Source organism: Scardinius erythrophthalmus, assembly GCF_964197995.2.
Source record: "Scardinius erythrophthalmus genome assembly, chromosome: 24".
Lineage (NCBI taxonomy): Eukaryota > Metazoa > Chordata > Actinopteri > Cypriniformes > Leuciscidae > Scardinius > Scardinius erythrophthalmus.
This window is the reverse complement of record NC_138244.1, coordinates 14,897,921-15,041,611: the sequence shown is the minus strand read 5'-3', so window position 1 is coordinate 15,041,611 and position 143,691 is coordinate 14,897,921. Positions and strand designations below refer to the sequence as shown.

Sequence of the window (143,691 nt, the reverse complement as noted above, 5' to 3'; positions counted from 1 at the left end):
TTGTGTAGCGTGCGCGACGCCGCATCCAATGTAGACAGCATTGCTTTTTTTGAGGGCGCTTACACTCAGGCTCGTAGAAACGGCCCTGCAAGCTCGCGCCAGTTCTAGACGCGGTGAAAGTTTCCTGATTGTGACGGATGGCCGAATTTACATGACACATTATAAATGAGCATTATAGTCTGCGATAGATACAGTGCCAAAAAGAAGAGAAGAGGATAAAAGGGGATAAAGACAGAGGTAAAGTGATGTAGTGAATGAACAGTTTATCTAACTTAATTGCATAGGAGTAAGATACTATAATTTCATGGCAGTTATTTTTACCTTAAACTTAATGTTAGCAGTTGTTCTGAACTCTCCAGACTGTGTGATTTTGTTACAATCATGTCAGTTTTAAGACGCATTTTTTATTATCACTTTTTTATTAATGTTTAACCCTACATTTGTGCAGTTTTGGGGGGAATACAGTGCAGGCCAAAAGTTTGGAATGTAATGTTTTTGAAAGAAGTTTCTTCTGCTCATCAAGCCTGCATTTATTTGATCAAAAATACAGATTTTTTTTAATATTGTGATATATTATTACAATTTAAAATAATTGGTTTTCAATTTATTATACTTTAAATTATAATTTATTTCTGTGAAGCAAAGCTGAATTTTCAGGATCATTACTCCAGTCTTCAGCATGTGACATCCGGTCTATCACATGATCCTTTAGAAATCATTCTAATATTCTGATTTATTATGAGTGTTGGAAACAGTTCTGCTGCCTAAAATATTTGATGAATCAAAGGTTAAAAAGAACTGCATTTATTAAAAAAAATATATATATTTTCTAATAATATAAATCTTCTTTGCTATCACTTTTTATCAATTTAACACATCCTTGCTGAATAAAAATATTGATTTATTTAAAAAAAGAAAGAAAAAAATTACTGAACCCAAATTACTGACCAGTAGTGTATATTGTTGTTACAAAATATTTCTATTTTTTGGGGAAAAAAAATCATTCTTCTTTTTTATTTTTATTTTAATTGTATTACTTTTTATTCATCAAAAAGTATCACAGGTTATTAATATTAAGCAGCAGAACTGTTTCCAACTTTGATAATGTATCATCATATCAGAATGATTTCTAAAGGACTGGAGTAATGATCCTGAAAATTCAGCTTTGCATCACAGAAAAAAAATGATAATTTTAAGTATAGGCTAATAAATGGAAAACCAATTATTTTAAATTGTAATAATATATCACAATATTGCATTTTTTTTGTTATGTTGTTATGTGTCATACTCATGACACAAGTTGGATATTGCACATTAAGCAGGTTAAGTTTGGTGTAAAACAAAAAAAAACAAACAAAAAAAAACAAAAACAAACTTATACTCCCGATTTGGGGGGCGGGGGCGGGGGGGGGGGAGATGGGTGGTTGGAGGACTTTGTATATTTTCCTGCTTTTTTGTCCTTAGCCAATCACATGCCTGATGGTAGTTAACTAGATAGATAGCTTCTAGCATGCGACCTTTGTGTAGGGCTGGGTACCGAGTTCAATACTTTTTAGGTACCGACTGAATTGCCTCGATACTATTGAGTATCGAAAAATGACATGTTGTACGGTTTCAGATTTCGATACCTAAGGAGTTAACTCGTCAACGTCAGTGCTCAAACAAATACATATGAAATGCACAAGCGCACACACATAAAGTCGCTCACGCACATACACACGAGACGCGCGGAACTCTCCGTGCACATACTCATATGAGACGCGCGCGCGCACGCACAAACTCTCCACGCGAATACTTAACTTGTATGAGACGCGCGAGCACACACACAAATTCGCGCACATAGTATACTCAATAAGACACACAAACTCTCCGCGCACATATTCATGAGACGCGAGCACACACATAATACCTTAAAGATGTGGAAAAGTCGATTAAATGTGTGGGTACATTTCTCCAGGCTCGATGCCAACAGCGCTCGATGCAGTAACGTTATTTGCGGTAAAATAATTGCTGCAAAGACCGATACCACGACAAATATGATGAAGACCTTTATGAAGGACTAAAAATGACAGAACGAAAAATAAATAAATAAATAAATAAATAAAAGTAGAAATAAATAAATAAATGCAGAAATAATAGTAAAATAAATACATTTTGGTAATATAAATGGCTATTTCTGTATTTTTACATGTATTTATTTACTTATTTATGCATTTCTATATGTATTTATTTATGTATTTATACATTTATTTATATATTTATATATTTATTTATTTATATATTTATATATTTATTTATACATTTATTTATTCCTACATTTATTTATTTCTGTATTTCCACATTTCTACATTTATTTATTTCTGTATTTCCACATTTCTACATTTATTTATTTCTGTATTTCCACATTTCTACATTTATTTATTTCTGTATTTCCACATATCTACATTTATTTTTCCCTGCGCATGTATGCTAATTGACCAATGGCTAACCACGCCCCCTCCACTCACTCAGTCAATGTTGGAGCTATTTAGTGTTGTGTTTAGATTTCATTATGATAAATTTATTCATTTTTTGATTTAATTATGATTAAATTTCTGTTAGTGTTTTGTTAGTTTATTATTTGTTTGTTTTTTTTCATGCACGCTAGGGGGCACTATAGGTTATTTAGGTAAGCGCACGGCAGGGACTAGTATGCACCAGGTTAGGCATATGGTTTTTTACCGGAGCGGGAGAGGCACAGGAAATTTGCTTTGTTCTGTGTTTGCTCGACTTCAGTCAAAAAATAAACCACGTTTTGTTGAATTTTAGTACTTGTTTGGACCTGATGTTTTTCCCACCCGCGTACACCAAAACCCACGGTGCATCAGTGGCTTTTTGGTTTTGTTTGATTTGAACTTTGACTTGAGATTTTTGTTACTTCGTTGACAAACGGCCACTACATCAAGTAAAAAACCCGCCTTTGAACTCTTCAAAATTGGACTTATCGGATCGCTTGGATGTGGATTTATGGACAAAAGACATAAGCGACAAGGCGCATTCTGGCCCAGATCACACAAGACGTTCAACCTTCTCAAAGACACCGGTAAGTCAGTGATACAACTGTTTAGAGCCGTAATGGAAAACGGCCAAACGAGTGGAGTTTGACAGTATTTCACAAGGAATTGGTTGAATGTCACACGTCTACCTTTACGCATGGCCATGTGCTTTCATTCATGCATAAAAAGTCCGGCAGTGTGTGTTTGTTTAAAGAAGAGGATCTGATGATCAATAATCATCGTGTGTTTTGCAAACCTGCTCTCTTGTGCGTCAATGAACTGTGTGATTTGTTTGCAAACAAAAAAGGAAAATAAATAAAAGAAACGGAAATGTCCGACGTTGGTGCAAACGATACTGAAAAGTCTAAAAGAACTGTTAAAATGTCTGCAAAAGGTATAGAATATAGTGTGATGACACTCCAGGAAAAAAGGAGTGAAAAATGCAAACAGGCCAAAAAGTGTATGAAACACATGAATGAGTTAATGACATCAAAGGAAAATGTTGATTCAATAAAGAATGAGCTTTCTGTGTTTGTAAGGTGTTGCGAAGACGCACATGATGTCCATAAATCTTTTATGAGTCTACCTTTGCCCAAAGATGAAGTTGAAAGACAAAGTAAATATTTCACGGACAAAATGACAGAATATCGTGATTTCACTGAGAAGGTAAAAAAATGGCTCTCTGACGCGCATGATTCACGTGCTGAGCAAAATAAAGATACTCCTGATGATCAATGAAATGCTGATGAAATAAATCCTGAAGATAGTGTCTCCAACGTTTCAAGTGTAAAAGCGAGCTTTGAAAAGGCACACTCTCAACTAACACGGACTTCTTCGACGTCATCTGCGCGCATTAAAGCAGAGGCCGACAAGGCAGCTCTCGAGGAGCGCATCGCTGCACAGAAAAGGAAACATCAAATTGAAGCGCAACAGGAAAAACTAAGAAGAGAAATGGAGCAACTTGAGCTTGAAACGGAATTGGCAGCAACAAACGCAAAGCTTCATGTTTTGGAAACCAGGTCACAGTGTGGCTCAAAATGTTTAGACGGCATGAATTCTTATTATAAAAGGAATAAGCCACGAGGAGTGAGTGATTTAAATGCCGACGCCAACACTTTTGTCCCAGATATCATGAATGGCAATGATCATGCTCTTGGTTTATCTGCTTCTGGACTCCAACCACCAGTTGTTAAGCCTAAACAAAGACAAAGTAAACAAATGGATGAAATGACATTAAAGGCTGATGCTCCAGTTCATGTGATGCAAACTGTAAACGAAGTGCACATGGGACATGCTCACCATCAGACCCAAGCTTTGACCGACAACTATCAAAATGATGTTTTAAACATTATGCAAAAACAAAATGACATCGCTGCTTTGCTTGTCCAACAAAATCTGTGTGCTGTCCTCCCATCTAGGAACATCTCTGTGTTTGATGGAGACCCTCTCCAATACAGATCTTTTATCAGAGCTTTTGAAAATGGGGTGGAGGCTAAAACAGATAAATGGAGTGATCGTTTACATTTTCTTGAACAGTACACCAAGGGGGCAGCCAAAGGACCTGGTGCACAGTTGTCAGCATTTACCATCAGAGCAGGGATACCACAGAGCCAAAAGTCTTCTTGCAGAGCACTTTGGAAATGAACACAAAATTGCTGCTGCATATATGGAAAAGATACTTAACTGGACACCTGTTAAAAGCGAGGATATTAAAGGGTTGCAATCATTTTCTTTGTTTCTGCGTGGATGTGCAAATTTAACAGAACACTTGATGCACATGAAAGAGCTGGATTTACCATCAAACATGAGGAATATCATCTTGAAACTTCCCTACAAATTAAGGGAAAAATGGAGAAATGTTGCTTGTGATCTGCAAGAACGAAGAGGTGATAGAGCAACGTTCACTGATCTGGTAGGATTTATAGAAAGACAAGTCAAGATTGCTTCTGATCCAGTCTTTGGTAACATCCAAGACCTACAGCTCACCAACTCCAAAACATCCAATACCGGTCACTTCAAACAAAGGAAAAGAGGGAGCAGTTTTGCCACCAATGTCACTGCAGTCAAAGAAGGAGTTATAACTCAACATACAGGAAACAATGCCAGACACTTTACTCTTAATTGCCTGTTTTGTACACAAGGTAATCATTCATTGGATCAATGCTCACAGTTCAAAATGAAAGTACACAGGGATAAGATTAATTTCATTAAAGAAAAAGGAATCTGCTTTGGATGTCTGAAAGTGGGCCACATGAGTAAAGATTGTAGAAAACGTTTGGACTGCAATGCTTGTCACCAAAATCACCCAAGTGTCCTTCATATAGAGCGGCAGGATAAAGGAACATCCTCCAATCAACAGTCTGTGAGCTCAACCAATGCTTCACCTTCAGTGTCTCAGATTTGTGGCCATATTGGGGCTGGTCACAAAGATGCCTCAATTTTTTCTATTGTTGCAGTCAAAGTCAAGAGCCAGAGGAGCAACAAAATTGTGCAGACATATGCTTTCTTGGATCCCGGGAGTTCAGGAACGTTTTGTACAGATAGTTTGGCAAGAAGATTGAATGTAAAGGGTAAAAGGACAAGTATTCTGTTAAGAACAATGGGTCAAAAGAAGATTGTAAATGCTCATATGCTGTCCGGTCTTGAAGTGTCTGGGATAAATATGAATGATTTTATTGAGTTACCTGGCATCTTAACGCAAAAGGATATGCCTGTTTCCACACTCAATATTCCACGACAAGAAGATTTGGAACAGTGGTCTTATCTCAAGGCTGTTAAGCTTCATGACATTGATGAAGGCATTGATTTGCTCATTGGTACGGATGCACCAAAAGTGATGGAGCCCTGGGAGCTAATCAACAGCCAGGATGAGGGACCTTATGCTGTCAGAACCAGAGTTGGTTGGGTCATTAATGGTCCACTTCGTGGTGGGAGCAACAGGAATACAAGTGACTACTCTGCTGTAACATCAAACAGAATCTCTGTTGAACATCTTCAGGAAATGCTGGTTAAACAGTTTAACTATGACTTTAATGAGAGGTCATCGGATGAGCAGCTTGAAATGTCCAGAGAGGATGTAAAGTTTATGAACGTCATGAACAACACCACAAAGTTAATTGGAGGCCATTATTGCATTGACTTACCTTTCAAGGAGGAAAATCCCCTGCTGCCAAACAATCGTCGCGTTGCAGAACAGCGCCTCCAGAGCTTGAAAAGAAAGTTTGTCAAGAATGGTCAGTTCAAGGAACAATACATCACATTTGTAAATGACATGGTGAAGCAAGGATATGCTGAGCTTGTGCCTTCTGATCAACTAAAGCAGAGTGATGGAAATGTTTGGTATCTTCCTCATCATGGGGTTTATCATCCCAGAAAGGGCAAGCTGCGAGTTGTTTTTGACTGTGGAGCAGCATACAGAGGGACATCACTGAACTGTCAGCTGTTGCAGGGCCCTGATTTAACAAACTCTTTAATCGGGGTCCTTGTTCGATTCAGACAAGAGCCTGTTGCAGTGATGGCCGACATTCAAGCAATGTATCATAGGGGTGGTTAATCTATCTGATTTCCCGATTCGATTCGATTACGATTATTGAAGTCCCGATTCGATTACAGTCGCTTTTCGATTATTAACGATTCTCGATTAGCGATTATTGATTTTCCAGTTCACAACAGTAAACGAAAATACACTACAAAGTGATTGCAGTATTAAAAAAAAGTCAGTTTCTGTATCGTGTAGTTATAACTTAAGAATTATTTGTATGTAGCTTATGTTCTGTAGAACACAGAAATGAATACATCACATTGTGTTGTGACTCATCAAGTTGAACTAAACAATAACAAGTAAATGAAAGGCTTATTTCCTTTAGGAAGTAGATCAGAACCAACATACTGTAGAAACTGGACAATTTTCTTCTAGAAAGACAAGGTGTTCAGCTAAAGATATTAAATAGCAGTCCCAAACTAGCTTTTGTTAATACAATGTTGGTATGAGCCACCACAGTATTTTACAAATATAAAAAATAACACAAAGTGAAAATAAAGTGGCATTTTGGGGTTAATATTGAAACGACAGTTACCATGGTGAATACACAATACTAACAAGAACTGTTAATGAAACATGGAAACTGCTCCTGGTGAATAGAATGAAAATCATACCTGCATGCAAATCCTTCTCAGCTAACACTCGACGTACCAGTAACGTGATTTATTGGTATTTTACTTTTATTTCATGACTTACTAATTTACAACGTAACAACTTTGCATGCTCGTAGTTTCCTTTGCACTATACAGTGAAGCGATACACGGCGCGCCCCTCCGCATTTGCGCGTGCAATTGAAGAGTGTGCGCTATGAGTACAGTATAACGGCTGACAGGACAGGAACGTCCGTTTTTCTGAGGTGAAATACTTTTTATTTCAGCTTACACATACGTCACTGCCTGGTAGTTCCTATATTGTGCTGGGTTTTCTGAAGTAGTTGTGATTCGCCTCTCATAACATAACATGCTCTAAATGCACGCAGAGTGGATTTTTTTTATTTTTTATTTTTTTATAAAAAATCGATTTTTGAAAATTTAATAATCGATTCATACTCGTCCATAACATACTCGCGATTAATCAATAATCGATTTTTTTTCACCACCCCTAATGTATCACCAAGTTCATGTTTCTGGAAAGCATATCAACTTTCTCCGCTTTCTCTGGTGGCCTGGTGGAGATACTTCACATTCTCCAGAGGAACATCGCATGAAAGTACATTTGTTTGGAGCAGTATCTTCACCAAGTTGTGCAAATTATGCATTGAGGAGAACTGCAGTTGATAATGCCCAACATTTCCCTCATGAAGTGGTAAATACAGTCAAAAGCAATTTTTATGTTGACGACTGCTTGAAATCAGTGGCCTCAGAGGAGGAAGCAGTGCAACTGGTTAAGGATCTGACTGCACTTTGTCACAAAGGAGGATTTAATCTTTCCAAATGGATCAGCAACAGTCGAACAGTGTTGCTGTCAATTGCTGAAGACTGTAGAGCAAAGGAAGTGATGGAGCTGGATTTGGACACGGACCAACTTCCAATGGAGCGAGCATTGGGACTACAGTGGTGCATTGAAACCGACAAATTCAAGTTTAGGACCTCATTGCAGGAACAGCCACAGACCAGAAGAGGTATTTTGTCGGTGGTTGGCTCACTGTATGACCCCTTAGGATTTTTAGCCCCATTTACTATTCCAGCCAAATTGTTGTTACAGGAGCTTTGTAGAAGAGGCTTGGGGTGGGATGAAGCCATTCCTCATTCCCTCTCTAAAAGGTGGTTTGAATGGTTGGAGGATCTCCAGAAGATGGCTGAGTTCAATGTGGATCGCTGTATTAAATCCAGAGATTTTAAAGACCCTGACACAGCACAGCTTCACCACTTTTCTGACGCCAGCCAAGTCGGATATGGAACAGTGTCGTATTTGAGACTGAAAAAGAATGACAGAGTTCAGGTTGCATTTCTGTTGGGAAAGGCCAGAGTTGCTCCACTAAAACAGACAACGATTCCTCGACTGGAACTCACAGCGGCGGTTCTTGCAGTCCGAGTTGATAAAATGCTTCAAAAGGAGTTGCAACTGAAACTGGAGAAGTCAGTTTTCTGGACCGACAGCGCAACTGTTCTTAAATATATCTGTAATGAAACCAGGAGATTTCACACTTTTGTCGCAAACAGAGTTTCCTTCATCAGAGATGCAGCAAGTGTTCATCAGTGGAGATATGTTGGATCAAAGGAGAATCCCGCAGATGATGCATCAAGAGGAATGAGGGCAGAGACTTTCCTGAAAGGCAGGAGATGGATAAATGGTCCAGAGTTTCTTTTTGAGCCAGAGGAGGTTTGGCCTAAGTTGGATGCTGAGCTCGATGCTATTCCTGTAAATGACCCAGAAGTCAAAAGGGATTTGACAGCAAACTCTGTTGTTGTGGATTTTGAATGTGCCACAGATCGCCTGCTTTGTTACTTTTCATCTTGGAAAAAACTAAAAAGGTCTGTTGCTTGGTTGCTGAGGGTTAAGAGAGCTCTTGTGTTATTGGGACATAAGAGGAAGGAGTTGTGTGCCTCTGCAGACTTCAACAAGGACGAGCTGGAGACTCAAGGACCTGCAGTGGAAAGGAAAGTTCAGAGTTTTAAAGCCATGCTCAAAGGACAGAGTCTGATTCCTGAAGATTTTGTGAAAGCAGAACATGCAATTATTCAGTATGTACAAGAACATAAGTTTAAAGCTGAAATTGCATTATTGAAGAGTGGCTGCAAAAGTGTTTCCAAGGGAAGTCCGCTGTACAAACTAGATCCTGTGATGGATGATGGAATCCTCAGAGTAGGTGGTCGGCTGGGTCGAGCAGCAATGCCAGCAGAATCCAAACATCCTGTCATTCTGTCCAAAGATCTGCATGTATCCATACTGATTCTGCGCCATATTCATCATCAACTGGGGCATGCAGGAAGAAATCACATTCTGGCTAAGCTGCGTCAGAGGTATTGGATTATTAATGCAAATTCCGCTGCCAGGAAGGTGATATCTGAATGTGTGGTCTGCAGACGCAATAGAGGAAAGCTTCTTGAACAGAAGATGGCAGACTTGCCTGAGGAAAGGGTGTTGCCTGATAGAGCCCCTTTTACGGACGTAGGAGTCGACTATTTTGGGCCTATCGACGTTAAAAGAGGCAGAAGTCTTCTTAAAAGGTATGGAGTGTTATTCACATGTTTCACCAGCCGTGCTGTGCATTTGGAGGTGGCACATACGCTGGATACAGATTCCTGTATAAATGCTGTTCGGAGGTTCATCTGTAGACGAGGCCCAGTTTCCTCTATCAGGTCTGACAATGGTACAAACTTTGTCGGAGCCAATAGGGAGTTGAAAGAAAGTCTGGCTGGGTTAAATCATGGAAACATTCAGAGAGCTTTTGTTGAGGATGGCATAAAGTGGAACTTCAACACAGCTGCAGCTTCCCATCATGGCGGTGTGTGGGAGCGCTTGATTCGTTCAGTGAAGAGTGTTCTCACTTCAGCTCTCAAACAACAAGTTCTGGACGATGAAGGACTCCATACTGTGTTCTGTGAGGCTGAGGCCATATTAAATGACAGACCAATTACAAAGGTCTCTGATGACCCAGATGACCTGGAGGCACTCACACCTAGTCACATTCTGACGTTAAAAGGCAAGCCAATCATGCCACCAGGATTATTTGACCACAGTGACCTGTACATCAGGAAGAGGTGGAGGCAAGCACAATATATGGCAGAACTTTTTTGGAAAAGATGGATTGCTGAATACTTACCAATGATGCAAGAGAGACAAAAGTGGATAAGACCAAGGAGAAGTCTCACTCCTGGAGACATCGTCCTCATTGCAGATGCCACCGCCCCAAGAGGATCTTGGCTGATGGGGAAAATTTTGGATGTGAGAGCAGATGCAAGGGGCCTGGTGCGTTCTGTGCGCCTTCGGATAAGAACCAGCATTCTGGAGAGGCCAGTGACCAAGCTCTGCCTGCTGCTGGAAGCAGGGGTGTGACTCCATGGACTCTCTCTCTTTCTTGATTTTTCTCTCCCTTTTTGTCTCTATCTATCTTTGGTTTTGTTTTAGGTTCACCACAAGGAAGACCGGAAACCGAAGCTGATGTATGATATGCTATATCTAGTTGTAGGTTAGGGTTGAGTGAATAGCTCCTTTGGGAGATCGACGTAATTGTGATTTAATGCACAATTAGGGGCTGGAGTGTTGGAGCTATTTAGTGTTGTGTTTAGATTTCATTATGATAAATTTATTCATTTATTGATTTAATTATGATTAAATTTCTGTTAGTGTTTTGTTAGTTTATTATTTGTTTTGTTTTTTTTCATGCACGCTAGGGGGCACTATAGGTTATTTAGGTAAGCGCATGGCAGGGACTAGTATGCACCAGGTTAGGCATATGGTTTTTTACCGGAGCGGGAGAGGCACAGGAAATTTGCTTTGTTCTGTGTTTGCTCGACTTCAGTCAAAAAATAAACCACGTTTTGTTGAATTTTAGTACTTGTTTGGACCTCATGTTTTTCCCACCCGCGTACACCAAAACCCACAGTGCATCAGTGGCTTTTTGATTTTGTTTGATTTGAACTTTGACTTGAGATTTTTGTTACTTCGTTGACAAACGGCCACTACAGTCAACATTCGGTAACAGCAGCTGTCACAGTAGGAGACATTTCACAGGAGGCAATTGATGATTTTTTGGAGACAGAAAGATTATATATCATCTCGATGTCACCAAAAGGGCCTTAAATATGCATTGGAGGGTTATATTAATAATTTTATTGTTGAGAAGGCCGATAAGCTTCAGCTCCAGAACAAAGATTTACAGTTCACAGTGTAAACGTTATAGTTTGGTGCTATTTCGCTTCAAACGCTCGCTTTATACGCGTGTCCTATTCGCTTTGGATTCAAAATGTTCAAGCGTCGAACTAGACGCGGATACGCGCGAATTTGACGCTCTATTCGCGTTTGGTGGGAGCGCAGAATAATGAACAGGCTGCGATGTCAAGATTGCATTGCTGGAATGTGTGTGTGTGTGTGTGTGTGTGTGTGTGTGTGTGTGTGTCAGAGAGAGGCACGGGCGCGATCGAACAGTGGAAACATAAAAACATACTCCGTCATTTTGTTCATACAGGACATCATTAAAACTGCAAAGTGTTTAGCCTACTTATATTTGTGTAAAACACAACATTGTGCTTTTGTCAAACTGTAAACTCTTGTCAAACTGTAACCTACAACTGTCACCCAACCAAAATCACACACACACACGCTGTTTAAAAGCCAAAATGACAAGAAAAAACATAAAAACGAATGAAAACTGATAACTGCAATGCATTGCAGTGGACGAGGAAGCAGAGAATGTCCAAGTGTATTGGGTTAGCTATGCGTACTGTGATTGGCTCATCGCGTTTGGGGGCGTGGCTTAGCCATTGGTCAATTAGCATACATGCGCAGGGAAAAATAAATGTAGAAATGTAGAAATGTGGAAATACAGAAATAAATAAATGTAGAAATGTGGAAATACAGAAATAAATAAATGTAGAAATGTGGAAATACAGAAATAATTAAATGTAGGAATAAATAAATATATAAATAAATACATATATAAATATATAAATAAATAAATATATAAATACATAAATATATAAATAAATGTATAAATACATAAATAAATACATATAGAAATGCATAAATAAATAAATAAATACATGTAAAAATACAGAAATAGCCATTTATATTACCAAAATGTATTTATTTTTACTATTATTTCTGCATTTATTTATTTATTTCTACTTTTATTTATTTATTTATTTATTTTTCGTTCTGTCATTTTTAGTCCTTCATAGACCTTGACAGTGCACGAAGTAAACATAAGAGCAGAAAGTTGCTCCGTCTTCGACTGGTAAATGAAGAGATACCTTGTTTATCACTCTGACAGTGTTTATATTGCAACAAATAATAACCTATACACTGTCGTTCAAAAATATGTTGGTTAGTCAGAATTTTTTTTTTCAGTAAGGATGCATTAAAGTTATCAAAGGTGACATTAAAACATGTGTAATGTTACAAAATATTTCATTTTTAAATAAATGCTGTTCTTTTGAAAATATTTTTCATCAAAGAATCATGAAAAAATGTATCATAGTTTCCAAAATATTAAGCAGCACATTGTTTTCATATTTCTGAAGGGTCATGTGACACTGAAGTAATGATTTTAAAAATTCAGCTTTGACATCACAGGAATAAATTACATTTTGAAATATATTCAAATAAGATTTTAAATTGTAATACTATTTCACAATATTACAAGTTTTACTGTATTTTTTATTTAAAAAAAAATCAGCTTTGGTGAGCATGAGCTCTTTATAAAACATGTTTTGTTCCTTTGGACATTTTTTGTTCCTGCTTGTTCCTAAGGAAAAAAAACTGAAAAAATAAAAGCAAAGTTTTTCTGAGGTAATGTGTTATGTAATCTTGTTAAAATTGATTTCATAAAATTGGTATTGAAAAAAGTATCGTTAGGAACCGGTATCGAAACTGAGGTATCGAAATTGGCACCAGATCGAAAGATTTTGAACAATACCCAGCCCTACCTGTGCGTGTTTTAGCCCTGAAGCTCAACAGCATTAATGTGAACAGTTGCAAAGTATGTGTTCATTTTCTCCTCTTATTTTTGTGCTAGGTTTTCTATGAAGTGTCGCTTTTGCAGCTTTGCCAGCGCCAGTCAAGAGCGTCTGCTTAGGCACCATCGGCTCAGGCACGGAAGAGGAGCTTACTGGCCGTGTGTTTACAGTGACTGTGTATGTACTTTTAAAACACCTGGTGCCTTAAAGTCACATTTGACCAGATCACATTGTAGGACAGCCAAAATACAAGATAAATTCACGTTTTTTGTGATCTATGTGAATTCCGGGAAATCTGCACGCAGCAGTCTTTCTTCACACACCTTGGACGCCATTTAAAAAAAAACGAGACTGTGTGTTGCCCCTTCTTGAGATGTAGTTTTAAAACAAACAATCTAAAGACTTTTAGTTCACACAAAAGTAGGAAACACAAGCATGGTGATATCAGAACCTGTTTAAGAGCAGACTTAGAAAATGAACCTGTATCCATTGAGACAGATTCCTCTGACCAACCATTAGGTATCTGTAGTGAGGAAGATACACTTGCAAGTAGTTCTGGAAATTCAGATGTCCAAGAAAAGGAGGAGTATGTAGATGCTGAGACTGTTGAACACAGGGCTGCTGGATTTTTTCTACGTATGCAAACTGAATTACATGTTAGTAGACACGCTGTACAGAAAATAGTTGAGGGGTTTAATGACATTTTACATCTTTCAAAATCCCACTCTCAACAAGGTATCAAAGCAGTGCTTGCAGAACACGGCATTGAATTAGATGATAGTGTTCTCCATAAGATTAATGATGCTGTCTTGGAAACAAATCCATTAATTGTAAGCACTCAAGGAAAGGGTGCATTGGCCACTGATCACAGGAGAAATCTTTTTTTTAAAGATAAGTTCCCTGTAATTCAGCCTACTGAGTATACATATAAAATAACCCATAAACAAACATTTGTTTATGTTTCAATCATCCAGGTTCTTGAAACTTTGTTGAGACAGCCAGATTTTGTGGAGAAGTTGGTGTTTAGTTAGGGGGACAACCCAGGTCAATTTTGCTCTTTTCGAGACGGACAGTTCTACAAAGACAATGGTCTTCTGGGTGTGCAAGATGCAAGTATCTCTATATGACTTTACATAGATGACCTGGAACTATGTAATCCTTTGGGGTCCTCAAAAAAAATCCATAAAATTACTGCTGTCTATTGGATTTTGTTGAATTTACCAAGCAAGTTTCGTTCTACTCTCCCCCTAATTCAACTGGCTTGTCTTGGAAAAACTGTCGATGTCAGACAATTTGGGTATGATGCCTTTCTTTATCCTTTGATTAAGGATCTTGGATTTCTTGAAAAGATAGGAGTGTATATTGAGGCTCTAGATACGTTTGTAAAGGGAACAGTGTTCTGTGTCTGTGCTGATAACCTTGGTGCACATAGCTTAGCAGGTTTTCAGGAAGCTTTCAATGTCGAAAAATTCTGCAGATTTTGTTGCATCAGTCGAGACCAAATTGGAAATTGTGAGCCAAGGAACTTTCCACTGAGAACTGTGACGCAACACGATTCTTTTGTGGAACAACTCAAGTTGAGTGATAAGCCTAACCCATGTGTGAATGGTGTTAAATCATCCTGTGCTTTAAGTAAGTTGTCTTTCTTCCACCCAGTTACTGGATTTCCCCCTGATCTTTTGCATGATCTATTTGAAGGCGTTGTCGCAGTGGAGTTAAGTTTGTGTTTGAAAGAATTGATTAGAAAAGGTTTCATTACATTCGATGGACTGAATAACCGCATAAAACAGTTTCCATACAAATTCTCTGATTTGGTCAACAAGCCACAGGCAATTACAAACACAAGCCTTGCATCTGGAAAGGTAAACGGTAACGGACATGAAAACTGGGCACTTTTACGTTTGCTACCTCTCTTGATCGGGAACTATATACCTGAACAAGAGCAGTCATGGGAAATTTTAATGGACCTTAAAGAGATTGTGGAGATTACAGTGTCTACTACGTTATCAGAGGGAACATTATGTTACTTAGGGAATAAATTGTCTGACCATCGACAGTTACTCACTGACACCTTTCCTGAATTCAAGTTGAAACCAAAACATCACTTCATTGATCACTATGTGCATCTCACACGGTGCTTTGGGCCATTAGTGGATCTGTGGACGTTTAGATTTGAGTCTAAGCATAGTTTTTTCAAACAAGCAATTAATGATGCTCACTGTTTTAAGAATGTACTACTCACCCTTTCCACAAAGCATCAACAGTTCTTGACACACAGCAATTGTTCAAGCCAAAATTGCATGTTGGTAGTGTAGATAGAGTGAAAATATCATCTTTAGATGAAAAGCTCAGGACAGTACTAGAAAAGAAGTACCCAAATGAAGATGATGTGTCTCTTGCCAAAGAAGTACATTTGTATGGGACCCAGTATGTGAGGGACATGATAGTGTCTGCAGGTGAATGCAGTGGACTGCCAGAATTCTTTAGAATACTACACATATTGGTGGACAAGTGGTGGAAAGTGTATTTTGTCACCACAAGGTTATCATCTTGGTACATGGAACATTATCGGTCTTACTAACTCATTGATAACTGTCACTCAGATGTAGAGATCCTGGATCCAGAGACTTTGAACGACTACCACCCACTGGCTGCATACCAAGTTGCTAGAACTTTGATGGTGACCCCAAGGGCTTGGCTACTGCAGTAAATTGAAATGGTAAGCACCTTTCTGTTTGTATATTTTCATAATTTTGTCATGTGTTAATGACTTGATTTTAAGTGTTCAAGGTACAGTCATGGCCAAAAGTATTGGCACCCCTCCAGATGTGTTGGTTTTCGAGCAAAACTCACAAACTTTTGAAGGTGTTTTTATGTACTAATAACCAAACCAGGATATTTTCAATAGCTCAACAGAACTGAAACAATACAAATTGGTTTCCTCAAATTCAACACAAAATGTCACCAACATACTGTGGGAAGTGAACACTGCATGGTCAAAAGTATTGGTACTCAAAATAACTGTCTTTTGCAGTGATACAAGCACACTTTTCATTGTTAAAATCCACAGCTAAGGTTATGGATAGTCAGACGTCAGCTGTGGTAGCATTCCTGAGAAGTATAAGCCCATTTCTAAAGGATAATAAACTCGATTCTACTTGAAGAAAACCTCATACTGTCCATATAAACCAACAGAAATGTATAGTAAGTAAACTGAAGAATTTTGTCCATTAGAAATGGGCTGATATTTCTCAGGAGTGCTACCACAGCTGACGTCTGACTACCCATAACCTTAGCACTGGATTTTAACAATGAAAAGTGTGCTTTTATCACGGCAAAAGACACTTCTTGTGAAGGGTGCCAATACTTTCGACCATACAGTATTCACTTCCCGCAGTATTTTGGTGATATATTCTGTTACATTTAGGGAAACCAATCGTTGTTTCAGTTGTGTTGAGCTATTGAAAATATCCTGGTTTGGTTATTTTATCCAAAAACCTTCAAAAGTGTGCGAATTTTGCTTAAAAAGCAACAATTCTTGAGGTGCGCCAATACTTTTGGCCATGACTGTATATGGCTTCAGTTTAAAGTGTCATGCAAATATCTGTTCTTCTTTTGTCCTCACAGGCTTTGTTGCTTCTGGTCCACATAAATCCCAAACTCGTCCGTAAGATTCGGCTGACCAAAGCTCCTGAAACTTTAGAGGAACTGTACAATGAACTGCGTCAAAAACTTGAACTTGTGGGTGAATTCTGTATACAGTATGAAGACTCAGACTTTGGCCAGGCAGTTTGCAACCTGACTGACATAGCAGAGTTACCTTCAGAAAAGGCTGTCTTGCATATTCTGTGGAGCAATGAGGACATGCCATCACCACCACCTCCAACACCAACTCGGTCATCCTCTATCTCTTCCCTTGACACAGCCATCATTGGATCTCCAGACTCAATCCACAGCTTATCTTCAGTTGTGCGGACATATAGGAGGAATGTTTCACAGTGGCCCACTCCGTTCCCAGTACCAGAATTCTCATATGACGTTGAACTGATACTCCGCAAGGGGAATGACACGTTTGAAATATCAGGGAAGGTTTTACATGTAACCAGAGATGTGAAAAAAGAGATTCTGGACAAGTTGGCACAAGAAATATTTTCTGTGAAAGCCTACCCTGAAAAACATGAGTTCGATTCTGTTGCTGCTGAACTTGTCAACAAACATCCCTGCCTCAAAGAGCCTGGTGGTGGTACTGGATATGCGGAATGGACAACCAGCATAAAGTACAAGATGGGGAACTACAGATCAAAACTACGTCAAGTTGGTTGTAATGAGGTTGGTGTCAACAGGAGATCAAGAAGGGAGGAGGCGGATGATCATGGTGTCAACAGGCGAAGAAGAGATGATGATGATGGGGATGGTGGTCCGGAGGGAAGGTTTTCCTTGAAAAAAACAAAACGAGGTGAGGTCAACCATGTACCAGATCACCCTGAAAGCTACACTGAGGATGACTTGGAAGACCTGAGGTCTTCCCTGGTTGAAGCCATGAAGAAGAAAAACAAGGACATGGAGTTCATCAGACAGAAGATGGACATCACATTCTCCCTTAGGAGAATGGAAATTGTAGAGATGGAGCCCATGGTCTCAGAGGTTCTGGAGAGGTGGCCCGGTCTATTTCTTGAAGAACAGGTAAGGCATCTTTTTTTTTCTTGAACTTGGTGCATTTGTTTACATTTGTGTTATGTTTTTTTCATAATAGTGTATGTAGGTTCATTTGTATCATGGCTTTGAGTTTGCAGTCTTAATTATAACAATGAAATCACACTATCAGCTTGTTGTATTTGTATTGCATTTGTTTCATTCAGATTTGTCAAGAGTTCACTCGTGTGACCACCAAGGACCTGATGGGAACATTTAAAGCTGCCCTTGAGATGTTCACCCCTCGTCTGCTGAAATTGTATCGTGCCAGGAGGGGCACCTTTAGTCGAGAGATGGAAACCCTTTTGGAAATGCTTGACAAACAGGTTGTTATATTGACTACAAGGCCTTTTCTTCAGTTTGTCCACTAATATTTAAACCATTAATCAAGAAGGAACTACCAAGCTAGCACTCTTCACTTTTGATGTAATATAACTTAATTATTTTTTTGCATCAGCTACGTTGGTGAGCGAATTCCATCTTGATTGACTATTTAATGCAGTAATATTTAAAGGATACATTCACGGTTTTGCACTTTCAACCCCCTCTCTGGGTTGATGAAATAGAGTGTTTGACACCAGAATTTTGACTATTGGTCCAGTCTTGAGCTTTTGGCTGATTTAGAATCGGCCCTGCCATGCTTCAGAATGGCTAGCTACATGCATTCACAAACCTGTCTTTAAATCAACCCTAAACGTTCGTTTTCAAAGATGTGCAACTCACCGATTGGTTAGTGGTGTTTGTTGAGTGTTCGTCAAACACTATTTCATCAAAGATAACCCAGAAAGGGGTTTCAAAGTGCAAAATATTTTTATAGTGCATTTTTTTGTAAATTTGGAGTGCTGTCAGTACAGAGAACAACGACAAAAATCGGTGTTGCCCACATCGTGTTATCCTGTTTTTAAAATTTGCACCCTGTTGACTTAAATGGGGCAAGTTTTAAACCTGCTTTTAGCCTCTTAACATCCTTGATGTGTCATTACAAGTGCACAGCCATTGTGAGTGATTCCTTCAGAGTGATCACGGGTGAATCTGACTGCAGTAGATGTGAAAGATATGAATAAAAATGATGTTTATTCAGCCAGCGCACATACCTGTATTTACTTCCTGTTTTCAGTCGAAGTCCATAGTAATTGATTGTCGAGTTCATGCGCGTGATCATAGGTAACTAAACGTTCGTGTGAACTCGACAATCGACTACTGTGGACTTCGACCGAAAACAGGAAGTAAATACAGGTATGTGCGCTGGCTGAATAAACATCATTTTTATTCATATCTTTCACATCTACTGCAGTCAGATTCACCCGTGTTTACTCTGAAGGAATCACTCACATTGGCTGTGCACTTGTAATGACACATCAAGGATGTTAAGAGGCTAAAAGCAGGTTTAAAACTTGCCCCATTGAAGTCAACAGGGTGCAAATTTTAAAAAGAGGATAACACGGTGTAGGCAACACGGTTTTTGTCGTTGTTCCCTGTATTGACACCACTCCAAATTTACAAAAAAATTAGCTCAATGTTAAAATTGACCCGAGTTCTCCTTTAAAAGACAAAAAGAAACACTAACAAACTAACAGAGCCTGCAATTATTTTATCTGCCTACATGCACAATTGTAGAGATGGGAATACAAATGGAACCAAGCACAAGTGCACATGCACAAGTACATTTCACAGAGCTAAACAAAAGTATTTGTTTGTCTTTATATTCTTCCAATACAGACATCTGACATCACAAGTCATCGCAGACAGGCAGCTGTGGAAGGTCTTCCCATATTTCTGCGGGAGAATGCTGAGAAGCTTTTCTCTAGATGCCTGGTGAGTGCAGCTTGGAAGACCAATCTGCCTTATATCAAAGAGGCCATACACAAATAGACATCACTCTTTATTGACTAGTTTTCTACAGGACATTATTTCAGTGGTGTTTTTGTTTTGTCAGGCAACTGATGCAGATGACAAACAGATGAAAGGCATCAAGATGGGGGTCCTCACAGTGCTTGATGATGATGACGACACAGTCATTAATAATATTGCCCTTGTGTTGGAGGAAACCATTGTACTGAAAGACATCCCAGACACCCCGACTGCGCTTGCGTATCTTTTTGGCTTGCTTTATGCCCTGAACATGGAGTTCCCAAAAGACACCAGGTATACCTTTGAAGCTATCCAGCACATTTTCATGGAAATGTCCACCAATTGCTCACAGCGTGTCCGGAGCTTCAAGACCAAGCTGTTAAACCAGTGATTCTTTTTCCACGGGGAAGATTTATATTATCATGTCTGTTCATTTATGTTTGGATATTTTGTAAGTCTTCACATACACCACCCTATAGTTTTTATGTTGTTCCTTTATTTTGACTAAATACAAATCTGTTATTTGTAGTTGTCATATAACTGTCACGAGACTATTGATTGTTTCTCAGAGCAAGCTTTGTTTCAGCATTGCTGTTATAGTCTACATGTTTGCTGGTGTGGCAAGTGTCCTTGGGGAAGATTTATTTTATCATGTCTGTTCATTTATTATGTTTGGATATTTTGTACGTCTTCACATAGACCACCTTAGTTTTTATGTTGTTCCTTTTGATTTCCCCAACTTATTGACATGTGCCTTATTTGCTCTGGACACAAGTGCTTTATTTGAACTAAAAATAAATATTTTATGTGTAGCTGTCATATTACTGTCAAGAGATACAGTATTGATTGTTCAGTAGAAGCAAGCTGTTTCACCATTACTGTTATAGCCTGCATGTTTGCATTTTTGGCTAATTTCAAAGTTCAGAATTCAGAAAGTTCAGATAATTTGGCTACAACTGTTTATCGGTCATCTTGAGGTATCAGGTACTGAAACCTGATGTATTTGCTTGGCCATAACATTACTTGTTTACATTGTGGAATTGTAAAGCTGTTTGTAGCAAATTTGTTCAAATAAACATGCATAAATTAACTGGTTTACTGTCAGTGGATGATTTAATGTGGGGGGTAATTTAAACTCAAAATAGTAAATTATTACAGGGGATGGTAATCTGAACTCAAAATAGTAAGCTTTTACAGACTTGAAAGTTCCAGTAACTTGAATTTAAAAAACTTAGTTGTCAGAACTTGAAAAACTTAGCTGACGCAACTTAATAATTGTAGTTCTTCAAAACTTAAAAAATTAAGTTGATATCTTCAACTCAAAAATTCTGTGCAGTCGGTTGCCTTGAAAATTTGAGTTGAACACTTTTTCTTTTTTACAGTGTATCAATAAAAGAGGACTTGTTATAAAAAACAGATAGTTTCAATGGAACTTTAGAAATCTGGAAGTCACATTGTAAAAAAATATGTTTTATACCTGCAAATTTAAAAAAAAAAAAAAGACTTGATGGAATTGCAAACCAAAATGAATGCTCATTCTTGATAAAAGATTGCAGCCATTTAAGTTTAAGAACCCCATTCATGATATCAAAATCTATTTCCTTTAGTCCACCTTCCTCATATTCTTTTATTATATCTTTTTTCAAATGTAGATATTTCTTTCTCCAGATGAAATCAAAATTCAGTTTATTAATAGCTTTTATCTAGAAATTGTGTCACGGCTCATCACAATGAAGAAGAAGAAGATGGGGATAATCTCAAACACTTTAATAATATATACTCAGGAACAGGGGATAGGGTTAGACATAGACAACCAATACTGGACACTGAACTGAATACAGGCTGGAACTAAATACACAGTGATCATGAACACAAACGACAGGCAGCTGTGAGGAAGGTGATCAGTGTCCATGGTTACAGACTGGTGGCGGGAAACAGACAGGGAAACAACTGAAAGTCTATGAACTGAACATAATGGTGACAAATTGGCAATGAAAACCCTGCAGGGTTATAATAAGTCATTATTCATAATACAATCTTGTAGTGCTTCAAAAAGTAAATGTTTTAAGTCTTCCCAAAATAACTTAAAAGGGTTAGTTCACCTAAAAATAAAAATTCTGTCAGTAATTAGGCCTACTCACACACTCATGTGTGTGATGCATGTGATGCTGGTAGTGAGCCTACGTTCGGACATACAACCCAGAAGTGCTGCACTGTTACACTACGCTCTCAGATTTCTCAGATTGCATACCTGCCAACCTTGTAAAAAAAATTTTGCGTACTGACGACGGGGGTGGGGGGGTTATTGTATGGGCGGTTTGGACGATGACACACATGCATTATATAATTGCACTGCATATAATGTGTGCTGTCAACTAGTCTAAAATTAAGAAACCCCTATATATATATATATATATATATATATATATATATATATAAAAAAAAAAAAAAACATAGGAACATTGTGTACAATTAAGATTAGCTAATTAATTTATTTTCCAATATCCTAATATGATACTAAATACCACAGGGAAAAGGGCTTATATTTGTGACGTGCTGTCTTTGCATTTTAACATTGCACATTTTAAACAGGACATGCACGCATTAGCTGAATACGTGTTAGCCAATACAAACATATTTATAGAATATAGCTGCAAGCAGCCATTACCGGGGCCAAGCTGAATAAGACGACAAGACATGCCGACATGTCTGAAAGTGTCAGACCAACTGCAACAATGAGCAATTAAAGACATTTAAAGAGGATTTTAGGCAAAATGCCTGAAAAATCATAGAAACAATAAATAAAAATATGATTTGATGGATTATCACTTTCGACCAATAGGTGGCGCAGTTACAAAACTGATGTGATGTGGTCAGAGTGAAGTTACAATGACACATACAAAGTTTGGTGTCAATATGTCAAGGCATTGCAGAGATAAAGCCTTAATTAATGCTATTAGCATCATGCCTCAACTTTGCTGCTGCGCTATACGAAAACGGTTTCGTCTATCGACACGAAATCCATAACTTTTAGTCGGCACGGTCTGGAGATGATACGATTCGATTTTGGTGAAAATCGGACAAACGGTCTAGGAGGAGTTCGAAAAAGTAGGTTTTGAATGAAAATCAAGATGGCGGACAAGAAGTTTGACCAAATAAGGAAAATTTGGTATCTATGTTCTCGGCTTGACCCAAGGAATCTATTAAGACCAGTGGCATTTACATAGGCCGATGTATTCAAAAGTTATTAGCAGTTTTGGAAATGTTGTTATAACTTTTGACCACTAGGTGGCGCTGTCTCTAAATATTTTGGGTACCTTCAGGGGATGGTGCTGATGGCACATTCTGAGTTTCGTAATATTACACCAATGCATTTGTTTAGTATAGCATTTTATTTCACAAAACTGCATTGAAGTCAATGGGAATTTCATGTTTTGTTCTATTATAGCGCCACCAAGAGGCTCAGTCCCACCATTTTTTTTATGTGTCCTCAGAGTGAGCCCATACATATATGTGTCGATTTTGGTGCAAAAATCTCAATTTGCTTCGGAGTTATAGACATTTATATGAAAAAACACGAAAAAAATGACTGACACATGACTTTGATTGGAAATTAGTACCCCTAAACATCAATATTTTCGCATTTGGGCATTGGCGTATAGCTATCGACCTATGTTTCCAAACTTCTGACGGTGGTTTCGTCTCGATCGGACTAGCGGTTTCAAAGATATAGCCAAATGTTTTTTAAGCGCTAAATCACAACGCTACACAAACCGTAAGGCGAAACCTAGCATGTTTGGTATCGTAGGACTCGGCAACGATTCAGGAGTCTAAAAAGATGAGTTTCGTGAAAATAAGTCGACCACACCCAAAGTTATAAGCATTTGAAAAAAAAAATTCACCACTAGGTGGCGCTGTTTCGAAACTTCTCAGGCTCATTCAGGGCATTGTGCTGATGACCCATACCACATTTCGTAACAATCCGTTCATGCGTTCATAAAATACAGAATTTTAGCACAAAATTCAAAATGGCCGACAGCCAAAATGACCGATATGGTCAAATTGGATATCAGTCGACTCGGCATGTTGCCCTGAATCTAACGAGACCAATTGTATGATTTTTGGACAAACTGTTCAGAAGTTATAAGCAAAAATAGCCATTTTTCATATCTCCGGACCAGTAGGTGGCGCTGCGCCGAAACACAGCATGTAGCCTCAGGTCATGCTTGTGAGTACAAGTACCAAGTTTGGTCTGAATACGATAAACCGTTGCGGAGATACGGCCTTACGACTGTTTTTGCTAGCGCTACGTAAAATGTATTTGTGCGTTTATTGAAAACGGTTTGACGAATCCATTTGAATTCCATAACTTTTTGTCAGCACTACCTGAAGATGATCTGGTTCAATTTTCGTGCAAATCGGACAAACCGTCTAGGACGAGTTCGAAAAAGTAGCTTTTTTTGAAAATTCAAGATGGCGGCCATATTTTTATGACGGCAAATGACGTCATAGGGTGCAATCGAATCGCCATGAGCTCAGGAATCAGAGGAAAAAAGAATTTCGCTGATTGGCCTTACGGTTCAAAAGTTATTAGCAAAATAAAAGTGAAACTTTGGACAGGTGGTGGCGCTAGAGGGAATGACTTAGAAACACCAAAATTGGTGTATTTAATGTTGAGACGGTCCTCTATCAGAATGTCAAACCAAAACAACTTTCCCGCAATCGGTTCTATGGGCTGCCATAGACTCCCATGGCGGAAGAATAATAATAATAAATATAGCTGCAAGCAGCCATTACCGGGGCCAAGCACAATCAGATGACAAGACATGCCAACATGGCTGAAAGTGTCAGACCAACTGCAACAATGAGCAATTAAAGACATTAAAGAGTATTTTAGGCCAAATGCCTGAAAAATCATAGAAACAGTAAATAAAAATATGATTTAATGGATTATCACTTTCAACCAATAGGTGGCGCAGTTACAAACCTGATGTGATGCGGTCAGAGTGAAGTGACAATGACACATACAAAGTTTGGTGTCAATATGTCAAGGCATTGCAGAGATAAAGCCTGAATAGTGCCTTTGGCATCATGCCACAACTTTGCTGCTGCGGTATACGACAACGGTTTCGTCAATCGACACGAAATCAATAACTTTTAGTCGGCACGGTCTGGAGATGATACGATTCGATTTTGGTGAAAATCGGACAAACGGTCTAGGAGGAGTTCGAAAAAGTAGGTTTTGACTGAACATCAAGATGGCGGACAGGAAGTTCGGCCAAATAAGGAAAACTTGGTATCTATGTTCTCGGCTTGACCCAAGGAATCTATTAAGACCAGTGGCATTTCAATAGACAGATTTATTCAAAAGTTATTAGCCTTTTTGGAAATTTTGTTATAACTTTTGACCACTAGGTGGCGCTGTTTCGAAATATTTTGAGTACCTTCAGGGGATGGTGCTGAAGGCACATTCTGAGTTTCGTAATATTACACCAATGCATTTGTTTAGTATAGCATTTTATTTCACAAAACTCTATTGAAATCAATGGGAATTTCATGTTTTGTTCTATTATAGCGCCACCAAGAGGCTCAGTCCCACCATTTTTTTTATGTGTCATCAGAGTGAGCCCATACATATATGTGTCGATTTTGGTGCAAAAATCTCAATTTGCTTCGGAGTTATAGACATTTATATGAAAAAACACGTAAAAAATGACTGACACATGACTTTGATTGAATATTACTACCCCTAAACATCAATATTTTCGCATTTGGGCATTGGCGTATAGCTATCGACCTATGTTTCCAAACTTCTGACGGTGGTTTCGTCTCAATCGGACAAACGGTTTCGAAGATATAGCCTAATGTTTTTTAAGCGCTAAATCACAATGCTACATAAACCGTTAGGCGAAACCTAACATGTTTGGTATCGTTGGACTCGGCAACGATTCAGGAGTCCAATGAGATGAGTTTCGTGAAAATAAGTCGATCACACCCAAAGTTATAAGCATTTGAAAAAAAAAATTCACCACTAGGTGGCGCTGTTTCGAAACTTCTCACACTCCTTCAAGACATCGTGCTGATGACCCATACCAAGTTTCGTAACAATCCGTTCATGCGTTGTTAAAATACAGCATTTTAGCACAAAATTCAAAATGGCCGACAGTCAAATTGGCCGATGTGGCAAAATTGGATATCAGTCGACTCGGCATGACGCCCTGAATCTATCAAGACCAATTTTATGATTTTTGGACAAACTGTTCAGAAGTTAAAAGCAAAAATTGCCATTTTTCATATCTCCGGACCTGTAGGTGGCGCTGTGCCGAAACGCAGCATGTAGCCTCAGGTCATGCTTGTGAGTACATGTACCAAGTTTGGTCTGAATACGATAAACCGTTGCGGAGATACAGCCTTACGACTGTTTTTGCAAGCGCTACGTAAAATTTGTTCGAGCGTTTATCGAAAACGGTTTGACGAATCAACAAGATTTTAATAACTTTTTGTCACCACTGCCTGAAGATGATCCGATTCAATTTTCGTGCAAATCGGACAAACCGTCTAGGACGAGTTCGAAAAAGTACCTTTTTAGGAAAATTCAAAATGGCGGCCATGTTTTTATGACGGAAAATGACGATATAGGGTGCAATCGAATCGTCATGAGCTCAGGAATCAGAGGAAAAAAGGATTTCGCTGATTGGCCTTACGGTTCAAAAGTTATTAGCAAAGTAAAAGTGAAACTTTGGACAGGTGGTGGCGCTAGAGGGAATGACTTAGACACACCAAAATTGGTGTACTTAATGTTGGGACTGTCCTCTATCAGAATGTCAAACCAAAACAACTTTCCCGCAATCGGTTCTATGGGCTGCCATAGACTCCCATGGCGGAAGAATAATAATAATAAATATAGCTGCAAGCAGCAATTACCGGGGCCAAGCAGAATAAGACGACAAGACATGCCAACATGTCTGAAAGTGTCAGACCAACTGCAACAATGAGCAATTAAAGACATTTAAAGAGGATTTTAGGCGAAATGGCTGAAAAATCATGTAAAAAGTGATTCAAAATATGATTTAATGGATTGTCACTTTTGACCAAAAGGTGGCGCTGTTACGAAATTGATGTGGTGTGGTCAGAGTAAGGAGACAGTGACACATACAAAGTTTTGTGTCAATATGTCGAGGCATTGCAGATATAAAGCCTGAATAGTCATTTTGGCATCATGCCTCAACTTTGCTGCTGTGCTATACAAAAACGGTTTCATCAATCGACACGAAATCCATAACTTTTTGTCGGCACAGTCTGGAGATGATACGATTCGATTTTGGTGAAAATCGGACAAACGGTCTAGGAGGAGTTAGAAAAAGTAGGTTTTGAATGAAAATCAAGATGGCGGACAGGAAGTTTGGCCAAATAAGGAAAACTTGGTATCTATGTTCTCGGCTTGACCCAAGGAATCTATTAAGACCCGTGGCATTTCAATAGCCAGATTTATTCAAAAGTTATTAGCCTTTTTGGAAATTTTGTTATAACTTTTGACCACTAGGTGGCGCTGTCTTGAAATATTTTGGTTGCCTTCAGGGGATGGTGCTGATGACACAATCTGAGTTTCGTAATATTACACCAATGCATTTGTTTAGTATAGCATTTTATTTCACAAAACTGTATTGAAGTCAATGGGAATTTCATATTTTGTTCAATTATAGCGCCACCAAGAGGCTCAGTCCCACAATTTTTTTTACGTGTCCTCAGAGTGAGCCCATACATATGTGTGTCAATTTTGGTGAAAATATCTCAATTCACTTCGGAGTTATAGACATTTATATGAAAAAACACGAAAAAAATGACTGACACATGACTTTGATTGGAAATTAGTACCCCTAAACATCAATATTTTCGCATTTGGGCATTGGCGTATAGCTATCGACCTATGTTTCCAAACTTCTGACGGTGGTTTCGTCTCGATCGGACTAGCGGTTTCAAAGATATAGCCAAATGTTTTTTAAGCGCTAAATCACAACGCTACACAAACCGTAAGGCAAAACCTAGCATGTTTGGTATCGTAGGACTCGGCAACGATTCAGGAGTCTAAAAAGATGAGTTTCGTGAAAATAAGTCGACCACACCCAAAGTTATAAGCATTTGAAAAAAAAAATTCACCACTAGGTGGCGCTGTTTCGAAACTTCTCAGGCTCATTCTGGGCATTGTGCTGATGACCCATACCACGTTTCGTAACAATCCGTTCATGCGTTCATAAAATACAGAATTTTAGCACAAAATTCAAAATGGCCGACAGCCAAAATGACCGATATGGTCAAATTTGATATCAGTCGACTCGGCATGTTGCCCTGAATCTAACGAGACCAATTGTATGATTTTTGGACAAACTGTTCAGAAGTTATAAGCAAAAATAGCCATTTTTCATATCTCCGGACCAGTAGGTGGCGCTGCGCCGAAACACAGCATGTAGCCTCAGGTCATGCTTGTGAGTACAAGTACCAAGTTTGGTCTGAATACGATAAACCGTTGCGGAGATACGGCCTTACGACTGTTTTTGCTAGCGCTACGTAAAATGTATTTGTGCGTTTATTGAAAACGGTTTGACGAATCCATTTGAATTCCATAACTTTTTGTCAGCACTACCTGAAGATGATCTGGTTCAATTTTCGTGCAAATCGGACAAACCGTCTAGGACGAGTTCGAAAAAGTAGCTTTTTTTGAAAATTCAAGATGGCGGCCATATTTTTATGACGGCAAATGACGTCATAGGGTGCAATCGAATCGGCATGAGCTCAGAAATAAGAGGAAAAAAGAATTTCGCTGATTGGCCTTACGGTTCAAAAGTTATTAGCAAAATAAAAGTGAAACTTTGGACAGGTGGTGGCGCTAGAGGGAATGACTTAGAAACACCAAAATTGGTGTATTTAATGTTGAGACGGTCCTCTATCAGAATGTCAAACCAAAACAACTTTCCCGCAATCGGTTCTATGGGCTGCCATAGACTCCCATGGCGGAAGAATAATAATAATAAATATAGCTGCAAGCAGCCATTACCGGGGCCAAGCAGAATAAGACGACAAGACATGCCGACATGTCTGAAAGTGTCAGACCAACTGCAACAATGAGCAATTAAAGACATTTAAAGAGGATTTTAGGCAAAATGCCTGAAAAATCATAGAAACAATAATTAAAAATATGATTTGATGGATTATCACTTTCGACCAATAGGTGGCGCAGTTACAAAACTGATGTGATGTGGTCAGAGTGAAGTTACAATGACACATACAAAGTTTGGTGTCAATATGTCAAGGCATTGCAGAGATAAAGCCTTAATTAATGCTATTAGCATCATGCCTCAACTTTGCTGCTGCGCTATACGAAAACGGTTTCGTCTATCGACACGAAATCCATAACTTTTAGTCGGCACGGTCTGGAGATGATACGATTCGATTTTGGTGAAAATCGGACAAACGGTCTAGGAGGAGTTCGAAAAAGTAGGTTTTGAATGAAAATCAAGATGGCGGACAAGAAGTTTGACCAAATAAGGAAAATTTGGTATCTATGTTCTCGGCTTGACCCAAGGAATCTATTAAGACCAGTGACATTTACATAGGCCGATGTATTCAAAAGTTATTAGCAGTTTTGGAAATGTTGTTATAACTTTTGACCACTAGGTGGCGCTGTCTCTAAATATTTTGGGTACCTTCAGGGGATGGTGCTGATGGCACATTCTGAGTTTCGTAATATTACACCAATGCATTTGTTTAGTATAGCATTTTATTTCACAAAACTGCATTGAAGTCAATGGGAATTTCATGTTTTGTTCTATTATAGCGCCACCAAGAGGCTCAGTCCCACCATTTTTTTAATGTGTCCTCAGAGTGAGCCCATACATATATGTGTCGATTTTGGTGCAAAAATCTCAATTTGCTTCGGAGTTATAGACATTTATATGAAAAAACACGAAAAAAATGACTGACACATGACTTTGATTGAATATTACTACCCCTAAACATCAATATTTTCGCATTTGGGCATTGGCGTATAGCTATCGACCTATGTTTCCAAACTTCTGACGGTGGTTTCGTCTCGATCGGACTAGCGGTTTCAAAGATATAGCCAAATGTTTTTTAAGCGCTAAATCACAACGCTACACAAACCGTAAGGCGAAACCTAGCATGTTTGGTATCGTAGGACTCGGCAACGATTCAGGAGTCTAAAAAGATGAGTTTCGTGAAAATAAGTCGACCACACCCAAAGTTATAAGCATTTGAAAAAAAAAATTCACCACTAGGTGGCGCTGTTTCGAAACTTCTCAGGCTCATTCAGGGCATCGTGCTGATGACCCATACCACATTTCGTAACAATCCGTTCATGCGTTCATAAAATACAGAATTTTAGCACAAAATTCAAAATGGCCGACAGCCAAAATGACCGATATGGTCAAATTGGATATCAGTCGACTCGGCATGTTGCCCTGAATCTAACGAGACCAATTGTATGATTTTTGGACAAACTGTTCAGAAGTTATAAGCAAAAATAGCCATTTTTCATATCTCCGGACCAGTAGGTGGCGCTGCGCCGAAACGCAGCATGTAGCCTCAGGTCATGCTTGTGAGTACAAGTACCAAGTTTGGTCTGAATACGATAAACCGTTGCGGAGATACGGCCTTACGACTGTTTTTGCTAGCGCTACGTAAAATGTATTTGTGCGTTTATTGAAAACGGTTTGACGAATCCATTTGAATTCCATAACTTTTGGTCAGCACTACCTGAAGATGATCTGGTTCAATTTTCGTGCAAATCGGACAAACCGTCTAGGACGAGTTCGAAAAAGTAGCTTTTTTTGAAAATTCAAGATGGCGGCCATATTTTTATGACGGCAAATGACGTCATAGGGTGCAATCGAATCGCCATGAGCTCAGGAATCAGAGGAAAAAAGAATTTCGCTAATTGGCCTTACGGTTCAAAAGTTATTAGCAAAATAAAAGTGAAACTTTGGACAGGTGGTGGCGCTAGAGGGAATGACTTAGAAACACCAAAATTGGTGTATTTAATGTTGAGACGGTCCTCTATCAGAATGTCAAACCAAAACAACTTTCCCGCAATCGGTTCTATGGGCTGCCATAGACTCCCATGGCGGAAGAATAATAATAATAATAATAATAATAATAATAATAAGAAACGGAACAGATACAATAGGTGCCTCCGCACCTTCGGTGCTTGGCCCCTAATAATAATAATAATAATAAATATAGCTGCAAGCAGCAATTACCGGGGCCAAGCACAATCAGATGACCAGACATGCCAACATTGCTGAAAGTGTCAGACCAATGAGCAATTAAAGACATTAAAGAGGATTTTAGGCAAAATGCCTGAAAAATCATAGAAACAGTGAAGAAAAATATGATTTAATGGACTATCACTTTCGACCAATAGGTGGCGCAGTTACAAAACTGATGTGATGTGGTCAGAGTGAAGTGACAATGACACATACAAAGTTTGGTGTTAATATGTCAAGGCATTGCAGAGATAAAGCCTGAATAGTCATTTTGGCATCATGCCTCAGCTTTGCTGCTGTGCTATACGAAAACGGTTTCATCAATCGACACGAAATCCATAACTTTTTGTCGGCACAGTCTGGAGATGATACGATTCGATTTTGGTGAAAATCGGACAAACGGTCTAGGAGGAGTTCGAAAAAGTAGGTTTTGAATGAAAATCAAGATGGCGGACAGGAAGTTTGGCCAAATAAGGAAAACTTGGTATCTATGTTCTCGGCTTGACCCAAGGAATCTATTAAGACCCGTGGCATTTCAATAGCCAGATTTATTCAAAAGTTATTAGCCTTTTTGGAAATGTTGTTATAACTTTTGACCACTAGGTGGCGCTGTCTTGAAATATTTTGGTTGCCTTCAGGGGATGGTGCTGATGACACAATCTGAGTTTCGTAATATTACACCAATGCATTTGTTTAGTATAGCATTTTATTTCACAAAACTGTATTGAAGTCAATGGGAATTTCATATTTTGTTCAATTATAGCGCCACCAAGAGGCTCAGTCCCACAATTTTTTTTACGTGTCCTCAGAGTGAGCCCATACATATGTGTGTCAATTTTGGTGAAAATATCTCAATTCGCTTCGGAGTTATAGACATTTATATGAAAAAACACGAAAAAAATGACTGACACATGACTTTGATTGGAAATTAGTACCCCTAAACATCAATATTTTCGCATTTGGGCATTGGCGTATAGCTATCGACCTATGTTTCCAAACTTCTGACGGTGGTTTCGTCTCGATCGGACTAGCGGTTTCAAAGATATAGCCAAATGTTTTTTAAGCGCTAAATCACAACGCTACACAAACCGTAAGGCGAAACCTAGCATGTTTGGTATCGTAGGACTCGGCAACGATTCAGGAGTCTAAAAAGATGAGTTTCCTGAAAATAAGTTGACCACACCCAAAGTTATAAGCATTTGAAAAAAAAAATTCACCACTAGGTGGCGCTGTTTCGAAACTTCTCAGGCTCATTCAGGGCATTGTGCTGATGACCCATACCACGTTTCGTAACAATCCGTTCATGCGTTCATAAAATACAGAATTTTAGCACAAAATTCAAAATGGCCGACAGCCAAAATGACCGATATGGTCAAATTGGATATCAGTCGACTCGGCATGTTGCCCTGAATCTAACGAGACCAATTTTATGATTTTTGGACAAACTGTTCAGAAGTTATAAGCAAAAATAGCCATTTTTCATATCTCCGGACCAGTAGGTGGCGCTGCGCTGAAACACAGCATGTTGCCTCAGGTCATGCTTGTGAGTACAAGTACCAAGTTTGGTCTGAATACGATAAACCGTTGTGGAGATACGGCCTTACGACTGATTTTGCTAGCGCTATGTAAAATGTATTCGTGCGTTTATCAAAAACGGTTTGACGAATCCATTTGAATTCCATAACTTTTTGTCAGCACTACCTGAAGATGATCTGGTTCAATTTTCGTGCAAATCGGACAAACCGTCTAGGACGAGTTCGAAAAAGTAGCTTTTTTTGAAAATTCAAGATGGCGGCCATATTTTTATGACGGCAAATGACGTCATAGGGTGCAATCGAATCGCCATGAGCTCAGGAATCAGAGGAAAAAAGAATTTCGCTGATTGGCCTTACGGTTCAAAAGTTATTAGCAAAATAAAAGTGAAACTTTGGACAGGTGGTGGCGCTAGAGGGAATGACTTAGAAACACCAAAATTGGTGTATTTAATGTTGAGACGGTCCTCTATCAGAATGTCAAACCAAAACAACTTTCCCGCAATCGGTTCTATGGGCTGCCATAGACTCCCATGGCGGAAGAATAATAATAATAATAATAATAATAATAATAATAAGAAACGGAACAGATACAATAGGTGCCTCCGCACCTTCGGTGCTTGGCCCCTAAATATAGCTGCAAGCAGCAATTACCGGGGCCAAGCAGAATAAGACGACAAGACATGCCAAAATGTCTGAAAGTGTCAGACCAACTGCAACAATGAGCAATTAAAGACATTTAAAGAGGATTTTAGGCGAAATGGCTGAAAAATCATGTAAAAAGTGATTCAAAATATGATTTAATGGATTGTCACTTTTGACCAAAAGGTGGCGCTGTTACGAAATTGATGTGGTGTGGTCAGAGTAAGTAGACAGTGACACATACAAAGTTTTGTGTCAATATGTCGAGGCATTGCAGATATAAAGCCTGAATAGTCATTTTGGCATCATGCCTCAACTTTGCTGCTGTGCTATACGAAAACGGTTTCATCAATCGACACGAAATCCATAACTTTTTGTCGGCACAGTCTGGAGATGATACGATTCGATTTTGGTGAAAATCGGACAAACGGTCTAGGAGGAGTTCGAAAAAGTAGGTTTTGAATGAAAATCAAGATGGCGGACAGGAAGTTTGGCCAAATAAGGAAAACTTGGTATCTATGTTCTCGGCTTGACCCAAGGAATCTATTAAGAACCGTGGAATTTCAATAGCCAGACTTATTCAAAAGTTATTAGCCTTTTTGGAAATTTTGTTATAACTTTTGACCACTAGGTGGCGCTGTCTTGAAATATTTTGGTTGCCTTCAGGGGATGGTGCTGATGACACAATCTGAGTTTCGTAATATTACACCAATGCATTTGTTTAGTATAGCATTTTATTTCACAAAACTGTATTGAAGTCAATGGGAATTTCATATTTTGTTCAATTATAGCGCCACCAAGAGGCTCAGTCCCACAATTTTTTTTACGTGTCCTCAGAGTGAGCCCATACATATGTGTGTCAATTTTGGTGAAAATATCTCAATTCGCTTCGGAGTTATAGACATTTATATGAAAAAACACGAAAAAAATGACTGACACATGACTTTGATTGGAAATTAGTACCCCTAAACATCAATATTTTCGCATTTGGGCATTGGCGTATAGCTATCGACCTATGTTTCCAAACTTCTGACGGTGGTTTCGTCTCGATCGGACTAGCGGTTTCAAAGATATAGCCAAATGTTTTTTAAGCGCTAAATCACAACGCTACACAAACCGTAAGGCGAAACCTAGCATGTTTGGTATCGTAGGACTCGGCAACGATTCAGGAGTCTAAAAAGATGAGTTTCGTGAAAATAAGTCGACCACACCCAAAGTTATAAGCATTTGAAAAAAAAAATTCACCACTAGGTGGCGCTGTTTCGAAACTTCTCAGGCTCATTCAGGGCATTGTGCTGATGACCCATACCACGTTTCGTAACAATCCGTTCATGCGTTCATAAAATACAGAATTTTAGCACAAAATTCAAAATGGCCGACAGCCAAAATGACCGATATGGTCAAATTGGATATCAGTCGACTCGGCATGTTGCCCTGAATCTAACGAGACCAATTGTATGATTTTTGGACAAACTGTTCAGAAGTAATTAGCAAAAATAGCCATTTTTCATATCTCCGGACCAGTAGGTGGCGCTGCGCCGAAACACAGCATGTAGCCTCAGGTCATGCTTGTGATGACATGTACCAAGTTTGGTCTGAATACGATAAACCGTTGCGGAGATACGGCCTTACGACTGTTTTTGCTAGCGCTACGTAAAATATATTTGTGCGTTTATTGAAAACGGTTTGACGAATCCATTTGAATTCCATAACTTTTTGTCAGCACTACCTGAAGATGATCTGGTTCAATTTTCGTGCAAATCGGACAAACCGTCTAGGACGAGTTCGAAAAAGTAGCTTTTTTTGAAAATTCAAGATGGCGGCCATATTTTTATGACGGCAAATGACGTCATAGGGTGCTATCGAATCGCCATGAGCTCAGGAATCAGAGGAAAAAAGAATTTCGCTGATTGGCCTTACGGTTCAAAAGTTATTAGCAAAATAAAAGTGAAACTTTGGACAGGTGGTGGCGCTAGAGGGAATGACTTAGAAACACCAAAATTGGTGTATTTAATGTTGAGACGGTCCTCTATCAGAATGTCAAACCAAAACAACTTTCCCGCAATCGGTTCTATGGGCTGCCATAGACTCCCATGGCGGAAGAATAATAATAATAAATATAGCTGCAAGCAGCCATTACCGGGGCCAAGCAGAATAAGACGACAAGACATGCCGACATGTCTGAAAGTGTCAGACCAACTGCAACAATGAGCAATTAAAGACATTTAAAGAGGATTTTAGGCAAAATGCCTGAAAAATCATAGAAACAATAATTAAAAATATGATTTGATGGATTATCACTTTCGACCAATAGGTGGTGCAGTTACAAAACTGATGTGATGTGGTCAGAGTGAAGTTACAATGACACATACAAAGTTTGGTGTCAATATGTCAAGGCATTGCAGAGATAAAGCCTTAATTAATGCTATTAGCATCATGCCTCAACTTTGCTGCTGCGCTATACGAAAACGGTTTCGTCTATCGACACGAAATCCATAACTTTTAGTCGGCACGGTCTGGAGATGATACGATTCGATTTTGGTGAAAATCGGACAAACGGTCTAGGAGGAGTTCGAAAAAGTAGGTTTTGAATGAAAATCAAGATGGCGGACAAGAAGTTTGACCAAATAAGGAAAATTTGGTATCTATGTTCTCGGCTTGACCCAAGGAATCTATTAAGACCAGTGACATTTACATAGGCCGATGTATTCAAAAGTTATTAGCAGTTTTGGAAATGTTGTTATAACTTTTGACCACTAGGTGGCGCTGTCTCTAAATATTTTGGGTACCTTCAGGGGATGGTGCTGATGGCACATTCTGAGTTTCGTAATATTACACCAATGCATTTGTTTAGTATAGCATTTTATTTCACAAAACTGCATTGAAGTCAATGGGAATTTCATGTTTTGTTCTATTATAGCGCCACCAAGAGGCTCAGTCCCACCATTTTTTTAATGTGTCCTCAGAGTGAGCCCATACATATATGTGTCGATTTTGGTGCAAAAATCTCAATTTGCTTCGGAGTTATAGACATTTATATGAAAAAACACGAAAAAAATGACTGACACATGACTTTGATTGAATATTACTACCCCTAAACATCAATATTTTCGCATTTGGGCATTGGCGTATAGCTATCGACCTATGTTTCCAAACTTCTGACGGTGGTTTCGTCTCGATCGGACTAGTGGTTTCAAAGATATAGCCAAATGTTTTTTAAGCGCTAAATCACAACGCTACACAAACCGTAAGGCGAAACCTAGCATGTTTGGTATCGTAGGACTCGGCAACGATTCAGGAGTCTAAAAAGATGAGTTTCGTGAAAATAAGTCGACCACACCCAAAGTTATAAGCATTTGAAAAAAAAAATTCACCACTAGGTGGCGCTGTTTCGAAACTTCTCAGGCTCATTCAGGGCATCGTGCTGATGACCCATACCACATTTCGTAACAATCCGTTCATGCGTTCATAAAATACAGAATTTTAGCACAAAATTCAAAATGGCCGACAGCCAAAATGACCGATATGGTCAAATTGGATATCAGTCGACTCGGCATGTTGCCCTGAATCTAACGAGACCAATTGTATGATTTTTGGACAAACTGTTCAGAAGTTATAAGCAAAAATAGCCATTTTTCATATCTCCGGACCAGTAGGTGGCGCTGCGCCGAAACGCAGCATGTAGCCTCAGGTCATGCTTGTGAGTACAAGTACCAAGTTTGGTCTGAATACGATAAACCGTTGCGGAGATACGGCCTTACGACTGTTTTTGCTAGCGCTACGTAAAATGTATTTGTGCGTTTATTGAAAACGGTTTGACGAATCCATTTGAATTCCATAACTTTTGGTCAGCACTACCTGAAGATGATCTGGTTCAATTTTCGTGCAAATCGGACAAACCGTCTAGGACGAGTTCGAAAAAGTAGCTTTTTTTGAAAATTCAAGATGGCGGCCATATTTTTATGACGGCAAATGACGTCATAGGGTGCAATCGAATCGCCATGAGCTCAGGAATCAGAGGAAAAAAGAATTTCGCTAATTGGCCTTACGGTTCAAAAGTTATTAGCAAAATAAAAGTGAAACTTTGGACAGGTGGTGGCGCTAGAGGGAATGACTTAGAAACACCAAAATTGGTGTATTTAATGTTGAGACGGTCCTCTATCAGAATGTCAAACCAAAACAACTTTCCCGCAATCGGTTCTATGGGCTGCCATAGACTCCCATGGCGGAAGAATAATAATAATAATAATAATAATAATAATAATAAGAAACGGAACAGATACAATAGGTGCCTCCGCACCTTCGGTGCTTGGCCCCTAAATATAGCTGCAAGCAGCAATTACCGGGGCCAAGCAGAATAAGACGACAAGACATGCCGACATGTCTGAAAGTGTCAGACCAACTGCAACAATGAGCAATTAAAGACATTTAAAGAGGATTTTAGACGAAATGGCTGAAAAATCATAGAAACAGTAATTAAAAATATGATTTAATGGATTATCACTTTCGACAAATAGGTGGCACAGTTACAAAACTGATGTGATGTGGTCAGAGTGAGGAGACAATGACACATACAAAGTTTGGTGTCAATATGTCAAGGCATTGCAGAGATAAAGCCTGAATAGTGCTATTAGCATCATGCCTCAAATTTGCTGCTGCGCTATACGAAAACGGTTTCGTCAATTGACACGAAATCCATAACTTTTAGTCGGCACAGTCTGGGGATGATACGATTCGATTTTGGTGAAAATCGGACAAACGGTGTGGGAGGAGTTCGAAAAAGTAGGTTTTGAATGAAAATAGCATTTTATCTCACAAAACTGTATTGAAGTCAATGGGAATTTCATGTTTTGTTCTATTATAGCGCCACCAAGAGGCTCAGTCCCACAATTTTTTTTACGTGTCCTCAGAGTGAGCCCATACATATGTGTGTCAGTTTTGGTGAAAATATCTCAATTTGCTTTAGAGTTATAAACATTTATATGAAAAAACACGTAAAAAATGACTGACACATGACTTTGTTTGAATTTTACTACCCCTAAACATCAATATTTTCGCATTTGGGCATTGGCGTATAGCTATCGACCTATGTTTCCAAACTTCTGACGGTGGTTTCGTCTCGATCGGACAAGCGGTTTCGAAGATATAGCCTAATGTTTTTTAAGCGCTAAATCACAACGCTACACAAACCGTAAGGCGAAACCTAGCATGTTTGGTATCGTAGGACTCGGCAAGGTTTCAGGAGTCTAATTAGATGAGTCTCGTGAAAATAAGTCGACCGCACCCAAAGTTATAAGCATTTGAAAAAAAAAATTCCCCACTAGGTGGCGCTGTTTCGAAACTTCTCACACTCCTTCAGGACATCGTGCTGATGACCCATGCCAAGTTTCGTAACAATCCGTTCATGCGTTCATAAAATACAGCATTTTAGCACATAATTCAAAATGGCCGACAGTCAAAATGGCCGATATGGTAAAATTGGATATCAGTCGACTCGGCATGTCGCCCTGAATCTAACGAGACCAATTTTATGATTTTTGGACAAACTGTTCAGAAGTTATAAGCAAAAATAGCCATTTTTCATATCTCCGGACCAGTAGGTGGCGCTGCGCCGAAACGCAGCATGTAGCCTCAGGTCATGCTTGTGATGACATGTACCAAGTTTGGTCTGAATACGATAAACCGTTGCAGAGATACAGCCTTACGACTGTTTTTGCAGGCGCTACGTAAAATTTGTTCGTGCGTTTATTGAAAACGGTTTGACGAATCAATTTGAATTCCATAACTTTTGGTCAGCACTGCCTGAAGATGATCCGATTCAATTTTCGTGCAAATCGGATAAACCGTCTAGGACGAGTTCGAAAAAGTAGCTTTTTAGGAAAATTCAAAATGGCGGCCATGTTTTTATGACGGAAAATGACGTCATAGGGTGCAATCGAATCGTCATGAGCTCAGGAATCAGAGGAAAAAAGGATTTCGCTGATTGGCCTTACGGTTCAAAAGTTATTAGCAAAGTAAAAGTGAAACTTTGGACAGGTGGTGGCGCTAGAGGGAATGACTTAGACACACCAAAATTGGTGTACTTAATGTTGGGACTGTCCTCTATCAGAATGTCAAACCAAAACAACTTTCCCGCAATCGGTTCTATGGGCTGCCATAGACTCCCATGGCGGAAGAAGAAGAAGAAGAATAATAATAATAAGAACGCGAACAGAAACAATAGGTGCCTCCGCACCTTCGGTGCTTGGCCCCTAATAATAATAATAATAATAAGAAACGGAACAGATACAATAGGTGCCTCCGCACCTTCGGTGCTTGGCCCCTAAAAACAGTTGACAAGAATAGACAGGAGTCCAATAATAGCATAACCAATCACTTATTCTAAAAATATAATGACATAATGAGAGCTGTATTAACAGTAAAACGTCCGCCATTTAACGAATTTTAAAAGCACGGATGGATAATACAAAATTATTTTTGACAGAAAAAACAAACAAGCAAGAACAAAATTTAAACTTAGCCCGTCAATTAGGCTATCATTTTACAATGATCTTCTCTCTCTGTGCACGCGCGTTATGGGAAGCCAAACAAACCAAAAGTGGGACGAGACAGCGGGGGTTTACAGAGCTCGCGCCGCGCTGACATGTCATCTGCGCGGTTCAATGGTCCGAGCCGCGCGGCCGATTCGTGTTTCCTAGCGAAACCCAATGGGCAGCGCGGCGCGAACAATCCTCACCAGCGCTGCGCAAACCATACATGCAAATAAATGTACAATAAAGAAACCCCTCCTTCCTTACAAAAAATTGGTTCTCTGCTAAAGTTTAGGAGTTCTTCCCAACAGAAGACAAAGAAGAAGAAAGACAATATGAAATGCATAAATTTCTTATGTTTATTATCTTTAATAGTGTTAGTGTTGTGCGTCGATACTTTGAAGAACTGCACATATGTAGGCCTATAGAGGCTACGGAAAGAGCTGTATAAAGCAGAAACTTCAATGACTTTCAATATCGTAGTCTTCTTGAGGAGCACGCCAATGGTAATTATATCGGACAGTTTATGCTACATGTTCAGGTAATGTAGGCTATTTTATTATTGTAGTAAGTTTTGCATTCAGCCATCATTTGTAGACTTTAAGCTTTTTATGTCTGAATTCCATAATCAAAACAATCATTTGTTAATTTTGAATAAAATGTTAAAACTAAAGATCGATTTTATGTTATTGATATTTTGTGATATTGATTTATAGTGAATTCAGTGTGATTTGAACACTTTTTGCCATTGAGATTAATACATACAACCGGCGTAGCGTCATAGAACGTCTCTGAAAAGGTTTACGCCCACTTTTAGGGGAAAACAATCCGGCGAGCGCCATACACAGTAACGGATTGAGGACGTGTACTAACCCTTACAAACATGTAATCTGTATTTAAAAATTTTTTTTTTCACACAGTAGGCTACCCCTATTATGTATTTGTATTTAATTATTTTTTTCCACACAGTATTTTTTATTTTATTTTAAATACATTTCCATGTATTTATGCCCATCTGCCTGCCATCATCATCAATATCTTGCTGTTATGGAAATATCATGAATTACGGATGATGCTATCGAAAGCTAAGTTAAATCAGGCTAGTTGTAGCCTATAGCTGGACAGAAAAGTGCACTCAGTAGCTACTCTAAATATAAACACACAATAATACATTTAAAGATGTTTACTTCTTAAAACCGTAGTAAAATCATTCACTGGCTACCTGGTGACTCGATGAGGTACGAGTAAATGTCTGGGTAAACCACTGGGTGGGGTTGATAGGCCAATTTGACGCTGGTAGAATGAAACGGGATATGTTTTCAAGTTGCCCAAATTAAGTTTATAAATGTATCGTTCACGCTCTATGGAAGGCAGGGTGGACATATAATTACTCGACATATTTCATCTAAGTGATTTCTGAAGTTATACACGTCTGCCGGCTGTGTACGGACGTTGTTTTGTGCCGCTATTTTGTATTGAAGTCTATGGGAAGTCTGGCTTGTTTTCCCCTAAAAAGGGGCGGTTACAAAATTGACAGTTAAGTTCCCGGATGTGCCGGTTGTATGTATTGGAAAAAGTGTCCCTCCCAATCAACTAGAACACACACACACACACACACACACACACACTATAAATATATATATATATATATATATATATATATATATATATATGTGTGTGTGTTTTAGAATGACCTTGACCTCATCAACACCACAATCAATGAACTTCAAGAGGCTATACAAGACTTATGTTTTCTGGTGGACTATATTTTCAACCCTCCTGTGAACGCCCCATTTTCACTACCAATTTTAGGTAAAAGGCCAAGGTAATGTTAATTTTAAGTTTGACACAGCAGTTTTGCAATTATTCATTTTTCAAGGCTTTTTCTTTAGGTTCATGTAAATCAAAATCTGCTGTACTCATTTACATTAATAATAGCAGAGGTTTATGGGTAAAATGTAATTGAGTGGCGCCAAATGAACTTGTATCTGTTTAAATTGGTCAGCGCAGCGCTGGTGGGTAGTTCGCGCCGCGCTGCCCATTGGGTGTCGCTAGGAAACACGTCCGCGCTGCGCTGACGAATCGGCCGTGTATGGCAAGCCAAGAGACTCAGAAATACGCCATAGATTAATCGCGTTTAAAGCCAAACGCCGTCAAATACGGCGTTTTAAACCGTATTGGACGCCGTAAAATACGCCGCTGTAATTACAAACGCCGTATTTGACGGCGTTTTAGTGTGCATGGAAAGCGCCGCGTTTTACGCCGTTCATCTCGCCATATGACTAGGCCTGTCGCGATAGTCGATAAGTCAATTAATCGCACGATAAAAAAAAATTAGCTCGATAATTTTTCCGGCCGCGATAATTCCATTTGCATGCTTGTTTGTTTTCCTCGTCTCTCTCTCTCTACCAAAGAGACTGGATGACCACTCTCGCTCGGTTCTTTAGCGTATAGGAGGAGTGAACCCTCTTGTTGTCAGTTGCATGGTCTTTGTGTGGGGAGGCGGCGCTTGTCAGTCACATGGTCTTTGTGTGGGAAAGCGCCGGCGGGACTGTTTGCGGCGACTGCCGGGAGAGAGAGAAGACGCTAGTTGTGAGTTGCGACAGCGAGCCCGATCACATGAAAATGCGTATCTATACCACGAATGTTATTTCTCGTGCCATTTATACGCCAAAAATAGTTTTTGCGTGCATATGATACGCTCTTTATGGCGTGTAATACGCACGCACTCCTCACCCCTAATCCTAACCAAGTATTTTCAGTGCGTATCATACACGCAATAAAGTGCCTCTCCGTCTTCCCGACAGTACACAATCACTTGACAAAGTAACACGAGGACAAAGTAACAGGAGTAACAGTGCAAAATTGTGCGAAATGGCTTGTTGAGGCTTTTTTTAATTTGTTTACAAAGGTCCTAACTGTCAGTTTTGCCTGTTATGGAATGTATCACTATTTATGCCTAATGTCTAAAGCCTAATGTTTAATATTTTTTGAAGTGCAATTTTGTTTACATCCATTTTATTTATTAACAGACATTTATTTTGTTAACAGACAATAAGAGTCCATTGCTTTCATTGTTTTTGGTTGTTTTGTTATTTTTTTTGGATATTTATTTAAAATGTTTTCCGTTTTCAATGTTTAATATTCTTTAGAAATAAAAGTTTATAGATCGTTGAAAAGGTGTACCTGCATTATTATGCCATTATAATTATATTAAATGAAAATGGTCTCAGAACGACAATATTATCGTTTATCGCGATAATTTCTTGGACAATTTATCGTCCAGCAAAATTTGTTATCGTGACAGGCCTAAAAGTACATTAGATGCCCTTTCAGGTCATTTCCTCTAGTTAGTAGATTGTACAGATAAAATTGCTAATTTTTTCCTGACCGATACTCAAACGATCCAGTCGGGCCTGTAGGTCTTTGCGCTTTCTACCAACTTCAGAGTCCTCAGACAGGAGCTCGCTCACATTTGCCCCATCCAGTAAACTCAACATGTCAATAGACAGGAGCTCAGCAGTCTGCTTCCGCATGAAAAGGGAGATCATCATGGGCAGTTGGTCAGCCATTCGCTGCACCACAATCTGAAAGAAAACCAGGTACTAAGCACTGCAGTCCATTCAGTCTCTGAACAAAGCTTCATATTTGTAACTGAAAACTAAGAAGATTTACCTCATAATATGCCCGCAGTATTTCACTGTACTTGCTTTTTTGGTGAAAGATAGGTAACTGCTCTTCTGAAAACGTCACTTTGGTATCTGAAAACTTATCTTCAGGATTCTCTTTAGGAATCTCTTTTAAGGCCTTAAAGTGGATGGAATCTTGAGTGTAGACCATGTTTTCCATTTCAAACTGCTCTGAGATCCTCTGCTCTGCCTTCTCTTGCTGGATTGACTGAATGTTGTGAATTTTGTCCTATATAATCAAGTGAAGTACAGAGGAAGCTTGATTAAAAATGGATGATTGTTTAGTTTTGTTTACCATTAATAAGGAGCAATATTTACCGTAGTGATATCTAGAAGAACAGGGTATTTCTGGAAACATTGATTTACTACATTAGTAAACTGCTTGATGATGATGCCTTCAGGAAAAATACAAAAATCAAAATGACTAATAGCCACAATGACTCACAATTCAGATAAAACTACAAAAACATTCCCCTGTGTTATTCAGTTGTAATCTCATCTTTTGGTTTTATAATGAAAAATGCCCCCAGTGAGCAGAAAGATCTTTAGTATGGAGATGAGTGATGGTACCTTTGACGGTGTTGAGTAAGTCCATGGCTGGTTCTTTAAGTGTGGCCACATGCTTTTGCAGAACCACCTCAAACATTTTGTAGTTGCAGAAGCCGATCAGTTCCCTCCCTCTGTAATTCTGAATAGTTGCTATCATCTCTTCAGTCGATTTGTTAACTAGTTTGGGAACAAGGCAGATTTAATTTGAAATGATTTGACTTTTTCATTTGAAGAGCACAAACATCAGTCAATTAAAATATATTTATATTTCTTAAATTAAAAAAAAAATACTAACAAGTTGTCTTTGTGTCGTTAAGATGATCATTCCACTTCTCATATTCAGCCCGAAGTTGGACAAACAAATTGTTCTCAATGATCAGCTCTCCTGATGATAAGGACTTGATTTGATCATTGAATCTTGTTAAAGTCTGTGAGAACAAAAATAACATTTGTTACCTAAAAAGTTACATTACATAATAACATTAATCAAAGAGAAATACAATATAAACTGACATAAATTATTTATTTTGGCAACACTAGAGGATTTAGTATAGTCAATATTGCAATAATTTATTATAGCCATTACGGTTACACAATTATTGGGAGAAATGTAATTTAGCATTAAATGGCTGTGTCTCACAAAATTTGGTACACATCAATTGCTTGGACCCCAAATAATAATTTTGAGAAGCAAGGAAATTAAATTAAGATTAAATTGTTACTTCAGTGAGGAATAGTTTGGCCCCCTTAGGATCCTGTGGTGGTCCAGCCTCACACTCTTTGAGCTCATTCCTCAGCTCCCACAGCTGCTTTTTTATCTGCTCATTGAGGTGTGGCAGAGATTTCTGACAAAAATGAGTAAAAAAAAAGTAAAAAATAATTCACACAATGCATTTGGAACACACTATGTTGAACATATATAGTAATAGAAAAATATGAACAGAGAATTAGTCTCAACAGCAATGAGCTGCCTAATTTCCATTTTTACCATTTGGCCCTTGTTCATACTGCTAATTAGGTGTATGAAACAACATACTAAATATTAGGGCTGGACAAAAAAAAAATTTTTTTTTGATTAATCGTTTTTTAAAATGTGGTCGATTCAAAATCGATTCTCAAACGCCACAAATCGATTTTTCCATATTTATTTATCTATTACCCAAAAGCCAGTATTAGTTTTCCTCCACTGTTCATAGGCTTGCAAACTCCATTTTATAGTTAATGCTGTGAGATTTTATGTTTGTTTTATCTTAATCATAAAATAACCTCAACTAGTGCTGCACGATTAATCATATCACAATCGCGATGTGAAGCCTACGCAATTATATTTTATTTTTATTTATTTTACCTTTATTTAAAGGAGAACTCCGGTCAATTTTAACATTGAGCTCATTTTTTTGTACATTTGGAGTGCTGTCAATACAGAGAACAACGACAAAAATCGGTGTTGCCTACACCGAGTTATTCTGTTTTTAAAATTTGCACCCTGTTGACTTCAATGGGGCAAGTACTAAACCTGCTTTTAGCCTCTTAACATCCTTGATGTGTCATTACAAGTGCACAGAAAATGTGAGTGATTCCTTCAGAGTGAACTCGAGTGAATCTGACTGCAGTAGATGTATTTGCGCTGGCTTAAATAACATCATTTTTATACATATCTTTCACATCTACTGCAGTCAGATTCACTCATGTTCACTCTAGGCAACACCGATTTTTGTCGTTGTTCTCTGTATTGACAGCACTCCAAATGTACAAAAAAATGAGCTCAATGTTAAAATTGACCGGAGTTCTCCTTTAACCAGGTTAATCGGTTGAGAACAGGTTCTCATTTGCAACCATATGATGCAAAATGCTGCGATTTTTTATGAAATAAACAAATTTGGGCTGTTAACGCAATTAATGCAGCATCTGTTAATTTTTGTCATCCTTTAAGCATTCTCAACAATATTTTTATTTATTTATTTTTGTTTTGTTGCGGCAAACACATTTGACAGTGTTCGTTCGACTACAATGGCTGCTAATTGTGTGGCTGACTCCAGCTGCATCCGGGCTAAAACCTGCATAAACCATGTCTATATCAATAGGAATCCACAGAATCAAGAATTTCATGTGAAAGTGAAAGCTTTTCTCATGTAAATATCGGAATAGGTTCCAACTGGATACATGGATTCACCACGTTGACCAAAAGCTGCATGTTTTGAAAGTTACTTCTGTGTGAGCTGTGCTTTAGGCCTACATTACAATATTGACAATGGACCTTTTTTCTCCACAATTTAGCCAAAACTGCACTAATGTGTCTGCACTTTGAAGGATATGGAAGTTTATGTTGCAGAGGTTTGATAAAAATAGTCTATTTAATGTATATTTTGTTATTTTGAAGACACGAAAATATAAAAAATATGTATTAAGACATAAAAGTATAAAGATGCAATGTTATAGTAGCAAGTCTACTTATAGTTAACTCTTTCCCCACCAGCGTTTTTTTTAATTTGCCAGCCACCGCCAGCATGTTAGATCATTTTTATAAAACTTTCATGGCCACCAGAATATTTAGTTGTATGAATATCTGAAAAAGCATTCTGGTCCAGTCATTTTAAGCCAAAATGGGGGTCAACCTTGAACAAATTGCAACAGAAGCAAACTCAACTGATTTTGTATCCTCAATATGTCCTGAGTAAGGAAAAAAAAAAGCCCCTAAGACTTCCCTTAGGGGAAAGTTTTAAAAAAGACCCAAATATAGCCTATTCATACGCCTATTCATTCTTTTTCTCATGTAAATAGGGTAAACAATTTAACAATAGTAATAGTTGATTACTTACATCAAGACAAACAAAACAAGTAATAAAAACTCATTGAGTGTTTTAGCGCAATTTTCTCACGTCATGGGATCACAACACTAAGAGATAGTAAATCTTTTCCTGGATTTTTTTTGTGCGTTCCCGAGATTAGACCTTCCTTAACATAATGCCGAAAACCCGAAGTCTCTAGGTGGTCTGGTTGAGGAGTAGATAGAAGTGCAAGATTGGTGCGCACAGACAGAACAGAAATCATGAGTTAACAATCGCAATTTTGTCCGGTGGAAAATTGCGCTAAAAAGTATACGTTTTTTTAAATTGTTTGTTAACATGGACAAACAGTGCATAGTCTAATTAGTGCAGCAGATTAGTAAAAAAATCGTTCACTTTGGTATAGAAGCATGAAATTTGGCACAGATACTCTCTAAGGGCCACTATTTTGGAAAAAGGCGTTGGCCACTCAAAAATTCAATATGGCGGCCATTTTTCAAAATGGCCGCCATTGCTATTCAATGCTTATTATATCAATTATTCAAACAGTGATCCAAGCATAAAATTTGATACAAATATACTCTCTAAAGGACATGTTAATAGAAAAAGATGCTTGTCCCTCAAAAATTCAAGATGGCCGCCATTTTTAAAGATGGCCACTGTTCCTGTCGAATATTAAGGTGAGACATGGCAGGCAAAAACATTGTTTTTTTTTTACTGGTCAATTTTGAGATTTTTGGATATTTGTCTTCAATAACATGTCTTCTTTCAGACTGTGGTGAAAAAAAGTCCAAAAAACACATTTAGATCTTTATTTTACTAGACTTTGTCTGTTTGCGTCTGTAGATTTCGCGTAAATTCAACAAAAGTTGTCGTTGTAAATCCTCCCGCCGATCCGCGATCTCTTCTGCTCTCTGTCTTCACAGGCACCGCTGGAAAGCTCTCTCTTCACTGTACAATGCTGTCGGATCCAAATATGGTCATTTCCTTTTTATCAGCAACCAATCGCGAAAGTAAAAGGGCTGAATGCGCAATCTCATTGGCTGATGATAAATCTTTAAAGCCCGTTTTCTCAAAATGACCTTTCTCTCATACTCCAAGTCTGAAATCTCCACTTCAGTAGCACCGATATACACCAAACTTTCCAGTCTTGTACCTAGTTATATTATGAAGACATTTACAGAGGGATCTGTAAATATATTATTCCTAGCCTGATTTATATAACATTTTATTCCAAAAAACATGGCGAAAATAATTTTTTAAGGCTATTGACAGTATATTATGATTTACAGGATAACAAAAGTAGATATCCATAAATGCCTCTGTATTTTTTCCCCATCTAATATGTGAACACAATGAAAAAATAATTTTTAATCTGGCTTTATCCAATACTCAGATTTCGTTTTTTTAAATATATACAAATTAGCGCATATTTAATTAGATATTGCATAATTTGCTAATTTAAACATTAAATTACAGAAAACTTTTAATAATTTTTTTTCTCATCTTAATGTAGGTAATCAACTGGGAAAGTTTCATGGTGATATCTGCTAGTTTTTTAATTTTTACCCTATTCACCCGTAGTGTCTCGCCTTAATTATTTAAATTGTTAAAATGGCGATGCAAGCATACAATTAGGCAGAAATACTCTTCAAGGAACACTCTTTTGGAAAAAGGTATGTGCCACTCAAAAATTCAGGATGGCCACCATTTTCAAGAGGGCCACCATTTCTGTCAAATAGTTATAATGTCTGCTTTGTCTGCCTCTTCTTTGACCTGTCCAGCTTAGTTAAACTTGCCAGGGATATAAAATCCCTGCCGGCATAGCTCTCAGGTTCAATGGAGTTCATACACAAGCCTCTCCACCACGGCAAGGTGTAGTCCACAGAGAGGAAGGGCCACTGTTAGAAAAAAGGATACGCTACTGGTACAGGTTGCACATACAGTGGGGAGAACAAGTATTGGATACACTGCTGATTTTGAAGGTTTTCCTACTTACAAAGCATGTAGAGGTCTGTAATTTTTATCATAGGTACACTTCAACTGTGAGAGACGGAAATCCAGAAAATCACATTGTATGATTTTCAAATAATTAATTTGCATTTTATTGCATGACATAAGTATTTGATCACCTACCAACCAGTAAGAATTCCGACTCTCACAGACCTGTTAGTTTTTCTTTAAGAAGCCCTCCGGTTCTCCACTCATTACCTGTATTAACGGCACCTGTTTGAACTCGTTACCTGTATACCTGTACACACACTCAATCAAACAGACTCTAACCTCTCCACAATGGCCAAGACCAGAGAGCTTTGTAAGGACATCAGGGATAAAATTGTAGACCTGCTCAAGGCTGGGATGGGCTACAGGACAATAGGCAAGCAGCTTGGTGAGAAGGCAACAACTGTTGGCGCAATTATTAGAAAATGGAAGAAGTTCAAGATGACGGTCAATCTCCTTCCATCTGGGGCACCATGCAAAATCTCACCTCGTGGTGCATCAATGATCATGAGGAAGGTGAGGGATCAGCCCAGAACTACACGGCAGAACCCGGTCAATGACCTGAAGAGAGCAGGGACGACAGTCTCAAAGAAAACCATTAGTAGTAACACACTACGCTGTCATGGATTAAAATCCTGCAGTGCACGCAAGGTCCCCCTGCTCAAGCCGAAGAATGTCCAGGCCCGTCTGAAGTTTGCTAATGACCATCTGGATGATCCAGAGGAGGAATGGGAGAAGGTCATGTGGTGAGACATGAGACAAAAATAGAGCTTTTTGGTCTAAACTCCACTCGCCGTGTTTGGAGGAAGAAGAAGGATGAGTACAACCCCAAGAACACCATCCCAACCGTGAAGCATGGAGGTGGAAACATCATTCTTTGGGGATGCTTTTCTGCAAAGGGGACAGGACGACTGCACCGTATTGAGGGGAGGATGGATGGGGCCATGTATTGCGAGATCTTGGCCAACAACCTCCTTCCCTTAGTAAGAGCATTGAAGAGGGGTCGTGGCTGGGTCTTCCAGCAGGACAACGACCCGAAACACACAGCCAGGGCAACCCTAAGGAGTGGCTCCGTAAGAAGCATCTCAAGGTCCTGGAGTGGCCTAGCCAGTCTCCAGACTTGAACCCAATAGAAGATCTTTGGAGGAGCTGAAAGTCCGTATTGCCCAGCGACAGCCCCGACACCTGCAGGATCTGGAGAAGGTCTGTATGGAGGAGTGGGCCAGAACCCCTGCTGCAGTGTGTGCAAACCTGGTCAAGAACTACAAGAAACGTATGATCTCTGTAATTGCAAACAAAGGTTTCTGTACCAAATAAGTTCTGCTTTTCTGATGTATCAAATACTTATGTCTTGCAATAAAATGCAAATTAATTACTTAAAAATCATACAATGTGATTTTCTGGATTTTTGTTTTAGATTCCGTCACTCACAGTTGAAGAGTACCTATGAAAAAAATTACAGACTTCTACATGCTTTGTAAGTGGGAAAACCTGCAAAATCAGCAGTGTATCAAATACTTGTTCTCCCCACTGTATCTGCGAGAGGGAAGGCGGAAGGACCATCAGAATTAAGACTGGTTTCAACAATATAGGTGACCAGTTCAGAAAGAGCCATAAGAAAGATGGCTGGTTGAATCGTTTCACTCTGTGACTCTTTCTCAAGCCTTCTGAGGTGGAGTTTCTCTCTGTTGTAAAGATGAATGAGACACAAATGATGGTATTTCAGCTCCTGTGCAATGGCATCAGCACCACTTAGTTAAGACAATAATTTAGCATCATTCAGTGTTTGTGCACATTTATGTAGTCTGTCATTCAGTTGCAGTGTCATTACCTGACGTAGGTCAGATTCAGGAGATATGTTATCACAAAAAAAGCAAACCTGATCATCTAGACGTTTCTGCATCATGGTTTTGCGATGCTTTGTTTGGCCTTCATCTGTCTCACTACATTGAGCATCGGATTGTTGCTTCTGGGCACGAAGTAACTTTGTGTTGTTGAACCGAAGTCGACAATTGTAGTGATACTTGGTTCCTTCTCAAAGTAGCTTCTATACCACCACCTTCATCCAGTCGTTCCAGGTCCAGGGTCATTGGCATTTTGTTCATCTTGTGAAAGAGTGGAATGTTGGTGGCAATCATTTTATAGCCATCATGTTGAGAAACATGATGGGTAGGTGGTGATTGGAGGGGTTCCTTTGTGTCTGTCTGACAAAGACAACATTTCATCCAATCAGTTGGCCTCTTGGCTGACATGGGATTTTCATTTGCCATTTTGGAGGTTTGTTGTCTGATTAAGGCCGAGGGGTTATCCTTTTACCACCTCAATCATAGACATAGTACACATTCAGGTATGGGATACAACTAGGTACGGGTCACCTACACCTAGCCCGATCATTCATCCAGTGCCATTTAAGTCCCGTGTGATCTGTACACCTTCCAGGTAAGCATACATGAACAAGTGTATGGCTCGGCTCTCCCATGCTGGCACAACCTGTCAATTCGGGTGCGGTTTAGGGACACTAAACTTAGCTATACTATTACTACTAGTCAAGAACTACAGTGAAAGTAAAACTAGATCAGCTGACACTGAATCCCATGCTGAGTTCCACAGCAGTGAAGTCACCAGTGTGCCCTGGTTGTGTAATGACGTTCACTCTATTAAACAAAACCTTCCTTAACACATTAAATTGAGCTCTGACAGAAATGGTGGCCATCTTGAAAATGGTCGCCATCTTGAATTTTTGAGTGACACACATCTTTTTCCTTGATAATGTTCCTTTAAGAATATTTGTACCAAATTTCATGATAGCATCACCATTTGAAAAAATAATAATTAAGGATTCAAGAAAAATGGCGGCCATCTTGAAAAATGGCGGCCATCTTGAAAAATGGTTGCCATCTTGAATTTTTGAGGGACAAGCACCGTTTTCCAAAAAAAACATTCTGAAGAGAGTATTTTCACAAAATGTTATGCCTACATCACTGTTTGAACGATTGACATAATGAGCATTTGACAGAAATAGCGGTCATCTTGAAAAAATGGCCGCCATGTTGAATTTTTGGATGGCCAGCGCCTTTTTCCCAAAGAGTGACCCTTAGAGAGTATCTGTGCCAAATTTCATGCTTCTATACCAATTTGAACGATTCTCTTGAAATATGCCATTAATCTGCTGCACTAAATTACGTATGTGCTAATTTGCATAAATACCACAACAGATCTAAACAAATTTGGGTATAGCCAGGTGAAAATGTCTTGTTGATATATAACAGTAAAAGACTTAATGTTAAGGTCTGAATGGAACCCATTTAGGCTACCCATGAGCATTAATACATAGAGGCAGGAAGAAGTACTTTAGAAACCAGCCTTTATTATTATTGCAGAGATGGGGTTTGGGGCTGGGTCCATGGGACTGTTTCTGGGGGACGAATCTGAGGGACGAACAGGAGACAATGGTAAGGAGAATACAGAAGACAAAAGGTAGGTAAAATAAAAAGTGAATCCCCAGAAACAGTCCCACGAACCAAGTCCCAAACCCCATCTCTGCAATAATAATTAATAAAGGCTGGTTTCTAAAGTACCTATTCATTCATATTCATGCTATGTATGAATAGGCTATAGCCTAAAGCACAGCTCACACACAAGTAACTTTCAAAACATGCAGCTTTCTATTGGTAAACGCGGCGGATCCATGTATCCAATTTGTACCGATTCCGATATTTACATGAGAGAAGCTTTCACTTTCACATGAAATTCTTGATTCTGTGGATTCCTATTGATAAAGACATGGTTTATGCAGGTTTTAGCCCGGATGCAGCTGGAGTCAGTCACACAATTAGCAGCCATTGTAGTCAAACGAACACTGTCAAATGTGTTTGCCGCAACAAAACAAAAATAAATAAATAAAAATATTGTTGAGAATGCCATTGCCTCCTTTTAAAGCAGTGAATTCCTATTTCAAAATGAAGTTTGCATCCCTGACCATTAGTAACTTACTTTGATGTGATCAACGAGATGCTGAGTCAGTTTGACGGCAAGACATTTAATAGTCACTTTATCTTTTTCCAAGAGGTCTCTGTAGAAAAATAAAAGACACTTTTTGAAAAGTTGGTATACTATATAGCTTGATAACCTCCTGGTATTTCAAAAACTCATAACTGCTTTGGCCAAGGTGAACATTAGCTAACAAACTAAAATTATTAAAAGTATAGGATGCCATTTGCTGAATGTGCTAACTTCAGTTCAGACATACTATGCTAGCAAACTGGTTGGAATAGGGAAAAAAGTAGCCTTTTCTAAACAGTGCAATTCAAGTCCCATTGACATACATTTTAGAGAACAAAATGTTAAATACTGGTTAAAAGGTTAAATATTCTTTTCACATTCTAACCTGAAACTGTCATGCTTTTGGAAGAAATCTTTCTCTTTTTCTGTCGCCTCCTCCAGAGAAATTTTCTCATCGATCTGCTGTTGTCCTCTACACTTCACAATGATGTAACCTTTGCTGAGAGGAATCACTTTGTTGTGGACAATGGCCAGAATGTCCTTCTCTGTTCCCTTGTCTATGAGATCTGGCTTGGTCAAAATGGCTGTTAAAAAAAAAGGTAAATTATGCACATTTGCTTACAGAAGTGCTTTAAACTATTTGTTGATAGATGATGTGCGGATCATCTTACCGATAGTTCTTCTGCCCTCAGGATCTACTTCTTGTGCCATTTTTAATGCTTCTGTAGTTGCAATGTCAGTGTTACAAGGGACCACCACCATGTTTATAGTCTCTTGCTTCTCAATAAATTTCATAATCAGACGTTTGATCTACAAGACATGAAGAAATTGTTTAAATACTGAACTGAACTAATGTTCTGCATGTGGCACGCAAGACAATAATAAATCAGATTATACTTTCAACCTGGTTTTCAATATCATCGGGTTGTCCTGGGACTGGGACTCTGGCAATTCCAGGTAGATCGATCAGTGTGAGGTCACACACATCTGGTGACATGACCTCTAAAGTGATGAGGTCATCACATATTCCTACCCCTTTTCCTGCCAGCTCATCCTGGGCTGTAGAACAGACATACTGCATAATTAAATCAATGCATTCAACAATGCAAATCAATGCATTCAAAGTGTAGAGCAGCCAAAAGGATGACAAAAAACACCTGATGCTATGTTATGGTGGTGCTAATGGTGGCTATGGCTAATGGTGGTGCGCAGGGGCATGGCATAAATAAAAAATGTGCTGGGTAAATCAGTTCAGACCGCTCATTTGCGTACAGACATGGTTGACAGCTGTTAATAAACAAACACCGTTTTAGATCGACACTGTAATACTGTATAAGATATCCATTTGAACTGAATACATAAATCTGCCGATTTCAGAGAAAAATGCGAAACTGTGACATTCACTGACTCGCTTTACAGCAGTGCTAAATCCATGGTTAAAACCGGCACTAAAGTACTTACTTCCCGCCAAAATAAAAGCTTGCTGATTTTAGGTTTGAAAATTGTGGGAATTCTAATAAAGAAGTAAAAAAATCTAAATGTAAATATTCGCATTGTATTTTTTAAGTGTATTATAAAATAAGTGTATTTTTATTGAATAATAATAATAAAAAATATATTAAATAGGATTATCACACTTTATTTATTATTTTGTCTTTTATAAAAATATATAAAAAAAAACACTAAATAAAATGCAGTAATTTTATTATTAAGTATTTGTATTATTCATTATTTTACTATTAATAATTATTTTTATAGTTTTATTTAATGGGTCACACTATGTGCAATGTGAGCACCAACCCGAATCTCTAGGAAAAGATAAGTTTCCAATCTCTGGAAAAACTTATGTGCACCCCTGATTATACTGTATATGAAGTTAAAAAAATAATTTCTCTTATATTTTGTTGGCTCATTGATATTCAATGTATTATAGCATACTAAGCAGAAATGCACATTTAAAAAGTACTAGTACCTATTAAGATCTTTGGTCTAAAAAGTTACTAGTAACTAAAATATAAGTACTAATTCAAATTTTTCTTAAGTATAATTAAATGCTAGACTATTGGAATAAATACTAGTTATAATAAATAAGAACTAGTAGCCTATCTAATTAATATGTAGTATCTTTAAAAGGGTACTTGTACCTAAAGAATAAGCACTAGTAGCTAATGAATAAGTAGCTAATGGAAGATACTAGTGTCTAAAAAATAAGTAGGCCTACTAGTAGCATGAAAATAGATACATTAGTATATTATAGTATTTTGTACATGCTTTAAACGCTTCCTACTGGAAAACAAAACAGATTGCAAGCATTTTTTCCTAACCTGCTTTAATGTAGTTTCCAACTAATGATGAATTCACAAATTCGTTTTTCTTATCACGGTAGGATAGAACAGCCTTCCAGCTGACTCCGACTGTTACCTTCTTTAGCCTCAGCTCTAGTGGACATCTGGTGACAATTCCTATAGCAAACACAGTTCAGTTAGCAATGACAGTTAATTAATAACAAAAACTGGTACTGACAAAAGATATCACTCTTATTATTTGTATTCAATTTTGAATATATATGAATATCAAGAGTAAAACCAGCTCTCACCGCTTCCTCTTGGTAATTCAACTCCAGACAGTGCTTCCAACACAGAGCTTTTCCCAGAACTCTGATCTCCGATCACTGCAATAGTTGGTAATGCCAAGTCCTTCTGAATGCCAACTGACCGCAGAGTGTCGATCAGATCAATGTATGGACGAATTTTCTCTTCTAAAAGACTGTGAACTGCTCCTTTCATTTTCTGACTGTAAATATAAAAATGTACATTTTATTTCTAAAATCCCACTTTGCTATATCAGATTGCACTGTATTATTTTCTTATTTATTTAGCCTAGTCTTTTTTTTATTTTTTTTTTATAATTAAACTATGTGTATAAATAATCAATTGTTGTTTTTTTTTACTCCAGCGCACATAGCCTACTAAAAAATAAACTGGCCTATAAAATAATTTAAAATATACATCTCAAAAGTAATTGACGAGATAAAAATTGTAAGTTACATTATATATTAACCTTTAATTTTGAGAACACTGAACGTTGTCATTATCGTAATGAGCACTTCTGTTTGAAAATAAATATAACGTTACCTTGTCTTGAAACAAAAAAGTTTTTAATGCCTCTCAAATATGTTAGTTTTTATCCAAACACAGTGTTTGTGGCAATGCTAAATAGAAACCAAATCCTGTGTGTCTCATGTAGACTGAATTTATAGTGTAGCGGCAGCCTATCACACCCCCTGATAAGAACGAAAATAAAAGTACATCAAACACGAGGAGTTCTGTGATGAGAGTTTCTGGAAAAATACCAGGGGGGTGTTGTGGGGATGGGCGGCTGCCTTGTATTTTTATAAGACAGTGAAAAAAGCACATGGTCAAGCAGATAAGAGTGAGACATCATAATGGAAACTGTAATGAGGTAACATACCCTGAACACTCAGTTGATTAAACCAAACCTTGCTTAATTGAGGTACGTTCACGTTGTTCATAGTTAACACACAAGACATTCTCAGAGCGAAAAATCGACGAGTCACCATGGAAACGGACGCTAAGAAAAAGCGCGCCATACTACCAGAGATCATAGACAGTAAAAGAAAGAGATAATACTTCTTTCTTCTTCTTTTGTTAAATGCTTATTTACATACTTAGTGCATATCGCCACGCCACCTATTTGGTGCTTGAGCAATAATTTTTCAATCTTTTCATTTAATACTCTTCTTTAATCACTGTGAACAAGAACTATAACCCCTTTTGCGCCGACGTCACAGTTACGGAGTGAAAACTGGAGGCGGCCACAACAAACCAGCACAGATTCGACTACATAATAAGGAGCTTAAATTACTATTATTATTAAATGTCATCTTGATGTGTTGTTGGGTTCTAGAATCGACGGAGTACAGGCTCCAATTTGACATTTTATCACATAATGTTTTCTAAATGATTGTGATTATTTGTGAATTATCAGATTGTTGTTTTGATTGATTGGGACTAGACTTTTTGAAGAACCTGGTAAGAAAGGGTAATCAAATACATAGTTAAAAAATGAATATGCTGTATCTGGAATTTTTATGTCAAGAAAATATTCACATAATTACAATTGCACCGTAATGTCACTCTTTACATTGTCGTCTTCTGTCTGGCCTTGGCGCTGGCTAGGCAGAACTGCGGATCGTACCACATGTCTTGTACGTGGCCATTCAGCACATAGTTATAGGCATCTAAAGATGTATATGCCCTCAGTTTCTCTTTATGCTCAGTTTCTCTATCGGGCAGGTGTAGAGCAGGCTTCTCAACTGGAGGTAGCGTTGACATTAATCCTGTCAGATCGTCCATCCATTAAAGGATTAGTTCACCCAAAAATGAAAATTCTGTCAGTAATCACTCACCCTCATGTTGTTCCAACCATGCAAGTCTTTCGTTCATCTTCGGAACACAAATTAAGATTTTTGATGAAATCTGACAGCTGTCTCACTACTCCATAGGCTTTCAGAGGGACCGAAACTCGCCGGCCCAGAATAGTTATTAAAAACATTGTTAAAATAGTCCAAGTGACTACAGTGGCTCTACATTAAGTTTATCATGCGATGACAATACTTTTTGTGCGGAAAAACAACAAAAATAACAACTTTATCCAACTATTAGTGTTCTTCAATGTGGGCCTCTGACGAGAGTTCACGGGAGCGCCAGGACGCATGCGCGAGAACTGAGATTACGCCGTTCTTCTTCTACTAGTACTTGTTACTGGCTGCTCACTCCTTGGGAGTATTACCGGTATCTACTGTACAAGATGACGTCCCGACATTGCCGGAAGCGCAAAACGGTCTGTTTATAAGCAGAGGAAGACGCACGCTGCTGTATGTAAGCTATTGAATTCGACACTTATTGTGATTTAGGTCTCAATGATGTCGGGACGTCATCTTAATAATAATAATAATAATAATACATTTTATTTATAATGCGCTTTTCTGAAACCCAAAGCGCTACAAACAATAAAACAAGTAAAGTACAAAGTACAAGAGTAATACAAAATAATCATTACAGTGCAACCCAATAAAATACTACTCATGACAGTTCAAGTAAGCAATTTTAAAAAGATGTGTTTTTAACAACTTCTTGAAACTGGCTAATGTAGGAGCGTCTCTAACAGTAAGAGGAAGTGCATTCCATAACCTGGGTGCCGCAACAGAGAAAGCTCTCTCCCCCATAGATTTTAATCTACAGGGAGGCTGCTGAAGAGTAAGAGAATCCGTAGACCGAAGGGAACGAGAAGGCGCATACAGGCTGACTAAGTCACAGATATAAGAAGGAGCAATTTCATGTATAGCTTTGTACGTTAGTGTAAGAGTTTTAAAAGCAATACGTGACTGGACAGGTAGCCAATGCAAACTATAAAGCACACCTGTAATGTGCTGACGTGGTGAAATGTATGTAAGCACACGTGCTGCTGAATTCTGAATGCACTGCAGGCGTTTTATAGATTTAGCAGGTAAACCAACAAAAAGTGCATTACAATAATCAATCCTGGATGTAACAAATGCATGAAGAAGCCTTTCAGCATCAGGTAAAGTAAGACAGGGCCTAATTCTTGCAATATTTCTTAGATGATGGAATGCAGATTTAGTAATACTCTTAATATGAGAGTCTAGTGTTAAGTGGGCGTCAAAAATCATACCAAGGTTACGAGCACAAGAAGATGTAGATAAAACAGGCATGTGATTGGCTAAGGACAAAAAAGCAGGAAAATATACTAAGACCCCCAACAACCCCCCCCCCCCCCTCCATCCCCCCGCCCTGCCGATCAAACTGGTGGCGGATCTATACGGATAGTAAAGCAAGACCCATAACAACTTATTTGAACAAAAAATATATTTTAATTTATTTTACAGCTAGTTGTGCAACATGCAACTTTTTTTGTACAGTATGACAAATGACAACTTATTTGGTGGATGCGTCGCAGTGGAAATCAAAGCCAAGCGTCTAATCCACTGCGCCTAGTAATTACTATACTATAGTAATAGTATAGTATAATAATAGTAGTAATAATAATTATAACAACAATGACAAGTGTCTAATCCACGCCATCAACAGTGCGCCATCAACAGTGCGCCATCAACAATTTAAAATAATTGGATTTCCATTTTTTAGACTATACTTTAAATTATCATTTTTTTTCTGTGATGCAAAGCTGAATTTTCAGGATCATTTCTCCAGTCCTTTAGAAATCATTCTAATATGATGATTCATTAGCAAAGTTGGAAACAGTTCTGCTGCTTAATATTTTTTAATATTCTGTGATACTTTTAGGATACTTTGATGAATAAAAAGTTATAAAATTAAAATAAAAATAAAAAAATAGAAATCTTTTGTAACAACAATCTACACTACTGGTCAGTAATTTGGGTTCAGTAATTTTTTTCTTTCTTTTTTGAAATAAATCAATACTTTTATTCAGCAAGGATGTGTTAAATTGATAAAAAGTGATAGTAAAGAAGATTTATATTAGGAAATATTTGGATAAATGAATAAATGCAGTTCTTTTTAACCTTTTATTCATCAAATATTTTAGGCAGCAGAACTGTTTCCAACACTCATAATAAATCAGAATATTAGAATGATTTCTAAAGGATCATGTGATAGACCGGATGTCACAAGCTGAAGACTGGAGTAATGATCCTGAAAATTCAGCTTTGCTTCACAGAAATAAATTATAATTTAAAGTATAATAAATTGAAAACCAATTATTTTAAATTGTAATAATATATCACAATAAATAAAAAAAATCTGTATTTTTGATCAAATAAATGCAGGCATGATGAGCCGAAGAAACTTCTTTCAAAATAGTAATGTTTCCAAACTTTTGGCCTGTACTGTATTCCCCCCAAAACTGCACAACTGTAGAGTAAAACATTAATAAAAAAGTGATAATAAAAAATGTGTCTTAAAACTGACATGATTGTAACAAAATCACACAGTATGGAGAACTCGGAACAACTGCTAACATTAAGTTTAAGGTAAAAATAACTGCCATGAATTTATAGTATCTTACTCCTATGCAATTAGATAAACTGTTAATTCACTACATCACTTTACCTCTGTCTTTATCCCCTTTTATCCTCTTCTTTTTGGCACTGTATCTATCGCAGACTATAATGCTCATTTATAATGTGTCATGTAAATTCGGCCATCCGTCACAATCAGGAAACTTTCACCGCGTCTAGAAACTGGCGCGAGCTGCCAGGCCCGTTTCTACGAGCCTGTGTGTTAAGCGCCCTCAAAAAAAAAAAAAGCAATGCTGTCTACATTGGATGCGGCGTCGCGCACGCTACACAACAAATTACCAACAACTGATCGCGCGCGCGCTCTGTTTCTGACGCACTTCAAGTATGGGAAGCCAAACAAACCAAAAGTGGGACGAGACAGCGGGGGTTTCAAGCACTCGCTGGGCGGGGAAAGATTGCATCTCTCTGCCATCTGTAACCATGTTGACGTGCCGCCCGGTGTGGCCGCGATTCGCGGCGAATGTGGTTCCGTCCCGGGTTACCATGGTGACGGCTGTGAGATTACCCCCCGCCCCCCATTTTTTTTTTTTTTTTTACAGATCTGCATGATTCACGTAAATCACATTTTCAGGTCGGAAAATCCGGAATTCCGGATTAATCCGGAAAAATCACATCCCTGATAAAACACTATCATCGATGATCAAATTAAAATGTCTCCCTTTGTGGGTAGCCGCAGGTGTGCCAATGAGTAAAATCTCTGTCTTAGAGGAGTTCAATTTTAAAAAATTATGATGCATCCACGTTTCCTGCACACATTCCGAGAGAATTTTGGAGGTGACAGTAGGATCAGATTTAGAGCTAATATAAATTTGAGTATCATCAGCATAAAAATGATACCCCAGACCATATTTCCTGATTATTTGCCCCAAAGGAAGCATATAAACACTAAACAATGTGGGACCCAAAACAAATCAGTGGTATACCAAGGAGATGATTTAGCAAATGAAACAACACGTTCTCTCCTAGGGGCTAGTATGTCCAAAGCAGAAGACAAAATAGAATTATAGTGATCAACAGTTTCAACAGTAGAGTGCTCTGATATCATACAAGAAAGACTGTCAAAATTAATATTCTTGACATTTCTAAAACTAATGACCCTCTTTTGAGCATTTCTTAAAGATGGGACATTTAAGTTAAAAGTGAGAAGCCTATGATCGCTAATACACAAGTCACTGCTGTCTAGCTGGTCAATGTCCACCCCTACAGAACACACCAGATCAAGTGTGTGACCCTTATGAGTGGGAAATTTCACATGCTGAATCATGTTAAAACAATCTAATACCTCCATGAATTCCACAGTTAGATTACTCTTAAAATTATCCACATGGATATTAATATCGCCAGTGAGAATCATTGATGGACAGACAGAGCTCTGAGAGCTCATTAAAAAACAAAGAATTAGGTTTTGGAAGTCGATAGATGAATACAATAAGAACAGGAGAAGTACCGTTAATTTTAAAAGCAACACACTCAAATGATGATACGCAGGGAATAGTAATTTCCGTAACAGATAATACATCTCTGAATATAACAGCAAGACCCCCGCCTTTACCACTTAGACATGGCCTCTGGATATATGTATATCCTGGTGGAGTACACAAATTTAAGTTTATGAAGTCATTTGGTTGGTGCCAAGTCTCACAGATACAAAATAAATCCAGAGCATTGTTCAATATGGTATCGTAGAGTAGAGCAGTCTTATTGTTCAAAGAACAAACATTAGTGCAAATCGCGCAGTGTCGAGTCGTATTTTTTGAGGAGTCATTTGTGGATAACGCAAGTTTGCATGGCAAACACCGCGTAAAGAATGTTTACTTCGACATTACGGATGTCGTATATGGGAACTCCTTTCATCCTTCACTTCCGCTGAAATCTTATAGGCTAACGCCAGCAGAGCTAGCCAATTGACGCAAAATATGCAAATACTGAACCCCGTTGCAGTATAAAGCAAGTGCAGCGTCAATTCCATTCAGAATCTCTCTCTTCACGCTCAAATCGTGTGCTAGAAAGCTGATACTACACTAACAAACTTTTGGATTATTCGCCGTCGTCGAAGGTGCGCCAGAGATACTACAGTCTCCTGCATCCGATGGCGACTGTTTGCAACCTGTGCAAGGGCTCCATCGTGCCCCCGGATACACACCTGTTTTGTGTCACGTGCATGGGGCTGGCCCATGCTGAGTCAGCCCTCAGAGATGAAGGGTCCTGCGAACACTGCGCGGACATGTCCCTGCGAGCTCTCAAGGCCAGGCGGGATGAAGCTCGCGCAGCAGCGGGGATCGGGCCTACCGCCGCCACCGAGCCGCTGGTCGATCTCCGGTGAGTTTCCCCGACCCCACCTTTCACCCCCCCGCGAGGTCGCTGACTTCGTGTCCTTCGGGGCGAGTGAGGAAGACGACTCCATGTCTTTCTCTGTCTGCCTCCGAGAACGACTGGGGTGCGGAGCAGGCCGCACCGCTGACGGCCGCGGAGCAAGAGACCCCGGCGGACCTGCAGGACGAGCTCTTTCGCATCCTCTCTAAGGCCGTCGAGGAATTGGACCTCTCGTGGAAAGCTCCCGATGAGCCGTCGAAGAGCAAACTCGACACGTGGTTCCTGCAATCGAGCCGCCGTCAGGCCGCTTCGAGAAGAGGAACCCCATTTTTTCCTGACGTGCATGCGCACGTGGTGAAGTCGTGGGCGGCCCCGCAATCGGCGCGCACCCTCACTTCCACCCAGGCCATGTTTGCCCCCGTGGACAAGGCGGGGGACCACGGCTACCTCCGCATCCCCCCGTCGAGGAGACCATCGCCGCGCATCTCTGCCCGTCGGCTCCCGCTCTGGGCTCGGACCACAGCCTGCCGTCCTGAGCTTGCAGATTCACGGGCCACCAGGCTAACAAAGCCTACGGTGCGGTGGGGGAGGCGGTATCTGCGCTACACGCCATGGCCGTGCTACAAGTGCTGCAGGCTAAGCAGCTGAAGTCCCTGGATGGTGCCGCCTCTATCGACGCTGACGCCATTCGGGATTTTCGTTCGGCCACGGACCTCGCGCTCCTGGCCACGAAGCGTTCGGCCCAGGCGATTGGCCGTTCGATGGGGTTCTTGGTGGTCCTCCACAGACACCTGTGGCTCACCCTGTCGGACGTGCAGGAGGCTGACAGGAAGACACTCTTGAATGCGCCGATCTCCCCTGCAGGCCTGTTCGGAGACGCCGTCGAGAAGGTCACCGAGCGTGGTCACCTTCACCCCGGGACGGTTCAGCTGATATGGAATCGTTTCGGCAGAGCGGAGGTCGACCATTGTCAGATGTTCTTCTCGCTGTCCCGTTCCCCCCGGGAGATGGACGAGCTAACTTCGCGATGGCCGAAAGTCTGTCTCTATGCCTTTCCACCGGTAAAAATTTTGCCCATGGTGTTGTGCAAAATCAGGGAGAAGGGGACTCTGGTAGTCCCGTACTGGCCGAATCAGCCTTGGTTCGCGGATTTGATAGAGTTACTGGCAGGGCAGCCATGGGAGATTCCACTCAGGAAGGACTTGCTGTCTCAGGCGAGCGGATCGATCTGGCATCCCAGCCCCGGGCTGTGGAGCTTACATGTGTGGCCGCTGCAGGGTCGCTGAGCGGGCTGGATGCGCTGCATTCGCGAGTTTAGAATACCATCGCGGAAGCGCGAGCCCTGTCCGCTAGGCGCTTGTATGCTCTGAAATGGGGTGTTTTCTCAAAATGGTGTCAGGATGTCGATATAGACCCAGCGAGATGCTCTGTGTCGGATATTATACGCTTCCTTCAGTACAGGATGGATGACAGTTGGGGATTTACAGGCTTTCTCTGTAAGTGAAGATTGTATTCGCTTTGGACCGGGAAACTGTAATGTGACGCTCAGACCGAGGCCGGGTTACGTCCCTAAGTCGCTCAATACCCCGTTCAGAGAGCAGATTGTTTCTCTGCCTGCCCTGTCGGCTGAGCCATCAACCTCTCAGGGTTCGGATGCTCAGAGTGCTATTTGCCCAGTCAGAGCGCTCCGGGAATACATTTCTCGCTCGGCCACTTTTCGTCAATCGGACCAGCTATTTGTGTGCTTTGGTGGGCGCAATAAGGGACGGGGGGTCTCTAAACAGAGGCTTGCTCACTGGATTGTGGACGCTATTGTTTTGGCTTATGAATGCCTGGGGCAGGAATGCCCCCTTAACGTCAAGGCCCATTCGACTAGGGCGATCGCCTCCTCGTGGGCCTGGACTAAGGGTATGTCTATTCAGGATTTATGTCTTGCGGCTGACTGGTCTTCTCAGAACACGGTTGCCAGGTTTTACAAGTTGGATTTGCCCTCTGTAGCGTCTCGAGTGCTTTTGGTGAGTTGATTGCATTACACAGCATTGAGAGAGCTGCTCTGCGCTTTGCTCATGAGTTGTTCTATGTGCTATTTGTGTGTGTTTTAGACTGTGTCACCGCAATGCGTTGGCCTTCTCTTACTGTTGTTGCCCTGTTGCTCTAAAACAGTGCTAACTTCCCCCGGTTATACTGCTCGGGATATGCAAATTCTGGCAGTGTTTTGTGAGCTTGTGATTGGTTCCTTTGGACCTATAAGAGGTTAGAGGTTCGCTATTGGTCAATCTCGGCCTATCAGATGCTCGCATACTGGGGGGGGGGGGGGGGGGGGGTCTTGGTATTGGGTTCTGTTGTCAGTGGTTTGTTATGCTGCCACGGCGGGATTCTATACAGTTCCCATCAGAGCCGCCTTAACCTAATGTTAGGCCCCGGGGCTGAGAGGTTTTGTAGGCCCCCCATCCCCTCGATTTAAAAAAAAAATGTAATATCTAGGTAATCTACATCACAGAATGCATTAGTTTCTTTCGAGACCTACAACAGTGAGTTTTTTTTAATAATGTTTTCAATTTTAATATTGTTATTAACATATCACTGAGGACATAAACACAAGACACATTATTTAACAACCACACGCAGCAACTAAATTTCAACTTTATGCAAATGAGAAGCGATTTTCGCGAGCGACAACCAATAGGAAAGAAGCCTTTCAGTGGAGCTCAGCTCCCGTCACCGTCTCGAGTGCAGTGCAGGCAAGACAGAAGAGTTCGAGGGCGATTTCACTGTTTTATATGATTTGACTGTAACTAGCCACAAACATGGATATAATAAAATGATGCATGGAAAAGAAACTGTCGACAGTCTCAGTGAGTTTATGCTGGTGAGTTTATGCTGGATTTAGTGCGCAAATCATTTTGTTTACAAATTAGATGCTTTGCAGTTGTTATATAGCCTACATATTTTGGATGTGTTCATTGTTATTATATTGGCTGGGTTTATAAAAGTTAATAAAATTTAAAGGATCATTGCTTGGTGCATTTGGAAACAAAGCTTGTCTATTTCTAAATGTAATCGCGTGCATCGCTGATGATTATACTGTCCGTGTGATGAAAAAAAAACTTTTAAGATTAAGATTAAACACACTTGCAACAGACACACCCCAAAGCGCAGACGTTAGGCACTGAGAGGACTTTTGCCACCGTATCGCCTCATTCACGCCGCGGGACCTCTAGACGCGCGTAAACGCGTCTTTGCATTGACTTAAAGGAACTGTATGTAGGATTGTGGCCAAAACTGGTACTGCAATCACTTTAAAAATACTATAGAGCGGTGTATCCCCTCCCCCTCCCCCCTCACTCGAGGTTGCCAGATAAGCTGAATTCAGCAGAAACGTAGGCTGCTTCAATGAGCTTCCGACGAGACGTACACAGTAAGTTTTTTTTCTGTTAATTATGTTTATGCTTCATGATGAGAGATATTTTGATAAGTAATTATGCATTTAAAAAATGTACTAATTGTCCTTAGTTAAATATAATCGTAAAGATGTATGCTCGTATGTGACAGACAGAACGGTAGCTGTAGCCTGTAAGTCTAACTTGTAACGTTATGTATCTGTCATTAATGTAAGCACAAGCCTATGTCACTATGTGTAACCAATATCAAAGATACAGCTATTCATTTAGCTGATGCTATAGCAGATAAGTGAAAGTGGCCAGCTGTATTTTTTTACTTACCCTGCAGCCCACGTCCATAACACGCTAAAATATGTGATGTGAAATACAGGTCAACTTCAGCATGTGTAACTTAGTCCACAATATACGTGAAGAACTTTTACTCGAATATTTTTTTCTGAGGTAAAGTTAGGCTTCTGTCTCAATTACGTTTCAAATTTTCATATAATGGGCATGCTAATGTTTTCCTCAGCATCTCAGCATAATAACAGAGAAACGGGCTCCTATAAATGCATTGCTAATGTTAGCATACGTCCATGTGAGCTAACGTTACGTTACTTTGCACGAACATGCATAACTTTGTTCGACTGTCATGAATATATGAAATGTCCATTGACATCAAGTACAAGTTAGCCAAGCATAAGTTAACTTAGATGAATCGTACCTGTCCAGTAGAAAATTAGCTACGTTGGCGTCTGTGTTAAAATTCTTCTCCGTTTTCAGCCGTCTCCATCTTTCATTAGCATCTCCAATACAAATTCTGGTTTTATTTCGGACTTTGTCACAACGAATTTCTGAATTATAACGAGGTCTTTTTGATTTAGTAACATTAGACATTTTTATCTGACTAGAGTAGGTTAGAGCAAAGCTGGCAACCCGGATCCCGAAACACTTACTGACTTCGTGATTGGTCGATAGGTGGAGGGAGGCGCGTCAGGCCAAAACACAAAATGACAACATCAACATCAGTAGAGGGCTGCAAGTCCACTTTTTAGATGACAATATCCTTGCCATACTACTGTTGTCAGTGATATAAGTATTTGAAATGAACATGATTTCTTAATGTCTAGTGACACATCAGGGCCATTTTATGATTAATTGAAATAGATTTCTTACATACAGCTCCTTTAACATTGAAATCACTCGCGCCAGACGCTATTCGCGTTTGGTGCGAACGCCCCATAACAATAACTGTACGTTCACACCGCCGCCGGCGAGAGCGGCAAAATTCGCTCTCGCCGCCCTGCCACCGACGCGGTAGAAAGATTCGGGGACGCTCTGACGTAGATTAGAATGCGTGATTTTTTTCCTCTCAGGCGGAGGACTTCTACATTCCGCCGCCGGCGGTGTGAACGCACAGTCACGGTGCGTGTCCACTACAGCGGCAAAACTCCGCTCAGTGCCACTGGCAACGCTATAACGCCTCCACTTTGGGGTGTGTCTGTTGCGAGTGTGTTTAATCTAAGTTTTTTTCCACATACACACATATAATCATTAAAGATCATTAAAGATTCACGCGATTACATTTAGAAATAGACAAGCTTTGTTTCCAAATGCACCAAGCAAAGATATCCTTTCAGTTTTATAAACTTTTATAAAACCAGCCAATATATAACACATCCAAAATGAAATATTTAACATATATAACAACTGCAAAGCCTCTAATTCGTAAACAAAACGATTTACGTACTAAATTAAGCAATAACACCGGCACAATTTGCATATGTTTAAACTCTCAAGACAGACGTCACATTCCGAACCTCACAGCAATTGGCTGCCGACCGCGTTTTTCGCTTGATATTTGCATAAAGTCAAGAACTGCCCAACCTTTTTGACGCTCTCGGTTGCTCTCAACGCTTTCTCCGGTCCGCCGGCAATCCCAAAATGCACTGCACGAGCGTGAAGCTCAATTCCATAGGAATGAATTGAAAACGCTCGCTCCGCACCGTTCTCACCGTGCCAGTGGACACGCACCGTAACATTAGAGCGACAGCATTACCAACGTCCACAGGCGACTAGCGACATACTGCGACAAAATCTGACAAGTTAAAACAATATGACCTTTTCAGCTCATCATAAACTTGAACATGGGAGGCCCCTGGGCTTCAGCCCAGGTAAGCCCGTGCATTAATGCGGCCTTGCTTCCCATATACGACATCCGTAATGTCGAAGTTCCGTAGCCTTGATTCTCCGGTTACTTTCGTAACCTCGGTTCCCTGAAAGGCAAGGAACGAGACATTACGCTCGCCGCCGTGTACGCTTGTTTTTAGCGTTTTTTGTTCAATTCTGAATGGAATTGACGCTGCACTTGCTTTATACTGCAACGGGGTTCAGTATTTGCATATTTTGCGTCAATTGGCCAGCTCTGCTGGCGTTAGCCTATAAGATTTCAGCGTAAGTGAAGGATGAGAGGAGTTCCCATATACGACATCCATAATGTCTCGTTGCTTGCCTTTCAGGGAACCGAGGTTATGAAAGTAACCGGAGACGTTTTTTTGGTTTCTGAGTCCATCGACCGAGCGCATACAATTTTAATGCCACTCCCAGTCCCAGTAGTGTGAACATTCTGCCGCGACCCTCTGTGCAAATATTTCGGGCGACGTAGAAGTCGAAACGATTTCAGGGTCTTTTGAACACAGACATCAGGAAGTAAATGATGTTCCACCAAGAGAAGTTCAGTGAAAGAGTACCTTATCATAATGAAATCCAAATGTTGAAGGACCCGCTCCACGAAGCTCAGACAGGGTCGAAATGATGATGACGATAGATAGCAGGGAAATTCTCATGATAGAAACAGAGAGATCAGATTTGAGTTTCTTGAAGTAGAATCCAGAGTTTTTTCCGTCCGTTAGAATCCAGAGTAACACAGCAGCGCAGATAGCAGCACAGACAACAGTCACGCGCAGCGAACTCCAGTGTCATTAGAAGCAGTGTAAAAACACACCAACTAATACGTGTAGTATACTATTTACGAATAAATAGTTAAAATATTCATTTAAAAAAGTAAAATAAAACGGACAGAGAAGCGGCAGCCAACATGCGCCAGCGTACTCTCCACCGGAAATGCACACCATTTTGTACAGTAGATGGCGGTAATTCTCCCAAGGAGTGAGCAGCCAGTAACAAGCATAGACAGTATATAAACGGTAACAAGTACTAGTAGAAGAAGAACGCCGCAATCTCAGTTCTCGCGCATGCGCCCTGGCGCTCCCGTGAACTCTCGTCAGAGGCCCACATTGAAGAACACTAATAGTTGGATAAAGTCGTTATTTTTGTTGTTTTTCCGCACAAAAAGTATTGTCGTCGCATGATAAACTTAATGTAGAGCCACTGTAGTCACTTGGACTATTTTAACGATGTTTTTAATAACTATTCTGGGCCGGCGAGTTTCGGTCCCTCTGAATGAGACAGCTGTCAGATTTCATCAAAAATATCTTAATTTGTGATCCAAAGATGAACGAAAGACTTACATGGTTGGAACAACATGAGGGTGAGTAATTACTAGAGGTGGGCATAGATTAATTTTTTTAATCTAGATTAATCTAGATTAATTTTGAAATTAATCTAGATTAATCTAGATTAAAATGGCTCATTTGAATTCTGCCGAAGGCATTCAGAATATGTGTGCTACCCAAATAATGACTATAAAAGTAAGTCTTTGAGAACGGGTTTCTCAAGCCAGGTGGCGCATTAGACCAGGGGCTCATCTCCTGTTTCCAAAATGCATCACAAACTGCTTGAGAAAGCTGTTCTACTCATAGAGTGTAAAAAGTTACTACTGTACTGTTACCGTCCGTAGGCAACATTAGGTAGGCCTATGTTATTATCAACTACTGGGTGCATGTAGTTTTGATAACATATATTGTGCAAAACTGAAAGTATACAACATAATTTTGCAGATAAATAAAATTTAAGTACACTAGCTGCAGAGACTTAAGTAGGTCTAATGTTTATTATGGCTTGGAGCTTATGAAACCCCAAATTTAAAATTAGAATATTGTCTAACTGATGTCTTTTCAGTTAAAAAGAAACACAACAACGATTCTTAAAATCGGGCGCAGACAGAGATTATGTTCTACACCACTCAGATATATTGGGAATAATACGCGCGCGCTGGTATTCAGTGATATGTTTCGTTTTGAATTTGAGGTGGTAGAACGGATTAGTCGTGTGTTAACTTACCGAACTGTTACACCACACAGTCTACTTCGGACGGCTTAAATCCGAACCAAGTCCAAATAATGGATGTTGCACCGATCTTTTACACCAGCTTTAACTTTCAGCTGTGTTTACTTAAGATGACGACGGGTGTACCTCGTGGCCGTGGGTAGATTGCGTCATCATAGCTTGTGTAGCTTGAGCCAGCTCCCAATCCAACTTGGAGAATAGATTAACGGCGATATTTTTTTTTATCGCGCGATAAGAGTCTCGCGTTAACGCGCCGATAACGGCCCACCACTAGTAATTACTGATAGAATTTTCATTTTTGGGTGAACTAACCCTTTAACTGAGTGTACGGGTCGGCCAATCTAGTTCCGTCCGTTAAAATTAAATCTTGCAAATAACAATTGCGGCCCTGGACAGTGAGTGACCTTGCACATTAAGATAAAATTGGATTTTCTCCAGTCATTGTTAAAAAACAAGCTAACAAAACTGGCAAACTAACGTTAGTGAAGCGGCCAGAGGGATCTTTCTGCCTCCAGCTAAGCCCCGCCCACACAAATACGTCACCATGTTTACCAACTGTAAAAGGGTCTATATAATAAAAAGAAAATACTGATTAAACTAAATACAATATGTGCTTGCAAAGATAACTTGGCTGTATAAGTTTTTTTTTTGTCATTTTGCTTCTACATTGTTTGAAAGGTAAGATATAGGCTATCATATAATATCATATGTCTTTTATTAGAAATACATTGCATAAAAAACGTCCGGTAGCAAAAAAAAAAAAAAAAAAAAACACCAACAACAACAATGTCTGAATGCAGATCAACGATGTGTGAGATGAGAATTATATAGCTATATATAAAAAAATAAATTAACATTACCTTGTTTTAATAGCGCTTTATATATCAATATAGCTATATATAAAATATTGTGCGCAATCTGTCATGCCCACTGGAGCATCATCAATAGGCTACATCACGCATGCGCTGAACACATCTGAAGTAAACTAACCCTGGAACAGAACCTGCTCCGAAGCAGGTTATGTTCAGAGGGTATGCTATGGCTACTTACATACCTTGAAAGTTACATCCGTTTTTGGAACCGAAAGTTGAGGTTATCCATTTACTTATACCCTTAAACATACACGGGTAGGCTATGTCACAACCTGCTTTCTGGAAAAAAAACCAGGACAACTAATTTTGTTATTTTTAAGGGGTCACAGATCCAGACAGATCCTGTTGGTTACCGGTTAATGATCTGTTAATGGGCGTCCGCATTAGGGGAAACAACGAAATGGACATCCCTATAACTAGGGTTGTTTCACCATTAGTTTAAATGCAGATATCGGATATGGGTCACTTTTAAAAGAAGATGTAAGAAAAAAAAAAGTAGATTATACATTTACATGTAGATCTACATTTTGTTTCCTTTTTTTTCTTCCAAAAAACAAAAAAAAAAAAACAACGGAATTGGGTAACGGAAAAAACACTGGGAACAGTGTTAATGCAGCTCTACCACAGAACTTTGTTATCCTACATATTTTGAAAAAGCTAACCAATGGCTTCATGGAAAACAGAAACTGTTGGGGAAATTAAACATCATCATGCCAAACACGTTTGTGTTCATGATCTTCCAAACTAAACAAAAACTTTCTTCCAACTTAGATTTTAAATAATGAATTGAAAGTTATTGAAAGCTTTAGTGGTGGTGATGATGATGTCGCGTGACCGTGCTGGTCGTATATAGCCTAACGTTAGCTTTTTACATCTGCTTTTTGTATTTATGCTTCAGAATTTATAAAAGTTGCAATCTTTTGTGAAGAATATCTTGATTAATAAAACCTGTAAGTTTCAGAAACGTGCTGGTCACAAGTTTATCAGTTTATTTCCAAAAGCCAATGAAAAAATATTATTGGATTTTCATAGAGGTAACCAGAATAATGCTAACTTCTGGGTTGGCCTACAAAATTGCATAGCTTCTGCAGAAATTTATAACATTTACATTTACAACTTACATTGCATTTCAAGGTATTACTATTTACTATTAATAATTATTTTTATAGTTTTATTTAATGAGTCGCACTATGTGCAATGTGAGCACCAACCCGAATCTCCAGGTGCTCTCATGAGAACCAGATGGAAAAACTTATGTGCACCCCTGATTATACTGTATATGAAGTTAAAAAAAATAATCAATGAATTCATATCACCTCGGGTGCCATATCCTTATTTCAGTTTCCTGTCTAATCTCTCTCTTATAAGTTGTTGGTTCATTGATATTCAATGTATTATAGCATACTAAGCAGAAATGCACATTTAAAAAGTACTAGTACCTATTAATATCTTTGGTCTAAAAAGTTACTAGTAACTAAAATATAAGTACTAATTCAAATTTTTCTTAAGTATAATTAAATGCTAGACTATTGGAATAAATACTAGTTATAATAAATAAGAACTAGTAGCCTATCTAATTAATATGTAGTATCTTTAAAAAGGTACTAGTACCTAAAGAATAAGCACTAGTAGCTAATGAATAAGTAGCTAATGGAAGATACTAGTGTCTAAAAAATAAGTAGACCTACTAGTAGCATGAAAATAGATACATTAATAGGTATATTATAGTATTTTGTACATGCTTTAAAAACGCTTCCTACTGGAAAACAAAACAGATTGCAGGCATTTTTTCCTAACCTGCTTCAATGTAATTTTCAACTAATGATGAATTCACAAATTCGTTTTTCTTACCATGGTAAGATAGAACAGCCTTCCAGCTGACTCATGCTACCTTCTTTAGCCTCAGCTCTAGTGGACATCTGGTGACAATTCCTATAGCAAACACAGTTCAGTTAGCAATGACAGTTAATTAATAACAAAAACTCGTACTGACAAAAGATATCACTCTTATTATTTGTATTCAATTTTGAATATATATGAATATCAAGAATAAAACCAGCTCTCACCGCTTCCTCTTGGTAATTCAACTCCAGACAGTGCTTCCAACACAGAGCTTTTCCCAGAACTCTGATCTCCGATCACTGCAATAGTCGGTAATGCCAAGTCCTTCTGAATGCCAACTGACCGCAGAGTGTCGATCAGATCAATGTATGGACGAATTTTCTCTTCTAAAAGACTGTGAACTGCTCCTTTCATTTTCTGACTGTAAATATAAAAATGTACATTTTATTTCTAAAATCCCACTGATTGCACTGTATTATTTTCTTATTTATTTAGCCTAGTCTTTTTACTTTTTTGATTTGCTATAATTAAACTGTGTATAAATGATCAATTGTTTTTTTTTACTCCAGCGCACATAAAAAATAAACTGGCCTATAAAAGCATTTAAAATATACATCTTAAAGGTAATTGACGAGATAAACATTGTAAGTTACATTATATATTAACCTTTAATTTTGAGAACGCTGAACGTTGTCATTATCGTAATGAGCACTTCTGTTTGAAAATAAATATAACGTTACCTTGTCTTGAAACAAAAAAGTTTTTAATGCCTCTCAAATATGTTAGTTTTTATCCAAACACAGTGTTTGTGGCAATGCTAAATAGAAACCAAATCCTGTGAGTCTCATGTAGACTGAATTTATAGTGTAGCGGTATGGAATTATTCTTATGCCAATAATAATGAACATAACTTTTCAAGAAACTAATGAAAATATAAATTGAAACTAAAAATATATTTGAAACTGAAAAAGAATAAATTGCAGGCAAATTTTTTACTTCGTTTTTAATACACTGCATGTTTTGCTAACTATTTCTCATATTTCAATCGCTGATCTGAACTTACAAATGCGCTTCCAGAGTTCCCTTTCGAGAGTACTCTCGTGTTGCGTAAGCCTTAGCTTACGCTACGGCAAAGCCCCTTTTCTCGAGAAGATTGAAGCCAAAATTATCCTATAATTTGTAATAATTTAAAACGCACTTGCTGCAGCAGCAGACCTAAGCGAGGCGGCTTAGCGCGCTTATTGGCTGCTCTGCGGCAACTGCTGCAACCTATAGATAGGCAGCGGTGACGTACTGACCAATGAGGGCGCTTCACGCTCTTTGCACGGGTGTGGCCGAGGCTATATAAACCGCACCCTACCATCGATGCTTTGATTTCATCTCCTTTCAGCGTAGGATTCTTCGCTGACTCTGGAAGAAGCCTCGCGCCGTCGACACAGCACTTCAGCGGGACGAGCCACTGCACTGCAGGACTGAAGAAGCCGGCTTGGATACCTCCTACGCCGCCGTCTCAGCTGCGCTATCCTGCGCGCATATATCCTTTAAAGCTTTTCTCCTAAAAGAGCAAATTTGCGGGCGTTGTTTCAAATGCACCGCCTCAACTGCGGCTCGTGCCGAGCCCCCCTCATGGCTGGAGAACGCCACATCCTTTGCGTCTCCTGCCTGGGAAAGGACCACGCCGACATCGCGCTCTCTAAAGGCGGCTGCCTGGAGTGTGATGTGATGGACTTACCGACCCTGCGGGCTCCCAGAGAGCACCGGAAGCCTCAGTGACTCGCGAGCTCACGCCGGTTGGATCCCCACGTGCCTCGCCCACTGATTCGCCCTCACCGGTCTTGTTTATGGATGGCCTTTCGGTGGACCAGACGGTCATGAGGCCGACGACGACAGCTGCTCTCTCGCCGCCTCGGGTAGTGGGGACTGGTCGGGCTCCATTCCGGACCCCGCCCCCTCAACCCAGGCCAGTACCAGTGGGGTAAGAGCCAGTACGGATGCTGAACTCATCCGCGTGTTGACTAAGGCCGTGGAGGATCTCGGCCTCAAGTGGTCTACACCCGCCGACCAACGCGCAACAGGCTCGACGAGTGGTTTCTGCAAGGACGCCGCCAGGCCCCTCAGCAAAGGCCCTCCCCTATTCCTGCCGGAACTCCATGACGAACTTACTAAATCATGGAAGGCTCCGTATTCCGTATTCTCCGTTGTCGACGGCGCTCAGGAAAAGGGCTACCAGCATCTTCCCCCCCATCGAAGAGGCTGTCTCCACGCACCTTTGCCTACCCTCCACCGGATGGCAGTCTAAGGCCTCTCACCCCTCTGAAGCCTGCTGGACTACCTCAGCCCTCACCGGTCACGCCTACGCCACCGCTGGTCAAGCTGCATCAGCACTCCACACGATGGCGGTGCTTCAAGTGTTTCAGGCCAACCTTCTCCGCACACTGGACGAGGTTAGCCCGAACCAAGAGGTGTACAGAGACCCGAGAAGCGCTACTGACTTAGCCCTGCGAGCTACAAAGACCACCGCTCAGGCTATCGGTAGGAATATGGCAGTCCTGACTGTTTTGGAGCGACATCTGTGGCTGACGCTAACAGATATGAAGGACTCGGACAGGGCTTCCTTTCTGGACTCGCCAATCCGGTCTGTTTGGCCCGTCTGTCAAGGGCTTTGCTGAACGCTTCTCCGAGGCACAGAAAGCGTCACAGGCCTTGCGACATTTCCTGCATAAGCGTTCAAGCTCTGCTTCAGGCCACTCAAAGAAACAGCCGCCTGCTCAGACTTCAAGGCCTCCGCCTCAGCCGCCAGCTTTTCAGTGCCGTCCACCCGCTGAGGCTCACCAGCGCTCACGCTCGTCTAGCCGCAGCAGACCGCCTCCCCCACAGGACCCGAGGCCCAAGATTGTGCTAGACCCTGAGCCTCCGAAACCCTCCTAGCCACGAGGGGCAAACGGCGACAGTTAAGTCCCGCTGAGGCCGGACCACCGTCGAAGAACCCGTGCACGCTTCTCACAGTTCCCTCACCAGAGGCGATTGGAGATGTCTATATTGCAGTACACGAGCCTGTTACACAACATGCACGCCTGCACACAAACGCCGTTTTTACGGCGACCCAAATAAATCTCAAAAAGAGAAAAATTTCTGTCTTGTATCCGGCTCACGCCGGCTGTGTTCTAAATATAGGAACTGTGCCCACTATTCAGTGCTCACCCCTACTCATAAACACTGCCCGTTCAGTGTCACACACACACTTAGGGCCCCCACTAATAAAAAACTTCCCCACTCTCGCAGCGAGTGTATCATGTGTAAACCAGGCGCCCGTTATTCAACACGCGCCTTCTCACATAAGTGCTGTGTACAGTGTCACAAGCACGAGTCAATCAGGCCACTGGATCCCTATCACACAGCGATCCGAGCCCAGATATCATTCTGCCCCTAGCCTTGTCTGCAAAAGCATGGGAAATCATCCCGGGCATGTCAGAATGGGTGTTAAACATAATCAAACAAGGCTATTCGCTGCAGTTCGCTCGCAGACCCCCGCGCTTTCAAGCCATGGTCGAAACTACAGTAAAAGACGAAGTAGCACACCTACTTCGCACCGAGATAGCGAAACTGCTGAGAAAAGGTGCGATAGAAACCGTTCCTCTCTCACAGAGCGGGTCAGGTTTCTACAGCCGCTATTTTCTCATTCCAAAGAAGGATGGTGGTCTCCGACCCATCTTAGATCTCAGACAATTGAACAAAGTGCTTATGAGGCGTTCGTTCAAAATGCTGACGACCAGACAAATTCTCGCCCAAATTCGCTGGAGGGCGTAGGGCGGCGAGCGAGGGCGCGGAGGGCGGCGAGCGAACTGCAGAGTATAGCCCTGTTTTACTGTGCATAGCACCCATTCTGACGCGCCTGGAATAGCTTCCCAATCTTTCGCATGTGCAGCCAGGGGCAGAATGGCCTTCGGGCTCTGACCGCCGCTGATCGCGGGCTCAAGAGCTCGAAACGGAGGGGCGGGCTTTGGACGGGGAACATACAGTGTGAGGCACGACGCTTGAAAGCGGCGTCGGGGGCGAAGTATTCGAGAGGATGTGTGAGTGCGTGGGAGCGGGCACAGCATCTGTATTTATAACGTGACTGGTCGTGAGGGGTTGTGTAACAGAGCGGGCAGTGAGTAGGTGTGGGCACAGCAGGGTGGACACGTGACCTACTTTTAACGCTCGAGCGGCTTCTGCCTGCTTTATGCGAGTGGGCTCTGTGAGAAACACAGGGTTTATGGTGCTTGTGTGCAGAGGTGAACACAGATAAGTGGGCACATTTACTGCATTTGAAACACATACAGCGCGAGCCGCGCGACCAGGCATTTAAGAGTGGGCTCTGTGAGAGACACGGGATTTATAGTGCTTGTGTGCAGGGGTGAACACGGAAACGTGGGCACATTCACTGCATTTGAAACACATACGGCGTGAGCCGTGCAACCGGACATTATGCTCATTTGAGATTTCTCTGGGTCGCCCTGAGAACGGTGGTTGCGCGCAGGCGAGCGGGTAGATATACCGGTTCGTTGGCTGCGAGGTAAACATCTTCAGTAGCCGTGGCAACGGGGACTGACAGAGCGTGAAGCTTTGACGGTGGTCCAGCCGCAGCGGGACTTAACCGTCTTTTCTTTCCTCGTGTATAGACGCTCATAAATAATCGAGCATCATGTGGTGCGAGAGGCGGGTTCGCTTTCTGAATGTAACAAAAACTGGCCACGAGCTTGGAGAAGCGAACAGCATAAATTTTTATCAGCCGCGAGAGCCGGGATCGAACCCGGGTCTCTAGCGCAAAAGCCAAAGATTCTGCCACCGAGCCAGGGGAGAACACATTAGCTTTTGGTTAGCCTGAACCAGGGGGGACTGAGAAATGTGTGAGGGGACTGAGAAATGTGTGAGAAATTGAGGTAGGTCCGCGCGAGGACGGAGTAGCTTTCTTGAAACGTAAGGAGAGCTCCAGGACCGTCCGTTTCTGCCATCCCTTGTGAGCAGCGCAGAGAGCGAGAGAGAAGCTCGAGGGAGAGGTTCCGGCGAGCTCCTCAGTCATATCAGTCTCCGGTGGTCACTGCGAGCGGCGCTTCCAATTGCGCGGCCCGGCAGGGACAGGCGGAGCGACAGCTTGGTCGAAAACTTCAAGTCGAACCCGCAGGGTCAACATTGACGGTGCGTGTCCACTACAGCGGCAAAAGTCCGCTCAGTGCCGCTGGCAACGCTGTAACGTCTCCGCTTTGGGGTGTGTCTGTTGCGAGTGTGTTTAATCTAAGTTTTTTTCAACACACGGACAGTATAATCATCAGCGCTGCACGCGATTACATTTAGAAATAGACAAGTTTTGTTTCCAAATGCACCAAGCAAAGATATCCTTTCAATTTTTTAAACTTTTATAAACCCAGCCAATATAAATCACAATGAACACATCCAAAATAAAATCTTTAACATATATATAACAACTGCAAAGCGTCTAATTTGTAAACAAAATGATTTACACACTAAATCCAGCATAAACTCCAACACAATTTACATATTTTTGAACTCTCAAAACAGACGTCACAGCCCGAACCTCACAGCAATTGGCTGCCGACCGCGTTTTTCGCTTGATATTTGCATAAAGTCGAGAACTGCCCAACCTTTTGACGCTCTCGGTCGCTCTCAACCATAGACTGTAAAAAATAGCAGTAGCTCTCAACGCCGGCGAAGGCGGCCGGCTTCTTCAGGCGCTGTCCTAGGCTTGCTGGTCGCTGGTTTCAACGGCGGCGGCTCTCAAGATCCAGCGATGCGAAGAGCTTCGCTGAAGACAAGAAAATCAGATATTTAGCCTGTGAGCACTGGTTATATACACGCTGGCCACACCCATTCTGACGGTTAGAAGGGTGTGGAGGGCGCGAAGCGTCATAAATGAATGAGAACATTTCATTTAATTGAGAGGCGGGTTTCATTTGTGTGTCCACTGTCCAAAATAATAATTTGGGCACTGCATAGGCACAGGCAAGATAAGAAACAATTGTATATTGTTTTTTTTTTTGTTTTTTTCATTAATTATTTTATTACATTAACTGTTAAGCTGACTGAATTCCAACTAAATAAATAAATAAGTGGGAGCCTCCTTTCAATTAAATTAAATGTTCTCATTAATTTATGGAGAACGAAAGAAATAGATTCGTTCAAGTGTAGACATAATCACCAATTTAGTAATTTCGCATGAGTCCGATGCAGAAAAAAATTACAAAAAGCAACAAGATGGCAGAGCTTTCAGCTTATAGATTACCCGATCCTAGAGAGAGTGAAGTGCTACTAAGTGCTAATGTGGATTTCTGTCTAGATATGCAATAAACGTTTGGCAAGAGAAAACCTCAAAAAGGTTAATTAATAATTATAGATCAAATAAGACAGAAACACACCCGTTCACCGGTCATTTTCCTCAGCTGTAGGCAAAGGCAAGTTTCAAATCAGTGCTTCTCCCGGGAGACTAGCGCTAAATTAGCCTATAGTTTAGCGCCATCTACTGTTTTAGAAGAGGAAGTTGCTCAACTGCATTTGTGAGAAAATCTGCCTGGGCGCATTTGTGAGAAAATCTGCCTGCACGCATTTGTGACCTTTGTGCTTGCACATTGCTTTCTGTTTGTTTGCGAGTCGAGATTTCCTTTGCAAAGCGGATCGAGTTTGTTTGCGAGTCGAGTTTTCCTTTGTGAAGTAGATTGAGTTTGTTTGCAAAATGCTGGATTTGTTTGTTAAATTATGGCACATAATTCGCTCCATACTCCCCGCCTGCACGCGGCTACTCTCGCCGATCGGTTACATCCAGCCGCAGCCGATGTCGAACACACCTTATAGTTCCCACGTCCCTGACTGTAACCTCAACACCTGACAGAAACTGATTATTGATCAATATGCGAATCCTTTGACCAGGCTAAACATGACATGATTTGTGGTCTCATTGGCACAGTGATTAGATCAGATTAGATAGAACTGTATTGATCCCAGATTGATTTGTATTTCTGGACTTCCGAAGCTGTTTGGTCACGTGCTTTTTCAAACTGTAGGCTATGGCTATATCCTCTGCTCAGCAACGATTTGTTAGATATGGTGGAGAAAACACGTCTGACCACCAGATGTCGCTAAAGAGATTGTGTTAAAATCTCTTTCAAATAAATGTTCTTTTGAACTTCATCAAATAATCCTGACATATAAAATGTATCACAGTTTCCACAAAAATATGAACATTGATAATAATCAGAAATGTTTCTTGAGCAGCAAATCATTAGTGACCCTGGATCACAAAACCAGTCACGACATGGACAGGGTAATTGTGGCAATAGCCAACAATACATTGTTTGGGTCAAAATGATCGATTTTTCTTTTATTCCAAAAATCATTAGGATATTAAGTAAAGATCATGTTTCATTATTATGTAAATGTCCTACCGTAAATATAATATATAAAACATTTATTTTTGTGAGTGAATAGCAATATTGCAAACATAAATGGACAACTTTAAAGGCGATTTTCTCAATATTTCGATTTTTTTGCACCCTCAGATTCCAGATTTTCAGTTGTATCGGCCAATTCAGCTTTCATATGATGTAAATCTCAATTTCAAAGAATTGACCCATGTGACTGGTTTTGTGGTCCAGGGTCACATATTAGATTGATTTCTGAAGGATCATGTGACACTGATAACTGGATTAACGATGCTGAAAATTCAGCTTTAATCACAGGAATAAATTCAAGTTTACTATATATTCACATAGAAAACAGATATTTAAACTGTAATAATATTTCACTCTTCTCTTATCAAGGTACTCTGCTCTTGCTGCAGGGTCAGAATTTTTTCGCTTGGCAGTGGCATCTGGTAAAATAGATTAAAATAGTTTTAAATAAATAAATAGGCAATAATAAATACACTACTAATAAATGCATAATTACTAAACTGAAATTACATGCTCTAATTTCTTTTTGTTTGTTTTTTTGCATTTTTCTCATATTATACAAAGAGTAAATATAATCTGTCTGAAATATATATATATATATAAAATCCCAAATTGCATAAAATCTATTCCATTTTTCAGATGATACTAAATCAAAGTACTTTTTGTATATAAACCGTCAGTTGAATATAAAAGCATAAAACTACCAATCTAGGACATATATCTATCATGGAAAACAGTTTGATATTTGGTCGCACCACATAATATTTTCAAATTCAGTCAAAATTTACAGGCACAGAATTGGCCACCTAAACAAAACAAGCTAGCTTCCCAAAAAACTATGACATTTATAATAAAAATATATATTTGTAGAAATAACTTTAATATTTTTTTTTTAGGTCATTCCACATGACATCCAAATGTGGCAACTAGCCTACATACCAACCATTACAAAGGTTTATTTTTTTTCCAATTTGAGAGAATTACAAACCTGCTTGCTGCTTCCATGGGTCCTTGGTAAATTGGTATATGATGTAACTTCCTGTGTTTGAATAGTTTCAACATAAAAGTCCCAAAATGGTAGTTCCTTGATGGTAGCACCACATGATATTTCATAAAATGGACATCATCGGGCAAAGTTTGTTTGTATATTATTGTGGAAATCTAAATACAAAGGCTTTGAATTTTTTGACGGATTACAAAACATTTAGAAAATCATGCCAATAGTGCAGAAAATAAATTTTAATAAATTAATTAAAAAAAAAGAAGTAATTTCAAAGACGTTTTCAAAACATATGGCCGGATGGTCGCACCACATGATGTTTTGACACTTTAAATAACAAAAAAATAACAAATACCTAAAGTTTTTTGAAAAGTTAAAGTGAGTACATATGGGAGAGGTAATTCAAATACAGTATTTTTATGCATTTAAACCGTTTTTGCCTTAAAAAATGCAATCGGACAGAAAATTTTGGCTTCACGTCATTGACCCTTATTAGGGCTGTGCAATTAATTGAATTTCGATTTCGATTTCGATTTTGGGTCCCAACGATTACCAAAATAGTACAATCGAGTAAAAACGATTATTTTGCCATATTCTGTTTTGAAAGAACGCTCTAATTTTGTCTTGTGTTCTGAATGACGCGCGCACGCGCACATCCGCCCCTCCCGATGCCATAAACTCTCTCAGCTCGAATGTTTAAACGGATAAGACTTAAAAAGAAGTGAAAATTATAAACTTTAGTTACGATGCAATGCTGGCCCGATTGTGCAACTGACAATTCCGTCATGTCCCGACTCCTGAACGCGAGAGTGTAGTTTCGACACTTGCCTTGTCCAACACATTAGCCCTCTACTGCATAGCGTTGCCCTCAGGCAACGGAAAGTTTTCTTAAGCCCTGTGTTCAGTACATTTTTCTTTAAATGATTGCAACCAATTAGAATGTTTGAAAAAGTATCAAAGAACAGTCCAATAAGGTTTGGAAGTCACTATCAAGCACCATTTGAAGGCGGGACGTCCTTTTCTGACACATGGTCACAGGAGCACATGGTGTGAGATGAAAGCAAGGTTATTTGCTTTAGTAATCATATTTAAAATGACATGAACTGTACATAAAAAATATGTGTGTGTGTATGAAGGTGTAGAGAAGCCTTTTGGCAGGTTTTGTGAATTTTTTTTTATTTTGCATGTTCACAAATTCAGTTTTTCTTTTTGTTGCCTCAGGGCAACGTTATGCCATAAGGGGTACTTTTCAAGGATGTCAATGTGTATGTGTAACAATACCTCACAGTGGCAAATAATGTGTTACAAGTAGGGAAGATGTAGGGTTCCTGGGTGCACAGGAACGACCAAAGTCACCAAAGTGACACTAATGTGCAGCATCCACAGTCATTTTAGAACAGAAAGGGGCCATCTACAAACTGTTCCCACAAAGTTGGGAGCATGAAATTGTCCAAATTGTCTTGGTATGCTAAAGCATAAGGAGTTCCTTTCACTGGACCTAAGGGGCAAAGCCCAACCCCTGAAAAACAACCCCACACCATAATCCCCCCTCCACCAAACAACCCCACACCATAATCCCCTCTCCACCAAACAACCCCACACCATAATCCCCCCTCTACAAAACTTTACACTTGGCACAATGCAGTCAGGCAAGTACCGTTTTCCTGCCAAACCCAGACTCGTCCATTGGATTGCCAGTCAGAGAAGCATGATTGGTCACTCCAGTGTCCAGTGGCGGCGTGCTTTACACCACTGCATCCCACACTTTGCATTGCACTTGGTGAATTAAGGCTTGGAAGCAGCTGCTCAGCCATTGAAACCCATTCCATGAAGCTCTCTACAAAGTTTGGAGGTCTGTAGCTATTGACTCTGCAGAAAGTTGGCGACTTCTGTGCGCCTCAGCATGTACTGACCCCACTCTGTGGCCTAGTTGCTGTTGTTCCCAATTGCTTCCACTTTGTTATAATACCACTAACAGTTGACCGTGGAATATTTTGTAGTGAGGAAATATCACGAATGGACTTATTGCACAGGTGGCAACCTTTCACCGCGCTTGAATTGACTGAGCTCCTGAGAGTGTTTGTTGAAGCATCTGTATGCCTAGGTTCTTGATTTTAAACAACTGTGGCCATGGAAGTGATTGGAACACCTGAATTCAATGATTTGGAGGGGTCCCAATACTTTTGTCATTATACAGTAGTGTATATGGGGTTGATTAGAATACATGAAGTACATGATATGACATGACGCACTACATGATACAAACCTGTATCAAATCAAGTATATTGATGTGTTTCAAGTGTTTCTCCCTTTTTACTTAAATGATTTCTTGACATTTTTTTATTATTTTTTTATTTTTGTATTGCTCTCTGAGAATTGTATAATGATCATTTTCTCTATGATTCTTTACCATTGTTGCATAACGTTGCCCTCAGGCAACAAAAAAATATTTTGGGTTGGGGGGGTTGGGGGAGGGACATTTTTCAATAAATCAATAAAATGTTCCCAAATGAGCCAGGAAATGATGTGAAATAATTTTTATCATGTGTCATCAAAATTCATGCAGTAGAGGGTTGAGAGAGAGAGAAGACGCGGCGCCGCTGAACACTAGCGCGGTTTGTGAAATTGCGTCTTGGAGAAAGTTTTAAAATGATTGATTTGATTTTATAATCTGTGTGGATTCATTTAGGATACTCATACAATCTACAGGCTAAAGTGAGTCAATGTTTGCGGGGAAATTTCCCGCATTATAAGTGGTAGACCTGCGGGAATTATTAAAATACTCATTGAAGTATTATCTGTTATATTATTTATTTTAATAATTCAAAAAGTACAATAAATGTTCAAATTTCGATTTTTTTTTAAGAATTGTTGAAAGGTGTCTTTGGTAACACTTTACAAATTAGCATTAGTTAACTACCTTAGTTAACATTAACTAATAATGAACAATACTTCTACAGCATTTATTAATCTTAGTTAATATTCATTTCACCATTTACTAATACGTTATTAAAATGAAAGGTTGTATTTGTTAACATTAATTAATGCACTGTGAACTAACATGAACAAACAATGAACAGCTGTATTTTTATTAACTAACATTAAAAAAGATTAATAAATACTGTAACAAATGTATTTCTAATTGTTAGTTCATGTTAGTTAATACATTAACTAATGTTAACTAATTAACATTATTGTAAAGTGTTACCGTGTCTTTTTAATAAATGCAATACATTCCCAAAGTCATGTGAAATAATCGTGTTACATAATCGTGATTTCAATACTGAACAATTTTTTCTATAATCGAGCAGCCCTAACCCTTATACACTTTTAAATTTCCTTTTAATATTCAATGGTTGAAGGGTGAGAAGATTAATGTCATCTCATTGTGACACATTTTTAACGTATTGCGTTCATAGAGCGAGCCTTTTCACTGATTGTTTACAATATAATGGAAGCTACACCAATAATTCGCGCAAAGCGTCATGGGGCAGGAATAATGTGGAGATAAAAAAATTAATGACAAAATAAAATATTATATATACAATACAATTAAATACAAAGATTATGATAAAAATGGAAAATTGTAACAACTGAAGATAATAAAAATATAAATGACAAAATAAAATATTTAAAAATAATAAATCTAATACAAGTATGTGACACTTAACATTAAAACATTATGGATAAATGACAAAGTAAAATAAAAATGTTAACCCTTTTGTTGGTTTACTTATTTCAACTAACAAACCACCAACAGTGAACTTTAAGGAAATTATTAATTGTTGGTTTTATTTCTATATCTTAGAAAGCTTAGAAAAACACAGATAACCACTTACAAGACCAAGGTAGGAACTGGCTATTGCTCGCCCTAATAAAAGTTGAGTTTGACAAACCTTTTTTTTTTTTTCCTTTTTTCTTTTTTTACATAAGTAGCCTAAATATATTTTTTGCTATGATCTTTCATAAAAATGGCATCAAACTAAAAAAAGAAAAAAAAGGATCCTGACTGCTGATGTGGTTTCCACTCCCATTAGTTTTTCCATTTAGACCGAATTACCCTCACAAAGAATTCAACTCTGAAATCATCTCAAAAGGTTTTTTTGTTTGTTTGCTTTTTATTATTATTATGTGTATGTCTATGCACGGTCTACGCACCCGTATGTGATTAGATATCCATGACGTATGACGTCATAAGAATGCGCCACGCTCCTGCATCTGATGTGAGTAGTCTGAACCATAGACATCTGCTGCGTTCCAAACCGCATACTTCCCTACTATTTAGTATGGGAAAAAGAGTAGGCGAGCGAAAAAGTATTTACGAATCCAAAAGAGTAGGCGAGAATTACCTGGGTGACGTACGAATTATCGCGAAATTCGGACTTAAGTGCGTTCCAATATGCCTACTTTCCTACTATATAGTAGGCGAAAACAGTACGTGAAGGAAGCAGTACGTTCGAAACATCAGTATTCATAAAAGAGTAGGCGAGAAGTTCCCGGATGGCTTAACTTACTCGCTTCCGGCCAGATTTTTGAGTGCTCATCCGATGGTTACTCTTCTATCCCATGAGGCCACGCGAGAGGATACGTCATTATAAAACATCGCAGAGATCAGCGACGCGGGTGCTTTCAAATGTGAGTAAACACGGGTCCTTGTGTTAAAATTGCATGTGTTGAACTACTGTAGAGTAAACTGTTGAATTGTTGAAGGTGTAAAGACGTTACACAGTTGTGATTTTGCTGTAAAAACACGTTTTATTATGTATAACGTTAGCTAACAGGGGAGCTCCAGTAAAGACACGTAAGTTACGTCTCTAAAGTGGATTTACATAAACAAACCATACATCAAAGACGCTTATTTTAAATGTCTATTTACATCTGACAGGAAAATCTTGAAATATCACAACATGAAATAGACATCTGAGTGAAATGTGTGCTATTATGCAGAACAAATCTATAAAGTAACTAACGTTAAACATAAGTTATCTATTTTATTTGTCCATTACTGTTGATAAATTGAGGAACATTTATGTTGGATAAAAAGTTAAAACAACCTCAACATGTAAATGTAGTGTTGAGCTCATAAATCACAGAGGTAACGTGGATCTTGTCTGGATGTTACAGGGACAGATGAACAGATGTGTGTTTATCTGGTGGAGAGTTGCTCATGAAGGCTTTGAGTGAGTATACTACAGAAATGAATAACAACTATTTAAATCTTAAGTTGTAGTTTATTTTAATTATTGTAATTTCAAACAGAGCTATTACATCACCTTTCTGATTCTTGATTTCTGTGCATTTGCTGCAGATCTTTTGTGGTGGAGCAGGACCTGCAAGGAAAGATGATGGCGGCATTTGTGGAAAAAAAGCATTTTTGTCTTCTAAATAATACTGAAATCAAATGACATTGTGTGGTTAAAATTACTGCTTTTGTGTTATGTTTGTGCATTTTGTAGGATCTGAAATGTCAGCGGGCTGGTGTGAGCACTGAGGATGAAGAGCACAGAGCTGAATCCTAGAGATGGTCCCTCCATCACTCCACTTGCCTTAGATTGTGAAGCACAACACATCACGCAACAACCTCCGGCACAAGGGAACGGCTCACCTCTGGCGATCAGCTGATTCATCAGAATAAAGCCGCAGAATGGGAACCGCTGTGTTGAGATGGCAGAAGGATGTGGGGTTCAGTGCCTGTAGCCTACATGATTGTAGTTTGAATAAAGCTTTGTTTCATGTGTTGACTTATGCATTTGTTTATTGTGTGATGGTGACTTTCATTCATTCTTTTACTAATTTATTAATATTTCTCATTGTTGTCAGTAAATAAAATATAATTATTTAATTAATGTTTAATTAATTGTTTGAAAGAAAATGTAGATATGTTCATTATATACACATCTAGAGTGTATTCATGCATAGCTATGTCATATGACATACATTACAATTTGTTTGTTTTATTGAATTATATAATTTTCAGTAAAAAGTCATATAATTACGTATTGGTCAGCATTTATCGTTGTTATTATTGTATGTTTTGGGGTGGGATAGAAATGCAATTCATTCTGAGGTAATATTAATTTTTAATATTTATGATACTTAAATTTTTTGAGAATAAAATCAACAGTTTTCTCCAAAGGCGAATCTTCGCACAGCTGCCCTTTGTGCAGACATTACAAACGCTGAGGAAACCCGTTCTAGGTAGGGCTGTCGAGTTACTGATGTTATGAGATCTGTAAAAAATCTCATTATGTATGCAAACCCATAATAAATATATATATATATATATAGATATATACATATATATATATATATATATAATGGGTTTGCATACATAATATGAGATTTTTTACACAGGAAAAAACCTACAAGGTTGAATATCTTAATATATATTTTCTTAAATAATTCATTATAATACATTTAAAAAAAGCATTTTTTGTTATTTATAGGCCTGAGAGATGAAACGAGAGTTAAATTCAACAAGAAAAAGAGGAAAAAATAAAGCTGTTAGCCACTTTTGCTTGTGGATGAAAATATTTGGATATAAAAAAATTAACAACATATTCAAGAGATGACAATTTTGGGATTTCGTAATAAAAATAAATAACATCGTTAAGGATAAAACGGTAGTTCACATTAGTAGGGTTAAATAAAATAACTTAAATCAACCCTAAATGTATTCACAAAATAAATGGGCAGCAGTTTCTTCAAAAAGACCACAAAATGAGCAAGTTTAATCAATATCAAGATTTACGGATAGATGAATTAAACGTGTCCGTTCGAATCTTTTAAGTTGTTGCGCGTGTGATAACGCGTCGTAGGTCACATGATAACGTCAACATGGCAGATGTCCGGTTCGCATTCATACTCAACGAGATTTGGCTATAAAGTACCTACTCTTTTAGCGGTCGTTAAGTAAGTACTCATTGAAATTGAGTACCTACTCATTGAGTATGCGGTTTGGAACCAGTGGCGGAGCCAGGATTTTTTCATAGGGGTGGCCAGGCAAGGGCCAGCAACCAGTCTGGGGTGGCACAGAAATCTTAATTATTTTATCATAAAAAATAATTTGACAATAATTGGACTGTTTTAGTGCATACACAACTGAATAGTTCATTTGTACTTAATTGTAATTGAGATAGTAGTGAATTAGGAATCATGGAATACTGAGTGAATTTTATATATTTTTTTTATTATTACCCACCACCTCATATTAAAATTAATTAAATAGTAATAAAAGGGCACACAATAAAGTTCAACTTGCTCAGTTAGCTTGGTTCTGGTTCTCAAAATCTCCAATAGCTTGTTTTATTGCAGATAACAGATAACTACATATAACTGAAGTCCAAAGATTATTCAACCTTCAATGCGTTTTATATAATCAATTAACTCTTCAATCAATTCTGAGTTTGTCAATTTTTTTTTTTACTTTCTATATTAGTTGTCAAAATAAATAATTGCAACAGTTATATCATACCTAAATTAAAAAGGAAAACAAAAGTTCTCTTTTGAATCCCCATGTGCAAGAATGTGAACAAGGCGGAAGTCAACAGCACATAGGCTAATGTAAAATGTTATATTTTTCATAATGTAATGTTGCCAGAATGTAAAATTAGTTATTTTATGGATTTAAAAATTATCCATTTTTGTTTGTCCTTTACAAATTAACAAAATGAATGCCTATCTTCTAGTACAAATGCACAGTGCTCATATGTATTTGGACATTAAAACATTACATATCAATTTGTGCCTTATACTTTGATCTCACATTGCAGAATATTCAGACACACGTGACGCATATACAACAAATACATGCATGCAGTTTTGACAGCTTTAATCGCCTTTTTGATTCTTACATGAATTAATTGACGACAACTACGGCTACTACAGCACACCACATTTGCGCGTGATGTGCGTACCGCAAGCACAGTTCAACGGCTGTCAGACGTATGACAGAAAAGTTAGTTTTACTGACATTTGGCCTGACAACATCTGATCTTACCGAAGATAGCCAACTGAATAAGGACAACGCGCTTTTCTCAGCATCTCACAGAGTGTCACAAGCTTTCACACACATTTTCTAAAATAAAAGTAGCATCAGAAAAAAAGAGAATTACGTTTGTTGTTGACTGCACACTATTTGACTTACTCGAAACGGTCTTGCAACTCACCAGTTGAGAACGATTGACTCTATATTTACTATGTGCATATCACTGTCTGATGTTCTGCTGAAGCTCGTTCGGCACTTGGACATTTACCACACTCGTTTGACTTGCGCCTGGCGCGGTGAAGTTGGAGTGTGCGTATGAAAGTCTCACGTTTTTTTTTTTTTTTTGGTCTTAAAGAGACGGTTCAGCGTTTTAAAAAAACACAATTTTTGTCAATAAAAAAAGGTCAGAAACAGCAGTTGTGAGAGGGGTGGCCAAAGGGGTGGCCAAGCTTAGACCAAGGGTGGCCACGGCCACCCCTGGCCACCCCCTAGCTCCGCCCCTGTTTGGAACCCTATCGACCGCTACTGCCTATTCGCTCCGTGCACAAAATGGCGACCGTTGAATTTCGAACTTGAGTGTGTGGGCCAGTACTTCCGGTGAAAACTTCCGGTGATCTGACAGCCAGAGCGGGAGGCAGGGAGGCAGCGAGAGCGAGAGACAACAGCGACCTAGGTCCATTACCACAGCGATGTTTTTCACATTGAGTGTTTTTAGGATTCAAGAGAGGTGACTTGCCTTTCAGAGGGTGACAGCCTCAGCACTTCATCGCTGTGTGCCGTTATGTACCATGTCGTCACGTTATAACAGAGAAGTCAGCTTTCATGCATTCCCCGTTGACGCTGCGGAACGGGCATGAGTGGATACAGAAGATCCGGAGGGATGACTTCAACCCGACCAAATGTTTAAATGCATATCATTTTCAGTGTATTTCACCTGTGCGTTTCTATGCTTTCTATTACTGCATTTATTTTGTGCAAGTGAGATGAGTAAAGACCATCTGTTTAATAAATCATTATCTGTCTGGTGTTTATATGCAGCACATACAGTATTTTACTACAGCAGTTTTACTATACTCATACAGCACTATGAGTAAAATATACACAAACTTACCCATATTAAATTGTTTGTCGTACCATACAGTTAAAAATGTAAAATATGTGATAATAATATTGATCGTGCAATTGATGCAAGTAAAAACAGTACTTTTGAAGTGTCAAAAAGTCATTCGGTAAAACCGATATAGTAAATATTTAAATGGAATAATATTGCTTTTAATAACTAAAGGAACTACAATAATACAAATACAAGGCTCTTTTTTTACATTTCCCCTTTTCTCCTTTCCCTGTGCAATGTTTTACTTGAATATGTTGGAGTGTTTAGAGTATAGTCCAATAAATGATTACATTATGAGATCAGTGATAATTTGTTTTAATTTCTTCTGTGGTACACACTATATACTATCTCAATGTCAAATCCGTTTTTAACTTTCAAATCAGTGGTTAAACCGAATGACTTTTTTGGTGACATTTTTTCCATCTTGTAAAAAATGACAAAAAACAGTGTTAATTGATTGTACAAACCACAAAATCTTAAACTAAAAAAACTAAGTAAACTAAAAAATGGTTTCAAATATAGTTATATCTCCATTCTATTTTTTTTTTACACTTTTAAAAACCTTATTCGTCAATGACCCAATAGAGTTATAACTACGATTAGAGTTGTTTGCATAAAATGCACCGTGAACATTCACATATTTGCCCTGTGATAGGCTCTCTACAATTTATCTCCATATACTATTTTCTCAATTCTGCGCATATATTTTTACTTGCATCAATTGCTCGATTTATATTATTATCACATATTTTACATTTTTAACTGTAGGTACCACAAAACGTTTTATGGGTAAGTTTGTGTATATTTTACACGTAGTAAAATACTGTATGTGCTGCATATAAACACCAGACAGATAATGATTTATTAAACAGATGGTCTTTACTCATCTCACTTGCACAAAATAAATGCAGTAATAGAAAGCATAGAAACGCACAGGTGAAATACACTGAAAATGATATGCATTTAAACATTTGGTCGGGTTGAAGTCATCCCTCCGGATCTTCTGTATCCACTCATGCCCGTTCCGCAGCGTCAACGGGGAATGCATGAAAGCTGACTTCTCTGTTATAACGTGACGACATGGTACATAACGGCACACAGCGATGAAGTGCTGAGGCTGTCACCCTCTGAAAGGCAAGTCACCTCTCTTGAATCCTAAAAACACTCAATGTGAAAAACATCGCTGTGGTAATGGACCTAGGTCGCTGTTGTCTCTCGCTCTCGCTGCCTCCCTGCCTCCCGCTCTGGCTGTCAGATCACCGGAAGTTTTCACCGGAAGTACTGGCCCACACACTCAAGTTCGAAACGTCAACGGTCGCCATTTTGTGCACGGAGCGAATTGGCACGGACGAGCCGTGGGGCCGCCATCTTAAACCGGTCAACCGCTCCGCTCAGTGTAATCTGTTTGGCAGGTGTCAGCACATTTAATTAATCGTATCTCACTGAATACCGAACCGATTTTCACGCGGGTTTTTTTGCTGCAAAGGTCATACATGTAGCTATGATACAGGACACATTGCATATTTTATTCAAAAAATACAACCAATAGTACGGTAATGTTAAATGTTAAATCTAACTTGTGAAAAGTAATCCCCGAGCGATGGTCCGCCGATTTGAGCAGGAATATGCTGCACAGTGCTCTGGCGTCTACTGCTGCTATGCAACGCAAATAGGAGTATGACCGGTTTAAGATGGCGGCCGCATTTCTTGCGCCCAGCGGCCAATAGGGCGTCTAGCTATATATGATGTCTATGGTCTGAACAGAAGAAAGGTTTGTGGCTTTTTCAGTGTAACCCCCTCAGACAATTTAGTAGTTTTTACAATAACTGTGAAATGAATGAATAAATATTGACCATTATTGAGCGTTATTTTTTATAAGAGAAAAGGTCCGCCTCATTTTGTTCTCTATATCCTGAATCAGCTTATCGTAAACGTGAATCAAGTCACTGGCAAATAGTGATGGAGCAACAGAGCTTTTGAAACTCCAAGTCAGTTGAATGAGTTGTTTTCCAAGTGTTGCCAACCCTTCACGGGATCGTCCCGTGTTAATGGCATTAAAGAAGCGTTTCGTGTGAACGCCATACAATTACTAAAATCAACTATGGGTTTATTACAGTAAAATTGTTGTAACCATGCTTTTTTTTTTTTTTTTGCTGATTGATTACCATTTGTATAATGGCTGGTCGCTATACAACTTTATTTACCAATAAATTTCCAATAAAGAACTACAATTGACCCTTAATTTTCCTTGTTGGCTACCCTAAAAATTATTCATCCAAAAATTATCTACTAAATGTGATCCACTATCATTAAATACCAAATGAAAATCATAAGGAACAAAGTTAAGTGTCTGTACAGTTTGTCTTTATTAATTGTTAATGCTAGTTTCACCCTGACTGACTCCCTTACCAGTGCGCTGACTATTGAACTAGGGACCTGATTGAGACGCACCCAGAGGTTTAGTTTGGATTTATTTTTCTTGCTGTTAATTCTCATCTTTAACATGACAGATTGTCCAAACACACCGGAAAACTCCTGTTGAAGCGACTGAGATCCATGTGACACGCTATTATAACAATGGCGTTCACTAAAGAGGAGAGTGAAGATATAAAGATTGAAGAAACATTCAGAGTGAAACAAGAAGATACCGAGGAACAAACAGGTTGGTTTCATTCTCAAAGCTGAAAAAAGAGAACTCAGAACCCGTCTTGTAAACTCAACTTTGTTTCCAGACAAACTGATTGAAAACACCTGCGTACTGCGCACCTGAAAGTATTAACTTTTACAATGAAAAAAGATTGAAACACATTAGTGTGACTTTGGTTTATAGATACATCTATAAAATGTAATGTGAAAATGCAGGACTGCTGTTTTTATGTTTTTCATCTTTTTGTGCGATGCACATGGAAGCTAACAACATTCACAATCAGGAACGTATCTATGACAAATAATTAAATACACAATCAATACATCATACATCTTAGGTGTGCAAAATTATCAAGATAATTTGAGAAAAACGCTTTAGATGTCTTTTGATGACAAAGGTTTCTAATCGAAAGCAGTGGGTTACAAGCAGTATCGGCAAATAGACGCTAGAGGGCTTTTCTCGTGTCTGTATTTACCTTATTTTTAACGTAAGAGCAGATACAGCCATTTGTAACTTAAATGTGTCAAGGCTTCTGGTCTCATCCACTTCCGAATATTGTAGCTGTACAAAAACCCGCCGTTGTGCTGATTGATATTACAAACTGTTTTCATATTTAAATTATTATCGTAATCCAGTTGTTTACCTATTTGGTAATTAATCAGAAGTTCACGCACTTTCACAGAAAATAGCTTCTATTCTGTATATTTATGCAAAATAAGGCCCAAATTATACTTCAGCTGTCCATGTTCCACAACGGTGAGTGTACAACAGTGTATGCACAAGGCGAATGTTGAAAAAAACAGTTGTACTGCGCATCCATGCTCATTCAAACAGTTTTCTTTTGAAAGCTGTGCGGATACAACGAAGAGGAACGCAGTAAATGAAGAATACTTGGGCATTAAAGGTGCAATGTGTGATATTTGAGGATCTATTGACAGAAATGCAATATAAGATCCATAACTATGTTTTCAGTGGTGTATAAAGACCTTACTTAATGAACCGTTATGTTTGTATTACCTTAGAATGAGTCATTTATATCTACATAACCGCGGGCACCTCCCTTCTATATGGGGGGGTGTGGCCAAGATGGCGCTCTGACTGTACGTGCTTTTAAGAGCTCTGCAAATTCAAACTAATATTTCGATTTGTAGTGCGGTAAGAAAAACTGTTTATCTTTCTTTTGGTGCATACGAGACTTTTACTACGATTATAATGACTGAAAATAGGAAAATCTGAAAAAAAGAAAGAACAAGAATGTAGGTCAAGCCAAATCTAATCCTGCTAAAGTTACATCGACAGAACAGCAAGTTTCAAACAAACTTTTGAGTGACAATTTACATGATTACCTCGAGTCGGATTGTGCAGATATTATGCCTGCTGAAGTAGTTTTCCCTCCTCTGCCTGAAACGCCATGCAAGTCGATCAATTGCCGAGTACCTAAACAAATACCTGTGTTTACATCCTGTTTTCGGTTGAAGTCCAAAGTAATCGATTGCCGAGTTCACGCGCGTGATCATAGGTAACTAAACCTATGCGCGTGAACTCGGCAATCGACTACTTTGGACTTCAACCGAAAACAGGATGTAAACACAGGTATGTGCGCTGGCTTAAATAACATCATTTTTATTCATATCTTTCACATCTACTGCAGTCAGATTCACTTGTGTTCACTCAGAAGGAATCACTCACATTTTCTGTGCACTTGTAATGACACATCAAGGATGTTAAGAGGCTAAAAGCAGGTTTAGTACTTGCCCCATTGAAGTCAACAGGGTGCAAATTTTAAAAATAGAATAACTCGGTGTAGGCAACACCGATTTTTGTCGTTGTTCTCTGTATTGACAGCACTCCAAATGTACAAAAAAATGAGCTCAATGTTAAAATTGACCGGAGTTCTCCTTTAAAGATGTTCATGCAAAGATTTTCTTTGGTTGATAACTGGAGGGAATCTCATCCATCTTTAAAGGTATTTACTATTTACATGTAATAACAAGTCTTTCTCCTGCCAATCTCGCATTGATCTATGGCTTGCTTCTAAAAAGCTGCATAATATTTCAACTGATACTATACCTTCACCTTTATCTGATCATAAATGTATTTCTATTTGCATCCCTCTTTCAACTACTGTTATTCATCTAGTACTCCTTCCTATTGGAAACTTAATAACTAAATTCTTGCCTATGATGCAAAACAAAATTGATGAAATTCTAACAAATTACTGGAACAAAGCAAAGGAAGAAGATAACTACTGCAGTAATTGGGAGTTGGCTAGATATGAAGTCTGTAAATATTTTCGAAAATTCAGTAGTGAATTAGCTAAAAAGAGGAAGTCTAATGAGAGTAATGTTATTTGTAAAATTGCTAGTCTTTTAGGTAAAAATGTGGAAAATATTACTGATCTTGAAAAAGCTGAACTTGCTGAACAGCAACACCAATTAGTAGCCTGGCTAACGTCAGACCAAGTCTCATTTGAGACTTGGTCTGGGAACCACGTGTTCATTTTCTCGTATTTGAGGCGTGGTTTACAATGCCCAGAGCCGTTTATTGGGCGCTATGAATGTCTATCAAATGCGCCTGTATGTAGCTCATAGCCAATCGATTCAATTATACCAGATAACGTATGTAGAGTGACAGAAATTCGACGAGGAAAAAGACGATGGGTCAAAGATTTATTTGTACACGATGGCGTTTAGCGAATATTACCGTTTGTGCAAGATAAACATGAGGGTAGAAGGTAACGTTGAGTCTGATGCCATGTTGGATCCATGGATATAAACAAACTGCTTCGGTGTTGTCATCGTCTTGCTGCTCCCTCCCCGTTCTGTGATTGGTTCCCTTTTTCAGGGGAAAATTTGGTCCATGGTGTCCAGACTGCCTAGCAGCGTGAATAAAATCGCGCTGCGAGCAAGGCAGTATGGGGAAACCCAGGCTAACCAATTAGATAAAATATATAAATATAAAGCTGAAGGAGCTTATGTCCGATCACGCAGAAAGTGGCTTGAGGAAGGTCAGCAAAGCTTGGCTTATTTTTTTCGTTTAAAAAGACAACAAGCTAAAACTAGTAATATAAGTAAACTCATGATTGATGGAGTATTAAATGAAGATCAAAAAGTAATTGGAAAATTCTGTTCTAAATTTTACACAGATTTATATCCATCTAAATTTTGCCAACAAGATGCGACTAATTTCTTCGAGTCTCTTCAGAATGTACAGCAACAGGCTTTATGCCGAGCGTCACGTGACCAAACCGGAAAACGGGTCTCCTAACTTCCGGTTTGCTTCTGTTTCGCTGTTTTGGTACTGATTGAGAATCGGCAACAGCTATTGACTTGACCTAAATAACCTAGTTAGCCCTTTTACTGTTGCCGTTTTATTTGATTTTAACATCTGAATGTTAGTGACAAGAAGAAGAAAATGTCAAAGCCAGTAAAGTACCAGAAGCGGGATAATCCCAACAGAGATTTCTGCTGCGTGCCTCAATGCGCGATGTCAGGGAAGTTCAACTCCACCGTGAGTTTCCACCACTTCCCAAAGGAAGAAACCATAAGAAAAATATGGATACGTAATGTGAGACGTGATAATTTGGTAATTAAGAGAACCACCACAGTCTGTAGTAGACATTTCGTCTCCACGGATGTAATTCAAGGTGGACGACGACGCTTGAAAGAGGGGGCTGTGCCCGTGTTGTTCGCCTGGAACGACTACTCTCTGCCGGCAGCCAGGCCAAGTGTCTGGGATAGAACACAACGACCAGAGGATGAATCAACTGAAGAGGAAGAGATGGATGTTCAACTGTTGCTTCAGTGCCATGATTACGATGCAAAACCAGAACCGTCAGCTTTGGATATAGCATGTGAGAAAATAGAGGCCCAGCAGCAGGCGATGGAGGAGATGCAAAAGAGAATGGCTGAGGTTACACTGAAGCAGTCGTTTGGCCTGGAGAGGTTTTTAGCATCGGACGATGACATCAGATTCTATACCCGGTATGTATCATGTCATATGATACTTAGCTTGCATACCTCTGTGGTTATGACTTTCTTGCAGACCTAGATTGTGTTAAAATCGATTCATATGAATCACAGTAGTGGGCAGAATATTCAGATCCTTTAATTCAGTAAAAGCACTAATACCACACTGTGAAAATACTACACTACCTGCATCCAAAACCTTAATTATGTAAAAGTATGTTAGTATTATCAGAAAAATGTACTTAAAAGTATTAAAAGTAAAAGTACTCATAGTGCGGTAAAATGATGGATTAATATTACTGCTGCATTAATGTGTATGTTTCATTTTTTTACACATTTTAACACTTCTGTAGATGTTTAAGGTTGAGATTATTTTAACTTCTTTATATACTGTTGGCTAGTTTAATCTACAAGATCATCATAGCCTGTTTGTAGCATCTCTGTCCTGTGAGAACCACATATCTCTGCTTTGTGATGATGCATTTTGCAAACATCAATAATGGGTAATGCTTTGATTTAAAGCTAATAATAATTTTCTTTCACTTTTAGATTTGCCAGCTACCGCCACCTACAGGCATTTTGGAGACAGATTGAACCTGCAACAAGGAGAATAGTGCGTGTTGGTACACAGTCATCCACTTCCAGCACAACAGCAGCTCTTGACAATGCCACTGATCCACCTCGTCGACCGGTAGGCATAGTTCATACTTAAAGGTTGTATCAGTGATTTCAGGCCCAAACATAAATTATCATATTCATCTGATCTTTCCTAACGATCCCCTATCTGCCCGCCTCATAAGCAAGCCGTCAAAAAAAAAATGCGTCTCTGTAGGCAGCCTAGGCTCTGAGATCTGCACACAAAAACAGTTGGTATCAACATCACTCAAAACCAAAATTAAATAGTGTTCCAACCAATCATCGACAGGGGTGGGTGTTGTGAGGTTTTTGCGTGCAGCCGTGCACGAGCGCAAAACCTCACAACACCCACCCCCTGTCAGTGATTGGTTGGAACACTATTTATTGATTGGTTAGACTTTACACTTTACAAACATTTATGATGACCTTGCAATGATTATCGCTTTTACTAACGAAAACGATTTTACCTGCTCCCCACCAGAGCCGATGCCTTCCGATGATTGATGAACTGTTCCTGTTCTTGGTCTACCTTTCACTGGGACTGAAGGAGAAAGATCTGGGTGATCGTTTCGGTATTCACCAGTCCACCGTCAGCAGGATAATCAAAACCTGGGTAAATTTTTTGTACACCTTATTGGGTGCTGTTGGGATATGGATGTCTCCTGAGACAATTAGAGCCACGATGCCGAGTGTATTCGGCAAATACTCTGACACCCAAGTCCTTATTGACTGTACAGAGATGAGATGTCAGATGCCTTCATCTTTACTCTTACAGAGTGAGATGTTTTCACAGTATAAATCCCACACTACCCTGAAAGGAATGATTGGTGTGTCACCACATGGTGCTGTTACTTTTATTTCCTCACTGTATTCCGGCTCTATCAGTGACAAAGAATTGTTCAGGCAATCTGGCATTATCCCTCTTTTGGATAAAGATATGGCTGTAATGGTGGATAAAGGATTCAGAATTGACGACCTAGTGCCTTGCAAAGTTTACAGACCACCTTTTCTGAGTAAAAAGTCACAACTCTCTCATGGCGAAGTGCTGGTCACTCAGGACATTGCACGGTTAAGGATACATGTGGAGAGGACAATTAGGCGCATCAAAGAGAACAAACTGTTTGACACTCTTATCCCTCTGTCAATTTGTGGCAGTATCAACCAGCTTTTTGCAGTAGCCTGCCTCCTAGCAAACTATCAAAACAAGCCACTGGTCAAAGCTTGGGCCAAATAACTGTGTTAACCTCACTGAGCCAGTCTGTCTGGATATACTAATACACTGAATGGTCAATTCTGTTCCATTTGTCTCTCTTTATAAACGATAACACTAGCCTACATAGTTTCAACGAACTGGATTCTCTGATGTAGATTTGACATGTATTCCATGATACATGTTTATGTTTGACTTTGAGTGATTTAAAGTGCCAACTGTTCATTAATTGCCCCCCTCTCTATCTCTTGTAGTAAAATGTATGAAATCAAACCATGCATACAGTAAAATATTGTATATGAAATCTGAAAACATCTTTTATACAGTTACCATGAGACATTTGTATATGAAGTGATTTATTTTTGTAATAAATAAATCAGAAAAAAAACTTTCTTCACTCCTTTGTGTTTATTGCAAAATACGCTGTATTTATATAACCTATTTATATAACAATTATGGTGTAACTTTGATGCAACTAACTATTGCTTCTGGCGAAAAAGAGTTTGGCTGACCTAAAGAACATCCTTCCAACAGTGATGCATGAAACATTTAAATTGCCTGTAAGAGCCCCTCAAAAATGGCTATGGTTTCATTTCTAGATTTAAATGACAAATGTGAACTGTGAAAAAAAAGTCATCTTGCTTGAAAAATCTGAAGCCCCCACCTGAATTATCCTGCATCGATCAGTAAGATCTTTTGGACACAGACAAGTACTTCTGCATGTACACTGTAAAGTAAAACTGGTCCACCCTCTCTCTGATGACTGCTTTTACCTCCGGGTCAAACTGGATACGCTGCACCAGCATGTCTTCCTGAGCACAAACCACAAAATCACACCATTGCAGGCCAGTGATCAACAGTTGACCCTGCACCTGCCAGTAGTAAGAGTGGCTTTTACGAAGAGCCAAAGTGCCATCCTGCATTTTAAGGTATTTACAGTCCACATAGTTCTTCACATTAGGGCACTTTATCTCAACCAGTCCAAACGGTGGCTGTGCGAATGGATCAAAAATCAAGCCATCTGGTGAGGCACCAAGCCAAGGGGCATCAGGGTGGATGACGAGGCCACAGGGTGTGTAGTTGACATTTTTTATCTGACAGTACTCCCTTGCCACCTCAAACTCCATGTCTGCACCTCTTCTCATTTCTGCAGTCTGCCTTGTTCCTTTGAGGACTCTTTCTGCAAGAGACTCTGCAGAGCTCTCTCCCCTCACAAAACACACCTCTCTAAAACGTGAGGAGGTGATCCTAGGCCTGCGGAGCTGATGCCACTCCTGGTCTGCTGCCTGCTCTCTTGTCGCTGCCTCAATCTTATAGGCCATGTCCAGTGTAACATTCAAGCTTTTTAGGTGGAAGTGCTCCTCCTCAGTGCACACATGCACACAGTCTGTCGGGGCAAGCCTGTACTCCCCAATAGGCAGCGGTGGGTAAGGTGGAGGATCCTGGTGCATCTTGACTGACTTTGTGGCCAATACAGGCTGCTGGTACGAGAGCACACTGCCCCTTTGTGCTAAGCCAAAAGCTGTCTCAACAAGGGTCTTCTCGTCACTGATGCCCATAGTTGCTGCTAGAGGTTTCTCTCTAATGCTAAAGTCTTTGTACATGTCTTCCATCAGTAGTAAAGACATGTCTAGTGGGTCCCCAACCAAGCCCTTGTAGAGTGTACTCCTGTGAAAGAATGTAATAGTGTAATGTAAAGAATGTAATAGTGTTAGTAATCTTAGTTTTTAGTAGTGTAATTAGTGTTAGTAATATTTGCAGGTTACTGACAACTATGGAATCTTTCTTTTTATTTGTGTGTGTGTGTGTGTGTGTGTGTGTGTACACATAAGTCTGTGTGTGTATACTGTATGTATGTATATGTGTACATAAGTGTGTGTGTGTACACAAGTCTGTGTGTGTATAATGTATGTATGTATATGTGTACATAAGTGTGTGTGTGTGTATACATATGTAGACTGTATGATGCAGTAATTGCAATAGCATTTCACTTCACCTGACTCCTCCTTCTGTGAGCCGGTTGAGTCTTGGTTTGCTGATGACCGTTTTGTCTATTGGCCCAGGTTTCACTCCCTGACAAAAAAAAGGACAAACAACATACAATCTTAACAATAGGAGACAATAAAATTGAAAGGACCCCCCCCCCCCACACACACACACACACAAATTAATACATATGTATACTTAAATATCACTAATGCCAGGAGTATTATTATTAATAATAACAATAATAATGTTTTTTTCTATAGCGCCTTTCTGAGGACTCAAGGTCACTTTACAATACCAGTAATTACAAATACACATAACATAGAAATGATATATAAAATGTGAAGGAGAACATAGTAGAAGAGGGACAGTATTAGGCCTAGGAATTGTGTCTAAACACTTACTGCGGTTCTGGGCTTGTGCCATCGCTGCTCTGTTTCAGTGCAGGTGTGGACAGGTGGCACAACCTGCACATTCAACTGTGAATAGTGTGCCGTTTGAAACAGCAAAGCAACTATGTGATTACACATTGCAGTGCCAGCTACACATGAGCACCGATACGATGTGAGGATGACAGGGTCCGAATCCCGAAGCACTATCTGTACAAAAGTATATGGAGAATTTTTTTTACAAACATTGACACAGATTTGAGAGTGTGGTTGAGCTTTAATGTATCATATTTGAGCAGTGGTTCAAACAGATGCCACTGATTTGAGTAACAGTCTAGTTAGGTTGCTGGGGCAAGTTTGCCAATGACATTAATACAACAAACACAATAACAGAATTTGTTCATGCTGTAATAGAGAGATTTATATAGGACGTACTATGAATAACATGGAAAGATGCCACTCAAGAATCGAGGATGTCCAATCAGAGTTACCCCAGTAACCTCACTATACACATTTTAACAAGTAGACAAAAAACAACATTGAACTTGGAACAACTGTGCATGTATTTACCAAGCGTCTCAAGACTAAAGCAGCTCCTGCAAGTCTGTCCATGGTGATTAGACAGTCAAAGGGACCCGCTCATGATCACTGATTAATCTACTCTTACTTACTCCTACCCTGAGAGGCTTGATAAATACTGTCCCTGAACTGGAACAGATTGAGAACCCGAACAGAACACCCAACCCATCCCTAACGTTACTCTCAGACTGTGTGGCTTCTCGTTTTTCTTCATAGATCTGTGACTAGCTGCCCTGATACTGACAGCACCAGTCAGTCTGTCTTTGTTTGATACTGGTGAAAAATGAAGTGAAAACGTGATTATGTAGGTACATACATTTTGTTCTATCAAAAAAATTTTTTTCTATCAGCTCAGATTAGTAGGTTAATGTTATCGTTAGTTTAGCTACCATAGTGACATACTGCATTCTTCCCGCTCGGGAATGCTAACATGAGCTATTGCAGGCAGATACAAACCTTCATAGTCAAATATGTATGAGGAGGCGTACAGCTTAAACCCCTTGTCCATTTTGGAGGCAGGAGTTTTAGATGTCAACCTGCATAGGCGATTGACATCAGTTATACTCATTTTGGGTAATTCCTGAAGGCATCTAGAGTAAAACAGCGCCATATCCAAAGTAGCGCGGTACAGCGGACATGAACCGGATGTTGTGAGACCCGTTTCGCAGAATGCGTAAGTAAGTTGCGCATAGAGCCTACTGAATAGGGTAGATAAAGAATTGTGTGATGCTCCTATTACCATGAATGAGATTGTAGAAGCAATTAATTCATTATAAAATGGAAAATCTCCTGGCACTGATGGGCTCACCTCAGAGTTTTTTAAATTATTTAGCAAAAAAATAGCACCATTTCTATTAGAGGTTTTTAGACAAAGTGTAGAGAAAACATTTCTTCCTCCCACCCTATGTCAAGGAATAATAACCCTAATTCCAAAGCCAAATAAAGATCCCCTTTTCATTGATAATTGGCGCCCAATCACTCTACTAAATAATGACTACAAAATAATAGCTTTAGCTTTGGCCAAAAGACTAAAATGTGTCCTAAATTCCATTATTGATGAAACACAGTCAGGATTTCTGCCAAACAGACATATATCAAACAACATACGCTTAATTTTAGATCTATTGGACTACTCATATTTACTCTCAAAAGAAAGTTTTTATTTTATTTTTAGACTACTATAAAGCATTCGACACATTAGAACATGAGTTTTTGTTTCAAGCACTAAATATAATTGGTTTTGGTGACTCCTTCTGTAATATGGTCAAAATGCTGTATATGAACAGTAGTAGCTCCATTAAGTTGAGTAACGGTACCTCTCCCAGATTCTTCTTAAACCGTGGTGTTAGACAGGGATGTCCAGTATCTCCCTATCTTTTCTTTATTGCGACACAATTTCTTAGTTTACACATCAAAGCAAGCAATCTAAAAGGCATCAATACTGGCAATACAGAGATAATTATTAATCAGTTAACGGATGATACTGCTCTGTCCTTAGAAGACTCTCTGCAAATACCAGCAGCCTTAAGTACTCTTCATCTCTTTTCTAAAGCCTCTGGCCTACATCTAAATCTTAATAAATGTGAACTACTTCTGATAAAAAACAGTATGTTCTCTTCAATTTGTGGTATTGCAGTTAAAAACTGTGTTAGATATTTGAGTATAAAAATAACAAAATATAACTCTAGATGCTCTGACTGCTAATTTGGACCCAGTTATTATAAAAACAATGAAACGCCTTAACTGCTGGCTGTAGAGAGACCTTTCTCTGAAAGGCAGAGGTTTGCTTGTTAAAGCAGAAGGTTTGTCTCGCCTTACTTATGCTGCTCAGTCACTGTACATTGATAAGCACACTTGTAAAATTATTGATGGAATCTTAGTTAATAGCTTTGTTATGTGACAAAACATCTTATCTCAAATGTGTGTCGTTTTGGAGAAAAATGGTAATAGTTTTAGGAGAATCTGTAGTTACTGCCTTTTTCCTTGGTATGGTCCGACGTTTTTGGTAAGTAATACAAAGCAAGTTTACAAAGCAAGAATACAGTAACTGCAAAATAGGAGTAAAATATCAAATTAAATATGAGGATTGATATGTACAAAGAATAAGCTAATATAAAGTAACAAAACAGCCACATGTCCAATAATCTACCTACAACTACTTAGGCTGAATGACGGGATAACTTTAAAGGGACAATGTGTAGCTTTTTAGGTATTTTATTATCTAAAATCAATATTTTTATTCATAAATATGTTCTTAATGGTGTACAAATACCTCTGCCAATGATCTGACTTATCCTCGCAAACGAAGAATTTATTATCTTTATATACATGAGACGGGTAGGTCCACGGAGGCTTCCATGTAGTTCCGCCATCTTGAAAAACTATAATAGCAGAGAGGGACAAAAAGTACTAGGCCAACGCGTTTCCACAACGCGTTTTCGTTCAGAGCCAGCGTCACGTGACTGAAACCAGCAGAAACGGAGGAGCAGAGAAGAGGCGCTTTTCACTGCCCCGGCAAGTTTAAAAGGCTGCACTGCACTGTTATTTATAATGGAGGATCATACAAATGCTGAGTCACAGGATAAGGAGTCGTCGAAAAAGTCCAAAATAGACCGTAAAAGGAAACGTGACCGGAGATTACAATAAACAAGGGTTAATGTCGGGATAGCTAATGCAGGAGAAAGCTTTGAAAAGAGACGCTGAAGTTGCCTGCTTTCTTCTCGACAGGTAAGTCAATGTTACGGTCTTGACTTAATTACAAGCTTTTTTTCATTGCTTGGTTGTGTACTTTATTATATAGACAGTAGAACATTTATAGTTAAAAGTTAAACAGGCTCTTTGACGAATAGCAGCTATTGAGTAAAGTAGAGAAGGCCCAAAAAAAAGGTTGTAAGTTTTGTTTGTTCAAAACTGTAACATTTGTTTGTTTGTTGTGTATAATAGCTATAATACAGATGAGCAAATGCTAAAGCTTGGGTTGCTGAATATTCGATCGCTTACTTCAAAAGCACTCGTTGTTAATGATATGATTTCAGATAATAACCTAGATGTGCTGTGTTTGACAGAAACCTGGCTAAAACCAAACGATTACATTACTTTAAATGAATCAACCCCGCAAGATTACTGTTATAAACATAAGCCTCGTCTGAAACACAAAGGGGGTGGTGTTGCTGTAATTTATAGTAATAGTTTCAAAACCACTAAGAAATCAAGTTTTAAATATAATTATTTTGAAGCATTGGTGCTTAATGTAAAAATATATAGTGTAAACGATAAATCACGTTTGAGATTTGTGCTGGCTACTGTATACAGGCCACCAGGGCACCATATAGACTTTATCAAAGAATTTGCGGACTTTCTATCAGAATTAATATTGACTGCAGATAAAGTACTAATTGTTGGTGATTTTAATATACACATCGATAATGAAAAAGATGCATTGGGATTGGCATTTAAAGACATTGTAAATTCAATTGGAGTTAGACAACACGTGTCAGGACCTACTCATCGTCGTAATCATACTCTAGATCTAATATTATCACACGGAATAGATGTTGATGCCGTTGAAATTCTGCAGCAGAGCGATGACATCTCAGATCATTACCTAGTCTCGTGTAATTTGCGTTTAGCCAAGGCTGCAAAGCCGACTCCGTGTTTCAAATATGTGAGACCTATCACTTCTGCTACTAAAGATTGCTTTATCAATAATCTTCCTGATCAGTTTCATCATCTCAGCATCCCAGATAGCTTAGAAGAACTAGATATTACAACAGAAACGTTTAACTCTCTCTTTTCCAGCACTTTAGACACAGTTGCTCCGTTGCGCTTAAAGAAGATTAAAGAAAATAGTCCAACGCCGTGGTACATCGAGCACACTCTGGCCCTTAAGAGAACAGCCAGAAAAATGGAGCGCAACTGGAAGAAAACAAAACTAGAGGTATTTCGCATTTCATGGAAGGAGAGCTCAATTACTTACAGAGAAGCTTTAAAAGCTGCTAGATCTGCTTATTTTTCAACCCTATTAGAAGAAAATAAACATAATCCTAGGTATTTATTTGAAACGGTGGCTAAACTAACGAAAAAGAAAGCTTCAAGCTCAGAAGTTTCCAAGCAACACTGCAGTAATGATTTTATGAACTTCTTCACTTATAAGATTGATAATATCAGGGACAAAATTATAACTATGCAACCGTCTACTACAGTATCGCATCAGGCAGTGCATTGTAGTCTCCCTGAGGAAAAATTTGATTCATTCGTTGCTATAGGAGAGGAAGAATTTATTAAACTCATTAAATCATCTAAATCGACAACATGTATGTTAGACCCTATACCAACTAAGCTACTGAAAGAGATGCTTCCAGAGGTCCTAGATCCTCTTCTTAATATCATTAATTCATCTTTGTCTCTAGGATACGTACCAAAAAACTTTAAGCTGGCTATGATTAAACTGCTTGTTAAAAAAACGCAACTTGATCCTACAGAATTAGTCAATTACAGGCCGATCTCGAATCTACCTTTTCTGTCAAAGATATTAGAAAAGGCAGTATCCTCACAACTGTGTTCCTTTCTTGAAAGAAATGATATCTGCGAGGATTTCCAGTCCGGATTTAGACCGCACCATAGTACCGAGACTGCTCTCGTTAGAGTCACAAATGATTTGCTCTTATCATCCGATCGTGGTTGTATCTCGCTATTAGTGTTACTCGATCTTAGTGCTGCATTTGACACCATTGACCACAACGTTCTTTTAAATAGATTAGAACATTATGTTGGCATTACGGGAAATGCACTAGCATGGTTTAAATTATACTTATCTGACCGTTATCAGTTTGTAGCAGTAAATGATGAGATGTCTTATCGATCACAAGTTCAGTATGGTGTACCACAAGGCTCAGTACTAGGACCGCTGCTGTTCACTCTGTAACATGCTACCATTAGGAGATATCATTAGGAAACATGGAATTAGCTTTCACTGTTATGCTGACGATACTCAGCTGTATATTTCTTCAAAACCTAACGAAACTTATCAATTCACAAAATTAACGGAATGCATAGCGGATATAAAAAATTGGATGACTCGTAATTTCCTACTACTTAATTCTGAAAAAAAACAGAGATTCTAATTATTGGACAAAAAACTTCCTCACGTAATAACCTAGAATACTGTCTAACACTCGATGGCTGCTCTGTTAAGTCTTCGTCGTCGGTTAGGAACCTGGGTGTTCCTTTTTGATACCAATCTTTCATTTGAAAGTCACGTGTCTAGTATCTGTAAAACTGCATTTTTCCATCTTAAAAATATATCTAAATTACGCCATATGCTCTCATTGACAAATGCGGAACAATTAGTTCATGCGTTCATGACCTCAAGGCTAGATTATTGTAATGCTCTACTGGGTGGTTGCCCTGCACGCTTAATAAACAAACTACAGCTGGTTCAAAACGCAGCAGCTCGAGTTCTTACCAGAACCAGGAAGTATGACCATATTAGCCCAGTTCTGTCAAAACTGCATTGGCTCCCTATTAAACATCGCATAAATTTAAAAATATTGCTGATTACTTACAAAGCACTAAATGGTTTAGCTCCGCAGTACTTGAGCGAGCTCTTAACGCATTATAGTCCGTCACGTCTATTACGATCTCAAAATTCCGGCCAGTTACTAATACCTAGAATATCAAAATCGACTGCTGGCGGTAGATCCTTTTCCTATTTAGCACCAAAACTCTGGAACAGTCTTCCTACCATTGTCCGGGAAGCAGACACACTCTGTCAGTTCAAAGCCAGATTAAAGACACATCTCTTTGACCTAGCATTCACATAATACATTATAGACTTCTATAATTTAATGTTAGGCTGCATAGATTAGGTCAGACGGAACCGGGAACACTTCCCATAAATCCTGATGTACTACATCATGAGAAGAATGGCATCTACGCTAATTTTAGTGTCTGTGTTTATCCCGAGGTTTTCCTGCAGCCTGCCGGATCCAGGCCGTATCCAGATCTGACGAAGGACCTTCGCCTGGACCGATGACAACGCAGTGCTGAAGTGCCAACTAGTCTCTCCCTATGGAGGATCCCTCTGCCACTATACAGATAAGGCGTTGTCGGGAAAATTCGTTTCGCGTTCCTACCCCAAAGCAACAAAATAAAATAAAATTCTTTATCAAAATTTATAAGGAAAGACAAGTACTATGTTTAGGCTTGGCTTGTAGGGAATTCCAAACCTGCATATTTTTAAATGCACATAACTATAGAACCCATTCTAAATGCGCATGTGAACGCCATCAGCGTTTCTCACAGGTTTGCGTTTAAAGTCTGTGTAGAGGGAATGGTGTCGTCTTAGCGGCCCCTAATTTAATAACAAATGATCGTTGCGACGGAAGCAAATCAATCAAAAACTAACATTAGATGGAAAATAAATATATCTGCTATAAAGCCAAAACAATCTCTGTTACCTTAAATTATACGCTTATCTCTGTAAAGCTGCTTTGAAACAATCTACATTGTTAAAAGCGCTATATAAATGAAGATGACTTGACTTGACTTGATTATATCTTTTTTCAAATGTAAATATTTCTTTCTTCAGATGAAATCAAAATTCAGTTTATTAATAGCTTTTATCTAGAAATTGTCACGGCTTGTCGCAATGAAGAAGAAGAAGATGGGGATAATCTCAAACACTTTAATAATATAAACTCAGGAACAGGAGATAGGGTTAGACATAGACCAACAATACCAGACACTGAACTGAATACAGGCTGGAACTAAATACACAGTGATCATGAACACAAACGACAGGCAGCTGTGAGGAAGGTGATCAATGTCCATGGTTACAGATTGGTGGCGGGAAACAGACAGGGAAACATGATGAATGAAAACAACTGAAAGTCTATGAACTGAACATAATGGTGACAAATTGGCAATGAAAACCCTGCAGGGTTATAATAAGTCATTATTCATAATACAATCTTGTAGTGCCTTAAAAAGTAAATGTTTTAAGTGTTCCCAAAAAATGATGAAATCTGAGAGCGTATAGTGTAACAGCGCAGCTCTTCTGAGTTGTACGTCAGAACGTAGGTTCAGAAGTGCTGCGCTGTTACACCTTTCAGATTTCATCAAAAATTTCTTAATTTGTGTTCCGAAGATGAACAAAGTCTTACGGGGGTTAGAACAACATGAGGGTGAGTGATTACTGACAGAATTTTCATTTTTGGGTGAACTAACCCTTTAATCCACCCATGACTTAGACAGCTAAACAATCACAGCACATTTCTTATCTCAGAAGGAGGGGCTTCATTGCAGGGTTTTTTAACAATCAAGCATGAAAAGTTGAAAACATATTCTAGTACACACCAAAAACAAAATCAAGACTTTGTGTCAGAAACGGCCGCTTTGATGCAGTGTAATGAATCAGCGCTCCGCGCTTGCCCTCCGACGAAAGGGAGAAACTGCTGTCTTTTCAGTGCTATGTGATCGCCCTTAGGAAAAAACATTCTTATCCTCTGGATCAGATTTAGTTGTTTTGACAAGCCAACATCGGTCACTGATTGTACATGAAAAAGGTGAGAAATCAGTCATCAAATGAGAACTACAGGTGTTAATTAAACTAAAGTGTTTATTTTTAAATGTGATTGTTGGTACATTTTACTGGTATTTACCATAGTTTCAATACAAAAATTAAAATATGAAAATTATTTTCACATAAAAGCAGTATTTGGTCTTCAAAAAGCCTTTTACCAAAAGGTACATTTAAAAGTGGGGGGTTGTCTTATAATCAGGGGGGCATCTTATATTTGGAACAACACATATGTGTGTGTATATATATATATATGTATATATATACATCCAAATGTTTTAAAATGCTGAAGAAAGTTACGTGTTGTCAGATAGCCTAAGATTATCGTAAGGTACATTAGATGCCCTTTCAGTTAATTTCCTCTAGTTAGTAGATTGTTCAGATAAAATTGCTAATTTTTTCCTGACCGATACTCAAACGATCCAGTCGGGCCTGTAGGTCTTTGCGCTTTCTACCAACTTCAGAGTCCTCAAACAGGAGCTCGCTCACATTTGCCTCATCCAGTAAACTCAACATGTCAATACACAGGAGCTCAGCAGTCTGCTTCCGCATGAAAAGGGAGATCATCATGGGCAGTTGGTCAGCCATTCGCTGCACTGCAATCTGAAAGAAAATCAAATCAGTACTAAGCACTGCAGTCCATTCAGTCTCTGAACAAGGCTTCATATTTGTAACTGAAAACTAAGAAGATTTACCTCATAATATGCCTGCAGTATTTCACTGTACTTGCTTTTTTGGTGCAAGATAGGTAACTGCTCTTCTGAAAACGTCACTTTGGTATCTGAAAACATATCTTCAGGATTCTCTTTAGGAATCTCTTTTAAGGCCTTCAAGTGGATGGAATCTTGAGTGTAGACCATGTTTTCCATTTCAAACTGCTCTGAGATCCTCTGCTCTGCCTTCTCTTGCTGGGTTGACTGAATGTTGTGAATTTTGTCCTATAGAATCAAGTGAAGTACAGAGGAAGCTTGATTAAAAATGGATGATTGTTTAGTTTTGTTTACCATTAATAAGGAGCAATATTTACCGTAGTGATATCTAGAAGAACAGGGTATTTCTGGAAACATTGATTTACTACTTTAGTAAACTGCTTGATGATGATGCCTTCAGGAAAAATGCAAAAATCAAAATGACTAATAGCCACAATGTCTCACAATTCAGATAAAACTACAAAAACATTCCCCGGTGTTATTCAGTTGTAATCTCATCTTTTGGTTTTATAATGCAAAATATCCCCAGTGAGCAGAAAGACCTTTAGCATGGAGATGAGTGATGGTACCTTTGACGGTGTTGAGTAAGTCCATGGCTGGTTCTTTAAGTGTGGCCACATGCTTTTGCAGAACCACCTCAAACATGTTGTAGTTGCAGAAGCCGAGCAGTTCCCTCCCTCTGTAATTCTGGATAGTTTCTATCATGTCTTCAGTTGAATTTTTAACTTGTTTGGGAACAAGGCAGATTTATTTTTAAATGATTTGACTTTTTCATTTGAAGAGCACAAATATCAGAGTCAATTAAAACATATTTATATTTCTTAAATAAATAAATACTAACAAGTTTTCTTTGTGTCGTTAAGATGATCATTCCACTTCTCATATTCAGCCCGAAGTTGGACAAACAAATTGTTCTCAATGATCAGCTCTCCTGATGATAAGGACTTGATTTGATCATTGAATCTTGTTAAAGTCTGTGAGAACAAAAATAACATTTGTTACCTAAAATGTTACATTACATAATAACATTAATCAAAGAGAAATACAATATAAACTGACACCAATTATTTCTTTTGGCAACACCAGAGGATTCAGTATAGTCAGTATTTTAATAACTTATTAGCCATTACGGTTACACAATTATTGGGAGAAATGTAATTTAGCATTAAATGTCTGTGTCTCACAAAATTTGGTACACATCAGTTGCTTGGGACCCAAATAATAATTTTGAGAAGCGAGGATATTAAATTAAGATTAAAATGTTACTTCAGTGAGGAATTGTTTTGCCCCCTTTGGATCCTGTGGTGGTCCAGCCTCACACTCTTTGAGCTCATTCCTCAGCTCCCACATCTGCTTTTTTATCTGCTCATTGAGGTGTGGCAGAGATTTCTAACAAAAATAAGTAAAAAATAATAATAATAATTCACACAATGCATTTGGAACACACTATGTTCAATAGATACATAGAAACATATGAACAGAGAATTAGGCTCAACACCAATGAGCTGCCTAATTTCCATTTTTACCATTTGGGCCTTGTTCATACTGCTAATGAGGTGTATGAAACAACATACTAAATATACAACCAGTCAAGAAAAATAGTAATTAACTAAATTATCATAGTGTAGGGCAGGGTTCCTCAAATGCAGCCCTGGAGGGCCACTGCCCTGCAAAGTTTAGCACCAGCTCTAATCGAAGACACCTGAACAAGCTAACAAAGGTCTTCAGAGTTACAGGTAGGTGAGTTTGATCAGGGTTTGAGCTAAACTCTGGTAGATTTTTGGAACCCTGGTTTAGGGTTGTAGCAGGGATACAAACTCATGATCTGAGATTTTTGTATACACTTCAAGGATACACTTCAAGTGCACATTTCAATCTGTTTTATATGATTCGAGTTATATGTTAGGTTATAGGACCCTCTTGAAAATGAGATGTTGCATCTCAAGAGGCTATTCTTTAATAAATAAATTCAAATATGTGCCCACAGTAAGTTTCACTGGCTCTTATTCTTTTTCACACTAGAAAAAACAAACAAACAAATAAATTATTTACAAATATCAACTATTTTCCTGCCATTGAGGAATTTTTCGACAACAAATGTTTTCACTGTTATACAGTAGGAAGTGCTAATACACATATTCTGATCAAAATCTGAATCTCTAGATCAAAACACAAGCGAAGAAGAAGCAGCAAAAGGAAAAGCAGAAAACGAAAATAGGGAATCGATTTTAACCAAAATATGTACACTATTAATTTTAAAAGAATTAAACAATTAAAAAATAGCTTATAGATGTAACAAAACTCACAAACAAGCAGAAAAAGAAAATAAAGAATTCCGAAAGTGCAGTAGGCGTTGCGAAAGCTAGACAGAAAATACCCAGCAATTTTACGTGCCTACCGGTAGTTTCTAACGGTTTCAATCGCTGCTGCTGCATCTAGTGTTTTCCGAAGAAAATGGAGGACAACGGCAATAAACCTGTGCACGAGAGACGAGTGATAACACCGTATAACATGAGGAGTTCGATATGGAAGCACTTCGGGTTTTGGACTGAAAATCAAAATATAAAGAAGGACAAAGTTGTATGCAAACTGTGCGATCGTGAGTTCCCATATCACAGCAGCACTACACCTATGAGGGGGCATATGCAACTTCATCATCCAGATGAATATAAAGAGCCTTTTTGCGCATTTCATTATGCCTGCCTAGTGCCGCGGCCGCCTAGCCGTGTCGGTTACGTTCATAATAAAAAACACACATGGCCTGTTCTCAACTTCAAGTAAGTCCATTTAAAGTTTTATTTTTGAACAGTTGTTTGAAATGGATTGAATCATTATTTAAAATAATTTTGGAGATTTTTGAATTGCCTAAATCATAAATGCAGCCGGGTTGAAGCAGTAATGTTTTTCATTTATGTTTTTCATTTATGTTATGGCAGCAGTCCACTCTGCATATATATATATATATATTTTTTTTTTTTTTTTCAAGAATGTTGCACTCCTGTTGTTTGTTATTCTGCACGAAACTTCATGCCAATAAATAAGAAATATTGCTGACTTGTGCGTTTCCAGCGCTCTCTTTACGTTCATCCGTTATTTGGCGTTGAAAATGGAAACGTCTTTTATTTTTGGACATGGACAATCGATTTTACAATCGATTCAATGAACACTTATGTCTCAAATCGAAAATGATTTTTTCACAAAAGTGACAGCCCTACTTGGACGATTGGCTGGTTCTAGCTCAGTCACACTCAGAGCTCATAGAACACAGGACCATATTACTCGAACATCTCGAGAATCTGGGTCTCAAAGTCAATTAGGCGAAAAGTTCACTGTCTCCCAGTCAGAGAATATCTTTTCTGGGCACAGAACTGGACTCGCTGTCTATGACAGCACAGCTGTCGCCGTAGCGCAGACTGGATATTCAGCGCATTACGGAAACCTTCCGCTGCGGCACTATAGTCCCGCTCAGAAAGTTTCAAAGGATGCTGGGTCTCATGGCCTCAGCATCATCAGTACTCCAGTTGGGTCTGCTTCGCATGCGGCCACTGCAGTTCTGGCTAAAAGCGCGAGTACCGCGCCGAGCATGGACCTCCGGTCTTTCTCGCCTCAAGGTTGATCAGAAATGCGTCTCAGCTCTGAAACCTTGGAGAGTGATCGACTGATACCAGTCAGGCGTAAGCCTGGTGACTTCCTCGAGTGTGAAGGTGGTGTCTACGGACGCCTCCACCTCGGGATGGGGAGCGCTGCTCGAGGGCAGACCGTTCTTCGGCCAGTGGTCAGAACGGGAAAAGCTTCTACACATAAATTGCTTGGAAATGATGACAGTCGACAACGCGCTGAGGCGCTTTTGTCCCCAGATAACGGATGCAATGACGGAGCACCTCTTGGTCTGGGCTCAGCACAATCTGCGCACGTGCCTGGCCACCTGAATGTGGGACCAGACAGACTGTCCAGGAACAATGTTTCAGCAGGAGAATGGTCTCTACACCCGCAGACAGTCCAGCTGCTGTGGGAGACATTCGGCAGAGCGGAAGTAGACCTGTTTGGGTCTCAGGAAAACACTCACTGTCCGGAGTTTTTCTCCAAGAACAGGGATGCGCTGGCCCATGTCTGGCCCCGCTGCCCGCTCTATGCTTTTCCCGCCGTCATGCTCCTACCTCAGGTAATCGAGCGGATCAGGGAAAATGGATGCTCAGTGCTACTAGTGGCTCCGTTCTGGAAGAACCAGGCTTGGTTCCCGGTTCTGATGCAGCTGACAAGCACTGCCCCATGGCCGATACCAGTGAGGAGGGACCTCCTCTCTCAGGCCAAGGGCTCGATCTGGCATCCTCGTCCGGAGCTTTGGTCCCTACATGCGTGGGCCATCAACGGGTACCCGCTAACCTCCCGGTGGGAGTGTTAAACACGATCACGCAGGCTAGGGCCCCCTCTACGAGACGGCTCTATTCCTCAAAATGGTCTGTGTTCTCTAGCTGGTGCACAGCCCGTGGCATATCACCCCCAAATTGTGGGATGACGGAGGTTCTCTCCTTCCTGCAAGAGCTACTGGATAAGGGCAGAACCCCATCCACGCTCAATGTTTACATAGCGGCCATAGCAGCGTTTACTAAACCGACGCTTGGCCAGTCACTTGGAAGGAACGATCTGGTCATTCACTTCCTTAGAGGAGCTAAGAGGTTAAATCCTCCCAGACCTCCCTCAGTTCCCATGTGGGACCTTTCTACGGTCTTGGAAGCCATGAAAGGTGCCCCATTCGAGCCAATCCAATCAATAGATTTCAAACACTTGTCTTTCAAGACAGTGTTTCTTCTGGCTCTCACTTCAGTAAAGCGTATAGGGGACTTACAAGCGCTCTCAGTGAGCGCAACATTTATGAAGTTTGGGCCAAATGACTCAAGTCATACTCAAACCAAGGCACGGTACGTTCCTAAATCCCTCAACACACCGTTTAGGGCTCAGGTGATTTCCCTGTTGGCCCTGCCGGTCTCTAATGAGAAGGATGCGAGCTTCCTTTGCCCGGTCAGGGCATTAAGGGCTTATGTGTCTCGCTCGACTGTCTTCAGACAGACAGAGCAGCTCTTTGTCTCGTTCTACGGACGTTCTAAGGGACTAGACGTGTCGAAACAGAGCCTATCCAGATGGATAGTTGATGCTATAGCGCTGGCTTACTCTTCTAAGGGCCTGCAGTGCCCGTTAGGTGTCAGAGCGCACTCCACAAGAGGCATGGCCTCGTCGTGGGCTTGGTCTAGTGGGATTGCCTTGCAAGATATCTGTATGGTGGCAGGCTGGGCCTCCCCGTCTACATTCATAAGGTTTTATAACCTAAAGGGTTCCCGCCTTGCAGGCTAGGCTGCTTTCGGTCTAATAAATCAGTATTGTCTGCCCCGATGCTATCGGCCCAGATTACTGAAACTGCTTGAGCGATGCTCGCTGATCGATCATGCAACTCTATGGGCAGTGTGTAAGACCCATAATATTCATCAGACCAGACCGAGTTTTTCGCCCTGGCTGTGTGGAACACTATCAATATAATTGCACCTTATAGGATGCTTTTTATTACAGGAATGATGCTATTCTAGCCTCTCTTCCTGGACTCTCTGCGAGTCCCTGATGATCATGTACTATATGAGCCCAGGGCACTTGCCCTTGGGACTTTGGTATTGGATCTCAGCATGCACTGCGTTTTACACTGTGTTCTGGATCTGGATCTGGCGTCACGACGGGGCCTCTCGATAGGCTGCTGCAGTTGCCGCAGGGCAGCCAATAGGCGCGCGAGCCGTCTTGCCTATGTCTGCATGCTGCCGCAACACGTTTTACATTATTCCAAAATTAAGGATAATTTCTGGCTTCAGTATCTCGCGGAAAAGAGATTTCCCCATAGCGTAAGATATTACACAGTACTCGTTCCCTCTCTAGAGAGAACTGAGGTTACGTTAGTAACCGAGTACATTTCCTAACTTAAAGACTTAAATATTCATTTACCTCACATTTTGCCCACCACAGCAAAATGAATGTTCCGGAAACACATGATTTAATTTTGTTTTGGCAAGTATTTGATTATTTTACCCAAAGAAAAACAGATATTATTATGAATTACAGATATTATACAGCTCAGTGCCTTCACGCAGTTAATTCAAACCGGTTTGTTAAATCGGCATTTTTGCCAATGGTTGTGAATTGATAAAAAAATCCTACATTGGTGCATCTCTAGTAGAATTTTTTTTTTAATATCTAAAGAAAGAACGAGCCTCTGCTTAAAAAAATAAATAAATTCTACTAGAGATGCACCAATGTAGGATTTTTGATTGCTTTTTCAGATATTCATACAACAAAATATTCTGGGGGCCATGAAAGTTTTGTGAAAATGATCTAAAATGCTGGTGGTGGCTGGCAACTTAAAAAAAAAAACACTGGTGGGGAAAGAGTTAACTATAAGTAGACTAGCTACTATAATATTGCACCATTGTACTTTTATGTCTTAATACATATTTTTTATATTTATTTAATGTTTTCAAAATAACAAAATATACATTAAATAGACTATTTTTATCAAACCTCTGCAACATAAATTTCCATATCCTTCAAAGTGCGGACACATTAGTGCAGTTTTGGCTAAATTGTGGAGAAAAGGGTCCAATGTCAATATTGTATAGGCCTAAAGCACAGCTCACACAGAAGTCACTTTCAAAACATGCAGCTTTCTATTGGTCAACGCGGCGCATCCATGTATCCGGTTTGAATTGATTCCGATATTTACTTGAGAAAATCTTTTCACTTTCACACGAAATTCCAGATTCTGTGGATTCCTATTGATATAGACAGGTATTTAGCCCGGCTGCTGCTGGAGTCAGCCACAGCAGCCATTGTAGTCGGAACGAACACTGTCAAATGTGTTTTCAAAATGAAGTTTGCATCCCTGACCATTAGTAACTTACTTTGATGTGATCAACGAGATGCTGAGTCAGTTTGACGGCAAGACATTTAATAGTCGCTTTATCTTCTTTCAAGAGGTCTCTGTAGAAAAATAAAAGACACTTTTTGAAAGGTGGTATACTATATAGCTTGATTACCTGGTATTTCAAAAACTCATAACTGCTTTGGTCAATGTGAACATTACTAACATTAGCTAACAAACTAAAATTATTAAAAGTAGAGGATACCATTTGCTGAATGTGCTAACTTCAGTTCAGACATAGAAAACTGGTTGGAATTGCTAGCAGCCTTATCTAAACAGTGCAAATCAAGTCCCATTGACATACATTTTAGAGAACAAAATGTTAAATACTAGTTAAAAGGTTAAAATTAGTTAACTAGTTAAAATTGTAACCTGAAAAAGTAATGATTTTGGAAGAAATCTCTCTCTTTTTCTGTCGCCTCCTCCAGAGGAATATTCTCATTGATCTGCTGTTGTCCTCTACACTTCACCATGATGTAACCTTTGCGGAGAGGAATCACTTTGTTGTGGACAATGTCCAGAATGTCCTTCTCTGTTCCCCTGTCTATGAGATCTGGCTTGGTCAAAATGGCTGTGAAAAAAAGGTCAGTAACTTAGAAGTGCAGAAGTGCTTTAAGCTATTGATAGATGATGTGCGGATCATCTGCTTAATTACCAACAGTTCTTTTGCCTTCAGGATCTACTTTTTGTGCCATTTTTAATGCTTCTGTTGTTGCAATGTCAATGTTACAAGGAACCACTACCAGGTTTATAGTCTCTTGCTTCTCAATAAATTTCATTATTAGCCGTTTGATCTGCAAGACATGAAGAAATAGTTTAAAAACTGAATTGAACTAAGGTACTGAATGTGGCGTGCAAGACAATAATAAATCAGATTATACTTTCCACCTGGTTGTCAATATTTTCTGGTTGTCCTTTTACTGGGACTCGGGCAATTCCAGGTAGATCGATCAGTGTGAGGTCACACACATCTGGTGACATGACCTCTAAAGTGATGAGGTCATCACATATTCCTACCCCTTTTCCTGCCAGCTCATTCTGGGCTGTACAACACACATACCGCATAATTAAATCAATGCATTCAACAATGCAAATCAATGCATTCAAACTGTAGAGCAGCCAAAGGATGAAAAAAAAAAACCTGATGCTACGTTAATTGCGTTAAATATTTTATTGCATGTGTTAACATGCTAATTTTGACAGTCCTATGGATTATATACAGGGGTGCACTTAATTCAGACTGCTCATTTGCGTATGACATACAGTTGTTAATAAACAAACACCGTTTTAGATCGACATTATAATACTGTATAAGATATCCATTTGAACTGAATATACAAATCTGCCGATTTCAGAGAAAAATGCGAAACTGTGACATTCACTGACTCACTTCACTTAGCAGTGCTAAATCCATGGATAAAGCACTTTAGTACTTCCCACCAAAATAAAAACTTGCTGATTTTAGGTTTGAAAATTGTGGGAATTCTAATAAAAAAGTAAAAAAGAGAAAAAATCTAAATGTAAATATTCGCATTGTATTTTTTAAGTGTATTATAAAATCAGTGTATTTGTATTTAATACTAATTAATAAATAGTATTATCACACTTTATTATTTTGTCTATTTTATAAAAAAACACTAAATAAAATGCAGTTATACTATTATTAATTATTTGTATTATTAATTATTTTACTATTAATAATTATTTTTATAGTTATATTTAATGAGTCACACTATGTGCAATGTGAGCACCAACCCAAATCTCCAGGTGCTCTCATGAGAACCAGACGGAAAATCAAAAATGTGCACCCCTTATTATACTGTATATGAATTTAAAAAAAATCAATGAATTCATATCACCTCTGGTGCCATCTCCTTATTTCAGTTTCCTGTCTAATTTCTCTCTTATATGTGACCCTGGATCACAAAACCAGTCACAAGTCGCACGGGTATATTTGTACCAATAGCCAACAATACATTGTATGGGTGAAAATTATCGATTTTTCATTTATGCCAAAAATCATTAGGATATTAAGTAAAGATTATGTTCCATGAAGATATTTTGTAAATTTCCTACTGTAAAGATATAAAACATTTATTTTTGTGAGTTAATGCAGCACAATCGAGAACATAAATGGACTAATTTAAAGGCGATTTTCTCAATGTTTAGTACTAGTTCTAATTTTTCTTAAGTTAAGTAGAATTAAATGCTAGACACTTGGAATAAGTACTAGTTCTAATAAATAAGAACTAGTAGCCTATCTAATGAATATGCAGTATCTTTAAAAAGGTACTAATACCAAAAGAATAAGCACTAGTCTATAAAGAATAGGCACTTGCGCCTAAAGAATAAGCACTAGAAGCTAATGAATAAGTACCTAATGGAAGATACTAGTGCCTAAAAAATAAGTAGGCCTACTAGTAGCATGAAAATAGATACTAGTAGGCTACATTTTAAGTATTACATCTTAAAACAGCTTTCTAAGCCACATACATTAATAGGTATATTATAGTATTTTTTTACATGCTTTAAACATTTCCGACTGGAAAACAAAACAGACTGCAGGCATTTTTTCCTAACCTGCTTCAATGTAGTTTCCAACTAATGATGAATCAACAAATTCAGTTTTCTTATCACGGTAGGATAGAACAGCCTTCCAGCTGACTCCGACTGTCACCTTCTTCAGCCTCAGCTCTAGTGGACATCTGGTGACAATTCCTATAGCAAACACAGTTCAGTTAACAATTACAGTTAATTAATAACAAAAACTAGTACTGACAAAAGATATTACTCTTATTATTTATATTCAATTTTGAATATATATGAATATAGATATAGGAAAAGGAGAGTAAAACCAGTCCTCACCGCTTCCTCTTGGTAGTGCAACTCCAGAAATCGCTTCCAACACCGAGCTTTTCCCAGAACTCTGATCTCCGATCACTGCAATAGTCGGTAATGCCAAGTCCTTGTGAATGCCAACCGACCGCAGAGTGTCGATCAGATCAATGTATGGACGAATTTTCTCTTCTAAAAGACTGTGAACTGCTCCTTTCATTTCCTGACTGTAAATATAAAAATGTACATTTTATTTCTAAAATCCCACTGATTGCACTGTATTATTTTCTTATTTATTTAGCCTAGTCTTTTTACTTTTTTGATTTGCTATAATTAAATTATGTGTATAAATGATCATTTCTTTTTTTTACTTCAGCGCACATACTAAAAAATAAACTAGGCCTATAATAGCATTTCAAATATGTATCTCAAAGGTAATTAACGAGATGCACATTGCAGATTATATAGCCTACTAACCTTTCATTTTTAGAATGCTGAACGTATGTTGCTGAACGTACATTATCGTAAGGAGCACTTCTGTCTGAAAATAAAGAAAACATGTCTTGAAACAAAAAACAAAAAAGTTTAATGCCTCAATTCCAATATGTTAGTTTTTATCCAAACACAGTGTTTGTGGCGATACTAAATGGAAACTAAATCCTGTGTGTCCGACTGAATTTATAGTTTAACACACCCCCTGATGAGAATGAAAATAAAAGTAGATTAAATACGAGGGTGTTGAGAGTTTCTGAAAAATACCAGGGGGTTGTAAAATGATCCACTGGAGGCAAGTGTTAATGAGAACCCAAGTGCAGTTTATTATAAACAAAACAGAACATGAAAAAAAATATGGCATGGCATGAAAACTCAAAACAAGACATGAACAGGACTCACAACAGTGGTTACAGGAAACAATACTTGACAAAGACACATGGCAAACATGAGGGCTAAATACACAGACTAATGACAAGACAAGGGACACCTGTGAACAATGATCAGACAATTAACCAATGACAAGACACATGGCAGGATCACATGACAAACAGGGGATCACATGACAGACATGGAAATATGACAAAACGTGACAGATCCCCCCCCCCCCCCCCCCGGCTCCCGATACCCAAACAAAAGAAAAAATGTTCAAGGAGGGTGGTGGAGCGGTGGCGGTCTTGGGGTGGGATGGTGGGCCAGACCTGTGCAGGGGGACAGGACATGGGTCGTGGCATGGCGTGGACGGGCCTGGGTCGTGGCATGGCGTGAACAGGCCTGGGTCGTGGCATGGCGTGGGCGGACCTGGGCCGTGTGCAGGTGGCCAGGGTGGACCAGACAGTTCAGGGGACCATGGCGGCAGCTATGGGGTAATGGCCTGGAATAGATACCTGCTCAGGAACAGACATGACGTGAACAGTCTCTGGCTAGGCAGACATGACATGAACTTCAAATGTGTGCACCGACCACACACACCACATGGCTGTGGCCATTATGGTTAGTCTAGCAGTCACTGAGGGCTCAGGAAGTGAAGAGACTCAGGCTTGGATGATACCGTGGGTTTACGGTGTTCCTCATCGGTAAAACCCACAGTAAATGAGGAACCGCTCAAAAACAGGGCATAGTCCATGTATTGTTCAAGTGAGAAGTGAATTTTCCCCCCAGGCAGTCCATAGCGCAAATGTTCGTCTAATCCATGTCTAAAAATGTCCTTGAGTGCTACGTCATTAAAATTTATCTTGTGACAGAGTTCGCAAGAGTCCTTGACATAATCCTCAATGGTCCGGTTCTCCTGACGAAGACGAAGGAGGTCAACTGCTGGGTTCATGGTTTTGGTCAAGTATTCTGTAAAATGATCCACTGGAGGCAAGTGTCAATGAGAACCCAAGTGCAGTTTATTATAAACAAAACCAAACATGAAACAAAAACATGGCGTGGCATGAAAACTCAAAACAAGACATGAACAGGACTCACAACAGTGGTTACAGGAAACAATACTTGACAAAGACACATGGCAAACATGAGGGCTAAATACACAGACTAATGACAAGACAAGGGACACCTGTGAACAATGATCAGACAATTAACAAATGACAAGACACATGGCAGGATCACATGACAAACAGGGAATCACATGACAGACATGGAAACATGACATGAACAAACCCAAAACGTGACAGATCCCCCCCCTCTAAGGTTGGCTCCCGACACCCAAACAAAATAAAAAAAATGTTCAAGGAGGGTGGTGGAGCGGTTGCGGTCTTGGGGGAGGGATGGTGGTCCAGGCCCGTGCAGGGGGACAGGACATGGGTCGTGGCATGGCGTGGACGGGCCTGGGTCGTGGCATGGCGTGGGCGGACCTGGATCGTGGCATGGCGTGGGCGGACCAGGGGCCTCATTTATAAAGCTTGCGTACGCACAAAACGGGGCTGAAAACATGCGTACGCCAGTTCCTGCGCAAAAGGTGGGATTTATAAAGAAAAACTTGACGGGGAAAATTTGCGCACCTGCACGCAAACTCTGACCCATGCGTATGAATGTTTTGGAGATGGAGCACTTTGGCGACACCGATGGTGAGCTGGAGTTAAATGTATTTTTGGTCACTTTTATAAATCTAAAGAAAATTAAACATATACAGAAAGATTATATAAATACAATTTTAATCACCAAGCCTGTCACTTGAAGCAAATATCCATTCCTTCTTAAATGTTAGCGGCAGCGAGCGTGTTGAGCCGTTTAGTGAAACTGACGCAAATAACAGTTTAAATAAATAAAATACTTCTGATATAAACATTTATATTAAATATGCCATTCAAATTAATGGAGTTAAACACTTAAACATGAAATCATTACTGAAGTTACAACATTTTTTTTTAAATTCAATCATTAGAAATATTTGTTGTGGATGCGATTGTTTTTGAACACTTTTCCTGTGGCGTGCTTTAATGTTTTAACCACAGAGATAATTGCTTATCATGATAATACCAGATTGTCTGAGAAAATAGTTTCGTGCAAATAATGCCCAAGGCCTATCTGTTTCCATTAAAAATATAAATAAATTAAAAATACAATTCGACAAGTGGAAAAGATTGAGAAAAACTTTCTCTAAAATGTATTTTACACTATTTGATTTATGTAGGCTATTCAAAAACAAGGCAAGGATAGACAACTACTTGATTTGTATTAATGTAATGTTTCTTGTACCGTTTATATCATTTGCATATGATTATTCATCCACGTGATAACGTTTAAGTTATCACGTGGATGAATAATCATATGCAAATGATATGTAGATGAGGATCTGCATAGTAAAACTAGGCGTTGTAAGCTCCATATATGGTTATTTCGGGTGGAGACGCATGTACGCACAATCTTCCGCTGACTGGGATTTATAAAGTGAATTCTGCGCAGGTTCTGGCGTACGCACGGTTTTATAAGTCTGAATATTTTTTTTGCGTACGCCATTTTTGGCTTTCGGGCGCACGTACACTTTTAGTAAGGTTCCTACGCACAGTTTTATAAATGAGGCCCCTGGGCTGTGGCATGGCGTAGGCGGACCTGGGCCGTGTGCAGGCGGCCAAGGTGTAGCAGGCTGTGCAGGCGGCCAGGGCAGAGCAGGCAGCCAGGGTGGACCAGTCATTTCAGGTGGCCAGGGTGGACCAGACGGTTCAGGGGACCATGCCGGCGCGGCCTCCATGGTCCTATCAAGGAACCCACTGCCCCCCCCCAAAAATTTTCTTGGAGGCAGCTATGGGGTAATGGCCTGGAATAGATACCCGCTCAGGAACAGACATGACGTGAACAGTCTCTGGCTAGGCAGACATGACGTGAACAGTCGCTGGCTCGGCAGACGTGAAGTGAACTTCAAATGTGTGTACCGACCACACACACCATATGGCTGTGGCCATAATGGTTAGTGTAGTGGTCACTGAGGGCTCAGGATTAGTGGCAGCCATCTCTGCTGAGGGCTCAGGTTCAGGCGTGGTGGCGGCCATCTCTGCTGAGGGCTCAGGTTCAGGCGTGGCGGCGGCCATCTCTGCTGAGGGCTCAGGTTCAGGCGTGGCGGCGGCCAGCTCTGCTGAGGGCTCAGGCGACGTGGTGGTGGCCATCTTGTCCGGAGACACTGGCTCGGTGGCGGCCATCTTGTCCGGAGACACTGGCTCGGCGGTGGCCATCTTGTCCGGAGACACTGGCTCGGCGGCAGACGTGGCGTGAACAGACTCAGACTTGGCAGGCATGACATAAAGAGACTCAGACATGGCAGACATGACGTAAAGGGATTCAGGCTTGGCAGGCATGACGTGAAGAGACTCAGGCTTGGCAGGCATGACATGAAGAGACTCAGGCTTGGCAGGCATGATGTGAAGTGGTTCAGGCTTGGCAGGCATGACGTGAAAAGGCTCAGGCTTGGCAGGCATGACGTGAAGAGACTCAGACTTTGCAGGCATGATGTAAAGTGGTTCAGGCTTGGCAGGCATGACGTGAAGAGACTCAGGCTTGGATGATACCGTGGGTTTGCGGTGTTCCTCATCGGTAAAACCCACAGTAAATGAGGAACCGCTCAAAAACAGGGCATAGTGAGTCCATGTATTGTTCAAGTGAGAAGTGAATTTTTCCCCCAGGCAGTCCATAGCGCAAAGGTTCGTCTAATCCATGTCTAAAAATGTCCTTGAGTGCTACATCATTAAAATCTACCTTGTGACAGAGTTCGCAAAAGTCCTTGATATAATCCTCAATGGTCTGGTTCTCCTGACGAAGACGAAGAAGGTCAACTGCTGGGTTCATGGTTTTGGTCAAGTATTCTGTTACACTGCATGAAAAGAGGTGTATCCGGACCAGTATACTCCTGTATACAATGCTGAAATTCGGAAGAATCCAGGAGTATACTGGCTGGATAGCTCAAATTCCATGGGTCTGTATATATCCGTATACATCCGAAATGATACCAAATCGGATGTATGTTGTGGACGTACACTTCCGTGCTACAGCCATTTGTTGCCATGGCAAGTAATCCCTCAAAGGTTTTTTCAAGAGAACATTTTCACACCTTTGTGCACCTTTTGGCCTCCCCCCCTATTGGTCCTTTTCTTTTAAAACCACTCCCATTACCCAGACCACTATTGGAGGACAGGACACATTGAAAACCCAGGAAAGTGATTTGATTGGTTACTTTTAGAACATAGCCCACCCTAGGCCTCATCGCACAGTGATTTGATTGGTTATAGGCCAGCTATGCAGATATTGCTCAGTATACACTAAACCCCCCCTTCCCCCAATTTTAATACATTCAAATATAATTTTAAAAACACACACAAAGAACAATGAGAAAGTCTGACATTTTTATTAAGGTAAATAAAACATTCCAAAGAGCATTATAAAAAAACATTAAAAAGAATGGGGGAACAAAAATATTTGAGGGGATGAAAATGTAAAGGAACAAAAACATATATTACATGAACATTCCAAAGAACATTATAAACATACATTAAAATGAATGGGGAAAAAGAAATGTGAACAAAGGTTTAAAGGAAAAAAAATACAAAACGTGGAGATAAGCAACATGCACATCAAAAAGGAACAATTATACAATATAAAACTAGATCAATAAATAAAGAAAGAAATTAAAGTGTATGTAAATATTAATTTTTTCAAACTGCCATGATGCACTGGTGGTGTGACGTAGCGTGGGTCAGCCTCTAGTCTGGTTTGTAGTACCTGGCAGAGAGCAGATAACTCTGTGGTTCTGTTTGGTGGAGACCTCACCATCCACACTGGCCTTCCATCAACAATAGCATCTTCATCAGACATCAGTTCTATTGTTGCAGTCTTCCACAGTTCCTTTTCTGTGTTGGTTTGTACAACACTGGACCTGGTCTCCAGCATCTGCAAAACATAACAGTAATTTAACCACTAAAACAGAGAGGAGGACAGTTATATTCTGAAAAAAAAAAACAAAAAAAAAACTGCTTAACCAGTTTCTTAACTTACCCGTCTCTTTCGTTGACGGTTCTTTGCAGTGTTCCTCATAGTGTTTCTTTTCTGGGCCTTTTCAGGCTGAGCCAAAGAATACTTCCTCCGCAAAGTCTCAAAATACGTCTTGGAACCTGTTGAATAAATCATAAATAAATGTAATGCCAATAAAACTAAGTAAAACAAAGGACATTAAAATGATTACAACATCTTTAAGATTACCTTTTGCACATTCAGGGTCAACGTCTGTAAAAGTTGTCCTTAATTCTTCAAGAGATAAGTGGTCACAGCCAGGTTATGTGATGAATTTATTCTAGGGGAAAAAGTTGATGGCATCATTAATGAAATTCAGTTTTGGTATTTCAGATCCATATAGTAGTAGATTAAACTAACATTTACAGTATACAATACGCAGTCTTACCCGGTTTGTGGATCGTATTTGTGTGGGTTGTTCACTGAATTATGGAGGCACCTTACAGATTCCTGTAAAGATTGAAATTAAAAAGCGTTTAAATGGATTCACAATCTGCAAGAACCACAAAACTGAATTTTTTTTAGTTTGAAAAAGTTGGCCATAAGAGACAAAACATATCAGTTCATAAATCTTTAAGATGTCACGCAGCGCCTCTGATATCTTACCGGTTCGTGCCGCCTTCTGCCTATACAAGGCCTCCAGTGCAGGTGTATGTTGGTCAAGCACAGCATAGAACTGGTTCCGTATGTTGACGTTTGTGATGCGTTGGAACTCAGCACAAAGCTACAAAAATAAACAAAAATAATTATATAAAAAGACTAATACTCGATTTGCAACAGAAAACACATTTGTGATGCAACATGTTCAGTTAAAATACATTGTTGAGCAACATGGTCACATGCAAAGTGATAGTTCTTACACACAGTGAATAGTGGCATTTGCTGTTCCATTTGAATGTGATACATATTAAAAATTTGGCATAGAAATATGTGTGAAGAGTGGCAGAAAAGAGAAGTGAGTCTGTTTTACCTGTGATTCAATCCGAAGAGCCGGCCATTTCCCCAAGAAGTCCTTCACCTGCACAGATAAAACAATCAATATGAAACCAGTCAAATTATGCAATCAACCTCTTTACAAATTAATGATACAAAATTTCAACTGAATGTAACTTACCGATAAAGTTGCTCTCTGGTGACAATGTAGGTCTGCACATGCACACAAAAACAGACAGCAAGATATTTAATTTTTGATTGATGCTAATGAATTAGGCTCCAAATAAAAGAAATGGTGAAAAATAGTTACAGCCTAAATTAACATTTGAGTCACCTTGATTTTGGGGATGCTCACTGCACTCCTTCCACTTAAACCTATAATAAAAAAGATGTTTGTAAAGGTTTAATAAAAACTTGCATAGTTCATTCGGTAACTATTATGTCCATAACCTTAACTTTGTTTGAGTAAAAGTTAACATAACTGCTAACGTTAGCCACTAGCTCATTTGGGTGCATGTAGATAACATCACATTGAACTTGCCAGAGCAGGGCGCTTAACACAAACAGCAGCAACACACTCAAAAACAGAAGGACTATCGCTTGCTGAAAAGAGTTATTGACTAACGTTAACATTATTGCCATGCCACGACATTAACAGTAGCTAACATTACACAGGATATTCTGTCACTAGCAGGCGGACTGACGGCAATCGCGCCCGCGGCACCGCGCTTGCAACTTAAAAATAGCCTCGTCTAACAGTCAAATATCACGTGTAATATGATATTCTTACAATATTACAACAAGCAAAGTAGTTTTGAAGTGTTTTGGTTTACTTACAAGTTGTTTCATTCTTGATACCACGTCGCTCGAGAGGGTAGCCATCTTGGATAGATTTTTCAGGTAACGTCAGCTGCACGTCATGACGTCATATCACGTGATCGACAGTACACTTTAAAGTCCACGTGAACCGGAAGTTGCAAACGACTTTTCTCCAGTGTTGTGACGTATTTCCCAGTGAAACAGAATATTGAACAGAGGGCAGGGTTTTACTCTAGCGCTCCTCCTCTCCATCTCTGCTCATAACAGACTAGCGGTTTGAAGGGAGTGGTTAAGCGTTTCCCAACCCAAGTCCTCAAACCTACGTCATCAGGGAAGGTCCTCCAAAGCAGAGGGGAGGGGCATTTTCAGATTTTGATTAAAGATTACGAAGCCAAAACATTTTTTTGTGTGGATTGACTTGCATGGATGAATTGTTCACCACAAAACGATCAATTTAGGCAAACAAAGTAAATATGGTCAATTTTGATTTCATGTGGACTTTAAAATAGTGAGTAAACCAGCGGTGTTCGCTCAGAAATGCTGAGGCACACAAACATAAAAATACATATTTGTTCACAGACATTAATAGTTTAAAGGTGGATTAACTCAGCAAGAGATTTTAACTGTAGTGACCTTGGTCTTCAATTCAGTGGAGTAGAAAAGCTCAGGTTCCTTCTACCTTTTTAATAAACATCAAGTCACCTTTATTTATACAGCGCTTTTTACAATACAGATTGTTTCAAAGTAGCTTTACAGAGATAACAGGAAAATAATGCAAGAAAGTTTGTTTCCAGAAAAAAAATTGCTTCACAGTCCAGCTTTAATCAGTTCAGTGGTGATTCATTTTGTTGTATAAATAAATAAATACATTTAAATGTGTGTATATATAGCCACTTTGGAGAAAACCGTGATGTCATCGTCCAGCTCAGTTCAGATCTCATATAATAGTGTCAACGCAGGCAGATCAATAATATTGTTGAGTATTAAATTAAATGTCACCAACTATCAAGCTAAAAGCCAATTGTGAAAAAGGTGACAAATGCTGTTGTCTGCAATTTGTAAAACTTCACAATAAAATTTGAGATATTCTGAAATGTTTGGTTCATTTTTCTTTATTTGTTCCATTAAATTTATTGCTGGGAAAAAATTAATCACGATTAATCGCATCCAAAATAAAAGTTTGTGTTTGCATAATATATGTGCGTGTACTGTGTATAATTATTTTGTATATATAAATACACACATATGCATGTATATATTTAAGATTTTTATTTATTTATATATATAAATTATTTATATTTATATATAATATAAATTATGTATAAATGTATATACAGTATATACATGCAAATATTTCTTAAATAAATACATGCCTATGTGTGTATTTATACATACAAAATAATTATACACAGTACACACACATATATTATGCAAACACAAACTTTTATTTTGGATGCGATTAATTTTTTCCCAGCACTAATTAAATTCCTTTGTTTATTTCATTAAATATTCAGATGTTTTTGTGAACGTATATGTTCAGACTGAGTGTTTATTTTGTCCTGTTTTTATAAAAAATATTAGATTAAGAGACTTTTTTTCATGCAGTGGTTTTAAGGCCCTGACACAGGCGACGTGAGTCAACCCTAGTCGGCTTTAGTCATTGCTAGTTCTTTGACGTCGGTTTTGTGTTTCAGGGCCTTAAGAATTTATTTATTTTTCTGTACAAAAAGCTGCTGTAGCCTAACCTAGTAGTCCAGAGATAATTCAACCCTGAAGTCCTCCCTGGCCACCCCTCCCTCTGAGAACAGCCAGCACTGTGTCAGTCATTAACATATGAAAGGTCTTCACACCTAACAGTTGTCAGTCCTCTCACACCCAGCAGTGTTTCAGCTGTATATGTCCGTGAAATTTCACGGATTCCTGTATATGTCCGCATATGTGAGGTTTCCGGGTTTATCTGGAAATATACTGTTCCATGTTACTCTGATCCGCTTTTTCCCACATACATCCGGCAAACATCAAATTACACAGGAGTTTACCATGCCCGTATTTTGCCGGATTTGAGTCTTTGAGTCATGCAGTGTTAGATGATCCACTGGAGGCAAATGTAAATGAAAACCCAAGTGCAGTTTATTATAAACAAAACCAAACATGAAACAAAAACATGGCGTGGCATGAAAACTCAAAACAAGACATGAACAGGACTCACAACAGTGGTTACAGGAAACAATACTTGACAAAAGCCGCTTTCCGACCAAGTAGTTACAGGAACTTAGTTCTAGGAACTGTCCACTTCTAAACAGTTCTAAGAACTACTCTCCCCCAAACTCGGTTTTGCTGTTTGTGTTCGCACTGGCCAAGTGGCCATAGGAACTGGTAGGAGGGGTAAGGGAGTGACGCAAGCACGGTGACTTTTATTTTGACGGCGCGACGGACCTTTATTTTGGCGGCGCTGAGTTAGCGTTTATTAGTTTAGTTGTTTATTAGTTAGCGATCTGTCTAACAGTACTGTTTAATATGTTATTAGATAGAACTGTTATAGAAAGTAGACAGTATATGAAAAAAAAGGTTATTAGCCTATGCCGTGTGGTTGATGTCCAGTGTTGTGATAAACATAATCATGTTTGGCTTGGTCCCCTCAAAGTTGCGTTGGATTTTCTCTTCATCATAAAGGTTTAGAGACCCATCTATCACTGTTTTCCATGTTTGTATAGTTAGTTTATGGAGTAAATATATAGGCTATAATCTGTGTGTTTACATTCTAGCTGTTTTAAAAATGGCGGGTGCTGGTGTTCCGCGTGCGTTCGGTCAATCAGCGTACACTAACGTCACGGGTAGTTCCTATAGAGCTGGTAAATCCCGCCCCTTCCGCAAAACCCCGCTGGACCTCAAAGTTGAAAAACAGTCAATGCAAGTGAATGGGAGAAAATAATTATTTTCTGGTCCCGTTTGAATTGTGCCATGAATGTGAACGTATGTTGTCTGTGAATTTTTTATATAACTTTTCGTGTAAAGAATGATACAATTTAGCGGGTAGAAGTTTGATATGGTTAGACTTTGTGTGAGAGCACTTTGTGGACTACAACTCTCGACGCGTTTGAAACGTCAACACCACTAGCACACGGATTAGCTCACGGATCCCGCTAAACATGGCTGTGTCTTTGGTGCACATCACCGACTTTTTTCAGGGAGAGGACAAAATCGTTGAAGTTGGTGAAAACCACGGGTAAGTCAACTTTATGGGGTGACGTCACACAGGCGACATGTAGTCTTTCTCGTTATGTCTTTTCCACAACTGCTAGCCGAAGAATCATACCATATACTGTCAAACTCGTAACATGAAAAGTTATATAAAAAATTCACAGACAACATATGTTCACATTCATGGCACAATTCAAACGGGACCAGAAAATAATTATTTTCTCCGATTCACTTGCATTGACGGTTTTTCAACTTTGAGGTCCAGCGGGGTTTTACGGAAGGGGCGGGACTTACCAGCTCTATAGTGCTGGTTTAGACCATAGATATATATATAAACACTAGATACCTCGTACGCGCTGTTGGCCAATGGAGGTCGCCGTCCGCACAAGGCGGCCATCTTGCGACAGGGTGCTCGCTCACTCGTTTAATGGTGCATGTACTTTAAAATAACCATAACTTGCTCAATTTTCTACCGATTTTCAAACGGTTTGGTTTGTTATAAACGTCAGAGATGTAGTTACGACACTACATACATAAACTGCATACATATGAAAAATTATAACATGCATGTTCAAGCATTCAGAATTATAGCCATGTTAACGTTTGTAAGAAACCAAACCGTTTGTAAATCCGTCGAGATTTCATCGAGATATGAGGATTTGTGTACGTGCTGATCATTCACTTTAATGCACAGAGCACTGCCGTAAGATGGCCGAACGGTGATGCCGGAAGTGACTGCGCCATAAGACATCTAGCGTTTATATATGATATCTATGGTTTAGACCCTACTCTGAAGTAGGACCTAAATTAGTTCCTCCAAATGGAGTTCCTAGAACTAAAATCGTTCCTAGTTCCTGCGGTGCGAACACACCGAGATCCGGGTACTTTAGCCAATAGTTCTAGGAACTGTGAAAAGGTTCCTCCGGTCGGAAAGCGGCTATTGACACATGGCAAACATGAGGGCTAAATACACAGACAGTAGTATTAACTAGGGCTGGGGGAATTAACGCGTTAATTTTTGCAATTAATTTGAAATGTTTAACGCGTAAAAAAAAAAATAACGCAATTAACACAGCACTTTTTTTTTTTTTTTTTTTGCCTCGTTTTAATGATTTCCTGTTGCGGCAAGGCTACTATTGAAAAGGCCGAAATATGCCGTCACGCCCTTCCGTGTTCGGCGATCAGGTTTCATTCTCACGCAGCTTTCATGAGTGGGTCTTTTCCCCTCCGTGTGTGCACCACGCTCTGTGTTCCGTGTGTGTGTCTCGGCGCGCTCTGCCGTTAACGGCCCAGCAGCGCACTCTCCGTTCCTTGTGTGTGTGTGTGTGTGCGTGTGTGTGTCGGCGGCTCTGTCGTTAACGGCCCGAACACTTCAATCATGTACCGAGCACTGGAAAAGTAAAGTCCACTCAAATAACATGAACTTTCTCTGTAGACTTCTGTTTGCTGAGCTGGTATAGCCATGCTGGGCAACAATGGTAAAATTACCTGCTCTGATCACTTGCTCCTGTAATAATAGCTTTGGACTATATTTTATTTTGATAATTATAAAAAAAAATAATAATAATAATAAATAATAATAATAATAATCTGTTAAATTGATGATGTTGATTGATTATTGAAAAAGAATAATATATTGATATATTGATGTTTAATATTTTAATATAGGGCTATTTTCTGTTCCTTTTTTTCCTGTGGTGTTTAATTAGGTGATTCTAAGTTAAAAGGGATAGTTCGGCCAAAAAAGAAAATTCTGTCATCATTTACTCACCCTCAAGTTGTTTCAAACCTGTATGCATTTCTTTTTTCTGCTGAACAAAAAAGAAGATATTTTGAAAAATGTTGGTAACCAAACAGTTGATGGACCCCATTGACTTCCATAGTAGGAAAAAAAATACTATGTAAGTCAATGGGGTCCATCAACTGTTTGGTTACCGACATTTTTCAAAATATCTTCTTTTGTGTTCAGCAGAAAAAAGAAATTCATACAGGTTTGAAACAACTTGAGGGTGAGTAAATGATGACAGAATTTTCATTTTTGGGCGAACTATACCTTTAAATATTGATGATTACAAGTTTCGGGGAATTGCAATTAATTACAGCAAATTGTGCAATTAATTAGTTAAAATTTTTTAATCGATTCCCAGCCCTAGTATTAACATATACCATGTGTCACTTTTGTGTTGATTTATGACCCCCTTTTATTGATTTATGAGACTAGTGATTGACAGGGAATCCATGTGTCAAAAAACAGGGTCTCTGATTTACAGTGCCAAGCTGGCTGGGATTTGTGTCCTGATTGACATGTGACCACGTTGACATGTGACCACACGTGGTGATGTCCGGTGTGGGAGTATTTTAAAAGACAAAAACAGATCAAACAGATGTGTCTCTGATTTACAGTGCCAAACTGTCTGTCTGGTCATTTGTTGGATCTTGGGTTACTGGCTCCTTCCAGTCTGATGGGGATCAGGTGTTTGTCTGGACAGGATGCAGGATATGCATGGCGTCATTATCTGTGGTACTAGGTGTGTATGTAAATGGCGATGTAAGGCAACAGCCTACATTTAACACTTTGACCATACGATTGTACCTGTATAAAAATAGGGCTTCACTTCATCAGTGTTCACCCAAGCAGCTCGCATCAGCGTCTCTGTCTCGTCCTCAAACTACAATTTTCCACGCTGCATTTCGTTATTGGAAACGTGCGTGTACTTCACAAGAAGATGGACGCCGGTCTTAACAGTAAGTGTTTTTTATTGTTTAGTAATATTGTTAAGAAACTTACGAGAGTCACAGTTCTATTGCGTTACTTAAAACAGGTTCTCTACGCTTCAGGTGGTGTGACTGATATGAGTCTTTTCGATATCGTTGAGGAGCTTAATTTCCTGAATCAAGCGAGTGGTACGTAATAATTACGTTTTATGTTTAAATGTTGATATTGTTTGTATGTTTGTATGTGTGTGCGTGTGCGTGTGATGCATAATCGTTTTTATATATATATATATATATATATATATATATATAAAACCAGGAGGAGCTCCGAATCGGAGATCTAGCACTGTACAGGCCCCTTCGCGAGAGAGCGCGGACGTCCTTGTGCGTAAGTGCGGTGTATTCTGCTTCCTCAAACTGAACCATATGCGGTGTGTGTGAGAACACATATGCCTCATATACTGTATTGGCCGTAGGAAAAAATATCGTATCTTCTTTGTATCTCACCCTCTCTATCTTTTTTTTTTTTTTTTTTTTTTTTACCAGCCCGTCGGAGACGGGAAACTGTCACAGCATTAAGCCTGTTTTATACTTCTGCGTCGAACTGCCGCCGTAGCTACGTCGTAGGCTGTGTGTATCGCGCTTACCCTACGGGGTACCATGACGTGCACCTCTCCAAAAATGTAACAACGCGTCAATTCTACGCGGACACAAGTGCGGTGATTGGTCTGCCAGAACCCCTCCCTCGGGGTTTCACATGCTCCCTAGGTGCGCGTCAACGCGGACAACGACACAGAAGTATAAATTAAAACCAACACGTTGCCTACGGCGTATAGGCTCCGGCGTAGGTCCGACGCAGAAGTATAATGAGGCCTTTAGTACATGCAGCTCCGGGAGACGGCGTGCACATTGGCCCAATCCGTAAGTGTTTGTATTTTGACATTATCGATCAGTATAATACTTGCTATTACGGCATGATGATTTTAGTTTAAAACTTCCTTATGTGTATTTCCAGAAGGCTTATCAAACATTGTGAACCGTATTGATGCGTCTGAATCCACTAATGATACGGCGAAGACTAGTTCGCGTGGAATAGAGGCAAAGCCGAAAAACAGACTCAAACGTAAAGCTGTTGTGGACATCGCCCCAAAAGCAAAAGTACCAGTTGATTTCAAACAACAGACATCAGCATCAGCCCGGAAGAAGCCAAGACGATCAGCTGCTAAAAGTATGTGAACAAACAAAACTGATGGATTGATTTCTGTCTATACTAAATCAGATGCAAATAATGTAGTAGAGTATGATAATGTTTTTATTTGGATGTAATAGAGAGAGAGCCCGTGTGTGTGTGTGTGTGTGTGTGTGTGTGTGTGTGTGTGTGTGTGTGTGTGTGTGTGTGTGTGTGTGTGTGTGTGCACGCACGCGTAGGCCTATTGCGATAGTTTAAAGCTGTTGTTGACATGCATGTTGTTTAAAACGTAAACTTGCATATCTCTTAGAGTATGCTTTTAGCCTATCTTTTTAACTGTCTGTAGTGGAGAACACTGTGTAAAAGTGTAGACATCTCTTCTCAAATACCTTTATAAATAGGCATGCTGAAAAAAATAAAAATATAATAATTTCATCTTTTATGCATAAATTATTCTAAATTATTCTATTTTCTCCCATCTCTTTTCTCAACAGATGTGGTTGTGGATGACAATGCGGTTCCCGATATAAATGATGTTCAGAGCTGGAGTGATGGTCTGATAGAATCGTGGGATGACTGTGTGTTTACACCCGAACCCGAAACACAGCGACCTGTTCCATCCAGCAAACGTGTGGTGGCTGTGGAAGAATCTGATCCTGAACAGCTGCCTTCAAATCAGGAGGCTTTCAGACAGGAATCACAACCCAAAATAGACATTCAACACATATTCGGACTGATACAGGAGACTTTCAAGACCACATTGAACACCATCGAGGTACGTTTAAACAAAACCCTTAACGAACGCTTAGATGCTTATGAGAAAAAGCATGATGTTTGTGATTGTTCTACGAAAGCAGTGCTACAACAACATGGTATTTGGATTAAACAAGTCTTAGCTGCACAACGATTGCATAGGAGTGATAACCATAAAGAAGCCCAAGATCAAAGTCTAGCGGTGGATTTGTTAAAACAGATCGTGTTCATGCTTAAAAAGAATCACTGGTGAGTTGTGATTAGTTGTGTATTATTTTTATTTTAGTTTTGTGTGTTTTACTTTTTTCTTTTACACAATGTGTTTTTTTCTTTGAAAAAAGGTGTTTCATGTGTAATTTCAGACTGGTTGTATAGTTGCTGATTAGGTAGTTTTTCTTTCTTTCTTTTTTCACTGGTTTTATTTTCTGTAGTTTCAGGTGTACAACCTACCTATTGTTTAAATAAAAACAAAACAAATTTGTTTTAAAATGGCCAAACGTTGTCGGGAGTCAGTTGATTTTGATCAGGATCGGGTAGCGAGGTTTAGACGTGATGATGGTAGTTTGGTACCCCTTGATCAGTGCAATAACACCGAAACATTGCGTTATTTAATACAGACAATGGAGGAAATGAATAGGCCTAAGTCTACAACAGATACATTGCTAGAATTATTAACCATTATGAGCTCGATGTCAGATGAAGATCCAGAACTAAATTCTGATTTTGAACATTTAGTGAATACCCAACGTATAAGAGAGGTGTCTGAACCTACTCCAGAACCAAATTCTGATTTTGAACATTTTGAAACTCCCCAACAGTTAGGAGAGGTGTCTGATCCGACTCCAGAACCAAATTCTGATTTTGAACATTTTGATACTCCCCAACAGTCAGGAGAAGGGGTGTGTATACAGTCACAACCCACACTCAATCCTGATGCACCCAACATGGGTCTCACACATGATGATATAGAATCACTTGTAAGAGAGGGTGGTGATGTGAGTGGGTACACTGTGCTGCCATGAACTCGGTTTAATGGTCTGGAAATCCACAGGCTTATAAATCTGCGGGAGATATCTTCTACAGATTTAGCAGCCTACACAGTGTTTTTACATGGCACACTTTCTGAAATAGTAGCGTTTTCCAGACTGTTAGGTGGAGATGGTAGTTTAATCAGCATCACATTGAGGGGTCCTAGTTTGACATCAGATGTTAGTACACTTTTGTCAGGTAGCAATGGTTACAGTGTAGATCTATTTATAAACGAGCTTGAAAAAATAATGCAGAGCAACTCTGATGTGCAGTTTGATGAGAGAATGAATTTAAGAGTGTCGATAGCAAGAAGTAAACGTGGCGGTGCTTAACGAAAGTTACGTGACCTTGCCCACAATGAAGTGATTGGTAAAAACAGACTTAATCTGTTCTGCCCCACGAACGTTTCAAACAACCTTTGTTTTGCAATCTGCCTGGCACATTTCCTAAACCCACAGAAACCGCACGCTGAGCTAGAGTCTGTTGCATCTTCATTGCAGAAGTCAGCTGGATATGCTGATCAACACAAGATAGCGTTTAATGACATCAGACAGTTTGAATGCATGCTGAATGTTAAAATAGTTGTCTTCTATCGGTCTGATACGGGTGTTTTGGAGAAGTATACAAACACAGACGATCCGCATCCTAAAACAGTATTTTTTTACCTGCATGACAATCATTATTTTATGATTAAAAATCTACGTGCATTTATTGGTACACCATATGTGTGTGAGTTTTGCTACCAAGGATTCACGTGTAGGAGAGATCACAGATGTCGGTACGTCTGCAATGTCTGTAATGACCCAGAATGTCATAAACAACCCAAAAAGCCAAAACATTGCGACTACTGTCTGCGGTACTGTAAGTCTGACTACTGTTTTGAGATGCATAAAAAACCACCTCAAGGTATGCAATACGCACAGTGCCATGTAACCAAATATTGCGGAAAATGTAATAGACGTTACCATGTCAGCGGCACTAAACCCAGACCCCATAAATGCCCTGCAGATCGTTGTGTGCACTGTGGTGAGAGTTTGGTTACCGATGGTGTGCATCAATGTTTTATCCAGCCTGTTAAGGCGGAGATGCCAAACGATCGTTACATTTTCTACGATTTTGAGACCCGTAATGAAAACGGAAGGCACATCGCCAATTTCGTATGCGCTATTACGTTTGCTGGCGAAGAATTTGTGTCCGAAGGACCAGATTGTGTGGATCGCCTCGTTAAAAAATTCAGACAGCCTCGTTACCGTAATTACACATGGATTGCGCATAACGCATCGGGGTTTGATAATTTCATCCTTTTGGAATACTTTACTAAGAAGGGATTTGCCCCTAAAATTACGATGCAAGGTTGTCGTCTAATCTTAATGTATGACGCTGCATTCAAACAGCGGTTTATCGATTCATATTCCTTCATACCCATGCGGTTGGCCAAGACACCTGTTGCATTTAATCTGACTAACGCTGAGAAGGGATATTTCCAGCATCACTTTAACCGTGTTGAAAATGACAACTACATAGGTCCGTACCCTGACAAGAAATTTTACGGGTACACGACAATGTCGAGCCAAGACAGAGAGGCGTTTGATAACTGGTACAGTACCATTTCAGACAAAAGGTTCGATTTTAAAAAAGAACTGGCGATTTATGGTAAAAACGACGTAGTTCTGCTGAGGGACGTATGTATGAAGTATCGCGATGAATTCATTCTCTGTGCAGGCCTTGATCCGTTTAATTACACTAGTTTAGTACCTTATGGTATTCTGAAAAGACAATGTGATGACAAGCTCGAAATTTTGGAGCGTGCGTACGGTCTTCAGGTCGAGGTGGTTTGGGAGTGTGATTGGGTCCGTGCTAAACAGACCGACACAGCAGTGATGGACTTCATGGCTACTTACAATCACCCTGAAAGATTGAAACCACGCAAAGCTTTATTCGGGGGTCGAACTAATGCGTTAAAACTGTACCACAAAGTCGCGGAGGGCGAGCGTATTAAGTATATAGACTTTACTTCGCTATATCCCTACTGCCAGGCGCGAAAATGCTACCCAATTATACAAGGATTTTCAAAACCTTGAAGATTATTATGGCCTCGTCAAAGCTACCGTCCTTCCGCCGAGGAAGCTGCTTCATCCTGTATTGCCTTATAGGACTGGGGGCAAGTTAATGTTTCCACTTTGTAGGTCCTGTGCTGAACAACAAAACCAGACACATCCGTGTGTACACACAGATGAGGAAAGGGCTATTAGCATCGAGCTGTTAAAAGCAATTGAGATGGGTTATGTAGTGACAAAAATCGATGAGGTCTGGCATTTTCCCCAACGATCTCATACATTGTTTTGTGATTATGTTAAAACATTTTTACAGTTCAAACAGGAAAGTTCAGGTTTTCCAAAAGATGTTGTGACTGACGCCGACAAAGAATCTTATGTTAGAGATTACTTTGAGAAAGAAGGGATTAAGCTGAATCTGGACAAGATCGAGTTTAATGCCGCACGCAGATCCATTATGAAGCTTATTCTTAATTCATTGTGGGGCAGGTTCTCTATGTGCGAACAGCTCCCGACAACTGAAATACTTACAGACCCTGAACAGTTTGCCCGACACATTTTTGGCATTTAATATGACGTGAAACATTTCTCATTTGTGTCAGACACCGTTGCGATCGTTCAGTGGTCTTACGCAGATGGGAAAGGAGCTCAGACTCGTGACATTAATGTTTTTCTCTGTGCTTTTACGACAGCCCATGTACGGTTGGAACTTTATGATCTTATGGAGAGGTTGGGGGACAGACTGATTTATTGCGATACCGATAGCGTTGTGTACATATCTAAAGACGGTGAATACGAACCCCCACTAGTCCCATACCTTGGTGACCTTACTGATGAAGTTGGGGGCGGCGACCATGTTGTGGAGTTTGCATCAAGTGGTCCTAAGAGTTACGGGTATCGTACTCCCATGGGTAAGGTCTGTATGAAGGCCAAAGGTATCACACTGAATGCAGTAAACTCTGAGGCTATTAGGCTAGACTCGTTAATAGGGCTTGTTGATCAGTATGTGAGGGGGCGGGGCGACAGCAATTATATTCTTGCACACGCCGACAGTATAGTGAGGAACAAAAAGCAGTTCACATTACACAACAAGTCAGTTGTGAAAAAATTCCAAGTTGTGTACAACAAGCGTGTTTTGCTACCTGGCCTAACTACATTACCATATGGCTACTGACAACGTTTATGGTCATCGAGGGGTGGTAGACACAGATGGATTCGATTTCAGATTGGAACACCCTTTTTCATGTGTATTAAGTGGTCCTTCTAACTCAGGAAAAACATTTTTTGTAAAAATGTTGTTGGAAAATGCTAAAAGTGTAATTTCAAAAAATGTTGAAAACATTGTATACATTTATAATTGCTGGCAATCTTTATATGACGAATTGTTGAAACTGTATGATATTAAATTTATTGAAGGTATCCCCCAGACTCTGAATGATGATCGTTTGTTTCCCCCCGACAAGAATAATTTTGTGATTTTAGACGATGTTATGGATGATGCTAGTAACAATTCAGAAATCCAACGTTTATTCACGATGTATGTGCACCACAAAAACCTGAGTGCATTGTATATTGTACAAAACTTATTTTCTCAAGGTAAATCCAGCAGGACCATCAGTTTGAACACCAATTATCTGGTGCTGTTCAAAAACCCCAGAGACAATACACAAATTAATGTATTAGCACGCCAAATGTACCCCAGAAACACAAACATTTTTATGGAGTGTTATGAAAATGCGACCAGCATTCCTTTCGGGTACCTTTTGATTGACTTTAAAGCAAAAACACCAGAGCAGTACCGTCTCAGAACAGACATTCTGTCACAATATCCAGTTGTGTACGTTCAGAAAAGAAAACATTGACATTGTTAGACGGAATTTGAAAATGTCTGCAAGACTTTTAAGGGCGCTTTCACACTGGCAGTTTAGTGCGGACCGGGGAACGGTTCGCATGAAAAATCGCTAATGTGAACGCTGTCATCGGACCCGGGTGCGCACTAGAGTACCGAACCCGAGACTAGCTGGAGGAGGTGGTCTGAGCTCGGTTGCTCCCGAACCGTGGTGTGGTTCGCGTTAATGTGCAAGCAACACGGACTCGGGTGCGCGCTTGTTCAGGAAGTATAGTATCCCGCGCATGCGTATCACTGTCGATATCATTGTTTCCTCACACAAGACAACCAAAATAAAATAATTTAAATCGCGTTCATGTTTGAATGCCTTCTGTTTGTGATGCAAAAGACTATGCGCGCTAACCGTTACCATAGTAAACATAGTAAAAGCTTGAAGATACGCATATTAAAAAAAAACATAGCGAACGCTTGAAGAAATCAGACCAATCTTAAAGGCTATCACAGTCATGTTTTTATTTTTTAAATGAGTGGCAGGGGAACGTTGTGGGACACTGAAGAGGTGAGGTGCCTCATTCAAATTCATACAAATCTCATTCAAAAAACATTCCTCATTCAAAAAAATCTTCTACGAGCAGCAGAAACACGGCGTCCCCTGGATATGTGCTGAATTACACCATGTAATGCACATAAACGTAGTTGTCTCTCACTATGTTGTGCATAATAGCACCAAAAAACCCTGACAAATTACAGCTATGCTCAGTCGAGTTGTATTCTCCATGCGTTTTCCGTGTGCGTTTGCGATGACGTAAGATCACTGCAAACGCACCTGGGTTCGATACAACTAATTGAGTGTGAAACCAGACCAACGCTGCGGGGGGCGCCGGGAACTAGCGCACTCGGGTTCGGACCGCAGCAAACGAACCCAGTGGAAAAACGCCCTTAGAAACCTGCCTCTTTTAAAATTGTTATTAAAAGCCACACCTAAACAAAGACGCGTTATTTTAGAGGCTGCTGCAGACGAACTCATTGTGACGTTGTGTGAAGTAGCTCTTAACGTAGTCCATGAAAATATTCCACTATCACCACAACAATATCAGAAACTAAAGAGAAAAAGAAACGAGATCAAAATTGTTGCAGATAAAAAGGTTGGCGTTAGACGTAAAAGACGGTTAATCAATCAACAAGGAGGATTTCTATTACCTTTGTTAAGCGTTGCAATTCCCTTTATAACCAGTTTAATTACATCTAAATAAGCTGGTGATGGAGTAAGCTGAGAAGATGTTTTTAATCCCGCAACACCAGTTGGATAAACTGAAATCCTCTAACACCCGTGAGTCTATACAGCATGTTGTGGAGAACGATTTGGATGCGACTATAAGAAATATATTGCAAAGGTCTGACATAGATCACCACGAAAAAGCTAAGATGTACACCGGTGTTTTACAGGGGTTTTTAACACTCGCTAGACTGGGGGATAGGGAATCTGCCACATTAACATTAAGTCTTCCACAGCCTGACAGCATTGTAAAAGAAGATCCTCACCCAACAGACAGCGTTACTGCCCGCGATGGTTTAGATGATTTTGCAGATGAGGTTTTAAAAAATATTCCACAGAGGAGTGTGAAAAAATGTCTGTTACATTTTAGATAAAATGTCTAAAACTAAAGATATTACGTCGTGGACTGAGTTGGGTGAGTTTGTGTTTAAAGGCAGAACAATCCCTGGTTCACACATGCTTGACCTAGTTAAAAGCATCACAGCTCCGCAAAAGAATGCTGATGAGCGGAGACCTGGCGGATGGCACGAGTTTCTGGAGGCTTTTGCTAATTTAAATCTGCCATACTCTGTGGTACCAAACCAGTATGTCAGACAAGCAATTAACTCATTCAAAACCAAATCGACCCGACTGTAGCCGATTTACCTAAGAAGAGTAGAAAACGGAAAGTGCATCTGAGTACACCGATACATTCAAAACATCCAGAAGACCTCTTGTTCAAATCACCCAGTCTAGACCAGAGTCGATGGTTAAGTTTTTAATCCCCCAGTTTGTGTGTAGCCTATTGTGTTCTCTGTTTGTTTGTTTTTGTTTGTTTTGAGAACTTATGACATGTATTGTTGAATATGTTGTGTGTATGTGTAATATAAAAGAGTTTAAAGAAAGATCTGTTCTTGAGTATCTTTATTTAAAGATATTAAGCATGATACATGTACATTTCACCCAATTGCACACACTGAATACATTTGAAAACATTGTCATTACATGGAACATGTTTTAGTTTTTTCACAAATGTTGACACCATTTTATCATTTTTAATTGAATCATTGGTATACAATTTCAACACATAATCATAATCAAACCCCTTTGACATGTGGTAGAGAAAGAACACACAGTGTTGACCACATGTGTCTGATGAAAAATCTTGGACTTGCACAGTGGAATGTAGTACTTTACTAGAATTGTGATTTAAAAAGTCTTTGATAACAGGGTGAAAGCCTTGGTAATCTGGTTTATTACCAAAACTATCGAAAAAACAACCTACGCTATCATCATTTATGTAGATGGCCAACCAATGTTGGCCTGGGAGTCCGGATGGATCTGTATTGATTAAAACCATTGATGGTAATGTTCTTAAAGGGGTTTTCGGTAGATAGTCACATGGTAGTACTCCAAGAAAATAAGTATTGCACGAAATCTTATCCATGACACCCGTAAGTTGTACGGTGTTCATTTTAACGCCTTAATAGTAATCAACAAGTACCTGTCGTCGATTTGACACTTCAATTATGCTGTCAAATAAAGCGTAAACAATTAAGTTAACAGTCTGTGGTAGTGGTTGTCTAAAGCGCGCTTCTAGTCTGATATTGCCTCTTTTGATAGGTGATACATGCTGGCTGCACTCCTCGTCTGGTGTAAAATTGAACGCGTAGAGTGTATAGCCATGCAGAAAATCCTCCCTATTGATACTCAGAGCCTGGTTTTTAAGATGCTTTCCTGAAGCCAGCGCTAACTGGTAAAACTCCCGCACTGCAGAACCATTTTCATATTCAGGCTGCAGAGGCTTCGAGGGGTATTGTTGACCATCCAGATAAATAGCTAAAAATTCTAAATCGTAGTTTTTAAAGGCAAAAGGGTTTTTATTATATGCCCCAACAAATGCATCATAATCAACCATCGCTAGAACCAGAGATTTTGGTAAATGCCCTAAGAATAAGTTCTCTTGATTACAGACCCGTGATCCGGCTGGTATTGAGAAGCTTTTCAAACACACCCTGTCGATGGGGTACTTGGCTGTGGTTGAGAGTAGGGCTTGCGCATGACCCAGTCTCACAGCTGGTGACACTGTCACTTTTTTCACAAATAGCGATGCTGTCTGGATGTTCAGTTTGTAGGCTCGGTCATTGCTCCTCATCAGACAGAACTCGTCTTTACCCCTCGTCGTTCTAATTTTAAGGTCCAATCCATTGAGTAAAAGTTTATCTTGAAAGAAGATGTCACTGTGAACTGGTGCGAGTAGTTCGACCACGTTACTAGCATTGGTGAAGGCTGCTTTCTTTGTCAGACCGCTATTTTCTCTGGCGGGGTCCGACACATCCATATGCCCCGCCTTGTCTTTG

At 39.5% G+C, this 143,691-nt stretch overlaps 3 protein-coding genes and 1 long non-coding RNA gene across 5 annotated transcripts; 1 reads left to right on the top strand and 3 right to left on the bottom strand.

The window, feature by feature from the left end:
* Positions 1-41,518: 41,518 nt before the first annotated feature.
* LOC308685230 (interferon-induced GTP-binding protein Mx2-like) lies at positions 41,519-85,513 on the bottom strand. 2 transcript variants are annotated; one of them, XM_081356897.1, is made up of 17 exons: positions 85,107-85,513; positions 80,937-80,987; positions 78,149-78,309; positions 72,731-72,927; positions 72,516-72,596; positions 55,346-55,542; positions 55,074-55,211; positions 53,654-53,808; positions 53,421-53,559; positions 53,135-53,333; positions 52,741-52,819; positions 44,683-44,805; positions 44,256-44,388; positions 43,982-44,137; positions 43,730-43,806; positions 43,398-43,640; positions 41,519-43,309 (listed from the first exon to the last, which is right to left on the bottom strand). In XM_081356897.1, the coding sequence occupies exons 5-17, from the start codon at positions 72,581-72,583 to the stop codon at positions 43,073-43,075; spliced, it is 1,944 nt and encodes a 647-aa protein (XP_081213023.1). In that variant the 5' UTR covers positions 72,584-72,596; positions 72,731-72,927; positions 78,149-78,309; positions 80,937-80,987; positions 85,107-85,513; the 3' UTR covers positions 41,519-43,072. The 2 variants fall into 2 exon arrangements, with proteins under 2 accessions (XP_081213023.1, XP_081213022.1); XM_081356896.1 differs by lacking the exons at positions 78,149-78,309; positions 80,937-80,987; positions 85,107-85,513 and having other exon boundaries at positions 72,516-72,583; positions 72,731-72,795.
* Positions 85,150-86,689, top strand: LOC308685238. The gene is made up of 3 exons (XR_014029437.1): positions 85,150-85,583; positions 86,073-86,128; positions 86,257-86,689. It is a non-coding gene; the product is annotated as an uncharacterized lncRNA (long non-coding RNA).
* Positions 86,690-99,193: 12,504 nt separating this feature from the next.
* Positions 99,194-102,159, bottom strand: LOC308684589 (uncharacterized protein; the record flags this gene model as incomplete). Its single annotated transcript, XM_081355853.1, has 4 exons — positions 101,921-102,159; positions 100,901-101,095; positions 100,507-100,583; positions 99,194-100,178 (listed from the first exon to the last, which is right to left on the bottom strand). Exons 1-4 carry the CDS (start codon positions 101,924-101,926, stop codon positions 99,194-99,196), a joined length of 1,263 nt encoding a protein of 420 aa, XP_081211979.1. The 5' UTR covers positions 101,927-102,159.
* Positions 102,160-109,421: 7,262 nt separating this feature from the next.
* Positions 109,422-119,763, bottom strand: LOC308684588 (interferon-induced GTP-binding protein Mx2-like; the record flags this gene model as incomplete). Its single annotated transcript, XM_081355852.1, has 12 exons — positions 109,422-109,646; positions 109,739-109,981; positions 110,071-110,147; positions 110,323-110,478; positions 110,595-110,727; positions 111,020-111,142; positions 116,689-116,767; positions 117,081-117,279; positions 117,364-117,502; positions 117,597-117,751; positions 119,289-119,426; positions 119,574-119,763. The coding sequence occupies 12 exons, from the start codon at positions 119,761-119,763 to the stop codon at positions 109,422-109,424; spliced, it is 1,857 nt and encodes a 618-aa protein (XP_081211978.1).
* Between the last annotated feature and the right edge of the window lie 23,928 nt (positions 119,764-143,691).

What these genes read in the sequence shown, in the direction of transcription:
- LOC308685230 (XM_081356897.1), bottom strand. Translation starts at nt 72,583, where the DNA reads ATGTCCACTAGAGCTGAGGCTAAAGAAGGTAGCATGAGTCAGCTGGAA. An exon ending in TGAATTACCAAGAGGAAGCG is followed by an intron (nt 55,212 to 55,345) that starts GTGAGAGCTGGT and finishes TGTTTGCTATAG; the next exon opens with GAATTGTCACCAGATGTCCA. An exon ending in CTTACTCAACACCGTCAAAG is followed by an intron (nt 43,807 to 43,981) that starts GTACCATCACTC and finishes TTTTTCCTGAAG; the next exon opens with GCATCATCATCAAGCAGTTT.